General features: G+C 52.4%; 2 protein-coding genes across 2 annotated transcripts in view; both read right to left on the bottom strand.

Annotated features, from left to right (window-relative positions):
* SLCO1C1 (solute carrier organic anion transporter family member 1C1) overlaps window positions 1-27,746 on the bottom strand; it is a 54,927-nt gene extending 27,181 nt beyond the window's left edge. The window contains exons 1-8 of the mRNA XM_075343493.1: window positions 27,514-27,746; window positions 9,839-9,973; window positions 6,462-6,603; window positions 6,027-6,159; window positions 5,191-5,315; window positions 3,481-3,627; window positions 2,979-3,077; window positions 717-959 (exon numbers count right to left, since the gene is read on the bottom strand). Coding sequence (XP_075199608.1) covers window positions 717-959; window positions 2,979-3,077; window positions 3,481-3,627; window positions 5,191-5,315; window positions 6,027-6,159; window positions 6,462-6,603; window positions 9,839-9,955 — 1,006 coding nt within the window. The 5' untranslated portion in view covers window positions 9,956-9,973; window positions 27,514-27,746. The remainder of the gene's footprint in view (window positions 1-716; window positions 960-2,978; window positions 3,078-3,480; window positions 3,628-5,190; window positions 5,316-6,026; window positions 6,160-6,461; window positions 6,604-9,838; window positions 9,974-27,513) is intronic.
* Window positions 27,747-78,508: 50,762 nt separating this feature from the next.
* On the bottom strand, window positions 78,509-126,845 carry PDE3A (phosphodiesterase 3A). The gene is made up of 14 exons (XM_075341928.1): window positions 126,600-126,845; window positions 125,395-125,540; window positions 117,350-117,465; window positions 116,120-116,330; window positions 115,578-115,894; window positions 106,614-106,768; window positions 106,073-106,210; window positions 102,044-102,155; window positions 96,748-96,861; window positions 96,461-96,660; window positions 95,571-95,774; window positions 91,518-91,679; window positions 90,615-90,864; window positions 78,509-80,285 (listed from the first exon to the last, which is right to left on the bottom strand). Exons 1-14 carry the CDS (start codon window positions 126,810-126,812, stop codon window positions 80,086-80,088), a joined length of 2,538 nt encoding a protein of 845 aa, XP_075198043.1. The 5' UTR covers window positions 126,813-126,845; the 3' UTR covers window positions 78,509-80,085.
* Between the last annotated feature and the right edge of the window lie 17,334 nt (window positions 126,846-144,179).

Here is a 144,179-nt window from a genome sequence, read left to right as displayed (position 1 = left end):
GGGAGGGGAGGTTATATAGAAGAAGAGGAGGTGTTATATAGGGGGGTGAGAGGTTATATAGGAGGGTGAGTGGTTATATAGGGGGAGGGGTGAGAGGTTATATAGGGGGAGGGGAGAGAGGTTATATAGGGGGAGGGGAGAGAGGTTATATAGGGGAACGGTAGAGAGGTTATATAGGGGGAGTGGTGACAGGTAATATAGGGAGGGGTGAGAGGCTATATAGGGGGAGGGGAGAGAGATTATATAGGTGGAGGGGGAGAGTGGTTATATAGGGGGAGGGGGAGGAGAGGGGTTATATAGGGGGAGGGGGGAGAGTGGTTATATAGGGGGAGGGGGGAGAGTGGTTATATAGGGGGAGGGGGGAGAGGTTATATAGGGGGAGGGTGAGAGGTTATATAGGGGGACGGTAGAGAGGTTATATAGGGGGAGGGGTGAGATGTTATATAGGGGCAGGGGTGAGAGGTTATATAGGGGGACGGTAGAGAGGTTATATAGGGGGACGGTAGAGAGGTTATATAGGGGGAGGGGTGAGATGTTATATAGGGGCAGGGGTGAGAGGTTATATAGGGGGACGGTAGAGAGGTTATATAGGGGGAGGGGTGAGAGGTTATATAGGGGGAGGGGTGAGAGGTTATATAGGGGGAGGGGTGAGAGGTTATATATGAGTTGCCCTCTATGCCAGAGCTGGCCCTGGATAAGTATTAGCGCCCCTCTACCTCGGGCCATGGTCAGCAGTTGCCCGGGGTCCGGGGGAAGCCTCTGGTCTCGCAGTTCCTCCAGGATGAACCTGCATTGCTCGGAGGGGGTGCTGGAGTTCTTTCGGGGCTCAGATCTCGGCTGCTCCTTCGGTAAAAACCAGAACGGGATGGTGGCGAGGACACTAATGGCTCCAGCAACCAGGTACCCGAGCCACCAAGCCCCGACCCACTGCTGGTCCTGAGGGGTGATGGTCACTGCATCTGCACAGAAACATGGCGCTCTCAGAGAGGAGTGTGAGCCGGATTCCCCTCCCCCGTCTGCAGCCCCCCGCTGTGTAATGTGGGGGGCATCACAGAGTTGTGTACCCCACACACCAAATTCTTCAGTGGTTCACAATCTCCTCGTCCTTCACCCGATCTGTCAAATGATCCACTAAGCATCATTTGTGCTAGTCACAATGCATGAATACAGTGGGGGATCTCACAATGTGCTGCCTATGCACTGCATTTTCTTCAGACTCTTCGCTCTACATAGTTAGTGACTGGGATAACAAAGTTTCCGGTTGGATAAAGTGAGATTTGTCATCTTGATATTTACCGGGGCAGAGTGCAGCAGCTCATGAAAAACATTTCAACTTGTGTGCTCTGCATAGGCAGTAACTGAACCTGCGTACCTCATCACTATAGACAGTGTACATAGTGTGTGCATAATACATGCCTGGAGCACACACTCCGCACGACTATCTGCAGGCACTTTCCTTACCCCTAACTGGAGATAGGACTAGGCTGTTACTACCATTAGGGCCGGGGGTTAGGACCAGTACTAGGATTAGGACAGAGGGTTAGGACTAGTACTAAGCTTAGGGCAGAGGGTTAGGACTAGTGCTAGGATTAGGGCAGAGGGTTAGGACTAGTACTAAGCTTAGGGCAGAGGGTTAGGACTAGAATTAGGGCAGAGGGTTAGGACTAGTGCTAGGATTAGGGCAGAGGGTTAGGACTAGCGCTGGGATTAGGGCAGAGGGTTAGGACTAGCGCTGGGATTAGGGCAGAGGGTTAGGACTAGCGCTGGGATTAGGGCAGAGGGTTAGGACTAGCGCTGAGATTAGGGCAGAGGGTTAGGACTAGCACTGAGATTAGGGCAGAGGGTTAGGACTAGCACTGGGATTAGGGCAGAGGGTTAGGACTAGCACTGGGATTAGGGCAGAGGGTTAGGACTAGCACTGGGATTAGGGCAGAGGGTTAGGACTAGCACTGGGATTAGGGCAGAGGGTTAGGACTAGCACTGGGATTAGGGCAGAGGGTTAGGACTAGAATTAGGGCAGAGGGTTAGGACTAGTGCTAGGATTAGGGCAGAGGGTTAGGACTAGCACTGGGATTAGGGCAGAGGGTTAGGACTAGCACTGGGATTAGGGCAGAGGGTTAGGACTAGAATTAGGGCAGAGGGTTAGGACTAGTGCTAGGATTAGGGCAGAGGGTTAGGACTAGTACTAAGCTTAGGGCAGAGGGTTAGGACTAGAATTAGGGCAGAGGGTTAGGACTAGTGCTAGGATTAGGGCAGAGGGTTAGGACTAGCGCTGGGATTAGGGCAGAGGGTTAGGACTAGCACTGGGATTAGGGCAGAGGGTTAGGACTAGCACTGAGATTAGGGCAGAGGGTTAGGACTAGCACTGGGATTAGGGCAGAGGGTTAGGACTAGCACTGGGATTAGGGCAGAGGGTTAGGACTAGCACTGGGATTAGGGCAGAGGGTTAGGACTAGCACTGGGATTAGGGCAGAGGGTTAGGACTAGCACTGGGATTAGGGCAGAGGGTTAGGACTAGCACTGGGATTAGGGCAGAGGGTTAGGACTAGCACTGGGATTAGGGCAGAGGGTTAGGACTAGCACTGAGATTAGGGCAGAGGGTTAGGACTAGCACTGAGATTAGGGCAGAGGGTTAGGACTAGCACTGAGATTAGGGCAGAGGGTTAGGACTAGCACTGAGATTAGGGCAGAGGGTTAGGACTAGCACTGGGATTAGGGCAGAGGGTTAGGACTAGCACTGGGATTAGGGCAGAGGGTTAGGACTAGCACTGGGATTAGGGCAGAGGGTTAGGACTAGCACTGGGATTAGGGCAGAGGGTTAGGACTAGCACTGGGATTAGGGCAGAGGGTTAGGACTAGCACTGGGATTAGGGCAGAGGGTTAGGGTTAGGGCTGGGAATTGATAATCTATCATACTGCTGCAGTAGACCTCACTGTATAAAATGTGTGGGATTAAGTGAAGGTGGGGAACTACTCACCCACACCCACCGCGCCCAAATCCACGAACAGCGAGGCGCTGAGTGACCCCAGAAGAAATCCAAATATGGGGCCAATCACTGCTGCTGTCTGTATGCAACCTGCAAGACACCAGGGGCAGAGCTGCACACAGGATGTAACAGGGGAACTGGGAGTGCAGCTCTGGAGGAAAAGACACCATGTAACAGCAGAATAGTGACTGCAGCTCTGAAGGTGACTGGGGGATAAGACAATATAACAGCAGAATAATGAGTGCAGCTCTGGAGGACACTGGAAGATAAGACATGATGAATAGTGAGTGCAGCTCTGGAGGTGACTAGAGGCATGATGTAACAGCAGAATAGTGACTGCAGCTCTGGAGGTGACTGGAGGCTAAAACACGATGTAACAGCAGAACAGTGAGTGTAGCTCTGGAGGTGAGCGGAGGATAACACAATGTAACAGAACAGTGAGTGCAGCTCTGGAGGATATCAGTGTTGGATGCTTCTAGTGATGATTTATTACCAATGTAGAATGCAGCGTTGTCCTCGGCTGCGTAGTCGTCGATGTATGAGATCCCCAGGGGTTGGATCGGAGCTTCTCCCACTCCACGCAGCAGATTTCCCAACAAGATGAAGATCCAAAGAGAATTCTCAAAATTTCTCTGGCAGCCTGAGGAGTGACCACAGCGTGACCCCGGAGCACAAGGGAACAGCCCCCAACTACATCTGGAAACATTGGGGTGTCCTGCAAATGTGATAGTTCTGAATCTACAGTGATGTTCTCTGAACCAATCAGATGCGGTGACCTCTGCTGCCCCGCCTCCCCTCTGCTGCCCCGCCTCCCCTCTGCTGCGGAGCTGCAGCTTTTGTCTACACTTGCCAGTGACGCAGCGAGTCTCACATCACATCACCCTGCACGGCCACACACTCTGGACAGGAGCAATTCAGCTGCATAGAAATACATGCAGGAGACCCGCTCCTGTCAGGAGAGAAGCCGGCCGCTCCGGGAGATGCCATCCGATAATCCTGCGAATCATACGTTCATGTGAGCGTGAGGAGGGAGATGAAGCTGCATCCCCCTCCTCCCACTCACAGTGTGTAACCTCACAGACAGCAGCTGCATCCCCCTCATAGTGTAACCTCACAGACAGAAGCTGCATCCCCCTCCTCCCTCTTACAGTGTGTAATGTTATGATTCAGGGACTGAGGAGGATAAAAAAATGCAGAATCCCAAATAGTAACAGAGTGGCTGGAACCTTAACGGACTGCAGACCTAATCCTGACACACAACTAGAAGTAGCTGTGGGACAAGCCTACAATGACCTGGTCGTCTCGACACAGCCGGAGAACTAAATAATCTCACAGATAGAAATATAAGAAAGCTAATCTGCCTCGGAGCAGTCCCCAAAGATAGATAGATAGCCCCCCACATGTAAAGGCTACGGTGATATAGAAAAATACAATACAAAGCTAGAAAAGACAGCTTCAGCAAAAGTGAGGCCCAAACTATCTTTATATCTTTATATAAGAAAGGATAGCAAGGAGCAACTGTCTGCAACCGTAAAAACCCCAATATATACCAGCACTTCTGATATGGAAAAATCCTGAGGTCACACAACCTCTCCCCCACTGTATCAGCACTCTGATGTTACTGGGATCCAAAAACACTAATACAGATGAGGAACTGAATTAATACCAAACATGACAAACACAATACATAGCAGAATCATGGAGCTAAGTATATAGACACTCCTAGCAGGGAATGATCCCATTACACTAAGAACTCCACACAGACAAAATAGGAATCAAGCATTAGTATCAAAGCAGAAAAACACCCAAGAAAGTGGAAACAAACAGCAGAGGCCCAAAGACCACTTATCTGAGAGTTTCTGGTAGTGAGCAGGGCTGGTTACAGAATGTCCTTCACACACAGGAGACCATTGACCACCGGCAAGTAACAAGAGAAAACTACTCAGTTATATAGTCCCAGTCTGACCCGGATTGCCAGTCCTCTACAGGTGTGTGGCTCTCATTCCACACATCAACTGCACCGCGAGCACTGACCACAAGAGGAAGCTCCAAACTGGAAAACGTATTCACAACAGTGTAACCTCACAGACAGAAGCTGCATCCCCCTCCTCCCCCTCACAGAAGCTGATTTCTCATTACTGTGGTTGACAGCGAGAGAAAGGAGAGACTGCCTGCACCCGGAGGCTCAGGATGAGCAGTGTACCTGGCTCCATGCTCATATGCGGTCCGTCCAGTGCATTGGATTTCTGGCTGCTGACATCTTGTAGACACAGGACAGAGGTGACGCTGGAGTTTTCCGTCCCACCCGGCACTGTCTTATACACGTAACTGCGAATATTGAAGGAGACGCTGCAGCATGGATATCACGTAAAGTTTGTGACCCCCTCCTGGCACTGTCCTCTGGGGTTTATACCACACATTTTATCAGACAATCACAGACGTAGTGACTCCCCAGCCCCTGCAGATCCTCAGCCAAAGACATTATATAGGGGATGATCTGCAGGATGTGATTGCTGCGCCACCTCACAGGAATGATGGCTACCGGGAGGCGCTGTCCATCACACCGCCCTCTACTGTAAACACGCTCTCCACAATGATTGACTGTTCCCAGCACCGCCCTCTATACTGTAAACACGCCCTGCACAATGATTGGCAGCTCCCAGCACCGCCCTCTATACTGAAAACACGCCCTCGACAATGATTGACAGCTCCCAGCACCGCCTTCTATGCTGTAAACATGCCTCCCACAATGATTGACAGCTCCCAGCACCGCCTTCTATGCTGTAAACATGCCTCCCACAATGATTGACAGCTCCCGCCACCGTCCTCTATACTGTAAACACGCCCCCTCCACTATGATTGGCAGCTCCAAGCACCGCCCTCTTTACTGTAAACACGCCCTCCGCAATGATTGACAGCTCCCGACACCGCCCGCTATACTGTAAACACACCCCCTCACTATGATTGGCAGCTGATGGCACCGCCCTCTATGCTGTAAACACGCCCCCTTCACTATGATTGGCAGCTGATGGCACTTACCGTCCCATAATGAAATGGGGCAATGCAATTAGGAAGGTTCCCGCTGACATCACCAGACACGCTCCGCCGATCAGCCGCGGCCGGTGAAGCCTCGCTCCAAAGTAACTGACGAGAGTAATAACCAGAAGATTCCCTGCAAGAAGAAGTAACACTGAAGAGACGCCGCCACTGGGGGCTACGGGACAGAGACGCCGCCACTGGGGGCTACGGGACAGAGACGCCGCCACTGGGGACTACGGGACAGACGCCGACACTGGGGACTACGGGACAGAGACGCCGACACTGGGGGCTACGGGACGCCGACACTGGGGGCTACGGGACGCCGACACTGGGGGCTACGGGACGCCGACACTGGGGGCTACGGGACGCCGACACTGGGGGCTACGGGACGCCGACACTGGGGGTACAAGTTATCACTCTGTTATTACCACGCACCAATCTCAAAGCTGCCGTCGATGACACCGACCAGGGAGGACGGGAGCTCGAATCTCCGCTCGATCTGAGTGATCGAACTCTTCAGGTAACTTCCAGTTAAAGCTTTTGCAAAATATGCAAAACTGATGGCAGAGAGGAAAATCTGCGGAGACAAAGAGCTGTGCTCAGTGCACCCCGAACCCAGGTGCCAATATCCGACCTCCCAGTCCTTACCCAGGACCTCCAACTTCGAGCCCCTCACCCCCAAGATACAAGGAACTGGGCTTGAAAAATCAAAACCTGCACATAAGGGATTCTGACATAGACGACCACTGCACTGATGGATGGCGAACTCTGCAGAGGCACCCCAAAACTGAGTACAGGGAGCGCCCCCTACTGGTGGCTGCAGACAGAATCTTATCTTGTATCTATGTATACAGGGAGCTCCCCCTAGTGGTGGCTGAAGACAGAATCTTATGTATCTCTGTATACAGGGAGCTCTACCTAGTGGTGTCTGCAGACAGGATCTTATGTATCTCTGTATAGAGAGAGCTCGCCCTAGTGGAGGCTGCAGACAGGATCTTATCATGTATCTCTGTATACAGGGAGCTCCCCCTAGTGGTGGCTGCAGGCAGGATCTTATGTATCTGTGTATACAGGGAGCTCCCCCTAGTGGTGGCTGCAGACAAGATCTTATGTATCTCTGTATACAGGGAGCTCCCCCTAGTGGTGACTGCAGACAGGATCTTATCATATATCTCTGTATACATGGAGCTCCCCCTAGTGGTGGCTGCAGACACGATCTTATCATGTATCTCTGTATACAGGGAGCTCCCCCTAGTGGTGACTGCAGACAGGATTTTATCATGTATCTCTGTATACAGGGAGCTCCCCCTAGTGGTGACTGCAGACAGGATCTTATCATATATCTCTGTATACAGGGAGCTCCCCCTAGTGATGGCTGCAGACAGGATCTTATGTATCTCTGTATACAGGAAGCTCCCCCTAGTGGAGGCTGCAGACAGGATCTTATCATGTATCTCTGTATATAGGGAGCTCCCCCTAGTGGTGGCTGCAGACAGGATCCTATGTATCTCTGAATACAGGGAGCTCCCCCTAGTTGTGGCTGCAGACAAGATCTTAGCATGTATCTATGTATACAGGGAGCTCCCTGTGATACCAATGTGATATGACTTAAGAATGAGTGTGATTAGATAGGGATCATAATCAAAAGATATAGTGATCCCAGATATTATTTGACCTATCCATAATTCAGTATCAGACAGATGTCCTCTGGCTGACCCTATTTCACTATGACCAAGCGTACGTGTCAAACAGATCTTGAGCAAAACCACAATTATCAGGAACTAACGTTTACAGTTCCACAGTCAGGAAACTTGTGGTTAGTGGATAACAGGTGTAAGGAAGCTAGCATGTAAAATTTACGGCTCATTGCAATATCTCCAGGAAAACTGGTCGGCCAGTGGTCAACTGGCAAAATGTGCAGGAAATGTGCAGGAAGCTACTGGTGGCCACAGCAGCTTGTGGTCAAGTTACATGAACATGACTCAGCTGTCACATGCTGGTCACCAATTAACCACTCAGAAAACACAACCTACAAAGTTTCTTATAAAAAGACTGGACTCTATTAATGAGATTAGGGAACCCTTCCAGGAAGCTGAAGTGTACGTACCGCTCCTGTGATGCAAAAGGCCGGGTTGTTCCTTCTCACTAATCGAGTCCCTCCGATGAGAAAGGATTGCTACAACTTAACGGTAATGTTGATGCATATTTCTGTTATTGTATAAGATTCTATAACTATAAAGTAGTTCTAATGCCTATGTACCATTGATTATTCATGTGCTATAAATAAATATATAAATAGTATAAATAGTATCTTGCTATAAAGAATCTTAGTATTCGTGCCTGATTAGGAGAGCAGTGAGCGCTTCGTAAGTACGGGCTTTCAGCCTCCTTTTTAGGAGAATTTATCAAGACACTCCCCCTAGTGGAGGCTGCAGACAGGATCTTATCATGTATCTATATTCAGGGAGCTCCCCCTAGTGGAGGCTGCAGACAGGATCTTATCATGTATCTCTGTATACAGAGAGCTCCCCCTAGTGGTGGCTGCAGACAGGATCTTATCATGTATCTATATTCAGGGAGCTCCCCCTAGTGGAGGCTGCAGACAGGATCTTATCATGTATCTCTGTATACAGGGAGCTCCCCCTAGTGGTGGCTGCAGACAGGATCTTATCATATATCTCTGTATACAGGGAGCTCCCCCTAGTGGTGGCTGCAGACAGGATCTTATGTATCTCTGTATACAGGGAGCTCCCCCTAGTGGTGACTGCAGACAGGATCTTATCATATATCTCTGTATACAGGGAGCTCCCCCTAGTGATGGCTGCAGACACGATCTTATCATGTATCTCTGTATACAGGGAGCTCCCCCTAGTGGTGACTGCAGACAGGATCTTATCATATATCTCTGTATACAGGGAGCTCCCCCTAGTGATGGCTGCAGACACGATCTTATCATGTATCTCTGTATACAGGGAGCTCCCCCTAGTGGAGGCTGCAGACAGGATCTTATCATGTATCTCTGCATACAGTGAGCTCCCCCTAGTGGTGGCTGCAGACAGGATCTTATCATGTATCTCTGTATACAGGGAGCTCCCCCTAGTGGTGACTGCAGACAGGATCTTATCATGTATCTCTGTATACAGGGATCTCCCCCTAGTGGAGGCTGCAGACAGGATCTTATCATGTATCTCTGTATACAGGGAGCTCCCCCTAGTGGTGACTGCAGACAGGATCTTATCATTTATCTCTGTATACAGGGAGCTCCCCCTAGTGGTGGCTGCAGACAGGATCTTATCATGTATCTCTGTATACAGGGAGCTCCCCCTAGTGGAGGCTGCAGACAGGATCTTATCATGTATCTCTGTATACAGAGAGCTCCCCCTAGTGGTGACTGCAGACAGGATCTTATCATGTATCTCTGTATACAGGGAACTCTCCCTAGTGACTGCAGACAGGATCTTATCATGTATCTCTGTATACAGGGAGCTCCCCCTAGTGGTGGCTGCAGACAGGATCTTATCATGTATCTCTGTATACAGGGAGCTCCCCCTAGTGGTGACTGCAGACAGGATCTTATCATGTATCTCTGTATACAGGGAACTCTCCCTAGTGACTGCAGACAGGATCTTATCATGTATCTCTGTATACAGGGAGCTCCCCCTAGTGGTGGCTGCAGACAGGATCTTATCATGTATCTCTGTATACAGGGAGCTCCCCCTAGTGGTGACTGCAGACAGGATGTTATCATGTATCTCTGTATACAGGGAGCTCCCCCTAGTGGTGGCTGCAGAACTCTAATTACAGATTTTTACCGTTAAGCCTTGGCAGCGGCTCTTCTTGGTCTGCTGCGCTGTACACTGACACACAGAGCATGATCTTCCTTCTGCGGATCGAGAACATAACATAGCGCTGCCTTTGTTTGGATCCATCTTTGAGAAGTCCAGTCTCTAGAATCAGAGAAGATATCAATACACTGACTACCTTATAGCAGGACACAGAGGAAGGAGCAGGATCCAGCAGCACAGAGTATTTCAGGAGAGGAAAGTGCTGATCTTATAGGTGGTCACAGAGATACAGAGGAAGGAGCAGATCCCAGCAGCACAGAGTATTTTAGGAGAGGAGAGCGCTGATCGTATAGGTGGTCACAGAGATACAGAGGAAGGAGCAGGTCCCCGCAGCACAGAGTATTTCAGGAGAGAAGAGCACTGATCTTATAGGAGGACATAGAGATACAGAGGAAGGAGCAGGTCCCCGCAGCACAGAGTATTTCAGGAGAGGAGAGAGCTGATCTTATAAGAGGACACAGAGATACATAGAGGAAGGAGCAGGACCCAGCAGCACAGAGTATTTCAGGAGAGGAGAGCACTGATCTTATAGGAGGACACAGAGATACTGTGAGGGCCAGGGAGGACTGGTAGGCCCAGGAGGTGGATCCACTGGGCCGAGCACCCCACCTGGAGGGCAGGGTACACGGTAGCTGGAGCACTAACGTGGCAGGAGCAGGTATCAGGAAGCAAAGACAGGGCCAGGTCACTCGGGTCACAGCGGACTTTAAGGCAGTAATAGGAAACAGGAACAAAGACCTGAGCACCGAGCTCACAAGACAAAGCACCACAAGCGATGATCAGGCCCCGCCCACATGGAGAGGCCAGTCCTATATACCCAGCATAGCCTCAGGTCATTTCCTGCTGCAGCAGTGCTGGGCTATAAGACCAGGTGAGTGGGCGCGGCCCGGTCCTATACAGAACATTAGTCAGAATCAGACTCCTGAGACCAGGAACAGGACTCTGGGGTGCATGAGTGGCGGGCGTGACCGGTGGACGCATGGACTGGACCAGTGAGGAAGGAGCGGTGGTACGGTGGCGAGGCTGGATCAGTGGGTACAGAGCGGTGGCGTGACGCAGGTGTGACTGACTCAGGGGTTACGGAGCGGTGCCTGGATGGTGAGACCGGCTTAGTAGGTAAGGAGCGCTGCTGGGACACCGGGAGCGTGACAGTACCCCCCCCTTGAAGCCCCCCTCTTCGAGCAAAGGACCCCCGGGGCACCCGGGACCGAGCCCCCGGACCGTAACCCAGCGCAAAGGAAAGGAGGGACGGCTGACCCCATGCACCCTTCTGGACCGCAACACGCTTAACCGAACATTTTCGAGCAGTGGCAACGGAAGCAACGGAAAGAGAAGGACAGTCAGAAGCAGGACTGGAATCCTGGACGGCCGTATCGGGCGTCTCGGACCGGGTATCGGTCATAGTCTCATCCTCAGTAGCCGCTGGACTCAAAGTCTCAACTCTAGAAGGCGGTGAAATCAAAGTCTCATCTCCAGAAGATGGTGGAATCGAGGTCTCGGATGCCTGGGGCGGTGGAACGTCACTGGATAGCGTAGTCTCTTCTTCAGGATCCTGCAGCTTGACTGAGTCAAGAGCCAGGGGCTGAGGAACAGGCTGCAAGCAGGTTTCGTGGCACAAGGGACTCCAGCGGGTAATCGCGCCAGAGCACCAACTAATAACAGGGTCATGGAGTTTCAGCCAGGGCAGGCCCAACAGGAGCTCAGGAGCCATCCTCGGGATCACATAGAAGGCGATGGTCTCTGTATGCCAAGAGCCAACCTGGAGGTTCACGGGCTCGGTGGTATACCGGACAGGCTCGTAGAGCGGTTTGCCGTCTACGGAGGCAAACCAGAGAGGCTTCTTCAGCGGGGTGACAGGGACCTGGTATTTGTCTACCGTGGCCTGGTGGATAAAGTTGCCTGCCGCCCCAGAATCGATGTGGGCCTCAGCTGAAAACCAGGTCCCCTCTGTCGTCACCCGGACAGTCTAACTGGAACCAAAGGGATTTCGGTGGCAAGGGTGGCGGTTCCCACCATCCCTTGGACCTGGGGTCTACCTGGTTTCACCGGGCAAGAACGGAGCATATGTGAACCGTCTCCGCATTAGAAGCACAGGCCCCGGGCGAGCCGTTCTGCATGGCGTTGCTTGGCTTGGGTCAGACGGTTCACTTGCATGGGTTCTGGTGACGATTCGCGGAAAGGCAAGGACGAGGGAGCGGTAGGTTTCTGCGAAGACAAGACGTGGCGAGGTGGTCGCTTCTCCCGGACTATCTCCTGGGCACGCTCCTGAAAACGGAGGTCAATCCGGGTGGCCAGGGAAATCAAAGCGTCCAAGGTGCATGGACGGTGAGTTTGTCTTTAATACGACCAGAGAGACCCTCCCAAAAGACCACCGTTAAGGCCTCATTGTTCCAGCCCAGCTCCGAAGCGAGCGTGCGGAACTGTATGGCATACTGGCCGACTGTTTGGGTCCCTTGGTGTAGTCGGAGGAGTGTAGAGGTCACTGCGGTAGTTCGTCCAGGTTCGGCGAAGGTGCCCCTGAAGGCTCGCAGGAACTCCTGGATGTCAGTGGTCATCGGGTCCTCGTTCTCCCACGGGGGGTAATCCAGGCCAGGGCTTCGCCTTCCAGGTGTGACATCAGGAACGCCACCTTGGCCTGGTCTGAGGCGAACAAGTGCGGGAGCAACTGGAAGTGCAGGGAGCACTGGTTCAAGAAGCCGCGGCAGGACTTGGGATCCCCTGCGTAGCGAGGCTGTGGAGGAACCTGGTTCAGACCTGGAGACTGGTTGCTGCGTGGACGAGGCGGCGGTCTGCAGCGTATATAACCGGTGGTCCACGGACGCCAGGAACTTCAGCATCCGGTTCAGGGTTCCACGCTGTTGTGCCCGCTCCTGGCGCAGCTCAACCAGCTCTGATTTCTGTGTCTCAGCGGGATCCATGGCCTGATCATACTGTGAGGGCCGGGGGGAATGGTAGGCCCAGGAGGTGGATCCACTGGACCGAGCACCCACCTGGAGGGCAGGGTACACGGTAGCTGGAGCACTAACGTGGCAGGAACGGGTGCAGGTATCAGGAAGCAAAGACAGGACCAGGTCACTAAGGTCACAGCGGACTTTAAGGCAGTAACAGGAAACAGGAACAAAGACCTGAGCACCGAGCTCACAAAACAAAGCACCACAAGCGATGATCAGGCCCCGCCCACATGGAGAGGCCGGTACTATATACCCAGCTCAGCCTCAGGTCATGTCCTGCTGCAGCAGTGCTGGGCTATAGGACCAGGAGAGTGGGCGCGGCCCGGTCCTATATACCCAGCTCAGCCTCAGGTCATGTCCTGCTGCAGCAGTGCTGGGCTATAAGACCAGGAGAGTGGGCGCGGCCCGGTCCTATATACCCAGCACAGCCTCAGGTCATGTCCTGCTGCAGCAGTGCTGGGCTATAAGACCAGGAGAGTGGGCGCGGCCCGGTCCTATATACCCAGCACAGCCTCAGGTCATGTCCTGCTGCAGCAGTGCTGGGCTATAAGACCAGGAGAGTGGGCGCGGCCCGGTCCTATATACCCAGCACAGCCTCAGGTCATGTCCTGCTGCAGCAGTGCTGGGCTATAAGAGCAGGAGAGTGGGCGCGGCCCGGTCCTATATACCCAGCACAGCCTCAGGTCATGTCCTGCTGCAGCAGTGCTGGGCTATAAGACCAGGAGAGTGGGCGCGGCCCGGTCCTATATACCCAGCACAGCCTCAGGTCATGTCCTGCTGCAGCAGTGCTGGGCTATAAGACCAGGAGAGTGGGCGCGGCCCGGTCCTATATACCCAGCACAGCCTCAGGTCATGTCCTGCTGCAGCAGTGCTGGGCTATAAGAGCAGGAGAGTGGGCGCGGCCCGGTCCTATATACCCAGCACAGCCTCAGGTCATGTCCTGCTGCAGCAGTGCTGGGCTATAAGAGCAGGAGAGTGGGCGCGGCCCGGTCCTATATACCCAGCACAGCCTCAGGTCATGTCCTGCTGCAGCAGTGCTGGGGCTATAAGACCAGGAGAGTGGGCGCGGCCCAGTCCTATATACCCAGCACAGCCTCAGGTCATGTCCTGCTGCAGCAGTGCTGGGCTATAAGACCAGGAGAGTGGGCGCGGCCCGGTCCTATATACCCAGCACAGCCTCAGGTCATGTCCTGCTGCAGCAGTGCTGGGCTATAAGAGCAGGAGAGTGGGCGCGGCCCGGTCCTATATACCCAGCACAGCCTCAGGTCATGTCCTGCTGCAGCAGTGCTGGGCTATAAGAGCAGGAGAGTGGGCGCGGCCCGGTCCTATATACCCAGCACAGCCTCAGGTCATGTCCTGCTGCAGCAGTGCTGGGCTATAAGACCAGGAGAGTGGGCGCGGCCCGGTCCTATATACCCAGCACAGCCTCAGGTCATGTCCTGCTGCAGCAGTGCTGGGCTATAAGAGCAGGAGAGTGGGCGCGGCCCGGTCCTATATACCCAGCACAGCCTCAGGTCATGTCCTGCTGCAGCAGTGCTGGGCTATAAGAGCAGGAGAGTGGGCGCGGCCCGGTCCTATATACCCAGCACAGCCTCAGGTCATGTCCTGCTGCAGCAGTGCTGGGCTATAAGAGCAGGAGAGTGGGCGCGGCCCGGTCCTATATACCCAGCACAGCCTCAGGTCATGTCCTGCCGCAGCAGTGCTGGGCTATAAGAGCAGGAGAGTGGGCGCGGCCCGGTCCTATATACCCAGCACAGCCTCAGGTCATGTCCTGCTGCAGCAGTGCTGGGCTATAAGACCAGGAGAGTGGGCGCGGCCCGGTCCTATATACCCAGCACAGCCTCAGGTCATGTCCTGCTGCAGCAGTGCTGGGGCTATAAGACCAGGAGAGTGGGCGCGGCCCGGTCCTATATACCCAGCACAGCCTGAGGTCATGTCCTGCTGCAGCAGTGCTGGGCTATAAGAGCAGGAGAGTGGGCGCGGCCCGGTCCTATATACCCAGCACAGCCTCAGGTCATGTCCTGCTGCAGCAGTGCTGGGCTATAAGAGCAGGAGAGTGGGCGCGGCCCGGTCCTATATACCCAGCACAGCCTCAGGTCATGTCCTGCTGCAGCAGTGCTGGGCTATAAGAGCAGGAGAGTGGGCGCGGCCCGGTCCTATATACCCAGCACAGCCTCAGGTCATGTCCTGCTGCAGCAGTGCTGGGCTATAAGACCAGGAGAGTGGGCGCGGCCCGGTCCTATATACCCAGCACAGCCTCAGGTCATGTCCTGCTGCAGCAGTGCTGGGCTATAAGAGCAGGAGAGTGGGCGCGGCCCGGTCCTATATACCCAGCACAGCCTCAGGTCATGTCCTGCTGCAGCAGTGCTGGGCTATAAGAGCAGGAGAGTGGGCGCGGCCCGGTCCTATATACCCAGCACAGCCTCAGGTCATGTCCTGCTGCAGCAGTGCTGGGGCTATAAGACCAGGAGAGTGGGCGCGGCCCAGTCCTATATACCCAGCACAGCCTCAGGTCATGTCCTGCTGCAGCAGTGCTGGGCTATAAGACCAGGAGAGTGGGCGCGGCCCGGTCCTATATACCCAGCACAGCCTCAGGTCATGTCCTGCTGCAGCAGTGCTGGGCTATAAGAGCAGGAGAGTGGCCGCGGCCCGGTCCTATATACCCAGCACAGCCTCAGGTCATGTCCTGCTGCAGCAGTGCTGGGGCTATAAGACCAGGAGAGTGGCCGCGGCCCGGTCCTATATACCCAGCACAGCCTCAGGTCATGTCCTGCTGCAGCAGTGCTGGGCTATAAGACCAGGAGAGTGGGCGCGGCCCGGTCCTATATACCCAGCACAGCCTCAGGTCATATCCTGCTGCAGCAGTGCTGGGCTATAAGAGCAGGAGAGTGGGCGCGGCCCGGTCCTATATACCCAGCACAGCCTCAGGTCATGTCCTGCTGCAGCAGTGCTGGGCTATAAGAGCAGGAGAGTGGGCGCGGCCCGGTCCTATATACCCAGCACAGCCTCAGGTCATGTCCTGCTGCAGCAGTGCTGGGCTATAAGAGCAGGAGAGTGGGCGCGGCCCGGTCCTATATACCCAGCACAGCCTCAGGTCATGTCCTGCTGCAGCAGTGCTGGGCTATAAGAGCAGGAGAGTGGGCGCGGCCCGGTCCTATATACCCAGCACAGCCTCAGGTCATGTCCTGCTGCAGCAGTGCTGGGCTATAAGAGCAGGAGAGTGGGCGCGGCCCGGTCCTATATACCCAGCACAGCCTCAGGTCATGTCCTGCTGCAGCAGTGCTGGGCTATAAGAGCAGGAGAGTGGGCGCGGCCCGGTCCTATATACCCAGCACAGCCTCAGGTCATGTCCTGCTGCAGCAGTGCTGGGCTATAAGACCAGGAGAGTGGGCGCGGCCCGGTCCTATATACCCAGCACAGCCTCAGGTCATGTCCTGCTGCAGCAGTGCTGGGCTATAAGAGCAGGAGAGTGGGCGCGGCCCGGTCCTATATACCCAGCACAGCCTCAGGTCATGTCCTGCTGCAGCAGTGCTGGGCTATAAGAGCAGGAGAGTGGGCGCGGCCCGGTCCTATATACCCAGCACAGCCTCAGGTCATGTCCTGCTGCAGCAGTGCTGGGCTATAAGAGCAGGAGAGTGGGCGCGGCCCGGTCCTATATACCCAGCACAGCCTCAGGTCATGTCCTGCTGCAGCAGTGCTGGGCTATAAGACCAGGAGAGTGGGCGCGGCCCGGTCCTATATACCCAGCACAGCCTCAGGTCATGTCCTGCTGCAGCAGTGCTGGGCTATAAGAGCAGGAGAGTGGCCGCGGCCCGGTCCTATATACCCAGCACAGCCTCAGGTCATGTCCTGCTGCAGCAGTGCTGGGGCTATAAGACCAGGAGAGTGGGCGCGGCCCGGTCCTATATACCCAGCACAGCCTGAGGTCATGTCCTGCTGCAGCAGTGCTGGGCTATAAGAGCAGGAGAGTGGGCGCGGCCCGGTCCTATATACCCAGCACAGCCTCAGGTCATGTCCTGCTGCAGCAGTGCTGGGCTATAAGAGCAGGAGAGTGGGCGCGGCCCGGTCCTATATACCCAGCACAGCCTCAGGTCATGTCCTGCTGCAGCAGTGCTGGGCTATAAGAGCAGGAGAGTGGGCGCGGCCCGGTCCTATATACCCAGCACAGCCTCAGGTCATGTCCTGCTGCAGCAGTGCTGGGCTATAAGACCAGGAGAGTGGGCGCGGCCCGGTCCTATATACCCAGCACAGCCTCAGGTCATGTCCTGCTGCAGCAGTGCTGGGCTATAAGAGCAGGAGAGTGGGCGCGGCCCGGTCCTATATACCCAGCACAGCCTCAGGTCATGTCCTGCCGCAGCAGTGCTGGGCTATAAGAGCAGGAGAGTGGGCGCGGCCCGGTCCTATATACCCAGCACAGCCTCAGGTCATGTCCTGCTGCAGCAGTGCTGGGCTATAAGAGCAGGAGAGTGGGCGCGGCCCGGTCCTATATACCCAGCACAGCCTCAGGTCATGTCCTGCTGCAGCAGTGCTGGGCTATAAGACCAGGAGAGTGGGCGCGGCCCGGTCCTATATACCCAGCACAGCCTGAGGTCATGTCCTGCTGCAGCAGTGCTGGGCTATAAGAGCAGGAGAGTGGGCGCGGCCCGGTCCTATATACCCAGCACAGCCTCAGGTCATGTCCTGCTGCAGCAGTGCTGGGCTATAAGAGCAGGAGAGTGGGCGCGGCCCGGTCCTATATACCCAGCACAGCCTCAGGTCATGTCCTGCTGCAGCAGTGCTGGGCTATAAGAGCAGGAGAGTGGGCGCGGCCCGGTCCTATATACCCAGCACAGCCTCAGGTCATGTCCTGCTGCAGCAGTGCTGGGCTATAAGAGCAGGAGAGTGGGCGCGGCCCGGTCCTATATACCCAGCACAGCCTCAGGTCATGTCCTGCTGCAGCAGTGCTGGGCTATAAGACCAGGAGAGTGGGCGCGGCCCGGTCCTATATACCCAGCACAGCCTCAGGTCATGTCCTGCTGCAGCAGTGCTGGGCTATAAGAGCAGGAGAGTGGCCGCGGCCCGGTCCTATATACCCAGCACAGCCTCAGGTCATGTCCTGCTGCAGCAGTGCTGGGCTATAAGAGCAGGAGAGTGGGCGCGGCCCGGTCCTATATACCCAGCACAGCCTCAGGTCATGTCCTGCCGCAGCAGTGCTGGGCTATAAGAGCAGGAGAGTGGGCGCGGCCCGGTCCTATATACCCAGCACAGCCTCAGGTCATGTCCTGCTGCAGCAGTGCTGGGCTATAAGAGCAGGAGAGTGGGCGCGGCCCGGTCCTATATACCCAGCACAGCCTCAGGTCATGTCCTGCTGCAGCAGTGCTGGGCTATAAGAGCAGGAGAGTGGGCGCGGCCCGGTCCTATATACCCAGCACAGCCTCAGGTCATGTCCTGCTGCAGCAGTGCTGGGCTATAAGACCAGGAGAGTGGGCGCGGCCCGGTCCTATATACCCAGCACAGCCTCAGGTCATGTCCTGCTGCAGCAGTGCTGGGCTATAAGAGCAGGTGAGAGCGCGGCCCGGTCCTATATACCCAGCACAGCCTCAGGTCATGTCCTGCTGCAGCAGTGCTGGGCTATAAGAGCAGGTGAGTGGGCGCGGCCCGGTCCTATATACCCAGCACAGCCTCAGGTCATGTCCTGCTGCAGCAGCGCTGGGCTATAAGAGCAGGAGAGTGGGCGCGGCCCGGTCCTATATACCCAGCTCAGCCTCAGGTCATGTCCTGCTGCAGCAGTGCTGGGCTATAAGAGCAGGAGAGTGGGCGCGGCCCGGTCCTATATACCCAGCACAGCCTCAGGTCATGTCCTGCTGCAGCAGTGCTGGGCTATAAGAGCAGGTGAGTGGGCGCGGCCCGGTCCTATACAGAACATTAGTCAGAATCAGACTCCTGACACCAGGAACAGGACTCTGGGAAGCATGAGCGGGAATGGCAGGCGTGACCGGTGGACGCATGGACTGGACCAGTGAGGAAGGAGCGGTGGTACGCTGGCGAGGCTGGATCAGTGGGTACAGAGCGGTGGTGCGATGCAGGTGTGACTGGCTCAGTGGTTACGGAGCGGTGCCTGGATGGTGAGACCGGCTTAGTAGGTAAGGAGCGCTGCTGGGACACCGGGAGCGTGACAGATACATAGAGGAAGGAGCAGGTCCCCGCAGCACAGAGTATTTCAGGAGAGGAGAGCACTGATCTTATAGGAGGACACAGAGATACATAGAGGAAGGAGCAGGTCCCCGCAGCACAGAGTATTTCAGGAGAGGAGAGCACTGATCTTACAGGAGGACACAGAGATACAGAGGAAGGAGCAGGTCCCAGCAGCACAGAGTATTTCAGGAGAGGAGAGCACTGATCTTACAGGAGGACACAGAGATACAGAGGAAGGAGCAGGTCCCAGCAGCACAGAGTATTTCAGGAGAGAAGAGCACTGATCTTATAGGAGGACACAGAGATACAGAGGAAGGAGCAGGTCCCTGCAGCACAGAGTATTTCAGGAGAGGAGAGCACTGATCTTATAGGAGGACACAGAGATACATAGAGGAAGGAGCAGGTCCCAGCAGCACAGAGTATTTCAGGAGAGGAGAGCACTGATCTTATAGGAGGACACAGAGATACATAGAGGAAGGAGCAGGTCCCAGCAGCACAGAGTATTTCAGGAGAGAAGAGCGCTGATCTTATAGGAGGACACAGAGATACAGAGGAAGGAGCAGGTCCCTGCAGCACAGAGTATTTCAGGAGAGAAGAGCACTGATCTTATAGGAGGACACAGAGATACAGAGGAAGGAGCAGGTCCCTGCAGAACAGAGTATTTCAGGAGAGGAGAGCACTGATCTTATAGGAGGACACAGAGATACATAGAGGAAGGAGCAGGTACCAGCAGCACAGAGTATTTCAGGAGAGGAGAGCACTGATCTTATAGGAGGACACAGAGATACATAGAGGAAGGAGCAGGTCCCAGCAGCACAGAGTATTTCAGGAGAGGAGAGCACTGATATTATAGGAGGACACAGAGATACATAGAGGAAGGAGCAGGTCCCAGCAGCACAGAGTATTTCAGGAGAGGAGAGCACTGATCTTATAGGAGGACACAGAGATACATAGAGGAAGGAGCAGGTCCCCGCAGCACAGAGTATTTCAGGAGAGGAGAGCACTGATCTTACAGGAGGACACAGAGATACAGAGGAAGGAGCAGGTCCCAGCAGCACAGAGTATTTCAGGAGAGAAGAGCACTGATCTTACAGGAGGACACAGAGATACAGAGGAAGGAGCAGGTCCCAGCAGCACAGAGTATTTCAGGAGAGGAGAGCACTGATCTTACAGGAGGACACAGAGATACAGAGGAAGGAGCAGGTCCCAGCAGCACAGAGTATTTCAGGAGAGAAGAGCACTGATCTTATAGGAGGACACAGAGATACAGAGGAAGGAGCAGGTCCCTGCAGCACAGAGTATTTCAGGAGAGGAGAGCACTGATCTTATAGGAGGACACAGAGATACATAGAGGAAGGAGCAGGTCCCAGCAGCACAGAGTATTTCAGGAGAGGAGAGCACTGATCTTATAGGAGGACACAGAGATACAGAGTAAGGAGCAGGTCCCAGCAGCACAGAGTATTTCAGGAGAGGAGAGCACTGATATTATAGGAGGACACAGAGATACATAGAGGAAGGAGCAGGTCCCAGCAGCACAGAGTATTTCAGGAGAGGAGAGCACTGATCTTATAGGAGGATACAGAGATACATAGAGGAAGGAGCAGGTCCCAGCAGCACAGAGTATTTCAGGAGAGGAGAGCACTGATCTTATAGGAGGTCACAGAGATACATAGAGGAAGGAGCAGGACCCAGCAGCACAGAGTATTTCAGGAGAGGAGAGCGCTGATCTTATAGGAGGACACAGAGATACATAGAGGAAGGAGCAGGACCCCGCAGCACAGAGTATTTCAGGAGAGGAGAGCGCTGATCTTATAGGAGATACAGAGATACATAGAGGAAGGAGCAGGACCCAGCAGCACAGAGTATTTCAGGAGAGGAGAGCGCTGATCTTATAGGAGATACAGAGATACAGAGGAAGGAGCAGGTCCCCGCAGCACAGAGTATTTCAGGAGAGGAGAGCACTGATCTTATAGGAGGAGACAGAGATACATAGAGGAAGGAGCAGGTCCCCGCAGCACAGAGTATTTCAGGAGAGGAGAGCACTGATCTTATAGGAGGAGACAGAGATACATAGAGGAAGTAGCAGGTCCAAGCAGCACAGAGTATTTCAGGAGAGGAGAGCACTCATCTTATAGGAGGACACAGAGATACATAGAGGAAGGAGCAGGTCCCAGCAGTACAGAGTATTTCAGGAGAGGAGAGCACTGATCTTATACGAGGACACAAAGAGATACATAGAGGAAAAAGCAGGTCCCAGCAGCACAGAGTATTTCAGGAGAGGAGAGCACTGATCTTATAGGAGGATACAGAGATACATAGAGGAAGGAGCAGGTCCCAGCAGTACAGAGTATTTCAGGAGAGGAGAGCACTGATCTTATAGGAGGTCACAGAGATACATAGAGGAAGGAGCAGTTCCCAGCAGCACAGAGTATTTCAGGAGAGGAGAGCACTGATCTTATAGGAGGTCACAGAGATACATAGAGGAAGGAGCAGGACCCAGCAGCACAGAGTATTTCAGGAGAGGAGAGCGCTGATCTTATAGGAGGACACAGAGATACAGAGGAAGAAGCAGGTCCAAGCAGCACAGAGTATTTCAGGAGAGGAGAGCGCTGATCTTATAGAAGGTCACAGAGATACATAGAGGAAGGAGCAGGTCCCCGCAGCACAGAGTATTTCAGGAGAGGAGAGTGCTGATCTTATAGGAGGATACAGAGATACATAGAGGAAGGAGCAGGTCCCCGCAGCACAGAGTATTTCAGGAGAGAAGAGCAATGATCTTATAGGAGGTCACAGAGATACATAGAGGAAGGAGCAGGTCCCCGCAGCACAGAGTATTTCAGGAGAGAAGAGCAATGATCTTATAGGAGGTCACAGAGATACATAGAGGAAGGAGCAGGTCCCAGCAGCACAGAGTATTTCAGGAGAGAAGAGCATTGATCTTATAGGAGGTCACAGAGATACATAGAGGAAGGAGCAGGTCCCCGCAGCACAGAGTATTTCAGGAGAGGAGAGCACTGATCTTATAGGAGGACACAGAGATACAGAGGAAGGAGCAGGTCCCAGCAGCACAGAGTATTTCAGGAGAGGAGAGCACTGATCTTATAGGAGGACACAGAGATACAGAGGAAGGAGCAGGTCCCAGCAGCACAGAGTATTTCAGGAGAGGAGAGCGCTGATCTTATACGAGGACACAGAGATACATAGAGAAAGGAGCAGGTCCCTGCAGCACAGAGTATTTCAGGAGAGGAAAGCACTGATCTTATAGGAGGACACAGAGATACAGAGGAAGGAGCAGGTCCCAGCAGCACAGAGTATTTCAGGAGAGGAAAGCACTGATCTTATAGGAGGACACAGAGATACAGAGGAAGGAGCAGGTCCCAGCAGCACAGAGTATTTCAGGAGAGGAAAGCACTGATCTTATAGGAGGACACAGAGATACAGAGGAAGGAGCAGGTCCCAGCAGCACAGAGTATTTCAGGAGAGCAGAGCACTGATCTTATAGGAGGACACAGAGATACAGAGGAAGGAGCAGGTCCCAGCAGCACAGAGTATTTCAGGAGAGGAGAGCACTGATCTTATAGGAGGAGACAGAGATACATAGAGGAAGGAGCAGGTCCCAGCAGTACAGAGTATTTCAGGAGAGGAGAGCACTGATCTTATAGGAGGACACAGAGATACATAGAGGAAGGAGCAGGTCCCAGCAGCACAGAGTATTTCAGGAGAGGAGAGCACTGATCTTATAGGAGGACACAGATACAGAGGAAGGAGCAGGTCCCTGCAGCACAGAGTATTTCAGGAGAGGAGAGCACTGATCTTATAGGAGGACACAGAGATACAGAGGAAGGAGCAGGTCCCCGCAGCACAGAGTATTTCAGGAGAGAAGAGCACTGATCTTATAGGAGGACACAGAGATACAGAGGAAGGAGCAGGTCCCAGCAGCACAGAGTATTTCAGGAGAGGAGAGCACTGATCTTATAGGAGGACACAGAGATACAGAGGAAGGAGCAGGTCCCTGCAGCACAGAGTATTTCAGGAGAGGAGAGCACTGATCTTATAGGAGGATACAGAGATACATAGAGGAAGGAGCAGGTCCCAGCAGCACAGAGTATTTCAGGAGAGAAGAGCAATGATCTTATAGGAGGTCACAGAGATTCATAGAGGAAGGAGCAGGTCCCCGCAGCACAGAGTATTTCAGGAGAGGAGAGCACTGATCTTATAGGAGGACACAGAGATACAGAGGAAGGAGCAGGTCCCAGCAGCACAGAGTATTTCAGGAGAGGAGAGCACTGATCTTATAGGAGGACACAGAGATACAGAGGAAGGAGCAGGTCCCAGCAGCACAGAGTATTTCAGGAGAGGAGAGCACTGATCTTATAGGAGGACACAGAGATACATAGAGGAAGGAGCAGGACCCAGCAGCACAGAGTATTTCAGGAGAGGAGAGCACTGATCTTATAGGAGGACACAGAGATACAGAGGAAGGAGCAGGTCCCAGCAGCACAGAGTATTTCAGGAGAGCAGAGCACTGATCTTATAGGAGGACACAGAGATACAGAGGAAGGAGCAGGTCCCAGCAGCACAGAGTATTTCAGGAGAGGAGAGCACTGATCTTATAGGAGGAGACAGAGATACATAGAGGAAGGAGCAGGTCCCAGCAGTACAGAGTATTTCAGGAGAGGAGAGCACTGATCTTATAGGAGGACACAGAGATACATAGAGGAAGGAGCAGGTCCCAGCAGCACAGAGTATTTCAGGAGAGGAGAGCACTGATCTTATAGGAGGACACAGATACAGAGGAAGGAGCAGGTCCCTGCAGCACAGAGTATTTCAGGAGAGGAGAGCACTGATCTTATAGGAGGACACAGAGATACAGAGGAAGGAGCAGGTCCCCGCAGCACAGAGTATTTCAGGAGAGAAGAGCACTGATCTTATAGGAGGACACAGAGATACAGAGGAAGGAGCAGGTCCCAGCAGCACAGAGTATTTCAGGAGAGGAGAGCACTGATCTTATAGGAGGACACAGAGATACAGAGGAAGGAGCAGGTCCCTGCAGCACAGAGTATTTCAGGAGAGAAGAGCACTGATCTTATAGGAGGACACAGAGATACAGAGGAAGGAGCAGGTCCCCGCAGCACAGAGTATTTCAGGAGAGGAGAGCACTGATCTTATAGGAGGATACAGAGATACATAGAGGAAGGAGCAGGTCCCAGCAGCACAGAGTATTTCAGGAGAGGAGAGCGCTGATCTTATAGGAGGACACAGAGATACATAGAGGAAGGAGCAGGTCCCCGCAGCACAGAGTATTTCAGGAGAGAAGAGCACTGATCTTATAGGAGGACACAGAGATACAGAGGAAGGAGCAGGTCCCCGCAGCACAGAGTATTTCAGGAGAGAAGAGCGCTGATCTTATAGGAGGACACAGAGATACATAGAGGAAGGAGCAGGTCCCAGCAGCACAGAGTATTTCAGGAGAGGAGAGCACTGATCTTATAGGAGGACACAGAGATACATAGAGGAAGGAGCAGGTCCCAGCAGCACAGAGTATTTCAGGAGAGGAGAGCACTGATATTATAGGAGGACACAGAGATACATAGAGGAAGGAGCAGGTCCCAGCAGCACAGAGTATTTCAGGAGAGGAGAGCACTGATCTTATAGGAGGACACAGAGATACATAGAGGAAGGAGCAGGTCCCCGCAGCACAGAGTATTTCAGGAGAGGAGAGCACTGAACTGATCTTATAGGAAGGCACAGAGATACATAGAGGAAGGAGCAGGTCCCCGCAGCACAGAGTATTTCAGGTGAGGAGAGCACTGATCTTATAGGAGGACACAGAGATACATAGAGGAAGGAGCAGGTCCCAGCAGCACAGAGTATTTCAGGAGAGGAGAGCACTGATCTTATACGAGGACACAGAGATACATAGAGGAAGGAGCAGGTCCCAGCAGCACAGAGTATTTCAGGAGAGGAGAGCACTGATCTTATAGGAGGACAGAGAGATACAGAGGAAGGGGCAGGTCCCCGCAGCACAGAGTATTTCAGGAGAGGAGGGCACTGATCTTATAGGAGGAGACAGAGATACATAGAGGAAGGAGCAGGTCCCTGCAGCACAGAGTATTTCAGGAGAGAAGAGCGCTGATCTTATAGGAGGACACAGAGATACATAGAGGAAGGAGCAGGTCCCAGCAGCACAGAGTATTTCAGGAGAGGAGAGCACTGATCTTATAGGAGGACACAGAGATACAGAGGAAGGAGCAGGTCCCTGCAGCACAGAGTATTTCAGGAGAGAAGAGCGCTGATCTTATAGGAGGACACAGAGATACATAGAGGAAGGAGCAGGTCCCTGCAGCACAGAGTATTTCAGGAGAGAAGAGCGCTGATCTTATAGGAGGACACAGAGATACATAGAGGAAGGAGCAGGTCCCAGCAGCACAGAGTATTTCAGGAGAGGAGAGCACTGATCTTATAGGAGGACACAGAGATACAGAGGAAGGAGTAGGTCCCCGCAGCACAGAGTATTTCAGGAGAGGAGAGCGCTGATCTTATAGGAGGTCACAGAGATACATAGAGTAAGGAGCAGGTCCCAGCAGCACAGAGTATTTCAGGAGAGGAGAGCACTGATCTTATAGGAGGACACAGAGATACAGAGGAAGGAGCAGGTCCCCGCAGCACAGAGTATTTCAGGAGAGGAGAGCGCTGATCTTATAGGAGGTCACAGAGATACATAGAGTAAGGAGCAGGTCCCAGCAGCACAGAGTATTTCAGGAGAGGAGAGCACTGATCTTATAGGAGGACACAGAGATACAGAGGAAGGAGCAGGTCCCAGCAGCACAGAGTATTTCAGGAGAGGAGAGCACTGATCTTATAGGAGGACACAGAGATACAGAGGAAGGAGCAGGTCCCAGCAGCACAGAATATTTCAGGAGAGGAGAGCACTGATCTTATAGGAGGACACAGAGATACAGAGGAAGGAGCAGGTCCCTGCAGCACAGAGTATTTCAGGAGAGAAGAGCGCTGATCTTATAGGAGTACACAGAGATACAGAGGAAGGAGCAGGTCCCAGCAGCACAGAGTATTTCAGGAGAGGAGAGCACTGATCTTATAGGAGGACACAGAGATACAGAGGAAGGAGCAGGTCCCAGCAGCACAGAGTATTTCAGGAGAGGAGAGCACTGATCTTATAGGAGGACACAGAGATACAGAGGAAGGAGCAGGTCCCCGCAGCACAGAGTATTTCAGGAGAGGAGAGTGCTGATCTTATAGGAGGTCACAGAGATACAGAGGAAGGAGCAGGTCCCTGCAGCACAGAGTATTTCAGGAGAGAAGAGCACTGATCTTATAGGAGGACACAGAGATACAGAGGAAGGAGCAGGTCCCCGCAGCACAGAGTATTTCAGGAGAGGAGAGCACTGATCTTATAGGAGGATACAGAGATACATAGCGGAAGTAGCAGGTCCCAGCAGCACAGAGTATTTCAGGAGAGAAGAGCACTGATCTTATAGGAGGACACAGAGATACATAGAGGAAGGAGCAGGTCCCAGCAGCACAGAGTATTTCAGGAGAGGAGAGCGCTGATCTTATAGGAGGACACAGAGATACATAGAGGAAGGAGCAGGTCCCCGCAGCACAGAGTATTTCAGGAGAGAAGAGCACTGATCTTATAGGAGGACACAGAGATACAGAGGAAGGAGCAGGTCCCCGCAGCACAGAGTATTTCAGGAGAGAAGAGCGCTGATCTTATAGGAGGACACAGAGATACATAGAGGAAGGAGCAGGTCCCAGCAGCACAGAGTATTTCAGGAGAGGAGAGCACTGATCTTATAGGAAGGCACAGAGATACATAGAGGAAGGAGCAGGTCCCCGCAGCACAGAGTATTTCAGGAGAGGAGAGCACTGATCTTATAGGAGGTCACAGAGATACATAGAGGAAGGAGCAGGTCCCAGCAGCACAGAGTATTTCAGGAGAGAAGAGCGCTGATCTTATAGGAGGACACAGAGATACAGAGGAAGGAGCAGGTCCCCGCAGCACAGAGTATTTCAGGTGAGGAGAGCACTGATCTTATACGAGGTCACAGAGATACATAGAGGAAGGAGCAGGTCCCTGCAGCACAGAGTATTTCAGGAGAGGAGAGCGCTGATCTTATAGGAGGTCACAGAGATACATAGAGTAAGGAGCAGGTCCCTGCAGCACAGAGTATTTCAGGAGAGGAGAGCGCTGATCTTATAGGAGGTCACAGAGATACATAGAGTGAGGAGCAGGTCCCCGCAGCACAGAGTATTTCAGGAGAGAAGAGCAATGATCTTATAGGAGGACACAGAGATACAGAGGAAGGAGCAGGTCCCCGCAGCACAGAGTATTTCAGGAGAGGAGAGCACTGATCTTATAGGAGGACACAGAGATACATAGAGGAAGGAGCAGGTCCCCGCAGCACAGAGTGTTTCAGGCTCCTGCACTGGGTGGTGCAGTGGTCGGTGGGTCGGGCAGGCCGCGCTCTGGTTTCCATGGTGCCGGCTATTTACCTGTAGCTGCTGGCGGGAGCCTCACAGTGCGGAGCACATGGCGCGGGGCCGCTCTGCTCTTATATCCCCGGGCTGCGCTCTCGCTGATCCCCGGATAATGCACCTTTTTCTTTCCCAATTAGCGGGGACATTGTGGACTTTCCTCGCTGACGTCCGCCGCCCCCTGAGCGGGAGATACAATGCCGTGACGTGCAGCGAAAACCTCAGCGCGGCCCCAGTGTCTGACCGTGGTCACTGCACACACCGCTCCGGCCACAATGAGACCCCCGGGGCAGCTCCCACTGACCCCACACGCTGCCCCCTGCTGGAGCATGCACAGCACTGCAGCATGGAAGTATGGAGACCACCCATCCTTGTATCATCCACTCACCTCCAGAGCTGCACTCACTATTCTGCTGTTACATCGTGTCTTATCCTCCAGTCACCTCCAGAGCTGCACTCATTATTCTGCTGTTACATCGTGTCTTATCCTCCAGTCACCTCCAGAGCTGCAGTCACTATTCTGCTGTTATATTGTGTCTTATCCTCCAGTCACCTCCAGAGCTGCACTCATTATTCTGCTGTTACATCGTGTCTTATCCTCCAGTCACCTCCAGAGCTGCAGTCACTATTCTGCTGTTATATTGTGTCTTATCCTCCAGTCACCTCCAGAGCTGCAGTCACTATTCTGCTGTTACATTGTGTCTTATCCTCCAGTCACCTCCAGAGCTGCAGTCACTATTCTGCTGTTACATCGTGTGTAATGCTCCAGTCACCTCCAGAGCTGCAGGCACTATTCTGCTGTTACATTGTGTCTTATCCTCCAGTCACCTCCAGAGCTGCAGGCACTATTCTGCTGTTACATCGTGTGTAATGCTCCAGTCACCTCCAGAGCTGCAGTCACTATTCTGCTGTTACATTGTGTCTTATCCTCCAGTCACCTCCAGAGCTGCACTCACTATTCTGCTGTTACATCGTGTCGTATCCTCCAGTCACCTCCAGAGCTGCAGTGACATGCCTTTTGGCATTTCGCACTATATAGGCACAGTATCTGACGCTCTGGACTTGTCGGCAGGGCACTACGTGGCAGTATGAACATGCTTTGATACATTCATGTAATACTAGGTTTGCATCTCTGGACCCCATGGAATGACTGATGACGTCCTGGCATAATATCTATAATACCTGGTCACATGTGGGCACAGTTTATAGCTCTGACCATGGCGTGGCACCATGGAGGCTTTGGATGGCACAATATGTACAGTATGGCATCTCTGGGAGCCGTTCTGAGCTGTATGGGTAGCGGTGTTATGTGGGCAAAGTATGGCACTATAGAAGTGAAGCACTAGCTGTACTGTGTATGTGCAGTGTATGTGCAGTGCATGTGCTGTGTATGTGCTGTGTATGTGCACTGTATGTGCTGTGTATGTGCACTGTATGTGCTGTGTATGTGCACTGTATGTGCTGTGTGCTCATATCTAAGCATTGACTTTATGACTATGTTGATACATATATAGAACATCATTAGCTACTATATGGCAGGATCCTGTAATTGTGAAATCTAAGACATTTTTATAACCAGACCAATCTGTGGGCAGGATCTGATGGCTCTTCTCTCTCTCCCTGGTGTAGGCAGGGTCTGATGGCTCTTCTTTCTCTCCCTGGTGTGCGCAGGGTCTGATGGTTCTTCTCTCTCTCCCTGGTGTAGACAGGATCTGATGGCTCTTCTCTCTCCCTGGTGTGGGCAGGGTCTGATGGCTCTTCTCCCTCTCCCTAGTGTGGACAGGATCTGATGGTTCTTCTCTCTCTCCCTGGTGTAGACAGGATCTGATGGCTCTTCTTTCTCTCCCTGGTGTAGACAGGATCTGATGGTTCTTCTCTCTCTCCCTGGTGTAGACAAGATCTGATGGCTCTTCTCTGTCTCCCTAGTGTGGACAGGATCTGATGGTTCTTCTCTCTCTCCCTGGTGTAGACAGGATCTGATGGCTCTTCTCTCTCTCCCTGGTGTGGGCAGGGTCTGATGGCTCTTCTCGCTCTCCCTGGTGTGGGCAGGGTCTGATGGCTCTTCTCTCTCTCCCTAGTGTGGACAGAATCTGATGGTTCGTCAGTCTCTCCCTGGTGTAGACAGGATCTGATGGCTCTTCTTTCTCTCCCTGGTGTAGACAGGATCTGATGGTTCTTCTCTCTCTCCCTGGTGTAGGCAGGATCTGATGGCTCTTCTTTCTCTCCCTGGTGTAGACAGGATCTGATGGTTCTTCTCTCTCTCTGGTGTAGACAGGATCTGATGGCTCTTCTCGCTCTCCCTGGTGTGGGCAGGGTCTGATGGCTCTTCTCTCTCTCCCTAGTGAGGACAGAATCTGATGGTTCGTCTGTCTCTCCCTGGTGTAGACAGGATCTGATGGCTCTTCTTTCTCTCCCTAGTGTAGACAGGATCTGATGGTTCTTCTCTCTCTCCCTGATGTAGACAGGATCTGATGGCTCTTCTTTCTCTCCCTGGTGTAGACAAGATCTGATGGTTCTTCTCTCTCTCCCTGGTGTAGAAAGGATATGATGGCTCTTCTCTCTCTCCCTGGTGTGGGCAGGGTCTGATGGCTCTACTCGCTCTCCCTGGTGTGGGCAGGATCTGATGGCTCTTCTCTCTCTCCCTGGTGTGGGCAGGGTCTGATGGCTCTTCTCTCTCTCCCTGGTGTGGACAGGATCTGATGGTTCTTCTCTCTCTCCCTGGTGTAGACAGGATCTGATGGTTCTTGTCTCTCTCCCTGGTGTAGAGAGGATCTGATGGCTCTTCTCTCTCTCCCTGGTGTGGGCAGGGTCTGATGGCTCTTCTCGCTCTCACTGGTGTGGGCAGGGTCTGATGGCTCTTCTCTCTCTCACTGGTGTGGGCAGGGTCTGATGGCTCTTCTCTCTCTCACTGGTGTGGGCAGGGTCTGATGGCTCTTCTCTCTCTCGGGTGTAGACAGGATCTGATGGCTCTTCTTTCTCTTCCTGGTGTAGACAGGATCTTATGCTTCTTATCTCTCTCCCTGGTGTAGACAGGATCTGATGGCTCTTCTCTCTCTCACTGGTGTGGGCAGCATCTGATGGCTCTTCTCTCTCTCACTGGTGTGGGCAGGGTCTGATGGCTCTTCTCTCTCTCACTGGTGTGGGCAGGGTGTGATAGCTCTTCTCTCTCTCCCTAGTGTGGACAGGATCTGATGGTTCTTCTCTCCCTCCCTGGTGTAGACAGGATCTGATGGTTCTTCTCTCTCCCTGGTGTAGACAGGATCTGATGGCTCTTCTTTCTCTCTCTGGTGTAGACAGGATCTGATGGCTCTTCTCTCTCTCCCTGGTGTGCTGGTGTGGGAAGGGTCTGATGGCTCTTCTCTCTCTCCCTGGTGTGCTGGTGTGGGAAGGGTCTGATGGCTCTTCTCTCTCTCACTGGTGTGGGAAGGGTCTGATGGTTCTTCTCTCTCTCCCTGGTGTAGACAGGATCTGATGGTTGTTCTCTCTCTCCCTAGTGTGGACAGGATCTGATGGCTCTTCTCTCTCCCTGGTGTGGGCAGGGTCTGATGGCTCTTCTCGCTCTTCCTGGTGTGGGCAGTATCTGATGGCTCTTCTCTCTCTCCCTGGTGTGGGCAGGATCTGATGGGTCTTCTTTCTCTCCCTGGTGTAGACAGCAGCTCATGGCTCTTCTCTCTCTCCCTGGTGTAGACAGGATCTGATGGCTCTTCTCTCTCTCCCTGGTGTGCTGGTGTGGGAAGGGTCTGATGGCTCTTCTCTCTCTCCCTGGTGTAGACAGGGTCTGATGGTTCTTCTCTCTCTCCCTGGTGTGGGCAGGGTCTGATGGCTCTTCTCGCTCTCCCTGGTGTGGGCAGGATCTGATGGCTCTTCTCTCTCTCCCTGGTGTAGACAGGATCTGATGGCTCTTCTTTCTCTCCCTGGTGTAGACAGGATCTGATGGCTCTTCTCGCTCTCCCTGGTGTGGGCAGGGTCTGATGGCTCTTCTCTCTCTCCCTAGTGTAGACAGAATCTGATGGTTCGTCTGTCTCTCCCTGGTGTAGACAGGATCTGATGGCTCTTCTTTCTCTCCCTAGTGTAGACAGGATCTGATGGTTCTTCTCTCTCTCCCTGGTGTAGACAGGATCTGATGGCTCTTGTTTCTCTCCCTGGTGTAGACAGGATCTGATGGCTCTTCTCTCTCTCCCTGGTGTGGGCAGGGTCTGATGGCTCTTCTCGCTCTCCCTGGTGTGGGCAGGATCTGATGGCTCTTCTCTCTCTCCCTGGTGTGGGCAGGGTCTGATGGCTCTTCTCTCTCTCCCTGGTGTGGACAGGATCTGATGGTTCTTCTCTCTCTCCGTGGTGTAGACAGGATCTGATGGCTCTTCTTTCTCTCCCTGGTGTAGACAGGATCTGATGGCTCTTCTCTCTCTCCCTGGTGTAGACAGGATCTGATGGCTCTTCTTTCTCTCCCTGGTGTAGACAGGATCTGATGGCTCTTCTCGCTCTCCCTGGTGTGGGCAGGGTCTGATGGCTCTTCTCTCTCTCCCTAGTGTGGACAGAATCTGATGGTTCGTCTGTCTCTCCCTGGTGTACACAGGATCTGATGGCTCTTCTTTCTCTCCCTAGTGTAGACAGGATCTGATGGTTCTTCTCTCTCTCCCTGGTGTAGACAGGATCTGATGGCTCTTCTTTCTCTCCCTGGTGTAGACAGGATCTGATGGCTCTTCTCTCTCTCCCTGGTGTGGGCAGGGTCTGATGGCTCTTCTCGCTCTCCCTGGTGTGGGCAGGATCTGATGGCTCTTTTCTCTCTCCCTGGTGTGGGCAGGGTCTGATGGCTCTTCTCTTTCTCCCTGGTGTGGACAGGATCTGATGGTTCTTCTCTCTCTCCGTGGTGTAGACAGGATCTGATGGCTCTTCTTTCTCTCCCTGGTGTAGACAGGATCTTATGGTTCTTGCCTCTCTCCCTGGTGTAGACAGGATCTGATGGCTCTTCTCTCTCCCTGGTGTGGGCAGGGTCTGATGGCTCTTCTCGCTCTGACTGGTGTGGGCAGGGTCTGATGGCTCTTCTCTCTCTCACTGGTGTGGGCAGGGTCTGATGGCTCTTCTCTCTCTCACTGGTGTGGGCAGGGTCTGATGGCTCTTCTCTCTCTCGGGTGTAGACAGGATCTGATGGCTCTTCTTTCTCTTCCTGGTGTAGACAGGATCTTATGGTTCTTATCTCTCTCCCTGGTGTAGACAGGATCTGATGGCTCTTCTCTCTCTCCCTGGTGTGGGCAGGGTCTGATGGCTCTTCTTTCTCTCCCTGGTGTGGGCAGGGTCTGATGGCTCTTCTCGCTCTCACTGGTGTGGGCAGGGTCTGATAGCTCTTCTCTCTCTCCCTAGTGTGGACAGGATCTGATGGTTCTTCTCTCCCTCCCTGGTGTAGACAGGATCTGACGGTTCTTCTCTCTCACTGGTGTGGACAGGATATGATGGCTCTTCTTTCTCTCCCTGGTGTAGACAGGATCTGATGGCTCTTCTCTCTCTCTCCCTGGTGTGCTGGTGTGGGAAGGGTCTGATGGCTCTTCTCTCTCTCACTGGTGTGGGAAGGGTCTGATGGCTCTTCTCTCTCTCACTGGTGTGGGAAGGGTCTGATGGTTCTTCTCTCTCTCCCTGGTGTAGACAGGATCTGATGGTTCTTCTCTCTCTCTCCCTAGTGTGGACAGGATCTGATGGCTCTTCTCTCTCCCTGGTGTGGGCAGGGTCTGATGGCTCTTCTCGCTCTTCCTGGTGTGGGCAGTATCTGATGGCTCTTCTCTCTCTCCCTGGTGTGGGAAGGATCTGATGGGTCTTCTTTCTCTCCCTGGTGTAGACAGGATCTGATGGCTCTTCTCTCTCTCTCCCTGGTGTGCTGGTGTGGGAAGGGTCTGATGGCTCTTCTCTCTCTCACTGGTGTGGGAAGGGTCTGATGGTTCTTCTCTCTCTCCCTGGTGTAGACAGGATCTGATGGTTCTTCTCTCTCTCCCTAGTGTGGACAGGATCTGATGGCTCTTCTCTCTCCCTGGTGTGGGCAGGGTCTGATGGCTCTTCTCGCTCTTCCTGGTGTGGGCAGTATCTGATGGCTCTTCTCTCTCTCCCTGGTGTGGGAAGGATCTGATGGGTCTTCTTTCTCTCCCTGGTGTAGACAGGAGCTGATGGCTCTTCTCTCTCTCCCTGGTGTAGACAGGATCTGATGGCTCTTCTCTCTCTCCCTGGTGTAGACAGGGTCTGATGGTTCTTCTCTCTCTCCCTGGTGTGGGCAGGGTCTGATGGCTCTTCTCGCTCTCCCTGGTGTGGGCAGGATCTGATGGCTCTTCTCTCTCTCCCTGGTGTAGACAGGATCTGATGGCTCTTCTTTCTCTCCCTGGTGTAGACAGGATCTGATGGCTCTTCTCGCTCTCCCTGGTGTGGGCAGGGTCTGATGGCTCTTCTCTCTCTCCCTAGTGTAGACAGAATCTGATGGTTCGTCTGTCTCTCCCTGGTGTAGACAGGATCTGATGGCTCTTCTTTCTCTCCCTAGTGTAGACAGGATCTGATGGTTCTTCTCTCTCTCCCTGGTGTAGACAGGATCTGATGGCTCTTGTTTCTCTCCCTGGTGTAGACAGGATCTGATGGCTCTTCTCTCTCTCCCTGGTGTGGGCAGGGTCTGATGGCTCTTCTCGCTCTCCCTGGTGTGGGCAGGATCTGATGGCTCTTCTCTCTCTCCCTGGTGTGGGCAGGGTCTGATGGCTCTTCTCTCTCTCCCTGGTGTGGACAGGATCTGATGGTTCTTCTCTCTCTCCGTGGTGTAGACAGGATCTGATGGCTCTTCTTTCTCTCCCTGGTGTAGACAGGATCTGATGGCTCTTCTCTCTCTCCCTGGTGTAGACAGGATCTGATGGCTCTTCTTTCTCTCCCTGGTGTAGACAGGATCTGATGGCTCTTCTCGCTCTCCCTGGTGTGGGCAGGGTCTGATGGCTCTTCTCTCTCTCCCTAGTGTGGACAGAATCTGATGGTTCGTCTGTCTCTCCCTGGTGTACACAGGATCTGATGGCTCTTCTTTCTCTCCCTAGTGTAGACAGGATCTGATGGTTCTTCTCTCTCTCCCTGGTGTAGACAGGATCTGATGGCTCTTCTTTCTCTCCCTGGTGTAGACAGGATCTGATGGCTCTTCTCTCTCTCCCTGGTGTGGGCAGGGTCTGATGGCTCTTCTCGCTCTCCCTGGTGTGGGCAGGATCTGATGGCTCTTCTCTCTCTCCCTGGTGTGGGCAGGGTCTGATGGCTCTTCTCTTTCTCCCTGGTGTGGACAGGATCTGATGGTTCTTCTCTCTCTCCGTGGTGTAGACAGGATCTGATGGCTCTTCTTTCTCTCCCTGGTGTAGACAGGATCTTATGGTTCTTGCCTCTCTCCCTGGTGTAGACAGGATCTGATGGCTCTTCTCTCTCCCTGGTGTGGGCAGGGTCTGATGGCTCTTCTCGCTCTGACTGGTGTGGGCAGGGTCTGATGGCTCTTCTCTCTCTCACTGGTGTGGGCAGGGTCTGATGGCTCTTCTCTCTCTCACTGGTGTGGGCAGGGTCTGATGGCTCTTCTCTCTCTCGGGTGTAGACAGGATCTGATGGCTCTTCTTTCTCTTCCTGGTGTAGACAGGATCTTATGGTTCTTATCTCTCTCCCTGGTGTAGACAGGATCTGATGGCTCTTCTCTCTCTCCCTGGTGTGGGCAGGGTCTGATGGCTCTTCTTTCTCTCCCTGGTGTGGGCAGGGTCTGATGGCTCTTCTCGCTCTCACTGGTGTGGGCAGGGTCTGATAGCTCTTCTCTCTCTCCCTAGTGTGGACAGGATCTGATGGTTCTTCTCTCCCTCCCTGGTGTAGACAGGATCTGACGGTTCTTCTCTCTCACTGGTGTGGACAGGATATGATGGCTCTTCTTTCTCTCCCTGGTGTAGACAGGATCTGATGGCTCTTCTCTCTCTCTCCCTGGTGTGCTGGTGTGGGAAGGGTCTGATGGCTCTTCTCTCTCTCACTGGTGTGGGAAGGGTCTGATGGCTCTTCTCTCTCTCACTGGTGTGGGAAGGGTCTGATGGTTCTTCTCTCTCTCCCTGGTGTAGACAGGATCTGATGGTTCTTCTCTCTCTCTCCCTAGTGTGGACAGGATCTGATGGCTCTTCTCTCTCCCTGGTGTGGGCAGGGTCTGATGGCTCTTCTCGCTCTTCCTGGTGTGGGCAGTATCTGATGGCTCTTCTCTCTCTCCCTGGTGTGGGAAGGATCTGATGGGTCTTCTTTCTCTCCCTGGTGTAGACAGGATCTGATGGCTCTTCTCTCTCTCTCCCTGGTGTGCTGGTGTGGGAAGGGTCTGATGGCTCTTCTCTCTCTCACTGGTGTGGGAAGGGTCTGATGGTTCTTCTCTCTCTCCCTGGTGTAGACAGGATCTGATGGTTCTTCTCTCTCTCCCTAGTGTGGACAGGATCTGATGGCTCTTCTCTCTCCCTGGTGTGGGCAGGGTCTGATGGCTCTTCTCGCTCTTCCTGGTGTGGGCAGTATCTGATGGCTCTTCTCTCTCTCCCTGGTGTGGGAAGGATCTGATGGGTCTTCTTTCTCTCCCTGGTGTAGACAGGAGCTGATGGCTCTTCTCTCTCTCCCTGGTGTAGACAGGATCTGATGGCTCTTCTCTCTCTCCCTGGTGTGCTGGTGTGGGAAGGGTCTGATGGCTCTTCTCTCTCTCCCTGGTGTAGACAGGATCTGATGGCTCTTCTCTCTCTCCCTGGTGTAGACAGGATCTGATGGCTCTTCTTTCTCTCCCTGGTGTAGACAGGAGCTGATGGTTCTTCTCTCTCTCCCTGGTGTACACAGGGTCTGATGGTTCTTCTCTCTCTCCCTGGTGTAGACAGGATCTGATGGCTCTTCTCTCCCTCCCTGGTGTAGACAGGATCTGATGGCTCTTCTTTCTCTCCCTGGTGTAGACAGGAGCTGATGGCTCTTCTCTCTCCCTGGTGTGCTGGTGTGGGCAGGGTCTGATGGCTCTTCTCTCTCTCCCTGGTGTAGACAGGATCTTATGGCTCTTCTTTCTCTCCCTGGTGTAGACAGGAGCTGATGGCTCTTCTCTCTCTCCCTGGTGTAGACAGAATATGATGGCTCTTCTCTCTCTCCCTGGTGTGCTGGTGTGGGAAGGGTCTGATGGCTCTTCTCACTCTCTCCTGTTACAGAAAAGGAGACAAAAGTACGATCAAACGTCAAGTAAGATGTAAAACAGATATCTTTATTGAACAAATAATTTGGAGAAAAACACCAGTGTGTACTATTAAAAACATTGCAAAAAAAAGAGAGAGAGAGAGAAAAGAGGGAGGAGAGAATACCCGTACACGATCCTCTAACAGATAAAATATACAGAAGGTACAATGCCTTGTGAAAGTTACGGCGCCTTGAATTTTTCAACCTTTTCCCACATGTCAGGCTTCAAACATAAAGATAAAATGTTAAGGTTCTGGGGAAGAATCAACAACAAGTGACACAATTGTGAAGTTGAAGGAAATTTATTGTTTATTTTAAACTTTTATAAAAATAAATGACTGAAAATTGGGGCGTGTAATATTATTCATCCCCTGTAAGTGAATCCTTTGTAGCGCCCCCTTTTGCTGCGATTACAGCTGCAGTCTCTTGGGGTATGTGTCTATCAGTTTTGCACATGGAGAGGCTGAAATTCTCGCCCATTCTTCCTTTGTAAACAGCTGGAGCTGAGTGAGGTTGGATGTAGAGCGTTTGTGAACAGCAGTTTTCAGCTCTTTCTACAGATTCTTGATTGGGTTCAGGTCTGGACTGTGACTTGGCCATTTCTACTTTGCACACTCTTGGCATTCTGTTGATGAGCTTCAAGAGGTAGTCACCGGAAATGGTCTTCCAACAGTCTTGAATTATTTCCCAGAGATGCTTAGCACTTGTTGGCCCTTTTGCCTTCACTCTGCGGTCCAGCTCACTCCAAACTATCTCGATTGGGTTCAGATCTGGTGACTGTGGAGGCCAGGTCATCTGGCGTAGCACCCATCACTCTCCTTCTTAGTCACATAGCCGTTACACAGCCTGGAGGTGTGTTTGGGGTCATTGTCCTGTTGAAAAATAAATGATGGTCCAACTAAACACAAACCGGATGGAATAGCCGCCGCTGCAAGATGCTGTGGTAGCCATGCTGGTTCTGTATGCCTTCAATTTTGAATAAATGCCCAACAGTGTCCCCAGCAAAGCCTCCCCACACCATCACACCTCCTCCTCCATGCTTCATGGTGGAACCAGCCATATAGAGTCCATCCGTTTGCCTTTTCTACAAAGACACAGTGGTTGTATCCAAAGATCTCAAATTTGGACTCATCAGAGCAAAGCACAGATTTCCACTGCTCTAATGTCCATTCCTTGTGTTCTTTAGCCCAAACAAGTCTCTTCTGCTTGTTGCCTGTCCTTAGCAGTGGTTTCCTAGCAGCTATTTTACCATGAAGGCTGCTGCACAAAGTCTCCTCTTAACAGTTGTTCTAGAGATGTGTCTGCTGCTGGAACTCTGTGTGGCATTGACCTGGTCTCTAATCTGAGCTTCTGCAATTTCTGAGGCTGGTGACTCGGATAAACTTATCCTCCGCAGCAGAGGTGACTCTTGGTCTTACTTTCCTGGGGGGGTCCTCATGTTAGCCAGTTTTTTTGTAGCGTTTGATGGTTTTTGCCACTGCACTTGGGGGGACTTTCAAAGCTTTCCCAATTTTTCGGACTGACTGACCTTCATTTCTTAAAGTAATAATGGCCACTCGTTTTTCTTTCCTTAGCTGCTTTTTTCGTGCCATAATACAAATTCTGACAGTCTAATCAGTAGGACTATCAGCTGTATCCACCAGACGTCTTCACAACACAACTGATGGTCCCAACCCCATTTATAAGGCAAGAAATCCCACTTATTAAACCTGACAGGGCGCACCTGTGAAGTGAAAACTATTTCCGGTGACTACCTCTTGAAACTCATCAAGAGAATGCCAAGAGTGTGCAAAGCAGTAATCAAAGCAAAAGGTGGCTACTGTGAAGAACCTAGAATATAAGACTTATTTTCAGTTGTTTCACACTTTTTTGCTAAGTATTTCATTCCACATGTGATAATTCATAGTTTTGATGCCATCAATGTGAAGCTACAATTTTCAGAGTCATGAAAATAAAGAAAACTCTTTGAATGAGAAGGCGTGTCCAAACCTTTGATCTGCACTGTATGTGTATATATGTGTGTATGTATGTATATATATATATATATACTAGCTGTAGTACCCGGGCGTTGCCCAGGATAGTAACTGTCTCTCTGTCTCTCTCCCAGTCTCTGTCTGTCTGTCTGTCGCTGTCTGTCTGTCGCTGTCTGTCTCTTTCCTTGTGTCTGTTTCTATCTCTCTGTCTGTATTTGCATCAGTCTATCTGTCTCAATCTCTGTATCTGTCTCTCTCTCTCTGTCTCTTTGCCTGTCTGTCTCTTTGCCCGTCTGTCTCTTTGTACGGCTTTCTCTTTGCCCAGCTGTCTTTTTGCCCGGCTGTCTCTTTGCCCGGCTGTCTGTTTCTAGGTCTGTCTCTTTCCCGGTCTGTCTCTTTCCCGGTCTGTCTCTTTCCCGGTCTGTCTCTTTCCCGGTCTGTCTCTTTCCCGGTCTGTCTCTTTCCAGGTCTGTCTCTTTCCAGGTCTGTCTCTTTCCAGGTCTGTCTCTTTCTATCTCTCTGTCTGTATTTGCATCAGTCTATCTGTCTCAATCTCTGTATCTGTCTCTCTCTCTCTGTCTCTTTGCCCGTCTGTCTCTTTGCCCGTCTGTCTCTTTGCCCGTCTGTCTCTTTGCCCGTCTGTCTCTTTGTACGGCTGTCTCTTTGCCCGGCTGTCTTTTTGCCTGGCTGTCTCTTTACCCGGCTGTCTGTTTCTAGGTCTTTCTCTTTCCTGGTCTGTTTTTCCCGGTCTGTCTCTTTCCCGGTCTGTCTCTTTCCAGGGCTGTCTCTTTCCAGGGCTGTCTCTTTCCAGGGCTGTCTCTTTCCCCATCTGTCTCTTTCCAGGGCTGTCTCTTTAAAGGGCTGTCTCTTTCCTGGGCTGTCTCTTTCCTGGGCTGTCTCTTTCCTGGGCTGTCTCTCTCCGGGGCTGTCTCTTTCCTCGTCTGTCTCTTTCCAGGGCTGTCTCTCTCCAGGGCTGTCTCTCTCCTGGTCTGTCTCTTTCCCCCTCTGTCTCTTTCCCCCTCTGTCTCTTTCCCCCTCTGTCTCTTTCCCGCTCTGTCTCTTTCCAGGTCTGTCTCTTTGCCCGTCTATCTCTTTGGTCGGCTGTCTCTTTGCCCGGCTGTTTCTTTGCCCGGCTGTCTCTTTGGGCGTCTGTCTCTTTGGGCGTCTGTCTCTTTGCCCGTCTGTCTCTTTGCCCGTCTGTCTCTTTCCCCGTCTGTCTCTTTCCCTGTCTGTCTCTTTGCCCGTCTGTCTCTTTGCCCGGCTGTCTCTTTGGGCGTCTGTCTCTTTGGGCGTCTGTCTCTTTGCCCGTCTGTCTCTTTGCCCGTCTGTCTCTTTGCCCGTCTGTCTCTTTGCCTGTCTGTCTCTTTCCAGGGCTGTCTCTTTGCCCGGCTGTCTCTCCCCAGGTCTGTCTCTCTCCCGCTCTATCTCTTTCCAGGGCTGTCTCTTTCCCGCTCTGTCTCTTTCCCGCTCTGTCTCTTTCCCGCTCTGTCTCTTTCCCGCTCTGTCTCTTTCCCGCTCTGTCTCTTTCCCGCTCTGTCTCTTTCCAGGTCTGTCTCTTTCCAGGTCTGTCTCTTTGCCCGTCTGTCTCTTTGCCCGTCTGTCTCTTTGCCCGTCTGTCTCTTTGCCCGTCTGTCTCTTTGCCCGTCTGTCTCTTTCCCAGTCTGTTTCTTTCCCTGTCTGTCTCTTTCCAGGTCTGTCTCTTTCCCCGTCTGTCTGTCTCTTTCTGTCTCTTTCTGTCTCTCTCTATCCGTCTCCCCACCGACATCATATTACCTCACACATAAGCTTCTTATACTAACAGTTTATTTTGTTCCTATAGCAACCACTGACAGTTGCTATTTATAGCCTGCAGCTCCCAGATCCATTCAGTTTAATGCCTGCGGGATTTTTGTAGAGTAACTGGAAAGCGCGGGGTTACATTTTCCCGCCCAAACATAGTCTATGACGTTCCCTGAGTCACATGGGGCATCTGTGCAACATTTCGTGATTGTAAATGCGATGGTGCAAATTCCTTTAGCGGACACACACACACACACACACACACACACATATACACTGAGCTTTATATATTAGATATATATGTGTATATACGTGTGTGTATATATGTGTGTATAAATAAATATATATATATATATGTTATATATATATGTATATATTTATATTTATATCTTCCCAACTGGATCAGATAACAGAATGTGGAGGAAGTGTATGTCACCCGCAGTTACAGCGCAGCACTATAGTATAGAAACAAAAATTCCCTTATAGCGGGAAGAGGTAAATTTGACCATTGGATTAATAGAGATTACTACCTGTGGTATATAGAGGAGATCAGCCTGATACACAGGATGCCCCTGGCAGGGTATGGTGTCTCATTTCGTTCTCTCTGGTGTGGCCCGAGTCTGGTGGGTCATCTTAATCCAGCTGGTGTGGTTAGGGCATGGTGTTTGATCTCGTTCCCCCTGGTGTGGGCTGGGTCTGGTCTCTCATCTCGTTCTCCCTGGTGTGGACAGGGCATGGTGTCTCATCTTGTTCTCCCTGGTGTAGGCCAGGTCCGGTGTCTCATCTCGTTCCTCCTGGTGTGGGCCGGGTCTGGTGTCTTATCTGGTTCCCCCTGGTGTGGTCAGGGCATGGTCTCTCATCTCGTTCTCCCTGGTGTGGACAGGGCATGGTGTCTCATCTCGTTCTCCCTGGTTTGGACCGGGTCTGGTGTCTCATCTTGTTCCCCCTGGTGTGAGCCGGGTCTGGTGTCTCATCTCGTTCCCTCTAGTTTGGGCTGGGTCTGGTGTCTCATCTCGTTCCCCCTAGTTTGGGCTGGGTCTGGTGTCTCATCTCGTTCTCCCTGATGTGAACAGGGCATGGTGTCTCATCTCGTTCTCCCTGGTGTGGACTGGGTCTGGTGTATCATCTCGTTCCCCCTGGTGTGGGCTGGGTCTGGTGGTTCATCTTGTTCCCCCTGGTGTGGACAGGACATGGTGTCTCATCTCGTTCTCCCTGGTGTGGGCCGGGTCTGGTGTCTCATCTCATTCCCCCTGGTGTGGGCCGGGTCTGGTGTCTCATCTCGTTCCCCCTGGTGTGGGCCGGGTCTGGTGTCTCATCTCGTTCCCCCTGGTGTGGGTCGGGTTTGGTGTCTCATCTCGTTCTCCCTGGTGTGGGCCGGGTTTGGTGTCTCATCTCGTTCTCCCTGGTGTGGGCCAGGTCTCGTGTCTAATCTCGTTCTCCCTGGTGTGGGTCGGGTTTGGTGTCTCATCTCGTTCCCCCTGGTGTGGGCCGGGTTTGGTGTCTCATCTCGTTCTCCCTGGTGTGGGCCAGGTCTCGTGTCTAATCTCGTTCTCCCTGGTGTGGGCCGGGTCTGGTGTCTCATCTCGTTCCCCCTGGTGTGGGCCGGGTCTGGTGTCTCATCTCGTTCCCCCTGGTGTGGGCCGGGTTTGGTGTCTCATCTCGTTCTCCCTGGTGTGGGCCGGGTCTGGTGTCTCATCTCGTTCTCCCTGGTGTGGGCCAGGTCTCGTGTCTAATCTCGTTCTCCCTGGTGTGGGTCGGGTTTGGTGTCTCATCTCGTTCCCCCTGGTGTGGGCCGGGTTTGGTGTCTCATCTCGTTCTCCCTGGTGTGGGCCAGGTCTCGTGTCTAATCTCGTTCTCCCTGGTGTGGGCCGGCTCTGGTGTCTCATCTCGTTCCCCCTGGTGTGGGCCGGGTCTGGTGTCTCATCTCGTTCCCCCTGGTGTGGGCCGGGTTTGGTGTCTCATCTCGTTCTCCCTGGTGTGGGCCGGGTTTGGTGTCTCATCTCGTTCTCCCTGGTGTGGGCCGGATCTGGTGTCTCATCTCGTTCCCCCTGGTGTGGGCTGTGTTTGGTGTCTCATCTCGTTCTCCCTGGTGTGGGCCGTGTTTGGTGTCTCATCTCGTTCTCCCTGGTGTGGGCCGGGTTTGGTGTCTCATCTCGTTCCCCCTGGTGTGGGCTGTGTTTGGTGTCTCATCTCGTTCTCCCTGGTGTGGTCCGGGTTTGGTGTCTCATCTCGTTCTCCCTGGTGTGGGCCGGGTCTGGTGTCTCATCTCGTTCTCCCTGGTGTGGGCCGGGTCTGGTGTCTCATCTCGTTCTCCCTGGTGTGGTCCGGGTCTGGTGGTTCATCTCATTCCCCACCAGTTTGATGGCTCATCTTGTCTTCCTCTGCTATGGACGTTGCTCTTCTTGCACATTTCCTCCTTACTTTTTGCTGTTTCTTGATTTTCTACTTCTTCTAAAAGTTGATTTCAATCTCTAAGATGCTGATTGGCATTAACCACTTGTGCACAATCCTCTTATTATAAACTTTGTACGTTCGCCTCCTGCCGTAAGGGGCAAAAGATCATGTGAGTAGGACTTCCACAGTAGAAACACCCCTCTCCAGTGCGATGGACCTCTCGGCGGAGGTTTGCATCTGATCCACCTCCATTAGCTCCGGAAGAGTCTCGGAGACCGTGGGTTGTGGCATCATGGGTCTCTGGAATGAAGGAGCCAGGTGCAACAATCTCCTCTCTTAGATGGCTTCTTTGGATCATTCCTGGAACCTGAGGTTGATGCAGATAGCCACATGTACCAGGTCGTCCAAGGAAGAAGGCACGTCACGGCCAGCCAGATCATCCTTGACCCTACCGGAGAATCCTTTCTAAAATGCAGCTAGCAGTGTATTATAGCCCAGTTTGGAGTACAGCATGCGGAAGCGGACATCATACTGGCCTACAAAGACTCCTGCTGCTGCGGAGGCTCGACCCAGCTCGTCGAATACCTTGTCTCACTGCCCAACCATCTCTTGCTTCAGACCAGTAAGAAACATACCACTGGAGCCACCGGGACCATTGACCTGGGACAAACTGTAATGCTCACAGGTGCAAGCAAGAGTGGACCCACTGGGCCGCAGCACACTGTACACCTGAGGGGCATGACTTAGGTGCATACTGGGTGTTCACCAGAGCCTCTGAGAGGCTTTAAGAATAGGTGCTCAGGCAGTCCCTTAGTGTGCTCCCAGGAGGCCTGTGTGGCGTGCACAGGTCCTAGGAGCCGGAGGATGGGACCAGAGACAAAGTAGCCACCTCTGAGAGGCCGGGAGGGTGAGGGAGCCGATTTCCCCGCTTAGGGAGGGCAGCAGAACAGCGCAGGGACCCCGGTGACGATGTTACACTCGTGACCTATGTCGCCTGTTCTGAGGTCACTGTAGCTCAGCACTTGTGAGAAATTCCGGGCTGCAGAATGAAGCTCCATAGGAATGAATGGACGTCGTGTGGCATTATGCCATTGGATTACGGTGGAACTTCCAGGATTTATTTGAAGTAATACATTAGTGAAGGAAGGCGTGTGGGGGGGGGGGGGGAGTGTTTATTCACATCGATTATTTTTCTGTGTTTTTCTTAATTCTATACTTGCCGGGTTAGTAATGGGGGTGTTTGATAGACTACTCCCCATTACTAGCCCTAGGGCTCAGGGGCGTAGCTAGGAGTTCAGCTCGGGATGGGGGGGGGGGGGTTGAAACATCTGAGTGGCAGCTAACCAAAGTAACCGGGTGGCACAGACTAATCGTGGGTATAGTGGAACCTCAGCAGATGACACTGATATTATCGATATACAGTTAGGTCCAGAAATATTTGGACAGGGACACAGTTTTGGCGAGTTGGGCTCTGCATGCCACCACATTGGATTGGAAATGAAACCTCTACAACAGAATTCAAGTGCAGATTGTAACATTTAATTTGAGGGTTTGAGCAAAAATATCTGATAGAAATTGTAGGAATTGTCACATTTCTTTACAAACACTCCACATTTTAGGAGGTCAAAAGTAATTGGACAAATAAACCAAACCCAAACAAAATATTTTTATTTTCAATATTTTGTTGCGAATCCTTTGGAGGCAATCAGTGCCTTAAATCTGGAACCCATGGACATCACCAAACGCTGGGTTTCCTCCTTCTTAATGCTTTGCCAGGCCTTTACAGCCGCAGCCTTCAGGTCTTGCTTGTTTGTGGGTCTTTCCGTCTTAAGTCTAGATTTGAGCAAGTGAAATGCATGCTCAATTGGGTTAAGATCTGGTGATTGACTTGGTCATTGCAGAATGTTCCACTTTTTTGCACTCATGAACTCCTGGGTAGCTTTGGCTGTATGCTTGGGGTCATTGTCCATCTGTGCTATGAAGCGCCGTCCGATCAACTTTGCGGCATTTGGCTGAATCTGGGCTGACAGTATATCCCGGTACACTTCAGAATTCATCCGGCTACTCTTGTCTGCTGTTATGTCATCAATAAACACAAGTGACCCAGTGCCATTGAAAGCCATGCATGCCCATGCCATCACGTTGCCTCCACCATGTTTTACAGAGGGTGTGGTGTGCCTTGGATCATGTGCCGTTCCCTTTCTTCTCCACACTTTTTTCTTCCCATCATTCTGGTACAGGTTGATCTTGGTCTCATCTGTCCATAGAATACTTTTCCAGAACTGAGCTGGCTTCATGAGGTGTTTTTCGGCAAATTTAACTCTGGCCTGTCTATTTTTGTAATTGATGAATGGTTTGCATCTAGATGTGAACCCTTTGTATTTACTTTCATGGAGTCTTCTCTTTACTGGTGACTTAGAGACAGATACACCTACTTCACTGAGAGTGTTCTGGACTTCAGTTGATGTTGTGAACGGGTTCTTCTTCACCAAAGAAAGTATGCGGCGATCATCCACCACTGTTGTCATCCGTGGACGCCCAGGCCTTTTTGAGTTCCCAAGCTCACCAGTCAATTCCTTTTTTCTCAGAATGTACCCGACTGTTGATTTTGCTACTCCAAGCATGTCTGCTATTTCTCTGATGGATTTTTTCTTTTTTTTTCAGCCTCAGGATGTTCTGCTTCACCTCAATTGAGAGTTCCTTAGACCGCATGTTGTCTGGTCACAGCAACAGCTTCCAAATGCAAAACCACACACCTATAATCAACCCCAGACCTTTTAACTACTTCATTGATTACAGGTTAATGAGGGAGACGCCTTCAGAGTTAATTGCAGCCCTTAGAGTCCCTTGTCCAATTACTTTTGGTCCCTTGAAAAAGAGGAGGCTATGCATTACAGAGCTATGATTCCTAAACCCTTTCTCCGATTTGGATGTGAAAACTCTCATATTGCAGCTGGGAGTGTGCACTTTCAGCCCATATTATATATAGAATTGTATTTCTGAACATGTTTTTGTAAACAGCTAAAATAACAAAACTTGTGTCACTGTCCAAATATTTCTGGACCTAACTGTATGGTGACTATATATATGGTGACGACTATATAGTGGTAGATATCGTTCCTGCAGCACATACAGATCAGAGTGCAGTTATAGATGGTGACTTACAGCTGACGTTCTTTCGGATGGAATTGTTCACCTTTTCCATCTTTTCCATTTGGTCCAGACCAACATGACAACTTCTCCGGCCACAACTCTTCTACAGAGATTACAACAAAGACACATTTGACTTCTCACACTTCCGGCACGCGGTGCAGCGTGGGCATTACACCGCACGCACAAGACATCAGAGTCCCGGGGCTTTGCGATGACATCAGTACGCTGGGTCTCTGATGTCCTGCATGTGCGCTGTCATCAGCAGCAGTGCAGGGAGATCGCGTCACCCCAGCACTGCCGCAGAAGTTAACTATGTCGGTGCTCTGTGCACTCCGATAAAGTTAACGGTAGGGCTGCTCCAGGTGCCCCCCTCCCCCAGAGCTCAGGGTCTGGGGCGGCCGCACTATCTGCCCCCCGGTAGCTTTGCTACTGCTCAGGCTCATGGCAAGTGTCAATTCACAGCACAGCTGACATCAACCCAAAAAGTATTACTCTGATTGCCACCGCACCAGGGCAGTCGTCAAGAGCCCGGTAAAGCGCCAGAATTGGAGCATCTAATGGATGTGCCACTTCTGGAGTGGCTGCAGGCTGCTCTTTTTAGGATGGGAAGGACCAAATAACCATGGCCCTTCCCACGTTGCTAATACCAGCCCCCAGATGTCTGCTTTACCTTGCCTGGTAATCAAAATAGGGGGATTCCACTTCTTTTTTTTTTTTTTAATAAAAAAAACAGCTTGGGAACCCCTTTATTTTTGATAACCATCCAATGTAAAGCTGACAGCTTAGGGTTGCAGCCCGCAATTGTCTGTTTTTGTCACACGCTGTTTGGCTGTAAAATCACCAGGTGTCATGGCGGCATCTGACGATGTTCACACTGCAGAATCTGACAGTCCACACCGCCTCCGCTGGTGCTTGTGAGTTGCACAAACAGGCTCGAGCGTCGACCAGCTGTGTGCTCATTAGTGATCAGGCTTGCAGGAGTTAATTTCTGCTAGCCTGATGGTTACCTCTTGGATCACATGTTGTTGAAGACTTATCACAATAACTCCCCACCTTTTTAAGATGGTGGAGCCTGCCTTCCCATGCCAACTTTAGCTTTGTCACAGTCGTCTCTGTTGTAGAGACTAGTGACAGGTTCTGAGCCAGAGTCTCTTTGCTTTGAGACTCTGCAGTTTAAATGTATTCCCTTTCCTTTTGGAGAGGAGAGAGTTAATGTCTGTATTCCTTGCCAGCAAATATTCCATTACCTTCCCAGGTGGTTCTGGTTTGGACCGGTCCCTATATATACCCTCTGCTAGCACTAGAGGGTGCCGGAGGTGGAAGTAGCTGGTGGAGGCCTCTCTGTAAATTGCTGTGTAAGCTGCAGTCTTGATGGGGTCAGTGTGAGTCAGTGTGATGGGGCTAGCGTCCCTCACCTGCCAGCCACTAGCCAGGGCTATTACAGGCTCAGCCTGGGTCTCGGCTATCCTGCTCAGTGACAGGTGAGGAATCTGTATAGGGACTGGCTAGGAGTGTAGGGTACAGCAGCAGGGAAGTGGAGGATGTGCCCATCTATCCCCTCAATAGCGCTAGGTCCCGCCATTGTTAAAGTGTACCCCGGTGTACTCCTTGTGTTGTAGGGTGCCACGTCGTGCACCATACTTTTCGTGTCACCCTGCGCCCAACCTTTATTTTTGGCTTTGCCCATATGGCTCAGGCTGCCACTTTGGCCCACCTGCTGCAGTCTGTGTCACAGGAGGTGGTGGAGATGTGGTCACAGGTGATGCAACATGTGGTGGGTCTGCTCGTCACGGCCCAGATACAGCCTGAACCTAAGGTTGCCCTCCCAGATAGGTTTTCTGAGGGAGTGACAGGTTCAATATTTTCCAGGGTACGTGCAGACTTTACTCGAAGCTCCACTCTTGTTCATCTGGGAGTGAGGAACAACGGGTGGGGATCGTTGTCTCCCTGTTGCGGGGAGATCCTCAGGCCTGAGCCTTTTCGTTGCTGACCAATTCGGTGGCTTTGCAGTCGGTAGACAAATTCTTTGCGGCCCTGGCCTTGGTCTATGGCGATCCCGAGAGTGTCTCCGTTGCGTAAATTCATCTTCATTGTCTCCAGCAGGGGGCGCGACCGTCTGAGATTGACCGGAGATGGGCCACAGACACCCAATGGAATGATCCTGCCCTCCGGAGTCCGCTCCCTAGCTGTAAGGGTGGACAGACACTTTAGGGAGAGGCCAACCAAGATCCAGTTCCCTGTTGTTCTTCCTCAGGAGCAGGTCCCACTGGTACAGCTGGATGGACCCATAGACGTAGAGGGTGTAGCCCTCGTACTAAGCCACCTGCGGTTCATCGTGGGATGGGAGCGTGCCTTTTCTGTGGTAGTAAGGGCCATCGTGGTGGGACTTGTCCATCTGTCCCCAATAGGGTGTCATCTGCTCTAAAGCCACATAATGTATATAGGGAACTGTGGGGGCATCATACTGCGAATAGGTGGCTGCGGGGGACGTTATACTGTATATAGGGAACTGTGGGGGCATCATACTGCGAATAGGTGGCTGCGGGGGACGTTATACTGTATATAGGGACTGTGGGGGCATCATACTGCGAATAGGTGGCTGCGGGGGACGTTATACTGTATATAGTGACTGTGGGGGCATCATACTGCGAATAGGTGGCTGCGGGGGATGTTATACTGTATATAGGGACTGTGGGGGCATCATACTGCGAATAGGTGGCTGCGGGGGACGTTATACTGTATATAGTGACTGTGGGGGCATCATACTGCGAATAGATGGCTGCGGGGGACGTTATACTGTATATAGGGACTGTGGGGGCATCATACTGCGAATAGGTGGCTGCGGGGGATGTTATACTGTATATAGGGACTGTGGGGGCATCATACTGCGAATAGGTGGCTGCGGGGGACGTTATACTGTATATAGGGACTGTGGGGGCATCATACTGCGAATAGATGGCTGCGGGGGACGTTATACTGTATATAGGGACTGTGGGGGCATCATACTGCGAATAGGTGGCTGCGGGGGATGTTATACTGTATATAGGGACTGTGGGGGCATCATACTGCGAATAGGTGGCTGCGGGGGACGTTATACTGTATATAGTGACTGTGGGGGCATCATACTGCGAATAGATGGCTGCGGGGGACGTTATACTGTATATAGGGACTGTGGGGGCATCATACTGCGAATAGGTGGCTCGGGGGACGTTATACTGTATATAGGGACTGTGGGGGCATCATACTGCGAATAGGTGGCTGCGGGGGACGTTATACTGTATATAGGGACTGTGGGGGCATCATACTGCGAATAGGTGGCTGCGGGGGACGATATATTCCTTATATAGGGACTGTGGGGGCATCATACTGCGAATAGGTGGCTGCGGAGGACGTTATACTGTATATAGGGACTGTGGGGGCATCATACTGCGAATAGGTGGCTGCGGGGGACGTTATACTGTATATAGGGACTGTGGGGGCATCATACTGCGAATAGGTGGCTGCGGAGGACGTTATACTGTATATAGGGACTGTGGGGGCATCATACTGCGAATAGGTGGCTGCGGGGGACGTTATACTGTATATAGTGACTGTGGGGGCATCATACTGCGAATAGGTGGCTGCGGGGGACGTTATACTGTATATAGGGACTGTGGGGGCATCATACTGCGAATAGGTGGCTGCGGGGGACGTTATACTGTATATAGGGAACTGTGGGGGCATCATACTGCGAATAGGTGGCTGCGGGGGACGTTATACTGTATATAGGGACTGTGGGGGCATCATACTGCGAATAGGTGGCTGCGGGGGACGTTATACTGTATATAGTGACTGTGGGGGCATCATACTGCGAATAGATGGCTGCGGGGGACGTTATACTGTATATAGGGACTGTGGGGGCATCATACTGCGAATAGGTGGCTGCGGGGGACGTTATACTGTATATAGTGACTGTGGGGGCATCATACTGCGAATAGATGGCTGCGGGGGACGTTATACTGTATATAGGGACTGTGGGGGCATCATACTGCGAATAGGTGGCTGCGGGGGACGTTATACTGTATATAGTGACTGTGGGGGCATCATACTGCGAATAGATGGCTGCGGGGGACGTTATACTGTATATAGGGACTGTGGGGGCATCATACTGCGAATAGGTGGCTGCGGGGGACGTTATACTGTATATTGGGAGCTGATGGTGCTGGAGCTATAAGGAGTCGGGTGACTTGTGGCCGGAGACGTCTTCTTTTGGATCTGGGCATATTGTAGATCTATGTATTCTCTGGTCCGGGGGGTGCTACATTGTGTATTATTGTATCAGTGGTAGTTTTGGTGACTTTGGTCTTTTATGCTGTGTCTTAGTGTATGGTCTTCTTTGAAAGGCGGCAGCAGGGGTCATATATATATATATATATATATAATATACACGTCCAGTGTGATTGGGGGGGTCATATATATATATAATATACACGTCCTGTGTGATTGGGGGGGTCATATAAATATAATATACACGTCCTGTGTGATTGGGGGGGTCATATATATATATATATATATATATATAATATACACGTCCTGTGTGATTGGGGGGGTCATATAAATATAATATACACGTCCTGTGTGATTGGGGGGGGTCATATATATATATATATATATATATATAATATACACGTCCTGTGTGATTGGGGGGGTCGTCTGCATTACCGTTCAGAAGCTTTTCCATGAATCTCCTCCTTGTATTCATCAGATGAGCTGATAATGAATAGAGAATCTCGTGCAGACAGTGACGAGGGGAGAAATAATGATTTTACGTGAAATAATAATTTTTTCTTCACACTTGGCTTTCGGCACAGATCGCTCCTTTGCACAATTCCAGCTTTGCAGAGCTCTGGCCTTGTAGCTGGTAATTTGCGGGGGTAATCTGGAGATATTTCGCCCCATGCTTCCCCCTCCACAAGTTGGATTGGTTGATGGGCACTTATTGCACCATACGGTGAAGCTGCCCCCACAACAGCTCTATAGGGTTGAGGTCTGGTGACTGGGCCACTCCATTACAGATAGATAGCAGCTGCCGGCTTCTTCCCTAAATAGCTCATGCATAATTTGGAGGTGGTTTTGGGTCATTGTCCTGTTGTAGGATGAAATTGGCTCCAATCAAGCGCTGTCCACAGGGTATGGCATGGCGTTGTAAAATGGAGTGATAGCATTTCTTATCAAAATCACTTTTACCTTGTACAAATCTCCACTTTACCAGCACAAAGTAACCCCAGACCATCACATGACCTCCACCATGCTTGACAGATGGCGTCAGGCATCTTCTAGCATCTTTTCAGATGTTCTGCGTCTCACAATGTTCTTCTGTGTGATCCAAACACCTCAGAGTTGGATTCGTCCGTCCATAACACTTTTCTCCAATCTTCCTCTGTCCAATGTCTGTTCTTTTGCCCATATTAATCTTTTCCTTTATTAGCCAGTCTCAGATATGGCTTTTTCTTTGCCTCTCTGCCCTGAAGGCCGGCATCCCGGAGTGGCCTCTTCACTGTAGACGGTGACACTGGCGTTTTGCGGGTACTATGTAATGAAGCTGCCAGGTGAGGACCTGTGAGGCGTGGATTTCTCACACTAGAGACTGTAATGTGCTTGTCTTGTTGCTCAGTTGTGCAGCGCGGCCTCCACTCCTCTCTACTCTGGTTACAGCCTGTTTGTGCTCTCCTCAGTTGTGCAGCGTGGCCTCCACTTCTCTCTACTCTGGTTACAGCCTGTTTGTGCTCCCCTCAGTTGTGCAGCGCGGCCTCCACTCCTCTCTACTCTGGTTACAGCCTGTTTGTGCTCTCCTCAGTTGTGCAGCGCGGCCTCCACTTTTCTCTACTCTGGTTACAGCCTGTTTGTGCTCTCCTCAGTTGTGCAGCGTGGCCTCCACTTCTCTCTACTCTGGTTACAGCCTGTTTGTGCTCTCCTCAGTTGTGCAGCGCGGCCTCCACTTCTCTCTACTCTGGTTACAGCCTGTTTGTGCTCTCCTCAGTTGTGCAGCGCGGCCTCCACTTCTCTCTACTCTGGTTACAGCCTGTTTGTGCTCTCCTCAGTTGTGCAGCGCGGCCTCCACTTCTCTCTACTCTGGTTACAGCCTGTTTGTGCTCTCCTCAGTTGTGCAGCGCAGCCTCCACTTCCCTCTACTCTGGCTACAGCCTGTTTGTGCTCTCCTCAGTTGTGCAGCGCGGCCTCCACTTCTCTCTACTCTGGTTACAGCCTGTTTGTGCTCTCCTCAGTTGTGCAGCGCGGCCTCCACTTCCCTCTACTCTGGTTACAGCCTGTTTGTGCTCTCCTCAGTTGTGCAGCGCGGCCTCCACTTCCCTCTACTCTGGTTACAGCCTGTTTGTGCTCTCCTCAGTTGTGCAGCGCGGCCTCCACTTCCCTCTACTCTGGTTACAGCCTGTTTGTGCTCTCCTCAGTTGTGCAGCGCGGCCTCCACTTCCCTCTACTCTGGTTACAGCCTGTTTGTGCTCTCCTCAGTTGTGCAGCGCGGCCTCCACTTCTCTCTACTCTGGTTACAGCCTGTTTGTGCTCTCCTCAGTTGTGCAGCGCGGCCTCCACTTCTCTCTACTCTGGTTACAGCCTGTTTGTGCTCTCCTCAGTTGTGCAGCGCGGCCTCCACTTCTCTCTACTCTGGTTACAGCCTGTTTGTGCTCTCCTCAGTTGTGCAGCGCGGCCTCCACTTCCCTCTACTCTGGTTACAGCCTGTTTGTGCTCTCCTCTGAAGGGAGTAGTACGCACCGTTGTAGGAAATCTTCCGTTTCTTGGTAATTTCTCGCATGGAATATCCTTCATTTCTAAGAACAAGAATAGAAGTCGAGTTTCACGGGAAAGTTCTCTTTTTCTGGCCATTTTGAGAGTTTAATGGAACCAAGAAATGTAAAGCTCCAGATTCTCAACTAGCTCAAAGGAAGGTCAGTTATACAGCTTCTCTAATCAGCAAAACTATTTTCAGCTGTGCTAACATACTTGTACCAGGGATTTCTAAACATCCATTAGCCTTCTAACACAGTTAGCAAACACAATGTACCATTAGACACTGGAGTGGTGGTTGTTGGAAATGGGCCTCTATACACCTATGTAGATATTGCATTAAACACCAGACGTTTGCAGCTGAATAGTCATTTACCACATAACAATGTATAGAGGGGATTTCTGTGTAATGTAATGTTAGGTTCATTGAAAAAAATAAGGAAATATCAAAGTGACCCCAAACTTTTGAGCTGTAGTGTATAGTTTGGGGCTCGGGCCCCTGACCTTTTAGGCCCCCAGCAGCAGCCCTGGACTGAGGCAATAAGCTGGACATCAGGGGCAGTGGTCTTCAGGAGGGCGGCAGGTACCGGATCCCGCAGTTTATGCGTCTGTCCCTTTAATGGCTGCGCAGAGAATGGACGGCTGCGTGCGGCTCCTGACAATACGCTGGAATTCTCACCGCTCTTATTTCATAAATTTAGTAACAGGAAATTAGAGCGAGTGCGGCCCCAATCACACGGAAAATGCCGAAATTAATTACATTTCCTAAAACCTAATCTCTCTGCACTGAATGGAGGTTTTGTCACTCAATGTAATCCCGTAATTCTCTGTCCTGACTACAATCTGCTCAGTGTTCACTACGTCTGCAGGAGCAGAATATGACCGCAAGCGGCAACGTCCCAGAGCAGGCGCCACAACTGACCGCCGACACCACGGAGGCGTCGCTCACAAGTACAGAAGCCACTCTGCACCGCAGGGACGTAACGATGGGAGCGCGGAGGCAGCCTGAGACGCCTGATAACAGAGGACAATAGATGGCAACACCTGTGCTACAGCCACCTCCCCCAGTAATGGCTGATAACAGGGAATAATAGATTGTAGTCACCTATTCTACAGTTTCCTCCCCCAGTAATGGCTGATAACAGGGAATAATAGATTGTAGTCACCTGTCCTACAGTCTCCTCCCCCAGTAATGGCTGATAACAGGGAGCAATAGATTGTACTCACTTGTCCTACAGTCTCCTCCCCCAGTAATGGCTGAAAACAGGGAGTAATAGATTGTAGTCACCTGACCTACAGTCTACTCCCCCAGTAATGGCTGATAACAGGGAGTAATAGATTGTACTCACCTATCCTACAGTCTCCTCCCCCAGTAATGGCTGATAACAGGAAGTAATAGATTGTACTCACCTGTCTTACAGCCTCCCCCAGTAATGGCTGATAACAGGGAGTAATAGATTGTAGTCACCTGTCCTACAGTCTCCTCACCCAGTAATGGCTGATAATAGGGAGTAATAGATTGTAGTTGTGACCACTCTGCGTCTGGTCACTTGTGTAGGGGGTGAACTGTTCTTAGGCCTGATGTATGGTTCCTTTGTTTGGTAAATCAGGAGAAGTTAGCCATTGTCTCATGTCAGACTGATTGGAGCCCTATTGTCTGTTTAATGTGGATTGCCTCCGTCGTCCTGACTACATAATTCAGAGGAAAATTATGCTAGAGGACCAATGAGAGAGCAGCCATCTCTCACCAATCCTGTAAGACACAAAACCCTGAAATAAGAATTGAAAAGTATAAAAAGGTGCTTCTGTCAGCAGAGAGATATTCTACAAGACTTCAGCCTTGGAGCTACAGCTAGACGATCAAAGAACTGCTTTACGGATCAAGGATATTCTACAAGACTTTAGCCTAGGATCCATGGTTCCAGCTGGAGGATGAGAGAACTGCTTCACGATTCAGGGATATTCTACAGGACTTCAGGCTAGGACCTATGGTTCCAGCTGGAGGATGAGAGAACTGCTTTATGATTCAGGGATATTCTACAGGACTTCAGCCTAGGACCTACGGTTCCAGCTGGAGGATGAGAGACCTGCTTCATGATTCAGGGATATTCTACAGGACTTCAGCCTAGGACCTACGGTTCCAGCTGGAGGATGAGATAACTGCTTCATGTTCAACACTGAGCAAACAAATTCGCTTGGAGAACCCAGGTTGGGACAGTTTGGTCACCTTGCTATTGACATTGGTGTGCTTGGTTACCTTCCTAAGCTTGCCACTATCTCCTCAGAGTAGGTGCCCATCAAGTGCAGGGTGCTGCTGGCTAAAATAGTGGGTCCTGGAAGCCTTAAAGTCAAGAAGATTCTAATCCCTGGTGGGCCAGTGGAAGGGTGAGACTCCGTCACTTGCACCATCTTCTGTGTTGCTGGGAATATACGATATGTTTTTGCCTGTTGGTGACCAATAAAGTCTCACCAATGTGTGGTTCCCTCACCCTGTGTTGTCTGTATATTGTACTGCCCATGGGGAAGGAGTGCGGGCGTTCAGTGGGATAAGCTCTGGTCAGTGCGGTCTTTCTGAAGACAGCCAGACCAGCAGATGAGCCCCGTGTCTCCACAACTGGTGGCAGAGGTGGAATACTACTCAGCCCAGCTGATTCGGGGAGCTGCTGTGGACTGGTGATCATAGACACCGTCCAAGGGCTCACCCACCAGTGAAGCATGTAGGCATACCCAGCAGGCCATCGATTAGGCATACAGGGAAGTGCAACTACAGGAGCTGGTCCAGATCCGACAGATGAAATACAGGGCCACCAGCACCCGGTCAGATGTCATCCAGGAATTGGTCTGTTAGGATGTCCAGAATGTAGTGGAGGACGACGAAGACCCTGACAAGGGTGACACTAAGGAATTAACTGCGTGCCAGATTAAGCATCCCGTGCCATCTGCATTCAACAACCCAGTCCCAAACAGCCCGAATCCAGGAGTTGTTGACCACAGTTGGGCCCAAAGCCTCAAGCCGGGAGAGGGCTTGTGTTATGGAATCAGTTTTGGGAGTTCCAGTTCCCCCAGCACCAGCCTCTACGTCCATGATGGTCCACCACTAAGGAAATCATCACCACTACAGGGACGTGCCAGTGTTTAATGAGTCCAGCACTGAGGTCAGGCCCAGATTTAGGGGGGGGGCCCAAGGGGCCCGGGCCCTGGTCCACCAACCAGCGAGGACCTCCTGCCGATATAGGGATAAATATCTCAAAACATGTAAAATAGAAGTCTCTTTGCTGTGAACCGTTTCTAATGATAAGGAATAGTTTAAAACTATTAAAAGTGTAGGGACCCGGCTATGGTCCTACATCTCAGTGGCGGCGCAGAGTCATGGCACCTGCGTCAGCATCCACTGACCTGGCTAGCCAGACTTCCCTAGTACCTGAAACTAAAGCTTAGCTTATGGCATGCGGCAGCCTTCTCCGATCCCAACAGAAGCTTCTAGGCCAGTGTTGGCAAACCTATGGCACGCATGCCAGACTGGGCACACAGAACCCTCTCAGTCGGCACGCGCGCTGTCGCCTCAATCAGCCACTTGAACTGCCGGTGTGATTGCGCCGCTGCCGGCAGTTCAAAGTTGTTTTGGAGCCGAGGAGACACTCCTCCTCTTCTAGGCCACAGGCCTGTTGCCTAGGAGATGGCTGGAGCACCAGTAAGCGACGCCGGCGTAATGACGACTGGTGGCAGCGCGGGAACTGAGGACCCGACCAAGCGACCCACAGCGGTGGAGCGGGTGCTGGAAGGTGAGGGTTTTTTTGTTTGTTTTTTAAAACGGTGTGCGGCTGTGCCAAGGTTGGGGGGGGACCATGGCAGCATGGGGAAAAACATGGAAGGATGGGGAAAAACATGGAAGGATGGGGGAAAACATGGAAGGATGGGGGAAAACATGGAAGGATGGGGAAAAACATGGAAGGATGGGGGAAAACATGGAAGGATGGGGGAAAACATGGAAGGATGGGGGAAAACATGGAAGGATGGGGGAAAACATGCAAGGATGGGGAAAACATGCAAAGATGGGGGAAAACATGGCAGGATGGGGGAAAGCATGGCAGGATGGGGGAATACATGGCAGGATGGGGGAATACATGGCAGGATGGGGGAAAACTTGGCAGCATGGGGGAAACATGGAAAGATGGGGAAGGATGGGGGAAAACATTTGGATGGGGAAAACTTGCAAGGATGGGGAAAACATGCAAGGATGGGGGAAACATGGCAGGATAGGGGAAAACATGGCAGGATGGGGGAAAACATGGCAGCATGGGGGAAACATGGAAAGATGGGGAAGGATGGGGGAAAACATGGGAGGATGGGGGAAAACATTGCAGGATAGGGGAAAACATGGCAGCATGGGGAAAACATGGCAGCATGGGGGAAACATGGAAAGATGGGGGAAAACATGGAAGGATGGGGAAAAGCATGGAAGGATGGGGAAAACATGGAAGGATGGGGGAAAACATGGAAGGATGGGGGAAAACATGGAAGGATGGAGGAAAACATGGAAGGATGGCAGAAAACATGGAAGGATGGGGGAAACATGGCAGGATGGGGAAAATCATGTTAGGATGGGGAAAACATGGAAGGATGGGGGAAAACATGGCAGCATGGTGGAAAACATGGAAGGATGGGGGAAAGCATGGAAGGATGGGGAAAACATGGAAGGATGGGGGAAAACATGGAAGGATGGGGGAAAACATGGAAGGATGGAGGAAAACATGGAAGGGTGGGGGAAAACATGGAAGGATGGGGAAAACATGGAAGGATGGCAGAAAACATGCAAGGATGGGGAAAACATGGAAGGATGGGGGAAACATGGAAGGATGGGGGAAAACATGACAGCATGAGGGAAAACATGGAAGGATGGGGGAAACATGGAAGGATGGGGAAAACATGGAAGGATGGGGGAAAACATGACAGCATGAGGGAAAACATGGAAGGATGGGGGAAACATGGAAGGATGGGGGAAAACATGGCAGCATGGGGGGAAACATGGCAGCATGGGGGGAAACATGGCAGCATGGGGGAAAACATGAAATGATGGGTGAAAACATGGAAGGATGGGGGAAACATGGAAGGATGGAAGAAAGCATGGAATGATGGGGGAAAGCATGGAATGATGGGGGAAAGCGGGGAGGATGGGGGAAAGCGGGGAGGATGGGGGAAAGCGTGGAAGGATGGGGAAAACGTGGAAGGATGGGGGAAAACATGGAAGGATGGGGAAAACATGACAGGATGGGGGAAAACATGGCAGGATGGGTAAACTATGGAAGGATGGGGGAAAACATGGCAGCATGGGGGAAAACATGGAAGGATGGGGGAAACATGGAAGGATGGGGAAAACATGGAAGGAGGGGGAAACATGGCCAGTATGGGGAAAAACATGGAGGATGGGGGAAACATGGAAGGATGGGGAAAACATGGCAGTATGGGGAAAAACATGGAAAGATGGGGAAACATGGTAGTATGGGGGAAAACATGGAAGGATGGGGGAAAGCATGGAAGGATGGGGGAAACATGGAAGAATGGGGAAAACATGGAAGGATGGGGAAAGCATGGAAGGATGGGGAAAACATGGAAGTATGGGGGAAAACATGGAAGTATGGGGGAAAACAGAGGGATGGGGGAAAATATCGAAGGATGGGGGAAAGCATGGAAGGATGTTGAAAGCATGGAAGGATGGGGGAAACATGGAAGGATGGGGGAAACATGGAAGGATGGGGAAACATGGTAGGATGGGGAAAGCATGAAAGGATGGGGGAAAACATGGAAGGATAAGGGAAAACATGGAAGGATAAGGGAAAACATGGAAGGATGGGGGAAAACATGGAAGGATGGGGGAAAACATGGAAGGATGGGGGAAAACATGGAAGGATAAGGGAAAACATGGAAGGATAAGGGAAAACATGGAAGGATGGGGAAACATGGCAGTATGGGGGAAAATATGGAATGAGGGGGGAAACATGGCAGGATGGGGGAAAGCATGGGAAGGATGGGGGAAAGCATGGAAGGATGGGAGAAAGCTTGGAACGATGGGGGAAAACGTGGAATGATGGGGGAAAACATGAAAGGATGGGGGAAACATGGAAGGATGGGGGAAAGCATGGAAGGATGGGGAAAACATGGAAGTATGGGGGAAAACATGGAAGTATGGGGGAAAACAGAAGGATGGGGGAAAATATCGAAGGATGGGGGAAAGCATGGAAGGATGTTGAAAGCATGGAAGGATGGGGGAAACATGGAAGGATGGGGGAAAACATGGAAGTATGGGGGAAAACATGGAAGTATGGGGGAAAACAGAAGGATGGGGGAAAATATCGAAGGATGGGGGAAAGCATGGAAGGATGTTGAAAGCATGGAAGGATGGGGGAAACATGGAAGGATGGGGGAAACATGGAAGGATGGGGAAACATGGAAGGATGGGGAAAGCATGGAAGAATGGGGAAAACATGGAAGGATGGGGGAAAACATGGAAGGATAAGGGAAAACATGGGAAGGATAAGGGAAAACATGGAAGGATAAGGGAAAACATGGAAGGATAAGGGAAAACATGGAAGGATGGGGGAAAACATGGAAGGATGGGGGAAAAACATGGAAGGATGGGGGAAAACATGGAAGGATGGGGGAAAACATGCAAGGATGGGAAAACATGCAAAGATGGGGGAAAACATGGCAGGATGGGGGAAAGCATGGCAGGATGGGGGAATACATGGCAGGATGGGGAATACATGGCAGGATGGGGGAAAACTTGGCAGCATGGGGGAAACATGGAAAGATGGGGAAGGATGGGGGAAAACATTTGGATGGGGAAAACTTGCAAGGATGGGGAAAACATGCAAGGATGGGGGAAACATGGCAGGATAGGGGAAAACATGGCAGGATGGGGGAAAACATGGCAGCATGGGGGAAACATGGAAAGATGGGGAAGGATGGGGGAAAACATGGGAGGATGGGGGAAAACATTGCAGGATAGGGGAAAACATGGCAGCATGGGGAAAACATGGCAGCATGGGGGAAACATGGAAAGATGGGGGAAAACATGGAAGGATGGGGAAAAGCATGGAAGGATGGGGAGAAACATGGAAGGATGGGGAAAACATGGAAGGATGGGGGAAAACATGGAAGGATGGGGGAAAACATGGAAGGATGGAGGAAAACATGGAAGGATGGCAGAAAACATGGAAGGATGGGGGAAACATGGCAGGATGGGGAAAATCATGTTAGGATGGGGAAAACATGGAAGGATGGGGGAAAACATGGCAGCATGGTGGAAAACATGGAAGGATGGGGGAAAGCATGGAAGGATGGGGAAAACATGGAAGGATGGGGGAAAACATGGAAGGATGGGGGAAAACATGGAAGGATGGAGGAAAACATGGAAGGGTGGGGGAAAACATGGAAGGATGGGGAAAACATGGAAGGATGGCAGAAAACATGGAAGGATGGGGAAAACATGGAAGGATGGGGGAAACATGGAAGGATGGGGGAAAACATGACAGCATGAGGGAAAACATGGAAGGATGGGGGAAACATGGAAGGATGGGGAAAACATGGAAGGATGGGGAAAACATGACAGCATGAGGGAAAACATGGAAGGATGGGGAAACATGGAAGGATGGGGGAAAACATGGCAGCATGGGGGGAAACATGGCAGCATGGGGGAAACATGGCAGCATGGGGGAAAACATGAAATGATGGGTGAAAACATGGAAGGATGGGGGAAACATGGAAGGATGGAAGAAAGCATGGAATGATGGGGGAGAAAGCATGGAATGATGGGGGAAAGCGGGGAGGATGGGGGAAAGCGGGGAGGATGGGGGAAAGCGTGGAAGGATGGGGAAAACGTGGAAGGATGGGGGAAAACATGGAAGGATGGGGAAAACATGACAGGATGGGGGAAAACATGGCAGGATGGGTAAACTATGGAAGGATGGGGGAAAACATGGCAGCATGGGGGAAAACATGGAAGGATGGGGGAAACATGGAAGGATGGGGAAAACATGGAAGGATGGGGGAAACATGGCAGTATGGGGAAAAACATGGAAAGATGGGGAAACATGGTAGTATGGGGGAAAACATGGAAGGATGGGGGAAAGCATGGAAGGATGGGGGAAACATGGAAGAATGGGGGAAAACATGGAAGGATGGGGAAAGCATGGAAGGATGGGGAAAACATGGAAGTATGGGGGAAAACATGAAGTATGGGGAAAACAGAGGGATGGGGGAAAATATCGAAGGATGGGGGAAAGCATGGAAGGATGTTGAAAGCATGGAAGGATGGGGGAAACATGGAAGGATGGGGGAAACATGGAAGGATGGGGAAACATGGTAGGATGGGGAAAGCATGAAAGGATGGGGGAAAACATGGAAGGATAAGGGAAAACATGGAAGGATAAGGGAAAACATGGAAGGATGGGGGAAAACATGGAAGGATGGGGGAAAACATGGAAGGATGGGGGAAAACATGGAAGGATAAGGAAAACATGGAAGGATAAGGGAAAACATGGAAGGATGGGGGAAACATGGCAGTATGGGGGAAAATATGGAATGAGGGGGGAAACATGGCAGGATGGGGGAAAGCATGGAAGGATGGGGGAAAGCATGGAAGGATGGGAGAAAGCTTGGAACGATGGGGGAAAACGTGGAATGATGGGGGAAAACATGGAAGAATGGGGGGAAAACATGAAAGGATGGGGGAAACATGGAAGGATGGGGGAAAGCATGGAAGGATGGGGAAAACATGGAGTATGGGGAAAACATGGAAGTATGGGGGAAAACAGAAGGATGGGGGAAAATATCGAAGGATGGGGGAAAGCATGGAAGGATGTTGAAAGCATGGAAGGATGGGGGAAACATGGAAGGATGGGGGAAACATGGAAGGATGGGGAAACATGGAAGGATGGGGAAAGCATGGAAGAATGGGGAAAAACATGGAAGGATGGGGGAAAACATGGAAGGATAAGGGAAAACATGGAAGGATAAGGGAAAACATGGAAGGATAAGGGAAAACATGGAAGGATAAGGGAAAACATGGAAGGATGGGGGAAAACATGGAAGGATAAGGGAAAACATGAAGGATAAGGGAAAACATGGATGGATGGGGGAAAATATGGAAGGATGAGGAAAACATGCAAGGATGGGGGAAACTTGGAAGGATGGGGAAACTTGGAAAGATGGGGGAAACATGGCAGGGTGGGGGTACATTTACCAGGAAGGGTGACATTTACCAGTGTGAAGGATATTTACCAGGATGGGGGAACATGCGAGTATGGGGGACATTTATCAGGATGGGGGAACACGGCAAAACGTGTGTCTCAATCCATTGGATTATGGCCATATGGAAGAAGTACAACTCAGCCCTTCTGAAAAATGCCGAGCAGAAGCTTTCTTGCCCATCATCGATCCCGATCCGTTTATCGCTTCTCTTCACCAACGTCTTGAAGCAGATAAAGATATATCAAGCACATTTAGCTTTTTTCACCGTCTGAAAGGACTGTCTTCAGACGAGCTTAAGGCCGCAGCAGAGCAATCGTCAGGTCTTGCGCTGATGACTTGGACAATGCATTTATCGATGAACTGTGTTATTTTGTGACATTTGCCAATTTATTCACAGACGAGGAGCCACAAGATATCGGCACTGACCTTCTCATGTACACGCTGATGATGGAAAGGGTGTGCAGGACACCCCCAAATATTGACATGACTCTAAGGATATATCTAATGTTGATGGTAAACTGCGGTGGTGAGCGTTCCTTCTCAAAACTCAAATTAATTGAAAACCGATAACGGACCTTGATGAGGCAGGAACGACCTGTACATTTGGCTGTCATGACTAGGTTGACTGGCCGAGCCCAGGAGGCTGTCCGATCACTTGGGCCTCAGGACTGCCTGGACTATGGGACTATTAAGGACACCCTGTTGGCCCTTTTTACCATCCATCACCTCTGAGAGATATCACATCAAGCTCCCGGACTTTGTCTCGCCAGGGGGCCTCCTGTGTAGAAATTAGCTGTCAACTCCAACGACACTGTAACCGCTAGCTTGATGGTCGGGCTGCCAACTCTGCTGCGGCCCTCCGGGATGTGATCGTGCTCAAACAACTTAAGGGGAAGATGGACTCAGAAATACAAAAATGGGTAGCCTAACACCCCAGAGCAAGCAGCCTGATTGGCTGTAAACTCGTCAGCCAATCAGCCCCGCTGGAGAACCGATATGCCCAACAATCCCAGAAGGCTCTTCAACCAGGGACTCTAGCGGCCTTCAACCACTAGAGCAGGACTAACCCACTACTCAGCAGAAGCCCCACCGGGGCAAAGGTTTACAAACAGGGACCGTGACGTGCCTAACCCACGGCGCTGTTATATATGCGGGTGCCTTGGACATACGGCCAAAGCTGGGGCCCCATGCCTGAAGACCATCTACCCGCCCTGATGGTCAACATCTGCTGAGAGGAGTCATGAGGGTCAGAGACATGCTACCACCGAGATACACCATCAGCGGAGAAAGTGATATACCTTGTCCACACTCTACGATGTGTCGGATGTCCCAGATCAGCTTACCTTCATCGCCACATCCAGCCCATCAAGGTCGGTGGTATACAGGCCCAGGAACTTTGAGACACTGGGTCTTCTATCATCCTGGTAGGACCAGATAATGTTCCCCCAAAACACCATTTACCAGGTCGCCAAGTGACTATCTCCTTGGCTGGCGGGCATCTGCTCAGACATTCTTCTGGCACATGTGCGGTTGGACTGAGGGACCTACCAGGGAGAAGTTGAAATGGGGCTCATGAATGACCTCCTCCCACCTGTTATTTTGGGGAATAACCTAGGACAAGGACTGTGCAGCCAGTTTATAACCATCATTAGCCACATACAAGCCAATCAGCATCTTGAGAAACCCACTACACGGACCTGGAACTTATCTGCAGTGCGGCAGCACAGCCTGGGGGAGGAAATCAGGGGAGATGTATAGATGGGAGAAAAGACAATCATCAGGAAAAGCCTGCCCAAAGAAACCCTTCACCCATGTCAATCAACTCATGTTACCCCATCAGTACAGATCCCAACTCTTGTGCTAGGTTCATGACATCCCTGCAGCTGGGGGCTGTGTAGGGGGTCATCATGCTGTGTGAGTGATTGTGTGGAGGTCATCATAACTGTGTGAGGGGCTGTGTTTGGGTCATCATAACTGTGAGGGGCTGTGTGTGGGTCAAAACTGTGTGATGGGCTGTGTGGGGGACCTCATACTGTGTGAGTGACATAATACTGTGTGAGGGGCTGTGTGGGGGTCATAATACTGTGTGGGGGTCATCACACTGTGTGATGTGCTGTGTGGGGGGACATCATACTATGTGTGCGGTTGTGGGGGGGTCATCATACTATGTGAGGGACATAATACTGTGTGATGGGCTGTGTGGAGGACATCACACTGTGTGGGGGACATCATACTGTGTGAGGGGGCCATCACACTGTGAGAGGTTCATCATACTGTGAGGGCCTGTGTGGGGGTCATCACACGGTATGAGGGGCTGTATGGGGGTCATTATACTGTGTGAGGGGTTGTGTGGGCGTCATCATACTGTTTTAAGGACATAATACTGTGTGAGGGGCTGTATGGGGGCCATTTTATGGTGTGAGGGGCTGTGTGGGGGTCATTATACTATGTGGGGGCCATTATATTGTGTATGGGGCTGTGTGGGGGTCATTATAGTGTATGATCGGCTATGTGGGGATCATTGTACTGTGTGGGGGCTATTATACTGTGGGGGGCTGTGTGGGGGCCATTATACTGTGTGTGGGCCATTATACTATGTGAGGGGCTGTGTAGGGGTCATTATACTGTGTGGGGGGGCTGTGTGGGGGCCATTATACTGTGTGGGCGGGCTATGTGGGGATCACTGTACTGTTAGGGCTGTGTGGGGTCATTATACTGTGTGGGGGCTGTGTGGGGGTCAATATACTGTGTGGGGGCTGTGTGGGGGTCATTATACTGTATGAGGGGCTGTGTGTGGGGGGCATTATACTGTGTGGGGGCTATGTGGGGATCATTGTACTGTGTGGGGGCTGTGTGGGGGCCATTATACTGTGTGAGGGGCTGTGTGTGGGGGTATTATACTGCGTGGGGGTCATTATACTGTGTGGGGGCGATTATACTGTGTGGGGGCCATTATACTGTGTGAGGGGCTGTGTGTTGGGGCATTATACTCTGTGGGGGCATTATACTGTGTGGGGGCCATTATACTGTATGAGGGGCTGTGTTGGGGACATTATACTATGCAGGGGCAGTTATACTGTGTGAGGGGCTATGTGTGGGGGCATTATACTGTGTGGGGGCTGTGTGGGGGTCAATATACTGTGTGGGGGCTGTGTGGGGGTCATTATACTGTATGAGGGGCTGTGTGTGGGGGGCATTATACTGTGTGGGGGCTATGTGGGGATCATTGTACTGTGTGGGGGCCATTATACTGTGTGAGGGGCTGTGTGTGGGGGTATTATACTGCGTGGGGGTCATTATACTGTGTGGGGGCGATTATACTGTGTGGGGGCCATTATACTGTGTGAGGGGCTGTGTGTTGGGGCATTATACTCTGTGGGGGCATTATACTGTGTGGGGGCCATTATACTGTATGAGGGGCTGTGTTGGGGACATTATACTATGCAGGGGCAGTTATACTGTGTGAGGGGCTATGTGTGGGGGCATTATACTGTGTGGGGGCCATTATACTGTGTGAGGGGCTGTGTGTGGGGGCATTATACTGTGTGAGGGGCTGTGTGGGGATCATTATATTGTGTGGGGGCCATTATACTGTGGGGGGCTGTGTTGGGGCCATTATACTGTGTGGGGGGCTGTGTGGGGGCCATTATACTGTGTGGGGGCCATTATACTGTGTGGGGGCTGTTATACTGTGTGGAGGGGCTTTGTGGGGGTCATTATACTGTGTGAGGGGCTGTGTGGGGGCCATTATACTGTGTGGGGGCCATTATACTGTGTGGGGGCCATTATACTGTGTGGAGGGGCTGTGTGAGGGTCATTATACTGTGTGGGGGACATTATACTGTGGGGGGCTGTGTGGGGGCCGTTATACTGTGTGGAGGGGCTGTGTGGGGGCCATTATACTGTGTGTGGGCCATTATACTATGTGAGGGCCATTATACTGTGAGGTGGGCTGTGTGGGGGCCATTATACTGTGTGGGGGTCATTATACTGTGTGTGGGCCATTATACTGTGTGTGGGCCATTATACTGTGTGGGGGGGGGCTGTGTGGGGGCCATTATACTGTGTGGGGGGGCTATTATACTGTGTGGGGGCCATTATACTGTGTGTGGGGGGCTGTGTGGGGGCCAATATACTGTGTGGGGGCCATTATACTGTGTGGGGGCCATTATACTGTGTGGGGGGCTGTGTGGGGGCCATTATACTGTGTGGGGGGGCTGTGTGGGGGCCATTATACTGTGTGGGGGCCATTATACTGTGTGGGGGGGGGGCTGTGTGTGGGCCATTATACTGTGTGGGGGCCATTATACTGTGTGGGGGGGGGGCTGTGTGTGGGCCATTATACTGTGTAGGGGCCATTATACTGTGTGGAGGCCATTATACTGTGTGGGGGGGGGGGCTGTGTGGGGGCCATTATACTGTGTGGGGGCCATTATACTGTGTGGGGGGGCTGTGTGGGGGCCATTATACTGTGTGGGGGGGCTGTGTGGGGGCCATTATACTGTGTGTGGGCCATTATACTCTGTGTGGGGCTGTGTGGGGGCCATTATACTGTGTGGGGCCATTATACTGTGTGTGGGGGGCTGTGTGGGGGCCATTATACTGTGTGGGGGGGCTGTGTGGGGGCCATTATACTGTGTGGGGGCTATTATACTGTGTGGGGGGCTGTGTAGGGGCCATTATACTGTGTGGGGGCCATTATACTGTGTGGGGGGGGGGCTGTGTGGGGGCCATTATACTGTGTGTGGGCCATTATACTGTGTGGGGGCCATTATACTGTGTGGGGGGGGCTGTATGGGGGCCATTATACTGTGTGTGGGCCATTATACTGTGTGCGGGGGCTGTGTGTGGGCCATTATACTGTGTGGGGGGGGCTGTGTGGGGGCCATTATACTGTGTGGGGGCCATTATACTGTGTGGGGGGGCTATGTGGGGGCCATTATACTGTGTGGGGGGGCTGTGTGGGGGCCATTATACTGTGTGGGGGGGGCTGTGTGGGGGCCATTATACTGTGTGGGCCGTTATACTGTGTGGGGGGGGGCTGTGTGGGGACCATTATACTGTGTGGGGCCATTATACTGTGTGCGGGTGCTGTGTGGGGGCCATTATACTGTGTGGGGGGGGGGGGGCTGTGTGGGGGCCATTATACTGTGTGGGGGGGGCTGTGTGGGGGCCATTATACTGTGTGGGCCGTTATACTGTGTGTGGGGGGGCTGTGTGGGGACCATTATACTGTGTGGGGCCATTATACTGTGTGCGGGTGCTGTGTGGGAGCCATTATACTGTGTGTGGGCCATTATACTGTGTGGGGGCCATTATACTGTGTGGGGGCCATTATACTGTGTGGGGGGGCTGTGTGGGGGCCATTATACTGTGTGGGGGCCATTATACTGTGTGGGGGGGGGCTGTGTGGGGGCCATTATACTGTATGGGGGGGCTGTGTGGGGGCCATTATACTGTGTGTGGGGGCCATTATACTGTGTGTGGGGGCCATTATACTGTGTGGGGGTCATTATACTGTGTGTGGGGGCCATTATACTGTGTGTGGGGGGGGCTGTGTGGGGGCCATTATACTGTATGGGGGGGGCTGTGTGGAGGCCATTATACTGTGTGTGGGGGCCATTATACTGTGTGGGAGCCATTATACTGTGTGGGGGCCATTATACTGTATGGGGGGGGCTGTGTGGAGGCCATTATACTGTGTGTGTGGGCCATTATACTGTGTGGGGCCATTATACTGTGTGGGGGCCATTATACTGTGCAGGGGGCTGTGTGGGGGCCATCATACTGTGTGGGGGTCATTATACTGTGTGGGGGCCAGTATACTGTGTGTGGGGGCCATTATACTGTGTGGGGGCCATTATACTGTGTGGGGGTCATTATACTGTGTGTGGGCCATTATACTGTGTGGGGGCCATTATACTGTGTGGGGGGTCATTATACAGTGTGGGGGCCATTATACTGTGTGTGGGGGCTATTATACTGTGTGGGGGTCATTATACTGTGTGGGGGCCATTATACTGTGTGTGGGGGCCATTATACTGTGTATGGGGGCCATTATACTGTGTGGGGGCCATTATACTGTGTGGGGGGCTGTGTGGGGGCCATCATACTGTGTGGGGGCCATTATACTGTGTGGGGGCCATTATACTGTGTGGGGGCCATTATACTGTGTGGGAGCCATTATACTGTGTGGGGGCCATTATACTGTGTGTGGGGGCCATTATACTGTGTAGGGGCCATTATACTGTGTGGGGGTCATTATACTGTGTGGGGGCCATTATACTGTGTGTGGAAGCCATTATACTGTGTGGGGGTCATTATACTGTGTGGGTGCCATTATACTGTGTGTGGGGGCCATTATACTGTGTGGGGGCCATTATACTGTGTGTGGGGGCCATCATAGTGGGGGGGGGCATTATACTGTGTGGGGGCCATTATACTGTGTGGGGACCATTATACTGTGTGGGGACCATTATACTGTGTGGGGGTCATTATACTGTGTGGGGGTCATTATACTGTGTGGGGGCAATTATACTGTGTGTGGGGGCCATTATACTGTGTGTGGGGGCCATTATACTGTGTGGGGGCCATTATACTGTGTGGGGGCCATTATACTGTGTGTGGGGGCCATCATACTGTGTGGGGGCCATTATACTGTGTGGGGGGGGGGCTGTGTGGGGGCCATTATACTGTGTGGGGGCCATTATACTGTGTGGGGGCCATTATGCTGCGTGGGGGCCATTATACTGTGTGTGGGGGCCATTATACTGTGTGGGGGTCATTATACTGTGTGTGGGGGCTGTGTGGGGGCCATTATACTGTGTGGGGGGGCTATGTGGGGGCCATTATACTGTGTGGGGGGGGCTGTGTGGGGGCCATTATACTGTGTGGGGGCCATTATACTGTGTGGGGGCCATTATACTGTGTGTGGGGGCCATTATACTGTGTGTGGGGGCTGTGTGGGGTCCATTATACTGTGTGGGGGCCATTATACTGTGTGGGGGGGGGCTATGTGGGGGCCATTATACTGTGTGTGGGGGGGCTGTGTGGGGGCCATTATACTGTGTGGGGGCCGTTATACTGTGTGGGGGGCTGTGTGGGGGCCATTATACTGTGTGTGGGGGGGCTGTGTGGGGGCCATTATACTGTGTGTGGGCCATTATACTGTGTGTGGGGGCCATTATACTGTGTGGGGGTCATTATACTGTGTGGGGGCCATTATACTGTGTGTGTGGGCCATTATACTGTGTGTGGGGGGGGGCTGTGTGGGGGCCATTATACTGTATGGAGGGCTGTGTGGAGGCCATTATACTGTGTGTGGGGGCCATTTTACTGTGTGGGGGCCATTATACTGTATGGGGGGGCTGTGTGGAGGCCCTTATACTGTGTGTGTGGGCCATTATACTGTGTGGGGGGCCATTATACTGTGTGGGGGGCTGTGTGGGGGCCATCATACTGTGTGGGGGCCATTATACTGTGTGGGGGGGGCTGTGTGGGGGCCATTATACTGTGTGTGGGGGCCATTATACTGTGCGGGGGCCATTATACTGTGTGTGGGGGCCATTATACTGTGTGTGGGGGCCATTATACTGTGTGTGGGGGCCATTATACTGTGTGTGGGGGCCATTATACTGTGTGTGGGGGCCATTATACTGTGTGGGGGCCATTATACTGTGTGTGGGGGGGGTCATTGTACTGTGTGTGGGGGCCATTATACTGTGCGGGGGTCATTATACTGTATGCGGGGCTGTCTGGGGCCATTATAGTGTAAATGTCAGCAGGACTGATGCACAGCAGTAACGTGTAAGGATTTTATTGGCTCAGTGGTGACACGTGGCGGCAGCGACTGTGGAGCCTTCGTTCGTTCAGTGAGGCTGGTGTGCGCAGCCCCCTCCAGTGGCGGGCTCCATGGTGGGACGTTGGGAGGGAGCTGCGGTGGCGCTGTGCAGTGGGCCCTTCGTGGCTTGTGTAAATAATGACAGCAGGCGTGGGTCTGGTGAGGAATTCTTTATTCAGGCCTCGGCAGCGTCTGCTCCTTACAATGAATGGACGCAGGAAGAAAAAGAAACAAAAACAGAAACAGCAGATCCATCCCTTGGGATTGTGGCTCCGCTCGTGGCCACCGTCCATACAGATGGGTATGATGTGTGCGAGGGGCCACGGCGGGGGCCACACTATCAATACTGAGGTTATACTATTGCTTGCATGGTGTTCTGTGGACGGGCAATGCCGAGGGCTGTAGAAGCGCCGCCATAGTCGCCTTCATGTACAAAATAACCTGAGTTTAGGCGTCTACATCTCTACATTGTGCAACACGAGTGCAAGAAGGAAGCTCAGAGGCGGGAACTTACAGTGATACTGCTCAGACCCCCCGATAGGCACAAGATCCCCCCCAACTCCCCTCCAGCCCGGCCATAGTGGCTTCACTTCTACTATGACACTGAGGGTTATAAAAAGAAAGCAACGGCCCCGGGAGTCAGTGCAAGAGCGCAGGAACAGCCGCGCAGGAACAGCCGCGCAGGAACAGCCGCGCAGGAACAGCAGCGCAGGAACAGCCGCGCAGGAACAGCCGCGCAGGAACAGCAGCGCAGGAACAGCCGCGCAGGAACAGCCGCGCAGGAACAGCAGCGCAGGAACAGCCGCGCAGGAACAGCCGCGCAGGAACAGCCGCGCAGACACTGCACAACACACTGAGAACACCAGGGGGCAGCAGTGAGCTTCTATCTATGTGACACCAGGGGGCAGCAGTGAGCTTCTGTCTATGTGACACCAGGGGGCAGCAGTGAGCTTCTATCTATGTGACACCAGGGGGCAGCAGTGAGCTTCTATCTATGTGACACCAGGGGGCAGCAGTGAGCTTCTGTCTATGTGACACCAGAGGGCAGCAGTGAGCTTCTATCTATGTGACACCAGGGGGCAGCAGTGAGCTTCTATCTATGTGACACCAGGGGGCAGCAGTGAGCTTCTATCTATGTGACACCAGGGGGCAGCAGTGAGCTTCTATCTATGTGACACCAGGGGGCAGCAGTGAGCTTCTATCTATGTGACACCAGGGGGCAGCAGTGAGCTTCTATCTATGTGACACCAGGGGGCAGCAGTGAGCTTCTGTCTATGTGACACCAGGGGGCAGCAGTGAGCTTCCATCTATGTGACACCAGGGGGCAGCAGTGAGCTTCTGTCTATGTGACACCAGGGGGCAGCAGTGAGCTTCCATCTATGTGACACCAGGGGGCAGCAGTGAGCTTCTGTCTATGTGACACCAGGGGGAGCAGTGAGCTTCTGTCTATGTGACACCAGGGGGCAGCAGTGAGCTTCTGTCTATGTGACACCAGGGGGAGCAGTGAGCTTCTATGTGACACCAGGGGGCAGCAGCGAGCTTCTATCTATGTGACACCAGGGGGCAGCAGCGAGCTTCTATCTATGTGACACCAGGGGGCAGCAGTGAGCTTCTATCTATGTGACACCAGGGGGCAGCAGTGAGCTTCTATGTGACACCAGGGGGCAGCAGCGAGCTTCTATCTATGTGACACCAGGGGGCAGCAGTGAGCTTCTATCTATGTGACACCAGGGGGCAGCAGTGAGCTTCTGTCTATGTGACACCAGGGGGCAGCAGTGAGCTTCTGTCTATGTGACACCAGGGGGCAGCAGTGAGCTTCTATGTGACACCAGGGGACAGCAGTGAGCTTCTGTCTATGTGACACCAGGGGGCAGCAGTGAGCTTCTGTCTATGTGACACCAGGGGGCAGCAGTGAGCTTCCATCTATGTGACACCAGGGGGCAGCAGTGAGCTTCTGTCTATGTGACACCAGGGGGCAGCAGTGAGCTTCTGTCTATGTGACACCAGGGGGCAGCAGTGAGCTTCTATGTGACACCAGGGGACAGCAGTGAGCTTCTGTCTATGTGACACCAGGGGGAGCAGTGAGCTTCTATCTATGTGACACCAGGGGGCAGCAGTGAGCTTCTGTCTATGTGACACCAGGGGGCAGCAGTGAGCTTCTGTCTATGTGACACCAGGGGGCAGCAGTGAGCTTCTATCTATGTGACACCAGGGGGCAGCAGTGAGCTTCTATCTATGTGACACCAGGGGGCAGCAGTGAGCTTCTATCTATGTGACACCAGGGGGCAGCAGTGAGCTTCTATCTATGTGACACCAGAGGGCAGCAGTGAGCTTCTATCTATGTGACACCAGGGGGCAGCAGTGAGCTTCTATCTATGTGACACCAGGGGGCAGCAGTGAGCTTCTATCTATGTGACACCAGGGGGCAGCAGTGAGCTTCTATGTGACACCAGGGGGCAGCAGTGAGCTTCTATGTGACACCAGGGGGCAGCAGTGAGCTTCTATCTATGTGACACCAGGGGGCAGCAGTGAGCTTCTGTCTATGTGACACCAGGGGGCAGCAGTGAGCTTCTATCGATGTGACACCAGGGGGCAGCAGTGAGCTTCTATGTGACACCAGGGGGCAGCAGTGAGCTTCTGTCTATGTGACACCAGGGGGCAGCAGTGAGCTTCTATGTGACACCAGGGGGCAGCAGTGAGCTTCTATCTATGTGACACCAGGGGGCAGCAGTGAGCTTCTATCTATGTGACACCAGGGGGAGCAGTGAGCTTCTATGTGACACCAGGGGGCAGCAGTGAGCTTCTATGTGACACCAGGGGGCAGCAGTGAGCTTCTGTCTATGTGACACCAGGGGGCAGCAGTGAGCTTCTGTCTATGTGACACCAGGGGGCAGCAGTGAGCTTCTATCTATGTGACACCAGGGGGCAGCAGTGAGCTTCTGTCTATGTGACACCAGGGGGCAGCAGCGAGCTTCTATCTATGTGACACCAGGGGGCAGCAGTGAGCTTCTATGTGACACCAGGGGGCAGCAGTGAGCTTCTATGTGACACCAGGGGGCAGCAGTGAGCTTCCATCTATGTGACACCAGGGGGCAGCAGTGAGCTTCCATCTATGTGACACCAGGGGGCAGCAGTGAGCTTCTATGTGACACCAGGGGGCAGCAGTGAGCTTCTATGTGACACCAGGGGGCAGCAGTGAGCTTCTATCTATGTGACACCAGGGGGCAGCAGTGAGCTTCTATGTGACACCAGGGGGCAGCAGTGAGCTTCTATCTATGTGACACCAGGGGGCAGCAGTGAGCTTCTATCTATGTGACACCAGGGGGCAGCAGTGAGCTTCTATCTATGTGACACCAGGGGGCAGCAGTGAGCTTCTATCTATGTGACACCAGGGGGCAGCAGTGAGCTTCTATCTATGTGACACCAGGGGGCAGCAGTGAGCTTCTATCTATGTGACACCAGGGGGAGCAGTGAGCTTCTATCTATGTGACACCAGGGGGCAGCAGTGAGCTTCTATCTATGTGACACCAGGGGGCAGCAGTGAGCTTCTGTCTATGTGACACCAGGGGGAGCAGTGAGCTTCTGTCTATGTGACACCAGGGGGCAGCAGTGAGCTTCTGTCTATGTGACACCAGGGGGCAGCAGTGAGCTTCTATCTATGTGACACCAGGGGGCAGCAGTGAGCTTCTATCTATGTGACACCAGGGGGCAGCAGTGAGCTTCTATCTATGTGACACCAGGGGGCAGCAGTGAGCTTCTGTCTATGTGACACCAGGGGGCAGCAGCGAGCTTCTATCTATGTGACACCAGGGGGCAGCAGTGAGCTTCTATCTATGTGACACCAGGGGGCAGCAGTGAGCTTCTATCTATGTGACACCAGGGGGCAGCAGTGAGCTTCTATCTATGTGACACCAGGGGGCAGCAGTGAGCTTCTATGTGACACCAGGGGGCAGCAGTGAGCTTCTATCTATGTGACACCAGGGGGCAGCAGTTAGCTTCTATGTGACACCAGGGGGCAGCAGTGAGCTTCTATTTGACACCAGGGGGAGCAGTGAGCTTCTATGTGACACCAGGGGGCAGCAGTGAGCTTCTATCTATGTGACACCAGGGGGCAGCAGTGAGCTTCTATCTATGTGACACCAGGGGGCAGCAGTGAGCTTCTATGTATGTGACACCAGGGGGCAGCAGTGAGCTTCTGTCTATGTGACACCAGGGGGCAGCAGTGAGCTTCTATGTGACACCAGGGGGCAGCAGTGAGCTTCTGTCTATGTGACACCAGGGGGCAGCAGTGAGCTTCTATGTGACACCAGGGGGCAGCAGTGAGCTTCTATCTATGTGACACCAGGGGGCAGCAGTGAGCTTCTATGTGACACCAGGGGGCAGCAGTGAGCTTCTATCTATGTGACACCAGGGGGCAGCAGTGAGCTTCTATGTGACACCAGGGGGCAGCAGTGAGCTTCTATCTATGTGACACCAGGGGGCAGCAGTGAGCTTCTATGTGACACCAGGGGGCAGCAGTGAGCTTCTATCTATGTGACACAGGGGGCAGCAGTGAGCTTCTGTCTATGTGACACCAGGGGGCAGCAGTGAGCTTCTATCTATGTGACACCAGGGGGCAGCAGTGAGCTTCTATCTATGTGACACCAGGGGGCAGCAGTGAGCTTCTATCTATGTGACACCAGGGGGCAGCAGTGAGCTTCTATCTATGTGACACCAGGGGGCAGCAGCGAGCTTCTATCTATGTGACACCAGAGGGCAGCAGTGAGCTTCTATCTATGTGACACCAGGGGGCAGCAGTGAGCTTCTGTCTATGTGACACCAGGGGGCAGCAGTGAGCTTCTGTCTATGTGACACCAGGGGGCAGCAGTGAGCTTCTGTCTATGTGACACCAGGGGGCAGCAGTGAGCTTCTGTCTATGTGACACCAGGGGGCAGCAGTGAGCTTCTGTCTATGTGACACCAGGGGGCAGCAGTGAGCTTCTATGTGACACCAGGGGGCAGCAGTGAGCTTCTATCTATGTGACACCAGGGGGCAGCAGTGAGCTTCTGTCTATGTGACACCAGGGGGCAGCAGTGAGCTTCTATGTGACACCAGGGGGCAGCAGTGAGCTTCTATCTATGTGACACCAGGGGGCAGCAGTGAGCTTCTATGTGACACCAGGGGGCAGCAGTGAGCTTCTGTCTATGTGACACCAGGGGGCAGCAGTGAGCTTCTATCTATGTGACACCAGAGGGCAGCAGTGAGCTTCTGTCTATGTGACACCAGGGGGCAGCAGTGAGCTTCTGTCTATGTGACACCAGGGGGCAGCAGTGAGCTTCTGTCTATGTGACACCAGGGGGCAGCAGTGAGCTTCTATGTGACACCAGGGGGCAGCAGTGAGCTTCTATCTATGTGACACCAGGGGGCAGCAGTGAGCTTCTATCTATGTGACACCAGGGGGCAGCAGTGAGCTTCTGTCTATGTGACACCAGGGGGCAGCAGTGAGCTTCTATGTGACACCAGGGGGCAGCAGTGAGCTTCTATCTATGTGACACCAGGGGGCAGCAGTGAGCTTCTATGTGACACCAGGGGGCAGCAGTGAGCTTCTGTCTATGTGACACCAGGGGGCAGCAGTGAGCTTCTATCTATGTGACACCAGGGGGCAGCAGTGAGCTTCTATCTATGTGACACCAGGGGGCAGCAGTGAGCTTCTATGTGACACCAGGGGGCAGCAGTGAGCTTCTATGTGACACCAGGGGGCAGCAGTGAGCTTCTATCTATGTGACACCAGGGGGCAGCAGTGAGCTTCTATCTATGTGACACCAGGGGGCAGCAGTGAGCTTCTATGTGACACCAGGGGGCAGCAGTGAGCTTCTATCTATGTGACACCAGGGGGCAGCAGTGAGCTTCTATGTGACACCAGGGGGCAGCAGTGAGCTTCTATGTGACACCAGGGGGCAGCAGTGAGCTTCTATGTGACACCAGGGGGCAGCAGTGAGCTTCTATGTGACACCAGGGGGCAGCAGTGAGCTTCTATGTGACACCAGGGGGCAGCAGTGAGCTTCTATCTATGTGACACCAGGGGGCAGCAGTGAGCTTCTATGTGACACCAGGGGGCAGCAGTGAGCTTCTATCTATGTGACACCAGGGGGCAGCAGTGAGCTTCTATGTGACACCAGGGGGCAGCAGTGAGCTTCTGTCTATGTGACACCAGGGGGCAGCAGTGAGCTTCTATGTGACACCAGGGGGCAGCAGTGAGCTTCTATCTATGTGACACCAGGGGGCAGCAGTGAGCTTCTATGTGACACCAGGGGGCAGCAGTGAGCTTCTGTCTATGTGACACCAGGGGGCAGCAGTGAGCTTCTGTCTATGTGACACCAGGGGGCAGTAGCTTCGCCCGGTTGTGCCTCACAGGTTGGATTTAGGAATGTCTTAACTGTTATCTGCTCCTAAGGAAATAATGGAAGTGACCGCAAGTAATGGAAATCCCACACAAGGTGCATATTGTGACCGTCCGCACGTCCCATAACGCTCTGCAGCGACAGCATGATATCTGGTGCACCGGCCCTTTAACACTTCCTGTTCTCATGAAGCTGATTGGTTACATTGTGATACATTGTGTCGACCTCAGCAGATTCTATAAGGATCAGAATTTCACAATCACAAGATGGCGAAGTTCTCATCCCCTCCACATCATCGCCCACGTCTGCCCACCCCCCTCCACATCCAAACACCCCCCCCTCCCACATCCAAACACCCCCCCTCCCACATCCAAACACCCCCCCTCCCACATCCAAACACCCCCCCTCCCACATCCAAACACCCCCCACTCCCACATCCAAACACCCCCCACTCCCACATCCAAACACCCCCCACTCCCACATCCAAACACCCCCCACTCCCACATCCAAACACCCCCCACTCCCACATCCAAACACCCCCCACTCCCACATCCAAACACCCCCCACTCCCACATCCAAACACCCCCCACTCCCACATCCAAACACCCCCCACTCCCACATCCAAACACCCCCCACTCCCACATCCAAACCCTCCCCACTCCCACATCCAAACACCCCCCACTCCCACATCCAAACACCCCCCTCCCACATCCAAACACCCCCCACTCCCACATCCAAACACCCCCCACTCCCACATCCAAACACCCCCCACTCCCACATCCAAACACCCCCCCTCCCACATCCAAACACCCCCCCTCCCACATCCAAACACCCCCCACTCCCACATCCAAACACCCCCCACTCCCACATCCAAACACCCCCCTCCCACATCCAAACACCCCCCCACATCCAAACGCCCCCAACATCGAAACACCCCCCTCCTCTCAAATCCAAACTCCCACATCCAAATGCCCCCCTCCCACATTCACCCATCCCCCTCTCACATCCTCCCACATCTGGCCCCCCACATCCTCCCTTGTGCACCCGTCCCCCGTCCCACATCTGGCCCCCCACATCCTCCCTTGTGCACCCGTCCCCCGTCCCACATCTGGCCCCCCACATCCTCCCTTGTGCACACGTCCAACATCTGCCCCCCCACATCCTCCCTTGTGCACCTGTCCCCCCTCCCACATCTGGCCCCCCACATCCTCCCTTGTGCACACGTCCAACATCTGGCCCCCCACATCCTCCCTTGTGCACCTGTCCCCCCTCCCACATCTGGCCCCCCACATCCTCCCTTGTGCACACGTCCAACATCTGGCCCCCCACATCCTCCCTTGTGCACTGGTCCCCCCTCCCACATCTGTCCCCCCACATCCTCCCTTGTGCACTGGTCCCCCCTCCCACATCTGTCCCCCCACATCCTCCCTTGTCCACCCGTCCCACATCTGCCCCCCCCACATCCTCCCTTGGCCACCCGTCCCACATTTGCCCCCCCCCCCACATCCTCCCTTGGCCACCCGTCCCACATCTGGCCCCTTCATCCTCCCTTGTGCGCCCGCCCCCTTCAATGTCCGCGGTTTCACGGATGAACACACCATATGACATTCCTGGGTTGCTGATTGGCTCGTGGCCCGTGTGACCTGAAGCTGCACCAATCCGGAGGCCGCTGTGAGAATATCGCCACCTACAGCCATCTGCGTGCGGATCTGACGCCGCGCAGGGACAATTTAAGGGTCAATAGTATAAACGCGGATTAAAAAATATTTACCAAAAAATCTCATATAAAAGGTGTTTCCTTCTAATAAAAATACATTGTATTAAAAAACGATAAAGCATCAAACACTGAAAGAAAAGTCTCCAAAACCGCAAAGCATGAGGGGCGGAGCCACACCGACCGCCAGACACCGCACCCATCTATAGGCTCCGCCTCTGAGCGGCTCCAGATAATGAGGAATAACTGCCGAACCTGGAGATACATCTGCTCCACTCACCTCCAGAGCTGCAGTCACTATTCTGCTGTTACATCATGTCTTATCCTCCAGTCACCTCCAGAGCTGCAGTCACTATTCTGCTGTTACATCATGTCTTATCCTCCAGTCACCTCCAGAGCTGCAGTCACTATTCTGCTGTTACATCATGTCTTATCCTCCAGTCACCTCCAGAGCTGCAGTCACTATTCTGCTGTTACATCATGTCTTATCCTCCAGTCACCTCCAGAGCTGCAGTCACTATTCTGCTGTTACATCATGTCTTATCCTCCAGTCACCTCCAGAGCTGCTCTCACTATTCTGCTGTTACATCATGTCTTATCCTCCAGTCACCTCCAGAGCTGCAGTCACTATTCTGCTGTTACATCATGTCTTATCCTCCAGTCACCTCCAGAGCTGCTCTCACTATTCTGCTGTTACATCATGTCTTATCCTCCAGTCACCTCCAGAGCTGCAGTCACTATTCTGCTGTTACATCATGTCTTATCCTCCAGTCACCTCCAGAGCTGCAGTCACTATTCTGCTGTTACATCGTGTGTTATCCTCCAGTCACCTCCAGAGCTGCACTCACTATTCTGCTGTTACATCATGTCTTATCCTCCGGTCACCTCCAGAGCTGCAGTCACTATTCTGCTGTTACATCATGTCTTAACCTCCAGTCACCACCAGAGCTGCAGTCACTATTCTGCTGTTTCATCATGTCTTATCCTCCAGAGTTGCAGTCACTATTCTGCTGTTACATCGTGTCTTGTCCTCTGGATGTAACTGGAGTACAGGACACAAAGTTACTGCAGCTCTGGAGGTGACTGGAGTACAAGACACAATGTGATTGCAGCTCTGGATGTGACTGGAGTACAGGATACAATGTGATTGCAGCTCTGAGTGTGACTGAAGAACAGGACACTGTGTGATTGCAGCTCTGGATCTGACTTAAGTACAGGATGGAATGTGATTGCAGCTCTGGATGTGACTAGAGTACAGGACACAGTGTGATTGCAGCTCTGAAGGTGACTGGAGTACAAGACACTGTGATTGCAGCTCTGGAGGTGACTGGATTACAGGGCACGGTGTGATTGCAGCTCTGGAGGAGACTGGAATACAGAACACGGTGTGATTGCAGCTCTGGAGGTGACTGGAGTACAGGACATGGTGTGATTGCAGCTCTGGAGGTGACTGGAGTACAGGACACGGTGTGATTGCAAATCTGGAGGTGACTGGAGTACAGGATACGGAGTGATTGCAGCTCTGAAGGGGCGCAGTTTATGGTGGGCTTCACCCCTCGCCTGCTGTGGAAATGCTGAATATCGGAAATTTCCATCACTTCACTTTATGCTAAAATATGGAAAAGCAACTTCTTCCCTCTGGAGACCCCGATCCCCTGCGCAGCTGGGAACGACGTGTGCCCCCCGATCATAGAGATCATGGGGTTCGGTACTGCCGTCCCTGGGGCCGCCATGATTCCTGAATAGTGGGGGTCGGGGGTCCGCAGATCACGAGTCGGGGGACACCCAGACCTGGAAATAGACAATGACCCCCATCGTCCGTAGGTATGGGGGGATGAAGCGGGAGTGAGCGCCCCTCCATTCTGTGCGCTGCGCAGACATCTACGTGCTCCTTCACAGTGATCATTACGTATATATATATATATATGTGCCCCCCCCGTAGGAGGCGCTCCGCACACAGCGTATAGCTATAAATATAGATTGTGCCGCAGCCCCAGAGTCTCTGGTGTGGGGGGCAGCGGTGTCTCTGTGTCCTTCAGCATCGGGGGTCCCCAGGGGCCCCGCGTAATATAATGGGTGAAGGCACGGCGTCGTCTACAGTGTTGTGTGTAAGCTTTGTGCTGGCCTTCACGCCTCGCCCTCCGAGTCCTCCGCCCTCAGGGCGGCCTTCTCCTCCTCCTCCTCCTTGATGGCGGAGATTTGTTCGGCCTCCTCCTCGGCCACCTCTGACCTCTGCTCCTCCTCCATCACCTTTTTCCACATCTTGTGATTTTCCATCAGGTGCTGCGTGATCTGACAAAAAACCTTTTGCCGGCGCGACTTTGTCTCTGGAGAAAAAAACAACAACATATAATGGTCAGAGCGAAGAAAAAAAGGACGTAAAACAAGAAAGTCAGAAAGGAGGAAATATCTGCAGACCGTTACCCCGACCTCTGCAGTGACGCACTTCATCCGCCTCCATTCTTCTCCATCCTGAGACATTCACTCACAAACGCGATGAGGTCAACGGCTTCGCTACACAATGTCTCCCGCTAAGCCTCCTAATTAGTACAAAGTGGCCTGGACCCTGGGCGGCGGCCAACACGGAACCGAAAAACCCAGTGGATCTCACAGAGGTACCAAAAAAGTGTTAGCTCTGACAGCAAATAATGAGAAAAGGCGAGCCGCACGTCCCAGGAAGGGAAAAAGGAGCCGCACGTCCCGAGAAATGGGGAGCCGCACGTCCCGAGAAAAAGGGAGCCGCACGTCCCGAGAAAAGGGGAGCCACAAGTATCGAGGAAAGGGGAGCCGCACGTCCCGAGAAAAGGGGAGCCACACGTCCCGAGAAAAGGGGAGCCGCACATCCCGAGAAAAGGGGAGCCGCACGTCCCGAGAAAAGGGGAGCCACAAGTACCGAGGAAAGGGAAGCCGCACGTCCCGAGGAAAGGGAAGCCGCACGTCCCGAGAAAAGGGGAGACGCACGTCCCGAGAAAAGGGGAGCTGCACGTCCCGAGAAAAGGGGAGCCACAAGTATCGAGGAAAGGGGAGCCACAAGTACCGAGGAAAGGGAAGCCGCACGTCCCGAGGAAAGGGGAGCCGCACGTCCCGAGAAAAGGGGAGCCGCACGTCCCGAGAAAAGGGGAGCCACAAGTACCGAGGAAAGGGAAGCCGCACGTCCCGAGGAAAGGGAAGCCGCACGTCCCGAGAAAAGGGGAGACGCACGTCCTGAGAAAAGGGGAGCTGCACGTCCCGAGAAAAGGGGAGCCACAAGTATCGAGGAAAGGGGAGCCGCACGTCCCGAGAAAAGGGGAGCCGCACGTCCCGAGAAAAGGGGAGCCACATGTCCCGAGAAAAGGGGAGCCACAAGTACCGAGAAAAGGGGAGCCGCACGTCCCAGGAAGGGAAAAAGGGAGCCGCACGTCCCGAGAAAAGGGGAGCCGCACGTCCCGAGAAAAGGGGAGCCACAAGTATCGAGGAAAGGGAAGCCGCACGTTCCGAGGGAAGGAGTGCCGCACGTCCCGAGAAAAGGGGAGCCGCACGTCCCGAGAAAAGGGAAGCCGCACGTCCCGAGAAAAGGGGAGCCGCACGTCCCAGGAAGGGAAAAAGGGAGCCGCACGTCCCGAGAAAAGGGGAGCCGCACGTCCCGAGAAAAGGGGAGCCGCACGTCCCGAGAAAAGGGGAGCCGCACGTCCCGAGAAAAGGGGAGACGCACGTCCCGAGAAAAGGGGAGCCACAAGTATCGAGGAAAAGGAAGCCGCACGTCCTGAGAAAAGAGGAGCCGCACGTCTCGAGAAAAGGGAAGCCGCACGTCCCGAGAAAAGGGGAGCCACACATCCTGAGAAAAGGGGAGCCGCACATCCCGAGAAAAGGGGAGCCACAAGTATCGAGCAAAGGGAAGCCGCATGTCCCGAGGAAAGGAGTGCCGGACGTCCCGAGAAAAGGGGAGCCGCACGTCCCGAGAAAAGGGGAGCCGCACGTCCCGAGAAAAGGGGAGCCACAAGTATCGAGGAAAGGGAAGCCGCATGTCCCGAGGAAAGGGAAGCCGCACGTCCTGAGAAAAGGCGCACGTCCCGAGAAAAGGGGAGCTGCACGTCCCGAGAAAAGGGGAGCCGCACGTCCCAGGAAGGGAAAAAGGGAGCCGCACGTCCCGAGAAAAGGGGAGCCGCACGTCCCGAGAAAAGGGGAGCCGCAAGTATCGAGGAAAGGGAAGCCGCACGTTCCGAGGGAAGGAGTGCCGCACGTCCTGAGAAAAGGGGAGCCGCATGTCCCGAGAAAAGGGGAGCCGCACGTCCCAGGAAGGGAAATAGGGAGCCGCACGTCCCGAGAAAAGGGGAGCCGCACGTCCCGAGAAAAGGGGAGCCGCACGTCCCGAGAAAAGGGGAGACGCACGTCCCGAGAAAAGGGGAGCCACAAGTATCGAGGAAAGGGAAGCCGCACGTCCTGAGAAAAGGAGAGCCGCACGTCTCGAGAAAAGGGGAGCCGCACGTCCCGAGAAAAGGGGAGCCGCACGTCCCGAGAAAAGGGGAGCCACAAGTATCGAGGAAAGGGAAGCCGCACGTCTCGAGAAAAGGGGAGCCACATGTCCCAGGAAAGGAGTGCCGCACATCCCGAGGAAAGGGGAGCCGCACGTCCCAAGGAAAGGAGTGCCATACGTCCCGAGGAAAGGGGAGCCGCATGTCTCGAGGAAATAGGAGCCGCACGTCCAGAGGAAAGGAGTGCCGCACGTCCCGAGGACAGGGGAGCCGCACGTACCGAGGACAGGGGAGCCGCACGTCCAGAGGAAAGGGAAGCCGCACGTCCCGAGAAAAGGGGAGCTGCACGTCCCGAGGAAAGAAGTGCTGCACGTCCTGAGAAAAGGGGAGCCACACGTCCCGAGAAAAGGGGAGCCGCAAGTATCGAGGAAAGGGGAGCCACGCTTCCCGAGAAAAGGAGTGCCGCACGTCCCGAGAAAAGGGGAGCCGTACGTCCCGAGAAAAGGGGAGTCGCACGTCCCAAGAAAAGGGGAGCCGCACGTCCCGAGAAAAGGGGAGCCGCACGTCCCGAGAAAAGGGGAGCCGCACGTCCCGAGAAAAGGGGAGCCGCACATCCCGAGGAAAGGAGTGCCGCACGTCCCGAGAAAAGGGGAGCCACAAGTATCAAGGAAAGGGAAGCCGCACGTCCCAAGGAAAGGAGTGCCGCACGTCCCGAGAAAAGGGGAGCCGCACGTCCCGAGAAAACGGGAGCCGCAAGTATCGAGGAAAGGGGAGCCGCACGTCCCGAGAAAAGGGGAGCCACATGTCCCAGGAAAGGAGTGCCGCATGTCCCGAGGAAATAGGAGCCGCACGTCCAGAGGAAAGGAGTGCCGCACGTCCCGAGGACAGGGGAGCCGCACGTCCTGAGGACAGGGGAGCCGCATGTCCTGAGGAAAGGGGAGCCGCACGTCCCGAGAAAAGGGGAGCCGCACGTCCCGAGAAAAGGGGAGCCGCACGTCCCGAGAAAAGGGGAGCTGCACGTCCCGAGGAAAGAAGTGCTGCACGTCCTGAGAAAAGGGGAGCCACACGTCCCGAGAAAAGGGGAGCCGCAAGTATCGAGGAAAGGGGAGCCACGCTTCCCGAGAAAAGGAGTGCCGCACGTCCCGAGAAAAGGGGAGACGCACGTCCCGAGAAAAGGGGAGCCGCACGTCCCAAGGAAAGGAGTGCCGCACGTCCCGAGAAAAGGGGAGCCGCACGTCCCGAGAAAAGGGGAGCCGCACGTCCCGAGAAAACGGGAGCCGCATGTCCGGAGAAAACGGGAGCAGCAAGTATCGAGGAAAGGGGAGCCGCACGTCCCGAGAAAAGGGGAGCCACATGTCCCAGGAAAGGAGTGCCGCACGTCCCGAGGAAAGGGGAGCCGCACGTCCCGAGGAAAGGAGTGCCGCACGTCCCGAGGAAAGGAGTGCCGTACGTCCCGAGGAAAGGGGAGCCGCATGTCCCAAGGAAAGGGGAGCCGCACGTCCCGAGGAAAGGGGAGCCGCACGTCCTGAGGAAAGGGGAGCCACCGCACATCCCGAGGAAAGGGGAGCTGCACGTCCCGGGAAAAGAAGTGCTGCACGTCCCGAGAAAAGGGGAGCCACACGTCCCGAGAAAAGGGGAGCCGCAAGTATCGAGGAAAGGGGAGCCGCGCTTCCCGAGAAAAGGAGTGCCGCACGTCCCAAGGAAATGGGAACCGCAAGTATCGAGGAAAGGGGAACCGCACGTCCCGCGAAAAGGAGTGACGCACGTCCCGAGGAAAGGAGTGCCGTACGTCCCGAGGAAAGGGGAGCCGCATGTCCCAAGGAAAGGGGAGCCGCACGTCCCGAGGAAAGGGGAGCCGCACGTCCTGAGGAAAGGGGAGCCACCGCACATCCCGAGGAAAGGGGAGCTGCACGTCCCGGGAAAAGAAGTGCTGCACGTCCCGAGAAAAGGGGAGCCACACGTCCCGAGAAAAGGGGAGCCGCAAGTATCGAGGAAAGGGGAGCCGCGCTTCCCGAGAAAAGGAGTGCCGCACGTCCCAAGGAAATGGGAACCGCAAGTATCGAGGAAAGGGGAACCGCACGTCCCGCGAAAAGGAGTGACGCACGTCCCGAGGAAAGGGGAGCCGCACGTCCCGAGGAAAGGGGAGCCGCATGTCCCGAGGAAAGGGGAGCCGCACGTCCCGAGGAAAGGGGATCCGCATGTCCCGAGGAAAGGGGAGCCGCACGTCCCGAGGAAAGGGGAGCCGCACGTCCCGAGGAAAGGGGAGCCGCAAGTATCGAGGAAAGGGGAGCCGCGCTTCCCGAGAAAAGGGAGTGCCGCACGTCCCGAGGAAAGGGGAACCGCAAGTATCGAGGAAAGGGGAGCCACACGTCCCGAGAAAAGGAGTGACGTACGTCCCGAGTAAAGGTGAGCCGCACGCCCCGAGAAAAGGGGAGCCGCACGTCCCGAGGAAAGGGGAGCTGCACGTCCCAGGAAGGGAAAAGGGGAGCCGCACTTCCCAGGAAGGGAAAAGGGGAGCGGCACGTCCCAGGAAGGGAAAAGGGGAGCCGCACGTCCCATGAAGGGAAAAGGGGAGCCGCACGTCCCATGAGGGGAAAAGGGGAGCTGCACGTCCCATGAGGGGAAAATGAGAGCCACATGTCCCGGGAAGTGAAAAGAAGAGCCACACGTTCTGGGAAAGGGAAAGAGGAGCCACACATCCTGAGGAAAGAGGAGCTGCACATCCTGAGGAAAGGAAAAGGGGAGCTGCAAGTCTGAGGGAAAGGGGAGCCACACATCCCAGGGAAAGGGGAGCCGCACGTCCCGGGGAAGGGAAAGAGGCGCCGCACATCCCGAGGAAGGGGTAAGGGGAGCCGCATGTCCCAGGGAAATAGGAGCTGCATGTTCCAGGGAAAGGGGAGCCGCACGTCCTAAGGAATGGGAAAGGAGAGCTGCACGTCCCAGGGAAAGGGATCTCCATGTCCCAGAAAGGGAAAAGGGAAACCTCACATCCTGGGAAGGGAAAAGGGGAGCCGCATGTCCCGGGAAGGGAAAAGGGGAGCCACACATTTCGGGAAAGGGAAAGAGGAGCCGCACATCCTGAGGAAGGGGAAAGAGGAGCCGCACATCCCGGGGAAAGGGGATCCGCACGTCCTGAGAAAGGGAAAACGGGAGACGCATGTCCCAGGGAAAGGAGAGCCACACATCCTGAGGAAGGAGAAACAGGAGCCGCACATCCCGAGGAAGAAGAAAGGGGAGTCGCACATCCCAGGGAAAGCGGAGCTACACATCCTGGGAAGGGAAAAGGGGAGGAGCACAGCTCGCGAAGCGAAAAGGGGAGCCACATGTTCTGGGGTAGATGAAAGGGGAGCCGCGCGTCCCGGGGAATGGGGAGCCGCGCGTCCCGGGGAATGGGGAGCCGCGCGTCCCGGGGAATGGGGAGCCGCGCGTCCCGGGGAATGGGGAGCCGCGCGTCCCGGGGAATGGGGAGCCGCGCGTCCCGGGGAATGGGGAGCCGCGCGTCCCGGGGAATGGGGAGCCGCGCGTCCCGGGGAATGGGGAGCCGCGCGTCCCGGGGAATGGGGAGCCGCGCGTCCCGGGGAATGGGGAGCCGCGCGTCCCGGGGAATGGGGAGCCGCGCTTCCCGGGGAATGGGGAGCCGCGCTTCCCGGGGAATGGGGAGCCGCGCTTCCCGGGGAATGGGAAGCCGCGCATCCCGGGGAATGGGGAGCCGCGCATCCCGGGGAATGGGGAGCCGCGCATCCCGGGGAATGGGGAGCCGCTCATCCCGGGGAATGGGGAGCCGCTCATCCCGGGGAATGGGGAGCCGCACATCCCGGGGAAAGGGGAGCCGCACATCCCGGGGAAAGGGGGAGCCGCACATCCCGGGGAAAGGGGAGCCGCACATCCAGGGGAATGGGGAGTCGCACATCCCGGGGAATGGGGAGCCGCACATCCCGGGTAAAGGGGAGCCGCACATCCCGGGGAAGGGAAAAGGGGAGCTGCAAGTCTGAGGGAAAGGGGAGACGCACATCCCGAGGAAAGGGAAGATGGAGCCGCACGTCCCAGGAAAGAAAAGGGGGACCCGCATGTACCAAGAAGCGTAAAGGGGAGCAACACGTTATGGGAAAGGGAAAGAGGAGCCGCACATCCCGAGGAAGGGGAAAGGGGGAGCCATACGTCCTGGGAAAGAGAAAGAGGAGCTGCATATAGCATTACATCCCAGGGAAAGGGGAGCCGCACATCCCGAGGAAGGGGAAAGGGCAGCCGCATGTCCCGAGGAAGGGGAAAGGGGAGCCGCACATCTTGGGGAAGGGGAAGAGGACCTGCACGTCTTGGGGAAGAGTAGCCGCACGTCCCGGGTAGAGGAATGGGGAGCCGCTGGTACCAGGGAAAGGGAAGAAGAGCCGCACGTCATGGGGAAAGGAGAGCCACGTGTCCCAAGAAGGGAAAAGAGGAGTCGCACGTCCCGAGGAAGGGAAATGGAGAGCCGCATGTACTGGGGAAGAGGAACCGCACTTACTGGAGAAGGTAAGCCGCACATACCAGAAAAGGGGAGTTACACGTACCGGCAAAGTGGAACCACGTGTACCGGGAAAGGGTAGCTGCACGTACCAAGGAAGGGGAGCCGCTTGTACCAAGGAAGGAGAGACACACATACCAGAGAAGGGGAGCCGCACATATCGGAGAAGGGGAGCCCCATGTACCGAGGAAGGGGAGCTGCACGTACTGGAGAAGGGGAGCCCATGTACCGAGGAAGGGGAGCTACACATACTGGAGAAGGGGAGCCCATGTACCGAGGAAGGGGAGCTACACATACTGGAGAAGGGGAGCTGCACGTACTGGAGAAGGGGAGCTGTACATACAGGAGAAGGGGAGGCGCACATACTGGAGAAGGGGAGGCGCACATACTGGAGAAGGGGAGGCGCACATACAGGAGAAGGGGAGGCGCACATACTGGAGAAGGGGAGGCGCACATACAGGAGAAGGGGAGGCGCACATACTGGAGAAGGGGAGGCGCACATACAGGAGAAGGGGAGGCGCACATACTGGAGAAGGGGAGGCGTACATACTGGAGAAGGGGAGCTGCACGTACTGGAGAAGTGGAGCTGCACGTACTGGAGAAGTGGAGGCGCACATACTGGAGAAGGGGAGGCGCACATTCTGGAGAAGTGGAGGCGCACATACTGGAGAAGGGGAGCTGCATGTACTGGAGAAGGGGAGTTGCACGTACTGGAGAAGTGGAGGCGCACATATAGGAGAAGGGGAGGCGCACATACCGGAGAAGGGGAGGCGCACATACTGGAGAAGGGGAGGCGCACATACAGGAGAAGGGGAGCTGCATGTACTGGAGAAGGGGAGCTGCATGTACTGGAGAAGGGGAGGCGCACATACAGCAGAAGGGGAGGCGCACATACAGGAGAAGGGGAGGCGCACATACAGGAGAAGGGGAGATGCATGTACAGGAGAAGGGGAGGCGCACATACTGGAGAAGGGGAGGCGCACATACTGGAGAAGGGGAGGCGTACATACTGGAGAAGGGGAGCTGCACATACTGGAGAAGGGGAGCTGCATGTACTGGAAAAGGGGAGCTGCATGTACTGGAGAAGTGGAGGCGCACATATAGGAGAAGGGTAGGCGCACATACCGGAGAAGGGGAGCTGCACGTACTGGAGAAGTAGAGGCGCACATACAGGAGAAGGGGAGATGCATGTACAGGAGAAGGGGAGGCGCACATACTGGAGAAGGGGAGGCGTACATACTGGAGAAGGGGAGGCGCACATAGTGGAGAAGGGGAGGCGCACATACTGGAGAAGGGGAGGCGCACATACTGGAGAAGGGGAGCTGCATGTACTGGAGAAGGGGAGTTGCACGTACTGGAGAAGGGGAGGCGCACATACCGGAGAAGGGGAGGCGCACATACTGGAGAAGGGGAGGCGCACATACAGGAGAAGGGGAGATGCATGTACAGGAGAAGGGGAGCTGCACGTACTGGAAAAGGGGAGCTGCATGTACTGGAGAAGTAGAGGCGCACATACAGGAGAAGGGGAGGCGCATGTACAGGAGAAGGGGAGGCGCACATACTGGAGAAGGGGAGGTCGCACATACTGGAGAAGGGGAGGCGCACATACTGGAGAAGGGGAGGCGCACATACTGGAGAAGGGGAGGCGTACATACTGGAGAAGGGGAGCTGCACGTACTGGAAAAGGGGAGCTGCATGTACTGGAGAAGTGGAGGCGCACATACTGGAGAAGGGGAGCTGCACGTACTGGAAAAGGGGAGCTGCATGTACTGGAGAAGTGGAGGCGCACATACCGGAGAAGGGGAGCTGCATGTACTGGAGAAGTAGAGGCGCACATACAGGAGAAGGGGAGGCGCACACACTGGAGAAGGGGAGGCGCACATAGTGGAGAAGGGGAGGCGCACATACTGGAGAAGGGGAGGCGCACATACAGGAGAAGGGGAGGCGCACATACTGGAGAAGGGGAGGCGCACATACTGGAGAAGGGGAGGCGCACATACTGGAGAAGGGGAGGCGCACATAGTGGAGAAGGGGAGGCGCACATACTGGAGAAGGAGAGGCGCACATACAGGAGAAGGGGAGATGCACGTACAGGAGAAGGGGAGGCGCACATACTGGAGAAGGGGAGGCGTACATACTGGAGAAGGGGAGGCGTACATACTGGAGAAGGGGAGCTGCACGTACTGGAAAAGGGGAGCTGCATGTACTGGAGAAGTGGAGGCGCACATACCGGAGAAGGGGAGCTGCACGTACTGGAGAAGTAGGGGCGCACATACAGCAGAAGGGGAGGCGCACGTACAGGAGAAGGGGAGGCGCACACACTGGAGAAGGGGAGGCGCACATAGTGGAGAAGGGGAGGCGCACATACTGGAGAAGGGGAGGCGCACATACAGGAGAAGGGGAGATGCAGGTACAGGAGAAGGGGAGGTGCACATACTGGAGAAGTGGAGGTGCACATACTGGAGAAGGGGAGGCGCACATATTGGAGAAGGGGAGGCGTACATACTGGAGAAGGGGAGCTGCACATACTGGAGAAGGGGAGCTGCATGTACTGGAGAAGGGGAGTTGCACGTACTGGAGAAGTGGAGGCGCACATATAGGAGAAGGGGAGGCGCACATACCGGAGAAGGGGAGGCGCACATACTGGAGAAGGGGAGGCGCACATACAGGAGAAGGGGAGATGCATGTACAGGAGAAGGGGAGGCGCACATACTGGAGAAGGGGAGGCATACATACTGGGGAAGGGGAGCTGCATGTACTGGAGAAGGGGAGGCGCACATACTGGAGAAGGGGAGGCGCACATACAGGAGAAGGGGAGGCGCACATACAGGAGAAGGGGAGGCGCACATACAGGAGAAGGGGAGATGCATGTACAGGAGAAGGGGAGGCGCACATACTGGAGAAGGGGAGGCGCACATACTGGAGAAGGGGAGGCGTACATACTGGAGAAGGGGAGCTGCACATACTGGAGCAGGGGAGCTGCATGTACTGGAGAAGGGGAGCTGCACGTACTGGAAAAGGGGAGCTGCATGTACTGGAGAAGTGGAGGCGCACATATAGGAGAAGGGTAGGCGCACATACCGGAGAAGGGGAGCTGCACGTACTGGAGAAGTAGAGGCGCACATACAGGAGAAGGCGAGATGCATGTACAGGAGAAGGGGAGGCGCACATACTGGAGAAGGGGAGGCGTACATACTGGAGAAGGGGAGGCGCACATACTGGAGAAGGGTAGCTGCACGTACTGGAAAAGGGGAGCTGCATGTACTGGAGAAGTGGAGGCGCACATACCGGAGAAGGGGAGCTGCACGTACTGGAGAAGTAGAGGCGGACATACAGGAGAAGGGGAGGCGCATGTACAGGAGAAGGGGAGGCGCACACACTGGAGAAGGGGAGGCGCACATAGTGGAGAAGGGGAGGCGCACATACTGGAGAAGGGGAGGCGCACATACTGGAGAAGGGGAGCCACACGTACCGTATGATTTTCACATGGCAATACTTATAAATTCATTTTCTGGGCTCCTGAATCGTTTACGTTGTATTTGGGGCCCTTAGGTAGGTAATCCTGTTCCAGTAGGGTTGCTCTCTAGTTAGTGGGACGTCATTCAGTTGACTGTTTGGGGGGGTTATTACCGCAATAATCGGAGAGAAGTCGGGAGTGATTGTGCTTTTTCCGCCACCCGTTTATGAGCAGGAGATGGCCGTACCTGCGATTATCCCGGCCGGGTCGGGCATCTCCTCCTCTGTGGTGTCCGTGTCGTCGTCCTGCTCATCGGTGTCACCGGACTCATCGCCATCATCTATCCATGTCCCCGGCATCAGCCCGGCGGAGTCATAGGAGTTACATAGTGGTCCCACAATGTGAGTTATAAAGGACTCTTGAAGTTTAGCCAATTGAGGCGCTGATCGATCCATGAAGGGACTGATCGGGAGGCCCAGACCCGACTCCTCATCACCCTGCAAAAAAGTCACTTGTGACAACGGGCACAGCATTCAGTGACCCTCCCATTACTGGGGTGTGAGGATCTGCAGAACCATCTATGGCCAGAGTGCAGCCGTGGATCAGGCGGAGCTAGGTACTGAAGACTCCTCCCTCTTCTACCTCACAGGGGGCGGAGCTAAGGACTGAAGACTCCTCCCTCTTCTTCACAGGGGGCAGAGCTAAGTACTGAATACTCCTCCCTCTTCTAGCTCACAGGGGGTGGAGCTAAGTACTGAAGACTCCTCCCTCTTCTACCTCACAGGGGCAGAGCTAGATACTGAATACCCCTTTCTTTTCTACCTCACAGAGGGCGGAGCTAGGTACTGAAAACTTCACCCTCGTCTACCTCACAGGGGCGGAGCCAAGTACTGAATACTCCTCCCTCTTATACCTCACAGGGGGCGGAGTTAAGTACTGAAGACTCTTCTCTTATACCTCACAGGGGGAGGGGCTAAGTACTGGACTCCTCCCTCTTATAACAGGGGCGTAGCTAAGTACTGAAGACTCCTCCCTCTTATACTTCATCCTGCTCACACTGCTGTAGGATCGTCAGCATGTTTCAGTGCACACATCACAGTAGATCGTCCGGACCATGTACATTGTAACGCATCCTCAGATGTGAAATCACCTGCTCATAGAACTCATTGACGATCCCCTCTGTCCACTTCATGTGCAGATCCTTGCACTTCGCAGGGCCATTGATATCTGCCAGCTTAATGCACATCTGACAAACCAATAATCGATCGTTCTCATTCGACCAATCGATTCCTGGACCGACATCTTCATTCACCTTATCGGAAGAGAAAAGGAAAAAGTAACCAAGACTGAGACATGGAAGGATAAAGGGAAAATGGAGGCGGGAGAGAAGAAGGAAGGATAGAGGAAGGGATGGAAGATGGAGGTAAGAAGGCAGTATAGAAGGAAGGCTGGAGAGAAGGAAGGCTGGAGAGAAGGAAGGCTGGAGTGAAGAAGGAAGGCTGGAGGGAAGAAGGAAGGCTGGAGAGAAAAAGGAAGGCTGGAGGGAAGAAGAAGGAAGGCTGGAGGGAAGAAGAAGGAAGGCTGGAGGGAAGAAGGAAGGCTGGAGGGAAGAAGGAAGGCTGGAGGGAAGAAGGAAGGCTGGAGGGAAGAAGGAAGGCTGGAGGGAAGAAGGAAGGCTGGAGGGAAGAAGGAAGGCTGGAGGGAAGAAGGAAGGCTGGAGGGAAGAAGGAAGGCTGGAGGGAAGAAGGAAGGCTGGAGGGAAGAAGGAAGGCTGGAGGGAAGAAGGAAGCTGGAGAGAAGAAGGAAGGCTGGAGAGAAGAAGGAAGGCTGGAGAAAAGAAGGAAGGCTGGAGAGAAGAAGGAAGGCTGGAGGGAAGAAGGAAGTCTGGAGAGAAGGAAGGCTGGAGGGAAGAAGGAAGGCTGGAGAGAAGAAGGAAGGCTGGAGAGAAGAAGGAAGGCTGGAGGGAAGAAGGAAGGCTGGAGGGAAGAAGGAAGGCTGGAGGGAAGAAGGATGGCTGGAGGGAAGAAGGAAGGCTGGAGAGAAGGAAGGCTGGAGGGAAGAAGGAAGGCTGGAGAGAAGAAGGAAGGCTGGAGAGAAGAAGGAAGGCTGGAGGGAAGAAGGAAGGCTGGAGGGAAGAAGGAAGGCTGGAGGGAAGAAGGAAGGCTGGAGAGAAGAAGGAAGGCTGGAGGGAAGAAGGAAGGCTGGAGGGAAGAAGGAAGGCTGGAGGGAAGAAGGAAGGCTGGAGGGAAGAAGGAAGGCTGGAGGGAAGAAGGAAGGCTGGAGGGAAGAAGGAAGGCTGGAGAGAAGAAGGAAGGCTGGAGAGAAGAAGGAAGGCTGGAGGGAAGAAGGAAGGCTGGAGGGAAGAAGAAGGAAGGCTGGAGGGAAGAAGGAAGGCTGGAGAGAAGAAGGAAGGCTGGAGGGAAGAAGGAAGGCTGGAGGGAAGAAGGAAGGCTGGAGAGAAGAAGGAAGGCTGGAGAGAAGAAGGAAGGCTGGAGGGAAGAAGGAAGGCTGGAGAGAAGAAGGAAGGCTGGAGAGAAGAAGGAAGACTGGAGAGAAGAATGAAGGCTGGAGGGAAGAAGAAGGAAGGCTGGAGGGAAGAAGAAGGAAGGCTGGAGGGAAGAAGAAGGAAGGCTGGAGGGAAGAAGGAAGGCTGGAGGGAAGAAGAAGGAAGGCTGGAGGGAAGAAGAATGAAGGCTGGAGGGAAGAAGGAAGGCTGGGGGGAAGAAGGAAGGCTGGAGGGAAGAAGGAAGGCTGGAGGGAAGAAGGAAGGCTGGAGGGAAGAAGGAAGGCTGGAGGGAAGAAGGAAGGCTGGAGGGAAGAAGGAAGGCTGGAGGGAAGAAGGAAGGCTGGAGAGAAGAAGGAAGGCTGGAGGGAAGAAGGAAGGCTGGAGGGAAGAAGGAAGGCTGGAGAGAAGAAGGAAGGCTGGAGAGAAGAATGAAGGCTGGAGGGAAGAAGAAGGAAGGCTGGAGGGAAGAAGAAGGAAGGCTGGAGGGAAGAAGAAGGAAGGCTGGAGGGAAGAAGGAAGGCTGGAGGGAAGAAGGAAGGCTGGAGGGAAGAAGGAAGGCTGGAGAGAAGAAGGAAGTCTGGAGAGAAGAAGGAAGGCTGGAGAGAAGAAGGAAGGCTGGAGGGAAGAAGGAAGGCTGGAGGGAAGAAGGAAGGCTGGAGGGAAGAAGGATGGCTGGAGAGAAGAAGGGAGGCTGGAGGGAAGAAGGGAGGCTGGAGGGAAGAAGGAAGGCTGGAGGGAAGAAGGAAGGCTGGAGGGAAGAAGGAAGGCTGGAGGGAAGAAGGAAGGCTGGAGGGAAGAAGGAAGGCTGGAGGGAAGAAGGAAGGCTGGAGGGAAGAAGGAAGGCTGGAGAGAAGAAGGAAGGCTGGAGGGAAGAAGGAAGGCTGGAGGGAAGAAGGAAGGCTGGAGAGAAGAAGGAAGGCTGGAGGGAAGAAGGAAGGCTGGAGGGAAGAAGGAAGGCTGGAGAGAAGAAGGAAGGCTGGAGAGAAGAATGAAGGCTGGAGGGAAGAAGAAGGAAGGCTGGAGGGAAGAAGGAAGGCTGGAGGGAAGAAGGAAGGCTGGAGGGAAGAAGGAAGGCTGGAGAGAAGAAGGAAGTCTGGAGAGAAGAAGGAAGGCTGGAGAGAAGAAGGAAGGCTGGAGGGAAGAAGGAAGGCTGGAGGGAAGAAGGAAGGCTGGAGGGAAGAAGGATGGCTGGAGAGAAGAAGGGAGGCTGGAGGGAAGAAGGGAGGCTGGAGGGAAGAAGGAAGGCTGGAGGGAAGAAGGAAGGCTGGAGGGAAGAAGGAAGGCTGGAGGGAAGAAAGAAGGCTGGAGAGAAGAAGGGAGGCTGGTGGGAAGTAGGAAGGCTGGAGGGAAGAAGAAAGGCTGGAGGGAAGAAGGAAGGCTGGAGGGAAGAAGGATGGCTGGAGAGAAGAAGGGAGGCTGGAGGGAAGAAGGGAGGCTGGAGGGAAGAAGGAAGGCTGGAGGGAAGAAGGAAGGCTGGAGGGAAGAAGGAAGGCTGGAGGGAAGAAGGAAGGCTGGAGGGAAGAAAGAAGGCTGGAGGGAAGAAGGAAGGCTGGAGGGAAGAAGGAAGGCTGGAGGGAAGAAGGAAGGCTGGAGGGAAGAAGGAAGGCTGGAGGGAAGAAGGAAGGCTGGAGAGAAGAAGGGAGGCTGGAGGGAAGAAGGAAGGCTGGAGAGAAGAAGGGAGGCTGGAGGGAAGAAGGAAGGCTGGAGGGAAGAAGGATGGCTGGAGGGAAGAAGGATGGCTGGAGAGAAGAAGGGAGGCTGGAGGGAAGAAGGGAGGCTGGAGGGAAGAAGGAAGGCTGGAGGGAAGAAGGATGGCTGGAGGGAAGAAGAAGGAAGGCTGGAGGGAAGAAGAAGGAAGGCTGGAAAGAAGAAGGAAGGCTGGAGGGAAGAAGGAAGGCTGGAGGGAAGAAGAAGGAAGGCTGGAGGGAAGAAGGAATGCTGGAGGGAAGAAGGAAGGCTGGAGGGAAGAAGGAAGGCTGGAGAGAAGAAGGAAGTCTGGAGAGAAGAAGGAAGGCTGGAGAGAAGAAGGAAGGCTGGAGAGAAGAAGGAAGGCTGGAGGAAAGAAGGAAGACTGGAGAGAAGAAGGAAGGCTGGAGGGAAGAAGGAAGACTGGAGGGAAGAAGGAAGGCTGGAGGGAAGAAGGAAGGCTGGAGAGAAGCAGGGAGGCTGGAGGGAAGAAGGATGGCTGGAGAGAAGGGAGGCTGGAGGGAAGAAGGAAGGCTGGAGAGAAGAAGGGAGGCTGGAGGGAAGAAGGAAGGCTGGAGGGAAGAAGGAAGGCTGGAGAGAAGAAGGGAGGCTGGAGGGAAGAAGGAAGGCTGGAGGGAAGAAGGATGGCTGGAGAGAAGAAGGGAGGCTGGAGGGAAGAAGGAAGGCTGGAGGGAAGAAGGAAGGCTGGAGGGAAGAAGGAAGGCTGGAGGGAAGAAGGGAGGCTGGAGGGAAGAAGGGAGGCTGGAGGGAAGAAGGGAGGCTGGAGGGAAGAAGGGAGGCTGGAGGGAAGAAGGAAGGCTGGAGGGAAGAAGGAAGGCTGGAGGGAAGAAGGAAGGCTGGAGGGAAGAAGGAAGGCTGGAGGGAAGAAGGCAGTATAGAAGGAAGGCTGGAGGGAAGAAAGAAGGATAGAACGAAGTAAGATGGAATAAGGAAGTATGGAGGGAAGATGGAAGGAAAAAGGGAGGAATGATGGCAGACTTCATTACTGACCTTTGCATTGAACTCTGCCAGGAAATCAAAGTGCTTTTTGAGGTCAGTGGCCAAAATGGCCTCGATCACCAGGAAGCGAAACCTCTTAAACTCCATGTGGTCCAGGTTGACTAGGAAGTTATACTCCGGTCTGGAGAGGAAGAGGTTCCAGGCAGAGGCGGCATGGTGATTCTCCAAGACGGAGCGGTCATTATACAGCACAGCCTAGAAAATGAGGCCTCCCATCAGAGGAAATAACCCGCCATGCTATATACAGCTCCTCAAAGATTATAGTATATATTCTTTATAACGTAGCCCCTCCCACTATCATATAATGTAGCCCCTCCCCATTGTTAGGTCTTTGGCACCTCCCACAGTATGTATAATGTAGCCCTTCCCTATTGTCACATGTATTTGTCCCCTCCCACAGTATGTATAATGCAGCCCCTCCCTATTGTCATATATTTGGCCCGTCCCACAGTATGTATAATGAAGCCCCTTCCCATATATATTTGGCACCTCCCATAGCATGTATAATGTAGCCCCTCCCACAGTATGTATAATGTAGCCCCTCCCACAGTATGTATAATGTAGACACTCCCCATTGTCATATATTATGCCCCTCCCACAGTATTTATAATGTAGACCCTCCCCATTGTCACATATATTTGGCCCCTCCCACAGTATGTATAATGTACCCCCTCCCCATTTTCATATATTTGGCCCCTCCCACAGCATGTATAATGTACCCTCTCCCCATTTTCATATATTTGGCCCCTCCCACAGTATGTATAATGTAGCCCCTCCCCATTGTCACATACATGTGGCTCCTCCCACAGTATGTATAATGTAGCCCCTCCCCATTGTCATATATTTGGCCCTTCCGGTTGTCTTTGGCCGGCGTCTGTTACCTGGGGGGCGTTTGTGGCCACCAGGAAGGCGTTGGTTCTCCCCGGATGGTCGTAGTCGTGCATGGCGGCGGCCACATACAGGGCCATCAGCTCTAAGGAGGGGATGTTCCCGGATAAGCAGCCGTACGTCTCCTCCGAGGGGTTATACGTCTTAGAGAAGACGTAGCCCATGTGCCCATGTGTGATCCCGCTGTCAGAATCTGTGGGAAAGATGGCGGCACTCAGTGACCGGCAAGCGCTGAGCGCCGGGCGCATGTAATATAAATTATCCCATGAGGGGGCGCTACCGGAGTCACTGGCGGAGCTGTGATCGTTCACCGCAGTCTGCAGTCCCGGGATCGCCTGCGTGCTCAGGTACCAGACGGCGTGCAGGACATCAGTGGCGTGGATGCGGTTATGATCTGCGGATACAAAGGCGCAGATACTGATACGTCTGACCTCATATGTGCGGAATTGTGCGCGACCTCTGACCTCATATCTGCAGAATTGTGCGCAACCTCCAACCTCATATCTGCGGAATTGTGCGCCACCTCTAACCTCATATCTGCAGAATTGTGCGCAACCTCCGACCTCATATCTGCAGAATTGTGCGCAACCTCCAAACTCATATCTGCGGAATTGTGCGCCACCTCTGACCTCATATCTGCGGAATTATGCGCAACCTCTAACCTCATATCTGCGGAATTGTGCGCAACCTCTGACCTCATATCTGCAGAATTGTGCGCGACCTCTGACCTCATATCTGCGGAATTGCACGCGACCTCTGACCTCATATCTGCGGAATTATGCGCAACCTCTAACCTCATATCTGCGGAATTGTGCGCAACCTCTGACCTCATATCTGCAGAATTGTGCGCGACCTCTGACCTCATATCTGCGGAATTGCACACGACCTCTGACCTCATATCTGCGGAATTGCACGCAACCTCTGACCTCATATCTGCGGAATTGCGCGCGACCTCTGACCTCATATCTGCGGAATTGTGCGCGACTTCTGACCTCATGTGTGCGGAATTGTGCGCGACCTCTGACCTCATATCTGCAGAATTGTACGCAACCTCTGACCTCATATCTGCGGAATTGCACGCAACCTCTGACCTCATATCTGCGGAATTGCGCGCGACCTCTGACCTCATATCTGCGGAATTGCGCGCAACCTCATATCTGCGGAATTGTGCGCCACCTCTGACCTCATATCTGCAGAATTGTGCGCGACCTCTGACCTCATATCTGCGGAATTGCACGCGACCTCTGACCTCATATCTGCGGACTTGCACGCAACCTCTGACCTCATATCTGCGGAATTGCGCGCGACCTCTGACCTCATCTGCAGAATTGTGTGCGACCTCTGACCTCATATCTGCGGAATTGTGCGCCACCTCTGACCTCATATCTGCAGAATTGTGCGCGACCTCTGACCTCATATCTGCGGAATTGCACGCGACCTCTGACCTCATATCTGCGGACTTGCACGCAACCTCTGACCTCATATCTGCGGAATTGCGCGCGACCTCTGACCTCATCTGCAGAATTGTGTGCGACCTCTGACCTCATATCTGCGGAATTGCACGCGACCTCAGACCTCATATCTGCGGAAGTGTGCGTGACCTCTGACCTCATATCTGCGGAATTGTGTGCGACTTCTGACCTCATATCTGCGGAATTGCACGCGACCTCTGACCTCATATCTGCGGAAATGCACGCAACCTCTGACCTCATATCTGCAGAATTGTGCGCAACCTCAGACCTCATATCTGCGGAAGTGTGCGTGACCTCTGACCTCATATCTGTGGAATTGTGTGCGACTTCTGACCTCATATCTGCGGAATTGCACGCGACCTCAGACCTCATATCTGCGGAAGTGTGCGTGACCTCTGACCTCATATCTGCGGAATTGTGTGCGACTTCTGACCTCATATCTGCGGAATTGCACGCGACCTCTGACCTCATATCTGCGGAAATGCACGCAACCTCTGACCTCATATCTGCAGAATTGTGCGCAACCTCAGACCTCATATCTGCGGAAGTGTGCGTGACCTCTGACCTCATATCTGTGGAATTGTGTGCAACTTCTGACCTCATATCTGCGGAATTGCACGCGACCTCTGACCTCATATCTGCAGAATTGTGCGCAACCTCTGACCTCATATCTGCAGAATTGTGCGCAACCTCAGACCTCATATCTGTGGAATGTGAAACGTAAGGTCATTCTGCCACCCGGTGGCCACACGCTGCAACTACAGTGCACACAATGGAATCACTCCCATTATCCCTCACCCCAGAGTTCACAATCTGATCTGCTGGCGTCTACCACAGCTGCAGGCTTATGCTGCGCACTGTGCTGAGCAGACAGCAGGGGGCGCTGTGCTCACTGCTCCGCTGATTTGTGTGTCGCTCCTCTGTAGTCTGTACTGAGTGTCCCCAGAAATACAGCTCATCCCCCACAATGCCTGAGCCCTGAACGGGTCTGCTAAACACTGGTCATGTTGCCAGACACAGAGTAAGAGCGCAGAACAGCACAGAATAACAGCACATAACAACACAGCATAGAATAACTCAGCACAGCACAGAGCAGCACAGAATAACTCAGCACAGAGCAACACAGCACAGCACAGAATAACTCAGCACAGCACAGAGCAGCACAGCACAGAATAACTCAGCACAGCACAGAGCAGCACAGAATAACTCAGCACAGCACAGAGCAACACAGCACAGCACAGAATAACTCAGCACAGCACAGAGCAGCACAGCACAGAATAACTCAGCACAGCACAGAACAACACAGCACAGCACAGAATAACTCAGCACAGAATAACACATAGCATAACACAGCATAGCACAGCACAGAATAACTCCGCACAGCACAGAGCAACACAGCACAGCACAGAATAACTCAGCACAGCACAGAGCAACACAGCACAGCACAGAATAACTCAGCACAGCACAGAGCAGCACAGCACAGAATAACTCAGCACAGCACAGAACAACACAGCACAGCACAGAATAACTCAGCACAGAATAACACATAGAATAACACAGCATAGCACAGCACAGAATAATACATAGAATAACACAGCACAGCACAGACTAACACAGCACAGCACAGAATAACTCAGCACAGAATAACACATAGAATAACACACCATAGCACAGAATAACTCAGCACAGAATAACACATAGAATAACACACCATAGCACAGAATAACTCAGCACAGAATAACACATAGAATAACACAGCACAGCACAGAATAACTCAGCACAGAATAACACATAGAATAACACACCATAGCACAGAATAACTCAGCACAGAATAACACATAGAATAACACACCATAGCACAGAATAACTCAGCACAGAATAACACATAGAATAACACAGCACAGCACAGAATAACTCAGCACAGCACAGAGCAACACAGCACAGAATAACTCAGCACAGCACAGAGCAGCACAGCACAGAATAACTCAGCACAGCACAGAGCAGCACAGCACAGAACTCAGCACAGCACAGAGCAACACAGCACAGCACAGAATAACTCAGCACAGCACAGAGCAGCACAGCACAGAATAACTCAGCACAGCACAGAACAACACAGCACAGAATAACTCAGCACAGAATAACACATAGAATAACACAGCATAGCACAGCACAGAACAACACAGCACAGCACAGAATAACTCAGCACAGAATAACACATAGAATAACACAGCATAGCACAGCACAGAACAACACAGCACAGCACAGAATAACTCAGCACAGAATAACACATAGAATAACAGCACAGAATAATACATAGAATAACACAGCACAGCACAGACTAACAGCACAGCACAGAATAACTCAGCACAGAATAACACATAGAATAACACAGCATAGCATAGAATAACTCAGCACAGAATAACACATAGAATAACACAGCACAGAATAACTCAGCACAGCACAGAATAACTCAGCACAGAATAACACATAGAATAACACAGCACAGAATAACTCAGCACAGCACAGAATAACTCAGCACAGAATAACACATAGAATAACACAGCACAGAATAACTCAGCACAGCACAGAATAACTCAGCACAGAATAACACATAGAATAACACAGCACAGAATAACGTAGCACAAAATAACACATAGAATAACACAGCACAGAATAGCACAGCACAGAATAACACAGCACAGAATAGCACAGCACAGAATAAGACTGAACACGACACAGAACAACACGGAACACAGCACAGAATAACACAGCACAGAAAAACACAGCGCAGAATAACACAGCGCAGAATAACAGCACAGCACAGAATAACAGAGAACAACACAACCCAGCACAACATAGCACAGAACAACACAACGACGCTGCACAACGTGGCACAGCGCAGCATGGAAGAGTACAGCACACTGGTATAATAATGAGGAGGCGTTGCCTTGGAAAAAGGCACATGGAGAGGTTCATCCATTATGGGGGGGATGAGTCTTAGTCACCGCTGGCTTCACCCCCCTCACCTGGGATTGGGTGCCCCCCGCTTCTGCTGGGCTAAGCCCAAGAGCTCACAGCTCTCTCTGACTTCGACTGTCACTTGACACATATCTGCCCCCCCACCTGTGTATCCGCACCCCCCGATCCTCTTATTCTTCTCCTATCCTAACCCCATAGTTTATTCAGCCTCCCCCTGTATTAACCCTTTCCTCCCCGGCCTATTATCCCATCCTGCACCTCTCCCCCCCTTCTATTGACCCCTTGACCTCCGTCCAGTGACGGTTAGTGGGGGCTGCTCCTGTGTGTGGTCAGGTCACGTGGGTGGTGCATTATTGCATGTTATTGTGTGCGGTATTACTGTTGTGGCTCGCAGCACACTGCAGACCGTTATTACACGGAGTCAGCTCAGCTTAGTCTCTGTCCTTACAAATAAACCAAAGGGGAACGATAAGACGTCAGATATTAATTAGTCAGGGATGACATCAATAATTAACGCCAGAGTCCTCCTGCAACACTGGCGAGCCAGCATAACACTGCGACAAATCACTTAACAGGGACGGACACGGACTGGGAATTCTAGCTATGGCTGCCAGAGGGGGATGGAGACTGACTGGGAATTCTAGGTATGGCTGCCAAAGGGGGATGGAGACTGACTGGGAATTCTAGTTCTGACTGCCAGAAGGGGGAGGGAGACTAATTGGGAATTCTAATTATGGCTGCCAGAAGGGGAGGGAGACTAATTGGGAATTATAATTATGGCTGCCAGAGGGGGATAGAGACTGACTGGGAATTCTTGTTCTGGCTGCCAGAAGGGGATGGAGACTGACTAGGAATTCTATTTACTGTTGCTAGGGGGGAGATGGAGACTGACCAGAAACTTATTAGGGTCTATTTACAGCTGTACAAGGGAATCACCTTGGCTGGAAAGTTACTGGGATCGGAAGTGACAGCAGCCAGAGGGTGAAGGTGACTGATTAAGGACTTACTATGGGATGGATTTTCTGGCTGTCAGAGGGCGAAGGAGACTAACTGCGAACTTGTAGATTGTATCTGTGGAGGTGGGGGCTGCCATGATACCGGACAGTAGACAGATGACGGACTCACAAGGGATGTCTCTGTATCCGTTCTCCAGCGCGTGGAAGTAGTTCATGAATTCCTTCACTGGAATCTTAAACGTCTCCAGCAGATTCATGTCATCAAACAGCCGATAGGACATCTGGGGAGAGAAATAGAGCGACAATCACCCCCATCATCTCCCCTCCACCCCGGGATCCAGTACTGCACTCACCCCATCATCTCCCCTCCACCACGGGATCCAGTACCACACTCAACCCAGGATCCAATACAGCACTCACCCCTATCATCTCCCCTCACCCCGGAATCCAGTACCACACTCACCCACATCATCTCCCCTCCACTCCAGGATCCAGTACAGCACTCGCCCCATCTTTTCCCCTCCCCCCGGGATCCAGTACCGCTCTCACCCCCATCATCTCCCCTCCCCCCGGGATCCAGTACCGCACTCACCCCATCATCTCCCCTCCCCCTGGGATCCAGTACTGCACTCACCCCCATCATCTCCCCTCCCCCCAGGAACCAGTAGCGCACTCACACCATCATCTCCCCTCCCCCTGGGATCCAGTACTGCACTCACCCCCATCTACTCCCCTCCCCCCGGGATCCAGTAGCGCACTCACCATCATCTCCCCTCCCCCCGGGATCCAGTACCGCACTCACGCCATCATCTCCCCTCCCCCCGGGATCCAGTACCGCTGTCACCCAATCATCTCCCCTCCCCCCAGGATCCAGTACTGCACTCACTCCCATCATCTCCTCTCCCCCCAGGATCCAGTACTTGTGATACCACTGTGATATGACTGAAGATTGAGTGTGATTAGATAGGAATTCTAATCAAAAGATAGTGATCACAGGTATTATTTGATCCATCCAAAATTCAGTATTAGAGAGATATCCTCTGGTTGACCTTATTTCACCATGACCAAGCGTACGTGTTAGCAGGTCTTGAACAAACCACTATTATGAGGAAGGAACCTTACAGTTCCACATATGCAGGAAATCGTGATTAGTTAAAGACATGTGCAGGAAACCGGCGATGTAAAATTCACGGCTCATTGCAATATATGCAGGAAATTAGTGGTCAGCCAGTGGTCAGCTGGCAACATGTGCAAGAAGCTACATGAACATGACTCAGCTGTCACATGCTGGTCACCAATTGCAATACTCAGTGCACACGACGTACAAAGTTTTGGTATAAAAATACAGGACTCGCTTAGTGAGATTAGGGACAGTTCCAGGATGCTCAAAGTGGACGCACTGTTCCTGTGATGCAGAGGCCGGGTTGTTTTCCTTCTCACTAATCGAGTCCCTCCGATGAGAAAGGATTGCTACAACATAACGGTAATGTTGATGCATTTTTCTGTTATTGTATAAGATTCTATAACTATAAAGTAGTGCTAATGCCTATGTACCATTGATTATTCATGTGCTATTAAAATAAATAGTATCTTGCTATAAAAAAATCTTAGTATTCGTGCCTGATTAGGATATTAGTGAGCGCTTCGTAAGTACGGGCTTTCAGCCCCTTTTTAGGAGCATTTAGCAAGACAGTACTGGTCTCACCTCATATCATATCATAGTTTTAAGGTTGAAGGGAGACTCTAAGTCCATCTAGTTCAACCTGTAGCCTAACATGTTGATCCAGAGGAAGGCAAAAAAAACCCAATGTGGCAAACAAGTTCCAATGGGGAAAAAATGTCCTTCCTGACTCCACATCCGGCAATCAGACTAGTTCCCTGGATCAATACCCTGTCATAAAATCTAATATACATAACTGGTAATATTACATTTTTCAGGAAAGGCATCCAGGCTCTGCTTAATGTTAGTAGTGAATCACTCATTACAACATCATGCGGCAGAGAGCTCCATAGTCTCACTGCTCGTACAGTAAAGAATCCTCGTCTGTGATTATGATTAAACCTTCTTTCCTCAAGACGTAGCGGATGCCCCCGTGCTCCAGTCGCAGGCCTAGGTGTAAAGAGATCTTTGGAAAGGTCTCTGTACTGTCCCCTCATATATTTATACATTGTGATTAGATCCCCCCTAAGCCTTCGTTTTTCCTGTCTTGGTATTGCAGCCCCCCATTCCTCTAATAATCTTGGTCGCTCTTCTTTGCACCCTCTCCAGTTCAGCTATGTCCTTCTTATATATCGGTGACCAGAATTGTACACAGTATATAAGTGTGGTCGCACTAGTGACTTGTACAGAGGTAGAACTATATTTTTTTCATGAACACTTCTACCTCTTTTAATACATCCCATTATTTTATTAGCCCTGGCAGCAGCTGCCTGACACTGGCCACTAAAGTGAAGTTTACCATCCACCCATACACCCAAGTCTTTTTCTGTGTCTGTTTTACCCAGTGTTCTACAATTAAGTCCATAATCATAAATGTTATTTCCTCTACCCAAGTGCATGACCTTACATTTATCTACATTAAACTTCAATTGCCACTTCTCAGCCCAATCCTCCAATTTACATAAATCTCCCTGTAATATAAAATTATCCTCCTCTGTATTGATTACCCTGCAGAGTTTAGTATCATCTGCAAATATTGAAATTCTACTCCGCATGCCTCCAACAAGGTCATTTATAAATATGTTGAAAAGAAGCGGGCCCAATACTGACCCCTGTGGTACCCCACTATGAACTGAGACCCAGTCCGAGTACGTACCATTAATAACCACCCTTTGTTTCCTATCACTGAGCCAGTTTTTAACCCAGTTACACATATTTTCCCCTATCCCCATTATTCTCATTTTATGTACCAGCCTTTTGTGTGGCACCGTATCAAAAGCTTTTGAAAAGTCCATATACACAACATCCACTGCATTTCCCTGGTCCAGACTTGAACTTACCTCTTCATAGAAGCTGATCAAATTAGTTTGACAGGATCGATCCCTCATAAACCCATGTTGATCTCTGTCATAAGGTTATTTTTCTTGAGATACTCCAGTATAGCATCTCTCAAGAAACCCTCAAGGATTTTACCAACATCATCTCCCCTCTCCCCAAGATCCAGTAATGCTCTCACCTCCATCATCTCCCCTCCCCCCGGGATCCAGTACTGCAGTCACCCCATTATCTCCCCTCCCCCTGGATCCAGTACTGCATTCACCCCATTATCTCCCCTCCCCCCGGGATCCAGTACCGATCTCACCCCATCATGTCCCCTACCCCCAGGATCCAGTACCCCTCTCACCCCATTGTCTCCCCTCCCTCCAGGATCCAGTACTGCAGTCACCCCATTATCTCCCCTCCCCCCAGGATCCAGTACAGCACTTACCCCCATCATCTCCCCCCCCCCGGGATCCAGTACCGCACTCACCCCCATCATCTCCCCTCGGAATCCAGTACCACAGTCACCCCATCATCTCCCCTCCCCCGGGATCCAGTACCACAGTCACCCCATCATCTCCCCTCCCCCGGGATCCAGTACCGCACTTACCCCCATCATCTCCCCCCCCCGGGATCCAGTACCGCACTCACCCCCATCATCTCCCCTCGGAATCCAGTACCACAGTCACCCCATCATCTCCCCTCCCCCGGGATCCAGTACCGCAGTCACTCCATCATCTCCCCTCCCCCGGGATCCAGTACCGCAGTCACTCCATCATCTCCCCTCCCCCGGGATCCAGTACTGCACTCACCCCCATCATCTCCCCTCCCCCGGGATCCAGTACCGCACTCACCCCCATCATCTCCCCTCGGAATCCAGTACCACAGTCACCCCATCATCTCCCCTCCCCCGGGATCCAGTACCGCAATCACCCCATCATCTCCCCTCCCCTCGGGATACAGTACCGCACTCACCCCATCATCTCCCCTCCCCCGGGATCCAGTACCGCACTCACCCCATCATCTCCCCTCCCCCCGGCTCCAGTACCGCACTCACCCCATCATCTCCCCTCCCCCGGGATCCAGTACCGCACTCACCCCATCATCCCCCCTCCCCCGGGATCCAGTACCGCACTCACCCCATCATCCCCCCTCCCCTCGGGATACAGTACTGCAGTCACCCCATCATCTCCCCTCGGGATCCAGTACCCCTCTCACCTGGCTCAGGATCCTCCCGCTCTTGTGTCCCGTTATTTCCATCAGATCAAATATAGGAAAGTTCCAATTGTTCACTTCTCCCATGAGACCCTCAATGTTTTCCATTATGAGGGGCTCCGGGGCCACGAGGGGCTTCTCCTGAAAAACACGATCAGTCACAATCCGCCATAACGTGGAGGGACAACCACCAACCAGACTGATATGAAGCAATGGTGCCCAGTTGTGACCAGAACCAGAGGCTCATGCAGCTCCCATGCTTTATACTGCATCGCTGCTCTACAGCTATTCTCAGGGATACAGCTTAGCTGCATTGTCCATTACAGGCTCCTGCTCGTCCTCCATACTTTACACTGCAGTTCTGCTTGTTCTGATTGGCTGCTGTCTATTAAATTACATTACAAAAAGGACAAATGAAGATGCAGAGCCTGGAAAACGGTGCGTAACGGTAAAGGGGGGGAGCTTCAATAACAGGGAGGAGCCTGGAAAGCGACTTTCTAAGAGCCCACTAACGTGAACATGTGACCAGTGAGGGACCACTGACCTCGGGGGGCACGGCATGGGGGTCCGTGCTGTCAGATCGGTACGCCCTGGACGGTTCAAGCTCGGCCTCCTCCTCGTTCTGTGCGATATCACTGCTGTCACTGTGATTGGTCTCGTGCGTGCTGTCATAGTCCGACGTGGCGGGGGCCGGATCCTCTGTAATAACCAGATCTATATTATCCACATAACCGCGCACCGGATAACACAGCCCCCCGCATAATACAGCCCCCCGGATAACACAGCCCCCCGGATAACACAGCCCCCCGGATAACACAGACCCCCGGATAACACAGTCACCCGGATGACACAGCCCCCCGGATAACACAGACCCCCGGATAACACAGACCCCCAGATAACACAGCCCCCCAGATAACACAGCCCCCCAGATAACACAGCCCCCCCGGATAACACAGCCCCCCGGATAACACAACCCCCCCGGATAACACAACGCCCTGGATAAAACAGCACCCGGATAAAACAGCACCCGGATAAAACAGCACCCCATTTAAAACAGCACCTCGGATAAAACAGCCCCCCAAATAAAACAGCCCCCTTGAATATAACAGCCCCACCCGGAAAAAACAGCCCCCCCAAAAAAACAGCCCCCCCCCACGGAAAATACAGCCCCCCGGAAAATACAGCCCCCCGAAAAAAACAGCCTCCCGGAAAAAACAGCACCGTGAATAAAACAGCCCCCAGATATAACAGCACCCTGGATATAACAGCTCCCCGGATAAAACAGACGCCCGGATATAACATATCCCCGGATATAACAGCCCCTAGATAAAACCGCCTTCCCTGGATAAAGCCGCCCTGCCCGGAAAAAACAGCATCCCGGATAAAGAAGCATCCCGGATAAAACAGCCCCCCGGATAAAACAGCACCCCATTTAAAACAGCACCTCGGATAAAACAGCACCCCAGATAAAACAGCCCCCCTGGGTAAAACACCATCCTGGATAAAACAGGCCCCTGGATAAAACAGGCCCCTGGATAAAACAGCACCCGGATAAAACAGCCCCCCTGGATAAAACACCATCCTGGATAAAACAGGCCCCTGGATAAAACAGCACCCGGATAAAACAGCACCCCGGATAACAAAGCACTCCGGATAACACAGCACCCCGGATAACACAGCACCCTGGATAACACAGCACCCCGGATAACACAGCCCCCCCGGATAAAACAGCACCCCAGATAAAACAGCCCCCCGGATAAAACAGCCACCCCGGATAAAACAGCACCCCGGATAAAACAGCCCCCCTGGATAAAACACCATCCTGGATAAAACAGCACCCGGATAAAACAGCACCCCGGATAAAACAGCACTCCGGATAAAACACCATCCTGGATAAAACAGGCCCCTGCATAAAACAGCACCTGGATAAAACAGCACCCCAGTTAAAACAGCACCCCGGATAAAACAGCACTCCCAGATAAAACAGCTCCCCTGGATAAAACAGCCCCCCTGGGTAAAACATCATCCTGGATAAAATAGGCCCCTGGATAAAACAGCACCGGGGATAACACAGCACCCCGGATAACACAGCACCCTGAATAAAACAACACCCCGGATAAAACAGCACCCCAGTTAAAACAGCACCCCGGATAAAACAGCACCCCGGATAAAACAGCACCCCGGATAAAACAGCGCCCCGGATAAAACAGCGCCCCGGATATAACAGCTACCCAGATAAAACAGACCCCCGGATATAACATACCCCCGGATATAACAGCCCCCTGGATAAAGCCGCCCTCCCCGGAAAAAAACAGCATCCCGGATAAAACAGCACCCCAGTTAAAACAGCACCTCGGATAAAACAGCACCCCAGATAAAACAACCCCCCTGGATAAAACACTATCCTGGATAAAACAGCACCCGGATAAAAAAGCACCCGGATAAAACAGCACCCCGGATAACACAGCACCCCGGATAACACAGCACCCCTGGATAAAACAGCACCCCAGATAAAACAGCCCCCCTGGATAAAACACCATCCTGGATAAAACAGGCCCCTGGATAAAACAGCCCCCAGATAAAACACTCCAAAAAAAACCAGTATCCTGGAAAAAACAGCCCCCCAGATAAAACAGCCCCCCCAAAAAAACAGCCCCCCCCCGGAAAATACAGCTCCCCGGAAAATACAGCCCCCCGGAAAATACAGCCCCCCGGAAAATACAGCCCCCCGGAAAAAACAGCATCGTGCATAAAATAGCCCCCAGATATAACAGCACCCTGAATATAACAGCTCCCTGGATAAAACAGACCTCCGGATACAACATACTCCCGGATATAACAGCCCCCCGGATAAAACCGCCTTCCCTGGATAAAGCCGCCCTCCCCGGGATAAAGAAGCATCCCGGATAAAACAGCCCCCCAGTTAAAACAGCACCCCAGTTAAAACAGCTCCCCTGGAAAAAACAGCCCCCCTGGATAAAACATCCTGGATAAAACAGGCCCCTGGATAAAACAGCTCCTGGATAAAACAGCACCCCGGATAACAGCTCCCCAGATAACACAGCACCCCGGATAACACAGCACCCCGGATAACACAGCACCCCGGATAAAACAGCACCCCAGTTAAAACAGCACCCCGGATAAAACAAAACCTTGGATAAAACAGACCCCCTGGATAAAACACCATCCTGGATAAAACAGGCCCCTGGATAAAACAGCACCCGGATAAAACAGCACCCCGGATAAAACAGCACCCCGGATAAAACAGCACCCCGGATAACAAAGCACCCCGGATAACAAAGCACCCCGGATAAAAAAGACCCCCTGGATAAAACAGCCCCCCTGGATAAAACACTATCCTGGAGAAAACAGGTCCCCGGATAAAACAGCCCCCTGGATAAAACAGCATCCCAGATAAAACAGCCCCCCTGGATAAAATACCATCCTGGATAAAACAGCACCCCGGATAATACAGCCCCCTGGATAAAACAGCACCCCGAATAACAAAGCACCCCGGATAACACAGCACCCCGGATAACAAAGCACCCCGGATAACACAGCACCCCGGATAACACAGCACCCCGGATAACACAGCACCCCGGATAAAACAGCCCCCGGATAAAACACCATCCTGGATAAAACAGGCCCCTGGATAAAACAGCACCCGGATAAAACAGCACCCCGGATAAAACAGCACCCCGGATAAAACAGCACCCTGATAACAAAGCACCCCGGATAACACAGCACCCCGGATAACACAACACCCCGGATAACACAGCACCCCGGATAACACAGCACCCCGGATAACACAGCACCCCGGATAACACAGCACCCCGGATAACACAGCACCCCGGATAACACAGCACCCCGGATAAAACAGCACCCCGGATAAAACAGCACCCCAGATAAAACAGCACCCCGGATAAAACAGCCCCCCGGATAAAACAGCACCCCGGATAAAACAGCCCCCCTGGATAAAACACCATCCTGGATAAAACAGCCCCCTGGATAAAACACCATCCTGGATAAAACAGCACCCCGGATAAAACAGCACCCCGGATAAAACAGCACCCCCAGATAAAACCGCACCCCGGATAAAACCGCACCCCGGAAAAAACTGCACCCCGGATAAAACAGCCCCCCCTGGATAAAACAGCCTCCCTGGATAAAACACCATCCTGGATAAAACAGCACCCCGGATAAAACAGCACCCCGGATAAAACAACACCCCGGATAACAATGCACCCCGGATAAAACACCATCCTGGATAAAACAGGCCCCTGGATAAAACAGCACCCGGATAAAACAGCACCCCAGTTAAAACAGCCCCCAAATAAAACAGCTCCCCTGGATAAAATAGGCCCCTGGATAAAACAGCACCCCTGGGTTAAATTTGGCCCCTGGATAAAACAGCACCTGGATAACACAGCACCCCGGATAACACAGCACCCCGGATAACAGCACCCCGGATAACACAGCACCCTGGATAACACAGCACCCTGGATAAAACAGCACCCCGGTAAAACAGCACCCCTTGGATAAAACACCATCATGGATAAAACAGGCCCCTGGATAAAACAAGCCCCTGGATAAAACAGCACCCGGATAAAACAGCACCCCGGATAGCAAAGCATCCCGGATAACACAGCACCCCGGATAAAACAGCCCCCTTGGATAAAACACCATCCTGGATAAAACAGGCCCCTGCATAAAACAGCACCTGGATAAAACAGCACCCCAGTTAAAACAGCACCCCGGATAAAACAGCACCCCGAGATAAAACAGCCCCCCTGGGTAAAACACCATCCTGGATAAAATAGGCCCCTGGATAAAACAGCACCCCGGATAAAACAGCACCCCGGATAACACAGCACCCCGGATAACACAGCACCCCGGATAACACAGCACCCCGAATAAAACAGCACCCCGGATAAAACAGCACCCCAGTTAAAACAACACCCCGGATAAAACAGCACCCCGGATATAACAGCTACCCGGATAAAACAGACCCCCGGATATAACATACCCCCGGATATAACAGCCCCCTGGATAAAACCGCCTTCCCTGGATAAAGCCGCCCTCCCCAGAAAAAACAGCATCCCGGATAAAGAAGCATCCCGGATAAAACAGCACCCCAGTTAAAACAACACCTCGGATAAAACAGCACCCCAGATAAAACAACCCCCGTGGATAAAACACCATCCTGGATAAAACAGGCCCCTGGATAAAACAGCACCCGGATAAAGCAGCCCCCCTGGATAAAACAGGCCCCTGGATAAAACAGCACCCGGATAAAACAGCACCCGGATAAAACAGCACCCCGGATAACACAGCACCCCGGATAAAACAGCCCCCCTGGATAAAACAGCACCCCAGATAAAACAGCACCCCAGATAAAACAGGCCCCTGGATAAAACAGCCCCCAGATAAAACACTTTAAAAAAAACAGTATCCTGGAAAAAACAGCCCCCCGGATAAGACAGCACCCCGGATAACACAGCACCCCGGATAAAACAGCACCCTGATAACAAAGCACCCCGGATAACACAGCACCCCGGATAACACAGCACCCCGGATAAAACAGCCCCCCGGATAAAACAGCACCCCGGATAAAACAGCCCCCCGGATAAAACAGCCCCCCGGATAAAACAGCACCCTGATAACAAAGCACCCCGGATAACAGCACCCCGGATACCACAGCACCCCGGATAACACAGCACCCCGGATAAAACAGCACCCCGGATAAAACAGCCCCCCCGGATAAAACAGCACCCCCCCAAAAAACAGCCCCCCCCTTGGAAAATACAGCCCCCCGGAAAATACAGCCCCTCGGAAAATACAGCCCCTCGGAAAATACAGCCCCCCGGAAAATACAGCCTTCCGTAAAAAACAGCATTGTGCATAAAATAGCCCCCAGATATAACAGCACCCTGAATATAACAGCTCCCTGGATAAAACAGACCTCCGGATAAAACCGCCTTCCCTGGATAAAGCCGCCCTCCCCGGGATAAAGAAGCATCCCGGATAAAACAGCCCCCAGATAAAACAGCACCCCAGTTAAAAGAGCTCCCCTGGAAAAAACAGCCCCCCTGGATAAAACACCATCCTAGATAAAACAGGCCCCTGGATAAAACAGCTCCTGGATAAAACAGCACCCCGGATAACACAGCTCCCCAGATAACACAGCACACCGGATAACACAGCACCCCGGATAACACAGCACCCCGGATAAAACAGCACCCCGGATAAAACAGCACCCCGGATAAAACAGCACCGCGGTTAAAACAGCACCCCGGATAAAACAGCACCTTGGATAAAACAGACCCCCTGGATAAAACAGCCCCCCTGGATAAAACACCATCCTGGATAAAACAGGCCCCTGGATAAAACAGCACCCCGGATAAAACAGCATCCCGGATAAAACAGCCCCCCTGGATAAAACAGCCCCCCTGGATAAAACAGCCCCCCTGGATAAAATACCATCCTGGATAAAACAGCACCCCGAATAACAAAGCACCCCGGATAACACAGCACCCGGGATAAAACAGCCCCCCTGGATAAAACACTATCCTGGATAAAACAGGCCCCTGGATAAAACAGCACCTTACTTAAAACAGCACCCCGGATAAAACAGCCCCCAGATAAAACAGCTCCCCTGGATAAAATAGGCCCCTGGATAAAACAGCACCCTTGGATAAAATAGGCCCTTGGATAAAACAGGCCCCTGGATAAAACAGCATCCGGATAAAACAGCACCCCGGATAGCAAAGCACCCCGGATAACACAGCACCCTGGATAACACAGCACCCCGGATAACAAAGCACCCCGGATAACAAAGCACCCCGGATAACACAGCACCCCGGATAAAACAGCCCCCTTGGATAAAACACCATCCTGGATAAAAAAGGCCCCTGGATAAAACAGCACCCGGATAAAACAGCACCCCGGATAAAACAGCACCCTGATAACAAAGCACCCCGGATAACACAGCACCCCGGATAACACAGCACCCCGGATAACACAGCACCCCGGAAAACACAGCACCCCGGATAAAACAGCCCCCCGGATAAAACAGCACCCCGGATAAAACAGCACCCCGGATAAAACAGCCCCCCCGGATAAAACAGCCCCCGGATAAAACAGCACCCCGGATAAAACAGCCCCCCTGGATAAAACAGCCCCCCTGGATAAAACAGCCCCCCTGGATAAAACACCATCCTGGATAAAACAGGCCCCTGGATAAAACAGGCCCCTGGATAAAACAGCACCTGGATAAAACAGCACCCCGGATAAAACAGCACCCCGGAAAAAACTGCACCCCGGATAAAACAGCCCCCGGATAAAACAGCCCCCGGATAAAACAGCACCCTGGACAAAACAGCCCCCCGGATAAAACAGCCCCCCGGATAAAACAGCACCCCGGATAAAACAGCACCCCGGATAAAACAGCCCCCCTGGATAAAACAGCCTCTCTGGATAAAACACCATCCTGGATAAAACAGCACCCCGGATAAAACAGCACCCTGGATAAAACAGCAACCCGGATAAAACAACACCCCGGATAACAAAGCACCCCGGATAACAAAGCACCCCGGATAAAACAGGCCCCTGGATAAAACAGCACGCGGATAAAACAGCACCCCAGTTAAATCAGCCCGCAAATAAAACAGCTCCCCTGGATAAAATAGGCCCCTGGATAAAACAGCACCCCTGGGTTAAATTTGGCCCCTGGATAAAACAGCACCTGGATAACACAGCACCTCGGATAACACAGCACCCCGGATAACACAGCACCCTGGATAAAACAGCACCCCAGTTAAAACAGCACCCTGGATAAAACAGCAGCCTGGATAAAACAGCCCCCCTGGATAAAACACCATCATGGATAAAACAGGCCCCTGGATAAAACAGCACCCGGTTAAAACAGCACCCCGGATAGCAAAGCACCCTGGATAACAAAGCATCCCGGATAACAGCACCCCGGATAACACAGCACCCCGGATAACACAGCACCCCGGATAACACAGCACCCTGGATAACACAAAACCCTGGATAAAACAGCACCCCAGTTAAAACAGCACCCTGGATAAAACAGCAGCCTGGATAAAACAGCCCCCCTGGATAAAACACCATCATGGATAAAACAGGCCCCTGGATAAAACAGGCCCCTGGATAAAACAGCACCCCGGATAAAATCAGACCCCGGATAAAACCGCACCCCAGATAAAACCGCCCCCCAGATAAAACAGCCCACCGGATAACAGCAGCATGGATAAAACAGCAACAGGCCCCCGAATAAATCAGCTCCCCGGATAAAACAGCACCCCAGTTAAAACAGAACCCCGGATAAAACAGCACCCCGGATAAAACACCATCCTGGATAAAACAGCACCCCGGATAAAACAGGCCCCTGGATAAAACAGCACCCCGGATAAAACAGGCCCCTGGATAAAACAGCACCCCGGATAAAACAGGCCCCTGGATAAAACAGCACCCCGGATAAAACACCATCCTGGATAAAACAGGCCCCTGGATAAAACAGCACCCGGATAACAAAGCACCCCGGATAACAAAGCACCCCGGATAACAAAGCACCCCGGATAACAAAGCACCCCGGATAACAGCACCCCGGATAAAACAGCCCCCCGGATAAAACAGCACCCTGGATAAAACAGCACCCCGGATAAAACAGCACCTCGGATAAAACAGCCCTCCTGGATAAAACAGCCCCCCTGGATAAAACACCATCCTGGATAAAACAGCACCCCGGATAAAACAGCACCCCGGATAACAAAGCACCCCGGATAAACAGCCCCCCTGGATAAAACACCATCCTGGATAAAACAGCACCCTAGTTAAAACAGCTCCCCTGGGTAAAACAGCTCCCCTGGATAAAACAGCCCCCCTGGATAAAATAGGCCCCTGGATAAAACAGCACCTGGATAACACAGCACCCCGGATAACACAGCACCCCAGATAGCACGGAACCCTGGATAACACAGCACCCTGTATAAAACAGCACCCCAATTAAAACAGCACCCTGGATAAAACAGCCCCCCCTGGATAAAACACCATCATGGATAAAACAGGCCCCTGGATAAAACAGGCCCCTGGATAAAACGGCACCCGGATAAAACAGCACCCCGGATAGCAAAGCACCCTGGATAACAAAGCATCCCGGATAACAGCACCCCGGATAACACAGCACCCCGGATAACACAGCACCCCGGATAACACAGCACCCCGGATAACACAGCCCCCCTGGATAAAACACCATCCTGGATAAAACAGGCCCCTGGATAAAACAGGCCCCTGGATAAAACCGCCCCTGGATAACAGCAGCATGGATAAAACAGCAACAGGCCCCCGAATAAAACAGCTCCCCAGATAAAACAGCACCCCAAATGAAACAGCCCTTTGGATAAAACAGCCCCAACCGGCTACAACAACCTCTGGATAAAACAGTCTCCCGGATATAACAGCCCCCTGGATATAACATATGACGCACCTGCTCTGTGCCCGGGGGGCTGTGCATCTTCCTGTACTTCCGGCCTCCTGTCCTCTGGATTCTCCTGGATTTTCGGCCTCCTCTCCTCCGGATTCTCCTGGATTTTCGGCCTCCTCTCCTCCGGATTCTCCTGGATTTTCGGCCTCCTCTCCTCCGGATTCTCCTGGATTTTCGGCCTCCTCTCCTCCGGATTCTCTTGGATTTTCGGCCTCCTCTCCTCCGGATTCTCTTGGATTTTCGGCCTCCTCTCCTCCGGATTCTCTTGGATTTTCGGCCTCCTCTCCTCCGGATTCTCCTGAATTTTCGGCCTCCCACAGCTGTAACACAATATCTGTAAGCATCATAAGCCGTAAATAAAGGGGCGCTCCACCCACTATCCACACTGGTGCCAAAGAGGATCCAGAAAATACGCCGGTCAGTGCAGACCCAACAATGAGCAGATCTGCAGCTCTGGATGTGACCGGAGCGCCCGGCGGGATGTCACTCAGGATGAGTACACCAGCACCACCCGGTCCTGCGCCTGCACAGTGCTGATCACTCACCTGCTGCACACCACCTCCTGCAGCGGCTCTGGGATTTCGGGTGCACTCTTGGTACATGTTAGCGCTTTGTGCAGGTTCAGCCCCAGCCGGCTGCCATCCGCGGAGTCTGAGAATTGTGGGGGGAAGGACTTTACTGTCGGACTGGGGGCCGGGGTCCCAGGAATAGGAGAGTGACATGGGGAGGAGAGAGGAGAAATACTGGGAGGAACACCTGTGGAAAAGTGGAAAGAAGACAGGATATAACAGCAGAATAGTAACTGCAGCTCTGGAGGTGACTGGAGCATAAGACACGATGTAAAAGCAGAATAGTGACCGCAGCTCTGGAGGTGACTGGAGGATAAGACACGATGTAACAGCAGAATAGTGAGTGCAGCTCTGGAGGTGACTGGAGGATAAGACATGATATAACAGCAGAATAGTAACTGCAGCTCTGGAGGTGACTGGAGGATAAGACACGATGTAAAAGCAGAATAGTGACCGCAGCTCTGGAGGTGACTGGAGGATAAGACACGATGTAACAGCAGAATAGTGAGTGCAGCTCTGGAGGTGACTGGAGCATAAGACATGATGAAACAGCAGAATAGTGACTGCAGCTCTGGAGGTGACCGGAGAAAAAGACATGATGAAACAGCAGAATAGTGAGTGCAGCTCTGGAGTTGACTGGAGGATAAGACATGATGTAACTGCAGAATAGTGACTGCAGCTCTGGAGGTGACTGGAGGATAAGACACGATGAAACAGCAGAATAGTGAGTGCAGCTCTGGAGGTGACTGGAGCATAAGACATGATGTAACAGCAGAATAGTGAGTGCAGCTCTGGAGGTGACTGGAGCATAAGACATGATGTAACAGCAGAATAGTGACTGCAGCTCTGGAGGTGACTGGAGGATAAGACACCATGTAACAGCAGAATAGTGAGTGCAGCTCTGGAGGTGACTGGAGGATAAGACATGATGTAACAGTAGAATATTGACTGCAGCTCTGGAGGTGACCGGAGGATAAGACATGATGTAACAGCAGAATAGTGACTGCAGCTCTGGAGGTGAGTGGAGGATAAGACCTGATTGAACACTTGGCTCAGGTAAGGCATTAATGGCGCATTGTGATGCTGGGTGGTCCTATCTGGACTGACACACTGACACGCAGGACATGCAGTGAGGGGCAGAGTCTGGGGGTCACACAGGAGCAGAGATCCTGGGATCAGAGCTGCGCTTTCGTCACAGTGTCTCACCTTGTCTTCTCTTTGAGTTCAGGTGATTGATGGAGGACACAATGAAGGGTGTGGAGAAGGAGCGGCTCTTACTGACGCCCCCCGGGGGTCCGCTGCTCCACGTCTCGGGGGCCGCACTGCAGCAGAGCACAATCATTAGTCACACAACTCAACCACATTGTCTACAAAATATCCGTCCCCAAAGTAACGACCCCTCCGCTGTGAGGAGTACACCTATCCCTACACCCAGGACAGCCTGGCACACTGTAACAGACCCTCCGCTGTGAGGAGTACACCTATCCCTACACCCAGGACAGCCTGGCACACTGTAACAGACCCTCCGCTGTGAGGAGTACACCTATCCCTACACCCAGGACAGCCTGGCACACTGTAACAGACCCTCCGCTGTGAGGAGTACACCTATCCCTACACCCAGGACAGCCTGGCACACTGTAACAGACCCTCCGCTGTGAGGAGTACACCTATCCCTACACCCAGACAGCCTGGCACACTGTAACAGACCCTCCGCTGTGAGTAGTACACCTATCCCTACACCCAGGACAGCCTGGCACACTGTAACAGACCCTCCGCTGTGAGGAGTACACCTATCCCTACACCCAGGACAGCCTGGCACACTGTAACAGACCCTCCGCTGTGAGGAGTACACCTATCCCTACACCCAGGACAGCCTGGCACACTGTAACAGACCCTCCGCTGTGAGGAGTACACCTATCCCTACACCCAGGACAGCCTGGCACACTGTAACAGACCCTCCGCTGTGAGGAGTACACCTATCCCTACACCCAGGACAGCCTGGCACACTGTAACAGACCCTCCGCTGTGAGGAGTACACCTATCCCTACACCCAGGACAGCCTGGCACACTGTAACAGACCCTCCGCTGTGAGGAGTACACCTATCCCTACACCCAGGACAGCCTGGCACACTGTAACAGACCCTCCGCTGTGAGGAGTACACCTATCCCTACACCCAGGACAGCCTGGCACACTGTAACAGACCCTCCGCTGTGAGGAGTACACCTATCCCTACACCCAGGACAGCCTGGCACACTGTAACAGACCCTCCGCTGTGAGGAGTACACCTATCCCTACACCCAGGACAGCCTGGCACACTGTAACAGACCCTCCGCTGTGAGGAGTACACCTATCCCTACACCCAGGACAGCCTGGCACACTGTAACAGACCCTCCGCTGTGAGGAGTACACCTATCCCTACACCCAGACAGCCTGGCACACTGTAACAGACCCTCCGCTGTGAGGAGTACACCTATCCCTACACCCAGGACAGCCTGGCACACTGTAACAGACCCTCCGCTGTGAGTAGTACACCTATCCCTACACCCAGGACAGCCTGGCACACTGTAACAGACCCTCCGCTGTGAGGAGTACACCTATCCCTACACCCAGGACAGCCTGGCACACTGTAACAGACCCTCCGCTGTGAGGAGTACACCTATCCCTACACCCAGGACAGCCTGGCACACTGTAACAGACCCTCCGCTGTGAGGAGTACACCTATCCCTACACCCAGGACAGCCTGGCACACTGTAACAGACCCTCCGCTGTGAGGAGTACACCTATCCCTACACCCAGGACAGCCTGGCACACTGTAACAGACCCTCCGCTGTGAGGAGTACACCTATCCCTACACCCAGGACAGCCTGGCACACTGTAACAGACCCTCCGCTGTGAGGAGTACACCTATCCCTACACCCAGGACAGCCTGGCACACTGTAACAGACCCTCCGCTGTGAGGAGTACACCTATCCCTACACCCAGGACAGCCTGGCACACTGTAACAGACCCTCCGCTGTGAGGAGTACACCTATCCCTACACCCAGGACAGCCTGGCACACTGTAACAGACCCTCCGCTGTGAGGAGTACACCTATCCCTACACCCAGGACAGCCTGGCACACTGTAACAGACCCTCCGCTGTGAGGAGTACACCTATCCCTACACCCAGGACAGCCTGGCACACTGTAACAGACCCTCCGCTGTGAGGAGTACACCTATCCCTACACCCAGGACAGCCTGGCACACTGTAACAGACCCTCCGCTGTGAGGAGTACACCTATCCCTACACCCAGGACAGCCTGGCACACTGTAACAGACCCTCCGCTGTGAGGAGTACACCTATCCCTACACCCAGGACAGCCTGGCACACTGTAACAGACCCTCCGCTGTGAGGAGTACACCTATCCCTACACCCAGGACAGCCTGGCACACTGTAACAGACCCTCCGCTGTGAGGAGTACACCTATCCCTACACCCAGGACAGCCTGGCACACTGTAACAGACCCTCCGCTGTGAGGAGTACACCTATCCCTACACCCAGGACAGCCTGGCACACTGTAACAGACCCTCCGCTGTGAGGAGTACACCTATCCCTACACCCAGGACAGCCTGGCACACTGTAACAGACCCTCCGCTGTGAGGAGTACACCTATCCCTACACCCAGGACAGCCTGGCACACTGTAACAGACCCTCCGCTGTGAGGAGTACACCTATCCCTACACCCAGGACAGCCTGGCACACTGTAACAGACCCTCCGCTGTGAGGAGTACACCTATCCCTACACCCAGGACAGCCTGGCACACTGTAACAGACCCTCCGCTGTGAGTAGTACACCTATCCCTACACCCAGGACAGCCTGGCACACTGTAACAGACCCTCCGCTGTGAGTAGTACACCTATCCCTACACCCAGGACAGCCTGGCACACTGTAACAGACCCTCCGCTGTGAGTAGTACACCTATCCCTACACCCAGGACAGCCTGGCACACTGTAACAGACCCTCCGCTGTGAGGAGTACACCTATCCCTACACCCAGGACAGCCTGGCACACTGTAACAGACCCTCCGCTGTGAGGAGTACACCTATCCCTACACCCAGGACAGCCTGGCACACTGTAACAGACCCTCCGCTGTGAGGAGTACACCTATCCCTACACCCAGGACAGCCTGGCACACTGTAACAGACCCTCCGCTGTGAGGAGTACACCTATCCCTACACCCAGGACAGCCTGGCACACTGTAACAGACCCTCCGCTGTGAGGAGTACACCTATCCCTACACCCAGGACAGCCTGGCACACTGTAACAGACCCTCCGCTGTGAGGAGTACACCTATCCCTACACCCAGGAGAGCCTGGCACACTGTAACAGACCCTCCGCTGTGAGGAGTACACCTATCCCTACACCCAGGACAGCCTGGCACACTGTAACAGACCCTCCGCTGTGAGGAGTACACCTATCCCTACACCCAGGACAGCCTGGCACACTGTAACAGACCCTCCGCTGTGAGGAGTACACCTATCCCTACACCCAGGACAGCCTGGCACACTGTAACAGACCCTCCGCTGTGAGGAGTACACCTATCCCTACACCCAGGACAGCCTGGCACACTGTAACAGACCCTCCGCTGTGAGGAGTACACCTATCCCTACACCCAGGACAGCCTGGCACACTGTAACAGACCCTCCGCTGTGAGGAGTACACCTATCCCTACACCCAGGACAGCCTGGCACACTGTAACAGACCCTCCGCTGTGAGGAGTACACCTATCCCTACACCCAGGACAGCCTGGCACACTGTAACAGACCCTCCGCTGTGAGGAGTACACCTATCCCTACACCCAGGACAGCCTGGCACACTGTAACAGACCCTCCGCTGTGAGGAGTACACCTATCCCTACACCCAGGACAGCCTGGCACACTGTAACAGACCCTCCGCTGTGAGGAGTACACCTATCCCTACACCCAGGAGAGCCTGGCACACTGTAACAGACCCTCCGCTGTGAGGAGTACACCTATCCCTACACCCAGGACAGCCTGGCACACTGTAACAGACCCTCCGCTGTGAGGAGTACACCTATCCCTACACCCAGGACAGCCTGGCACACTGTAACAGACCCTCCGCTGTGAGGAGTACACCTATCCCTACACCCAGGACAGCCTGGCACACTGTAACAGACCCTCCGCTGTGAGGAGTACACCTATCCCTACACCCAGGACAGCCTGGCACACTGTAACAGACCCTCCGCTGTGAGGAGTACACCTATCCCTACACCCAGACAGCCTGGCACACTGTAACAGACCCTCCGCTGTGAGGAGTACACCTATCCCTACACCCAGGACAGCCTGGCACACTGTAACAGACCCTCCGCTGTGAGGAGTACACCTATCCCTACACCCAGGACAGCCTGGCACACTGTAACAGACCCTCCGCTGTGAGGAGTACACCTATCCCTACACCCAGGACAGCCTGGCACACTGTAACAGACCCTCCGCTGTGAGGAGTACACCTATCCCTACACCCAGGACAGCCTGGCACACTGTAACAGACCCTCCGCTGTGAGGAGTACACCTATCCCTACACCCAGGACAGCCTGGCACACTGTAACAGACCCTCCGCTGTGAGGAGTACACCTATCCCTACACCCAGGACAGCCTGGCACACTGTAACAGACCCTCCGCTGTGAGGAGTACACCTATCCCTACACCCAGGACAGCCTGGCACACTGTAACAGACCCTCCGCTGTGAGGAGTACACCTATCCCTACACCCAGGACAGCCTGGCACACTGTAACAGACCCTCCGCTGTGAGGAGTACACCTATCCCTACACCCAGGACAGCCTGGCACACTGTAACAGACCCTCCGCTGTGAGGAGTACACCTATCCCTACACCCAGGACAGCCTGGCACACTGTAACAGACCCTCCGCTGTGAGGAGTACACCTATCCCTACACCCAGGACAGCCTGGCACACTGTAACAGACCCTCCGCTGTGAGGAGTACACCTATCCCTACACCCAGGACAGCCTGGCACACTGTAACAGACCCTCCGCTGTGAGGAGTACACCTATCCCTACACCCAGGACAGCCTGGCACACTGTAACAGACCCTCCGCTGTGAGGAGTACACCTATCCCTACACCCAGACAGCCTGGCACACTGTAACAGACCCTCCGCTGTGAGGAGTACACCTATCCCTACACCCAGGACAGCCTGGCACACTGTAACAGACCCTCCGCTGTGAGGAGTACACCTATCCCTACACCCAGGACAGCCTGGCACACTGTAACAGACCCTCCGCTGTGAGTAGTACACCTATCCCTACACCCAGGACAGCCTGGCACACTGTAACAGACCCTCCGCTGTGAGGAGTACACCTATCCCTACACCCAGGACAGCCTGGCACACTGTAACAGACCCTCCGCTGTGAGGAGTACACCTATCCCTACACCCAGGACAGCCTGGCACACTGTAACAGACCCTCCGCTGTGAGGAGTACACCTATCCCTACACCCAGGACAGCCTGGCACACTGTAACAGACCCTCCGCTGTGAGGAGTACACCTATCCCTACACCCAGGACAGCCTGGCACACTGTAACAGACCCTCCGCTGTGAGGAGTACACCTATCCCTACACCCAGGACAGCCTGGCACACTGTAACAGACCCTCCGCTGTGAGGAGTACACCTATCCCTACACCCAGGACAGCCTGGCACACTGTAACAGACCCTCCGCTGTGAGGAGTACACCTATCCCTACACCCAGGACAGCCTGGCACACTGTAACAGACCCTCCGCTGTGAGGAGTACACCTATCCCTACACCCAGGACAGCCTGGCACACTGTAACAGACCCTCCGCTGTGAGGAGTACACCTATCCCTACACCCAGGACAGCCTGGCACACTGTAACAGACCCTCCGCTGTGAGGAGTACACCTATCCCTACACCCAGGACAGCCTGGCACACTGTAACAGACCCTCCGCTGTGAGGAGTACACCTATCCCTACACCCAGGACAGCCTGGCACACTGTAACAGACCCTCCGCTGTGAGGAGTACACCTATCCCTACACCCAGGACAGCCTGGCACACTGTAACAGACCCTCCGCTGTGAAAAGTACACCTATCCCTACACCCAGGACAGCCTGGCACACTGTAACAGACCCTCCGCTGTGAGTAGTACACCTATCCCTACACCCAGGACAGCCTGGCACACTGTAACAGACCCTCCGCTGTGAGGAGTACACCTATCCCTACACCCAGGACAGCCTGGCACACTGTAACAGACCCTCCGCTGTGAGGAGTACACCTATCCCTACACCCAGGAGAGCCTGGCACACTGTAACAGACCCTCCGCTGTGAGGAGTACACCTATCCCTACACCCAGGACAGCCTGGCACACTGTAACAGACCCTCCGCTGTGAGGAGTGCACCTATCCCTACACCCAGGACAGCCTGGCACACTGTAACAGACCCTCCGCTGTGAGGAGTACACCTATCGCTACACCCAGGACAGCCTGGCACACTGTAACAGACCCTCCGCTGTGAGTAGTACACCTATCCCTACACCCAGGACAGCCTGGCACACTGTAACAGACCCTCCGCTGTGAGGAGTACACCTATCCCTACACCCAGGACAGCCTGGCACACTGTAACAGACCCTCCGCTGTGAGGACTACACCTATCCCTACACCCAGGACAGCCTGGCACACTGTAACAGACCCTCCGCTGTGAGGAGTACACCTATCCCTACACCCAGGACAGCCTGGCACACTGTAACAGACCCTCCGCTGTGAGGAGTACACCTATCCCTACACCCAGGAGAGCCTGGCACACTGTAACAGACCCTCCGCTGTGAGGAGTACACCTATCCCTACACCCAGGACAGCCTGGCACACTGTAACAGACCCTCCGCTGTGAGTAGTACACCTATCCCTACATCCAGGACAGCCTGGCACACTGTAACAGACCCTCCGCTGTGAGGAGTGCACCTATCCCTACACCCAGGACAGCCTGGCACACTGTAACAGACCCTCCGCTGTGAAAAGTACACCTATCCCTACACCCAGGACAGCCTGGCACACTGTAACAGACCCTCCGCTGTGAGTAGTACACCTATCCCTACACCCAGGACAGCCTGGCACACTGTAACAGACCCTCCGCTGTGAGGAGTACACCTATCCCTACACCCAGGACAGCCTGGCACACTGTAACAGACCCTCCGCTGTGAGGAGTACACCTATCCCTACACCCAGGACAGCCTGGCACACTGTAACAGACCCTCCGCTGTGAGGAGTACACCTATCCCTACACCCAGGACAGCCTGGCACACTGTAACAGACCCTCCGCTGTGAGGAGTACACCTATCCCTACACCCAGACAGCCTGGCACACTGTAACAGACCCTCCGCTGTGAGGAGTACACCTATCCCTACACCCAGGACAGCCTGGCACACTGTAACAGACCCTCCGCTGTGAGGAGTACACCTATCCCTACACCCAGGACAGCCTGGCACACTGTAACAGACCCTCCGCTGTGAGGAGTACACCTATCCCTACACCCAGGACAGCCTGGCACACTGTAACAGACCCTCCGCTGTGAGGAGTACACCTATCCCTACACCCAGGACAGCCTGGCACACTGTAACAGACCCTCCGCTGTGAGGAGTACACCTATCCCTACACCCAGGACAGCCTGGCACACTGTAACAGACCCTCCGCTGTGAGGAGTACACCTATCCCTACACCCAGGACAGCCTGGCACACTGTAACAGACCCTCCGCTGTGAGGAGTACACCTATCCCTACACCCAGGACAGCCTGGCACACTGTAACAGACCCTCCGCTGTGAGGAGTACACCTATCCCTACACCCAGGACAGCCTGGCACACTGTAACAGACCCTCCGCTGTGAGGAGTACACCTATCCCTACACCCAGGACAGCCTGGCACACTGTAACAGACCCTCCGCTGTGAGGAGTACACCTATCCCTACACCCAGGACAGCCTGGCACACTGTAACAGACCCTCCGCTGTGAGGAGTGCACCTATCCCTACACCCAGGACAGCCTGGCACACTGTAACAGACCCTCCGCTGTGAAAAGTACACCTATCCCTACACCCAGGACAGCCTGGCACACTGTAACAGACCCTCCGCTGTGAGTAGTACACCTATCCCTACACCCAGGACAGCCTGGCACACTGTAACAGACCCTCCGCTGTGAGGTTAGTGGGGGTGCTGGGGGCGTTTCCCGGTACCTTGTGTCGGTGGGCTTAATGCTGCCGCTGCGTTCTCTCCGGAGCGGCGCCGGCTCTAGGGTGGGTAATCCGGTAGCAGAGGTGGTCGTGGTCCACGTGGAGGAGACTCTGCGCAAAAACCCTGAAGGAAGACTTCTCCGTAATCGCTGGAAAAAAGAAGCACAATGACCCCTGACCCAAACTGCACACACTGTCTGCTCTAATCACATCCAGAGCTGCAGACAGCAGAATAGTGAATGCAGCTCTGAAGGTGACTGGAGGATAGGACACAATGTAACAGAAGAATAGTGAGTACAGCTCTGGAGGTGACTGGAGGATAAAACATGATGTAACAGCAGAATAGTGAGTGCAGCTCTGGAGGTGACTGGAGGATAAGACATGATGTAACAGCAGAATAATGAGTGCAGCTCTGTAGGTGACTGGAGGATAAGACACAATGTAACAGCAGAATAGTGAGTGCAGCTCTGGAGGTCACTGGAGGATAAGACACAATGTAACAGCAGAATAGTGAGTGCAGCTCTGGAGGTCACTGGAGGATAAGACACGATGTAACAGCAGAATAGTGAGTGCAGCTCTGGAGGTGACTGGAGGATAAGATACAATGTAACAGCAGCATAGTGAGTGCAGCTCTGGAGGTGACTGGAGGATAAGACACAATGTAACAGCAGCATAGTGAGTGCAGCTCTGGAGGTGACTGGAGGATAAGACACGATGTAACAGCAGAATAGTGAGTGCAGCTCTGGAGGTGACTGGAGGATAAGACAATGTAACAGCAGCATAGTGAGTGCAGCTCTGGAGGTGACTGGAGGATAAGACACGATGTAACAGCAGCATAGTGAGTGCAGCTCTGGAGGTGACTGGAGGATAAGACATGATGTAACAGTAGAATAGTGACTGCAGCTCTGGAGGTGACTGGAGGATAAGACAATGTAACAGCAGCATAGTGAGTGCAGCTCTGGAGGTGACTGGAGGATAAGACACGATGTAACAGCAGCATAGTGAGTGCAGCTCTGGAGGTGACTGGAGGATAAGACATGATGTAACAGTAGAATAGTGACTGCAGCTCTGGAGGTGACTGGAGGATAAGACAATGTAACAGCAGCATAGTGAGTGCAGCTCTGGAGGTGACTGGAGGATAAGACACGATGTAACAGCAGCATAGTGAGTGCAGCTCTGGAGGTGACATGCTGGTTGTGATTCTTTACCTTTGGTATTGTCATTTTGTCGCCCTTCTCAGACCCTTCTTCGGAATCGGAGCAGGCGTACGTATCGCAGAAGTTCACTCTGGGCTTGTGGATTGGCTGGAAGTTAAGCTGCGTAGTCAGAAGATTACTGACCGCCCGTAATGAAGTGCAGACATGAGGGGGTAACGAGGGGTCAGCGAGGAGGTCAGTGATGAGACCATGGGCCTCCCCCATAACAGCGATATCTACATTGATGGTGGTACCTGAGGACTGGAGAAGAAAGACAACAAGTCAGAAAGAGGACAAAGCAGAACAATGTGCAGATATCCCATATCCCCTACAATCAGAGGTGCAATATGACATTCTACCTGCAGTCACCACTAGGGGGAGCTCACAGCACAGTGTATACAGCTCCCATAGAGATACATTATACATTCTACCTGCAGTCACCACTAGGGGGAGCTCACAGCACACAGTGTATACAGCTCTCATAGAGATACATTATACATTCTACCTGCAGTCACCACTAGGGGGAGCTCACAGCACACAGTGTATACAGCTCCCATAGAGATACATTATACATTCTACCTGCAGTCACCACTAGGGGGAGCTCACAGCACACCGTGTATACAGCTCCCATAGAGATACATTATACATTCTACCTGCAGTCACCACTAGGGGGAGCTCACAGCACACTGTGTATACAGCTCCCATAGAGATACATTATACATTCTACCTGCAGTCACCACTAGGAGGAGCTCACAGCGCACAGTGTATACAGCTCCCATAGAGATACATTATACATTCTACCTGCAGTCACCACTAGGAGGAGCTCACAGCACACAGTGTATACAGCTCCCACAGAGATATATTATACATTCCACCTGCAGTCACCACTAGGAGGAGCTCACAGCACACAGTGTATACAGCACCCATAGAGATACATTATACATTCTACCTGCAGTCACCACTAGGAGGAGCTCACAGCACACAGTGTATACAGCTCCCATAGAGATACATTACACATTCTACCTGCAGTCACCACTAAGGGGCGCTCACAGCACACAGTGTATACAGCTCCCATAAAGATACATTATACATTCTACCTACAGTCACCACTAGGGGGAGCTCACAACACACAGTGTATACAGCTCCCATAGAGATACATTATACATTCTACCTACAGTCACCACTAGGGGGAGCTTACAACACACAGTGTATACAGCTCCCAGAGAGATACATTATACATTCTACCTACAGTCACCACTAGGGGGAGCTCACAGCACACAGTGTATACAGCTCCCATAGAGATACATTATACATTCTACCTGCAGTCACCACTAGGAGGAGCTCACAGCACACAGTGTATACAGCTCCCATAGAGATACATTATACATTCTACCTGCAGTCACCACTAGGGGGAGCTCACAGCACACAGTGTATACAGCTCACATAGAGATACATTATACATTCTACCTGCAGTCACCACTAGGGGGAGCTCACAGTACACAGTGTATACAGCTCCCATAGAGATACATTATACATTCTACCTGCACTCACCACTAGGGGGAGCTCACAGCACACAGTGTATACAGCTCACATAGAGATACATTATACATTCTACCTACAGTCACCACTAGGGGGAGCTCACAGCACACAGTGTATACAGCTCACATAGAGATACATTCTACCTGCACTCACCACTAGGGGGAGCTCACAGCACACAGTGTATACAGCTCACATAGAGATACATTATACATTCTACCTGCAGCCACCACTAGGAGGAGCTCACAGCACGCAGTGTATACAGTTCCCATAGAGATACATTCTACCTGCACTCACCACTAGGGGGAGCTCACAGCACACAGTGTATACAGCTCCCATAGAGATACATTATACATTCTACCTGCAGTCACCACTAGGAGGAGCTCACAGCACACAGTGTATACAGCTCCCATAGAGATACATTATACATTCTACCTGCAGTCACCACTAGGTGGAGCTCACAGCACACAGTGTATACAGCTCCCATAGAGATACATTATACATTCTACCTGCACTCACCACTAGGGGGAGCTCACAGCACACAGTGTATACAGCTCACATAGAGATACATTATACATTCTACCTACAGTCACCACTAGGGGGAGCTCACAGCACACAGTGTATACAGCTCCCATAGAGATACATTCTACCTGCACTCACCACTAGGGGGAGCTCACAGCACACAGTGTATACAGCTCACATAGAGATACATTATACATTCTACCTGCAGCCACCACTAGGAGGAGCTCACAGCACGCAGTGTATACAGTTCCCATAGAGATATATTATACATTCTACGTACAGTCACCACTAGGAGGGGCTCACAGCACACAGTGTATACAGCTTCCATAGAGATACATTGTACATTCTACCTGCAGTCACCACTAGGAGGAGCTCACAGCACACAGTGTATACAGCTCCCATAGAGATACATTATACATTCTACCTGCAGTCACCACTAGGAGGAGCTCACAGCACACAGTGTATACAGCCCCCATAGAGATATATTATACATTCTACCTGCAGTCACCTTTAGGAGGAGCTCACAGCACACAGTGTATACAGCTCCCATAGAGATACATTATACATTCTACCTGCAGTCACCACTAGGAGGAGTTCACAGCACACAGTGTATACAGCTCCCATAGAGATACATTATACATTCTACCTGCAGTTACCATTAGGGGAGCTCACAGCACACAGTGTGTACATCTCTCATAGAGATACATTATACATTCTACCTGCAGTCACCACTAGGGTGAGCTCACAGCACACAGTGTATACAGTTCCCATAGAGATACATTATACATTCTACATGCAGTCACCACTAGGGGGAGCTCACAGCACACAGTGTATACAGCTCCCATAGATATAGATTATACATTTTACCTGCAGTCACCACTAGAGGGAGCTCACAGCACACAGTGTATACAGCCCCAATAGAGATACATTATACATTCTACCTGCAGTCACCACTAGGAGGAGCTCACAGCACACAGTGTATACAGCTCCCATAGAGATACATTATACATTCTACCTGCAGTCACCACTAGGGGGAGCTCACAGCACACACTGTATACAGCACCCATAGAGATACATTATACATTCTACCTGCAGTCACCACTAGGGGAAACTCACAGCACACAGTGTATACAGCTCCCATAGAGATACATTATACATTCTACCTGCACTCACCACTAGGGGGAGCTCACAGCACACAGTGTATACAGCTCCCATAGAGATACATTATACATTCTACCTGCAGTCACCACTAGGAGGAGCTCACAGCACACAGTGTATACAGCTCCCATAGAGATATATTATACATTCTACCTACAGTCACCACTAGGAGGAGTTCACAGCACACAGTGTATACAGCTCCCATAGAGATACATTCTACCTGCACTCACCACTAGGAGGAGCTCACAGCACACAGTGTATACAGCTCCCATAGAGATACATTGTACATTCTACCTGCAGTCACCACTAGGAGTAGCTCACAGCACACAGTGTATACAGCTACCATAGAGATACATTATACATTCTACCTGCAGTCACCACTAGGAGGAGCTCACAGCACACAGTGTATACAGCTCCCATAGAGATACATTATACATTCTACCTGCACTCACCACTAGGAGGAGCTCACAGCACACAGTGTATACAGCTCCCATAGAGATACATTGTACATTCTACCTGCAGATACCACTAGGGGGAGCTCACAGCACAGTGTATACAGCTACCATAGAGATACATTATACATTCTACCTGCAGTCACCACTAGGAGGAGCTCACAGCACACAGTGTATACAGCTCCCATAGAGATACATTGTACATTCTACCTGCAGATACCACTAGGGGGAGCTCACAGCACAGTGTATACAGCTCCCATAGAGATACATTATACATTCTACCTGTAGTCACCACTAGGAGGAGCTCACAGCACACAGTGTATACAGCTCCCATAGAGATACATTATACATTCTACCTGCAGTCACCACTAGGGGGAGCTCACAGCACACAGTGTATACAGCTACCATAGAGATACATTATACATTCTACCTGCAGTCACCACTAGGAGGAGCTCACAGCACACAGTGTATACAGCTACCATAGAGATACATTATACATTCTACCTGCAGTCACCACTAGGGGGAGCTCACAGCACACAGTGTATACAGCTACCATAGAGATACATTATACATTCTACCTGCAGTCACCACTAGGAGGAGCTCACAGCACACAGTGTATACAGCTACCATAGAGATACATTATACATTCTACCTGCAGTCACCACTAGAGGGAGTTCACAGCACACAGTGTATACAGCCCCAATAGAGATACATTATACATTATACCTGCAGTCACCACTAGAGGGAGCTCACAGCACACAGTCTATACAGCTCATATAGAGGTACATTATACATTCTACCTGCAGTCACCACTAGGAGGAGCTCAGCACACAGTGTATACTAAATTGAAGCCTCTTTCTGAGTTAAAAACCTCCATGAGTATGGGCGAGTAGGAACCTGCTTTAGAGAATAAATGTACCTGTGGTTATTGGGGGAGGGGTGCACAGTCAGAAGGCATGACCCCATAATCTTGACTAAAGGATGGTACTCCCAAGGATGCAGTGTGAACACGACATGAAATGACAAAACAAGACAGTGGCAATCTGAAATGGTAAAGTGTGCAAACCATGAATGTGATGTTACCGAGCGGCATGACTGCGGGAGGACAGGTAAGAATAAATGGCGTCTACTGCCCCCCCCCCCGCCTCCAGCCACAGGGGACGGTATTCTCTATAGCAGATTACTACTCGCCCATACTCATGGAGGGGTTGTGACTACAGAGCTGCATCAGTTATGTAGGTCCCAGTATACGAGATATGCCTTGACGTGGTTACTGGGTAGATATACAAATGGCCATTTTTGTGCTAAATAGCTGGCTTTTTCTTGTTAGCAGCGATGCAGGCCTATGTTCCTACAGTCATTCATGGATTTCATGCTTTAGCATCACACAGTGCGACTGTCTTTGTCATTTTATGTTACGCTCAGTTATGCCCCTGTTCACACTGCATGTTCAGTTATGCCCCTGTTCACACTGCATGTTCAGTTATGCCCCCGTTCACACTGCATGTTCAGTTATGCCCCCGTTCACACTGCATGTTCAGTTATGCCCCTGTTCACACTGCATGTTCAGTTATGTCCCTGTTCACACTGCATGTTCAGTTATGCCCCTGTTCACACTGCATGTTCAGTTATGCCCCTGTTCACACTGCATGTTCAGTTATGCCCCTGTTCACACTGCATGTTCAGTTATGCCCCTGTTCACACTGCATGTTCAGTTATGCCCCTGTTCACACTGCATGTTCAGTTATGTCCCTGTTCACACTGCATGTTCAGTTATGCCCCTGTTCACACTGCATGTTCAGTTATGTCCCTTTTCACACTGCATGTTCAGTTATGCCCCTGTTCACACTGCTGTTCAGTTCTGTCCCTGTTCACACTGCATGTTCAGTTATGCCCCTGTTCACACTGCATGTTCAGTTATGCCCCTGTTCACACTGCATGTTCAGTTATGCTCCTGTTCACACTGCATGTTCAGTTATGCCCCTGTTCACACTGCATGTTCAGTTATGCCCCTGTTCACACTGCATGTTCAGTTATGCCCCTGTTCACACTGCATGTTCAGTTATGCTCCTGTTCACACTGCATGTTCAGTTATGCCCCTGTTCACACTGCATGTTCAGTTATGCCCCTGTTCACACTGCATGTTCAGTTATGCCCCTGTTCACACTGCATGTTCAGTTATGCTCCTGTTCACACTGCATGTTCAGTTATGCCCCTGTTCACACTGCATGTTCAGTTATGCCCCTGTTCACACTGCATGTTCAGTTATGCCCCTGTTCACACTGCATGTTCAGTTATGCCCCTGTTCACACTGCATGTTCAGTTATGCCCCTGTTCACACTGCATGTTCAGTTATGCCCCTGTTCACACTGCATGTTCAGTTATGTCCCTGTTCACACTGCATGTTCAGTTATGCCCCTGTTCACACTGCATGTTCAGTTATGTCCCTTTTCACACTGCATGTTCAGTTATGCCCCTGTTCACACTGCTGTTCAGTTCTGTCCCTGTTCACACTGCATGTTCAGTTATGCCCCTGTTCACACTGCATGTTCAGTTATGCCCCTGTTCACACTGCATGTTCAGTTATGCTCCTGTTCACACTGCATGTTCAGTTATGCCCCTGTTCACACTGCATGTTCAGTTATGCCCCTGTTCACACTGCATGTTCAGTTATGCCCCTGTTCACACTGCATGTTCAGTTATGCTCCTGTTCACACTGCATGTTCAGTTATGCCCCTGTTCACACTGCATGTTCAGTTATGCCCCTGTTCACACTGCATGTTCAGTTATGCTCCTGTTCACACTGCATGTTCAGTTATGCCCCTGTTCACACTGCATGTTCAGTTATGCCCCTGTTCACACTGCATGTTCAGTTATGCCCCTGTTCACACTGCATGTTCAGTTATGCTCCTGTTCACACTGCATGTTCAGTTATGCCCCTGTTCACACTGCATGTTCAGTTATGCCCCTGTTCACACTGCATGTTCAGTTATGCCCCTGTTCACACTGCATGTTCAGTTATGCTCCTGTTCACACTGCATGTTCAGTTATGCCCCTGTTCACACTGCATGTTCAGTTATGCCCCTGTTCACACTGCATGTTCAGTTATGCTCCTGTTCACACTGCATGTTCAGTTATGCCCCTGTTCACACTGCATGTTCAGTTATGCCCCTGTTCACACTGCATGTTCAGTTATGCCCCTGTTCACACTGCATGTTGGGGAGTGCAGCAAGTTTTGTGTCTAGTCCAGAAAGATAATCAAATGTAGTGAGTTCTAATTGTCTGAATACCGTCATCGCTTCCATCTCCTCTACGGCAGTACCCTCTTTTTGTTTGATTTTATGGATGTATTTTCAGAAAAGGATGCCAGGATCTGCCTCCAGCCGTGCATATGTTTGTCCTGTAAACCTGCTCCCTGGGGCAAAACTGCCCAAGAACAGGTTGCATGATTTTTCTGGCCCAGAAAGACAAGCCATGGAGGATTAGATGGCGGAGAGTCTTGCTAAGGCACACATCGGACCCTCCTCTTCTCCTGCGGCTGCAGGGTCCTGCTTGAAGAATAAAGATGGAGGTCTGCGTCCTTGTTTAGACTTTCGCGAGTTGAATCATATTACCATCTGTGACCCTTATCCACTTCTGCTCATCACTGCTTTATTTAGTCATATTATTGGCGCTAAGTGGTTCCCCAAGTTGGATGTTAGGGGGAATTATAATCTGAAAATGGCCTTTAACATGCCTGAAGGGCATGATGAACACTTAAGTATGCCTTTTGGCTTGAAGGAACGCCCCCGATGGTTTCCGAAATGTTATCAATGACATTTTTCGTTACCTGGTGGGTAGATCTGTGGTTATAGATCACATCATGTCCACGTCAGGCCGGTGTTACAGATATTACATGATAATGATAACTAGTATTCCAAGCTGGAAAAGTGTGTCTTTGCCGTAGAGGAGGTACAATTTTTGGGCTTCTTGGTGTCATCTGCTGGTTCCTGGATGGATCCAGATAAGGTCCATGCGATTCTGAAGTGGGATCCTCCAGAGAATATGAAAGCACTACAACACTTTCTGGGGTTTGCTATTTATTACAGGATGTTCATCTGGAACTTCTCGTCGATTGTCAAACCCCTCATAGATATATGAGAAAGGTAAGAAAGGTAAGGACTTTTCTATATGGTCCGACCTCGCCCGCCAAGCATTTTCTTCCTTCAAGAGATGCTTTTCTACAGCACATGTGCTCGCCCAACCCAATGTCTCGCAACCTTTTATTGTTGAGGTTGATGCGTCCGAGGTGGGGGTTGGGGCAGTGTTGTCTCAGGGGCTGTCTCCTAGTAAGTGGCATCCATGCGCCTTTTTCTCAAAGAAGTTGTTGTCGGCCAAAAGGAACTACGATATTGGCGATAGGGAACTGTTGGCCATGAAACTGGCATTTGAGGAACAGCGTCATTTCTTAGAGGAGGCAGTGCACCGTCACTGTCATTTCCGACCATAGAAATCTTCGGTACCCTGAGTTTGCTAAGTGTCCTAATTCTACAGTCATGGCCAAAAGTTTTGAGAATGCTACAAATATTAATTTTTACAAAGTCTACTGCTTAAGTTTTTCTAATGGCAATTTGCATATACTCAAGAATGTCATAAAGAGTGATCAGCTTAACAGCAATTACTTGCAAAGTCAATATTGGCTAAGAAAATGAACTTCAACCCCCAAAACACATTTCAACAGCATTGCATTCCTGCCTTAAAAGGAGCAGCTAACATTGTTTTAGTGATTGTTCCAGTAACACAGGTGTGGGTGTTGATGAGGACAGGGCTGGCGATCAGTCATGATTAAGTAAGAATGACACCACTGGACACTTTAAAAGGAGGCTGGTGCTTGGTATCATTGTTTCTCTTCAGTTAACCATGGTTATCTCTAAAGAAACATGTGCAGCTATTATTGCTCTGCACAAAAATGGCCTAACAGGGAAGAGTATCGCAGCTACAAAGATTGCACCTCAGTCACCAATCTATCGCATCATCAAGAACTTCAAGGAGAAAGCTTCCATTGTTGCCAAAAAGGCTCCAGGGCGACCAAGAAGGACCAGCAAACGCCAGGACCGTATCTTAAACCTGTTTCAGCTGCGGGATTGGACTACCAGCAGTGGCGAGCTAGCGCAGCAATGGCAGCAGGCTGGTGTGAGGGCTTCTGCACGCACTGTGAGGCGGAGACTCTGAGCAAGGCCTGGTTTCAAGGAGGGCAGCAAAGAAGCCACTTCTCTGCAGAAAAAAACATCAGGGACCGACTGATATTCTGCAGAAGGTGCAGGGAGTGGACTGCTGAGGACTGGGGGAAAGTCATTTCTCAGATGAATCCCCTTCTCGATTGTTTGGGACATCTGGAAACAGCTTATTAGGAGAAGAAGAGGTGAGCGCTGCCACCAGTCTTGTCTCATGCCAACTGTTAAGCATCCGGAAACCATTCATGTGTGGGGTTGCTTCTCAGCCACGGGAATCGCACCACTCACAGTCTGGCCTAAAAACACCGCCATGAATAAAGAATGGCACCAGAATGCCCTCCAAGAGCAGCTTCTCCCAACTGTCCAAGAGCAGTTTGGCCCCAACAATGCCTTTTCCAGCATGATGGAGCACCTTGCCATAAAGCAAAGGGGATCACTAAATGGCTCATGGAACGAAACAAAGATTTTGGGTCCATGGCCTGCAAACTCCCCAGATCTTAATCCCATTGAGAACTTGTGGGCAATCATCAAGAGACGGGTGAACAAACAAAAACCAACAAATTCTGGCAAAATGCAAGCATTGTTTATGCTAGAATGGACAGCGATCAGTCAGGATTTGCTCCAGAAGATGATTGAGAGCATGCCAGGGAGAATTGCAGAGGTCCTGAAGAAGAAGGGGCAACACTGCAAATATTCACTTGCTGCAGTAACTCATTCTAATGTCAATAGAACCTTCTGGTCTCATAATGTGATTGCAATTATATTTCTGTATGTGATGTAAACATCAGACAAACACAATTAACAACCAGAGGGAACAGATCATGTGAAAATAGCATTGTGGGGTCATTCTCAAAACTTTTGGCCATGACTGTAGACAAGCTAGGTGGTCCTTGTATTTTACCATGTCTAATTTTGTGGGGTGAAAAACATCAGAGCTTACGCTTTGTCCTGGAGAGTTTTGGGGGGAGACAGGTCGGTGATTCCACTCCTTTTTTACAGGAGGGGGTGGTCGTCTCTGCTGTATGTCCAGAGCTCAAGGGTGAGGTGCTGAAGGCTCAGAGGGGCACTTCTGCTTCTTGCCCCTCAGGGACATTATTTCTACCTTTACAGTTGCGCCTATCAATTTTAATTGAGCATCATATCTTGGTCTTTGCGGGACACCCAGGTAGTAAAGGGACCCCCTTTGTCGTCGGTTTTGGTGGCCAAGGTTGCATAAGGAGCCAGTGCACTTTGTGTCTACCTGTAATGTCTGCACACGTTCTAAGGTCTCGTATACTTGTCCATCCAGGTCTCCTACCTTTGACCATACCTAGCAGACCATGGACTCATGTATCTATGGACTTCATTACTGACCTTCCTTCGTCTGCTGGTAATACGGTGATCTTAGTGGGGGTGGACAGGTTCAGTAGAATGGGGCACTTCATTGCTCTCCCGAATGCAAGACATTGGATCATGTGTTTGTGTCTGAGGTCGTGAATCTTCCCAGGATTCCCTCTGATGTGGTGTCAGAGCGGGGGACCCAGGTTGTCTCTACATTTCTGAGGGCATTTTGTTCCGATATGGGGGCACATCTGTCTTTATCCTCAGCGTTTCATCCCCAATCCAATGGGCAGATGGAACGCATAAATCAGAGTTTGGAGACCTACCTAAGATGTTGTGTGCCCTATAACTGGGAGAATTGGTCGTCTTACCTCCCCTTGACTGAGCTTGCATTAACCAACCGTCACAATGAGTCCACTGGCAAGTCACACTACAGGGTCCACGCTCAGCTCTGTGCCTTCAGTGGGGAAGGGTCCTCAATGGTCCCTGGGGACGAAGGATTTTCCTCATCACTCTTCTATATGGCATGGAGCACTGAACAACCTGAGGGTTATGCGGGATAGGTACAAACGTATTGCTGACAGAAGATGCTAGTCAGGTCCGGACCGGTGTGTGAATGATTACGTATGGTTGTCCACTAGGACTATCACGTTGAAAGTTTCATCTTGGAAACTGGGTCCTTTGTTCATCGGTCCATATAACGTGATCGGTCATTAGTCCTGTGGCCTTTCGCTTCAGCTGCCCACAGCACTTAAAATACACAACATTTTTCACAGGTCATTACTGAAGAAGAATGTCGTGTCTGTACAGCCGTCATCCTCACCGACTCCTCCAGTTATCACTGATGGGAACCTTGCTCACAGTTCTCTCCAATATGTGGTACACTGGAGGGGTTATGGCCTGAAAGAAAGGACATGGGTACGGACATCTCAAGGGAACGCCAGTAGATTAGTGCGTTCATCCCATGTGTCTCATCCAGACAAGCCCAGTCCCATGGATCCAGAAGCCCCTCGAAGAAAGAGGGTACTGTCATGGGAGTACCCCGCTCTGGGGGACCTGAGGGAGTCTGAGACCAGAAGGTATTTGCTTTCCTTTCTTATCTGACTGTGCTTTGGAGCCTTAATCTCAGGTGCAGCTCTTTCGTGATGACTCCCCTTCGCTAAAAATAGTCACGTGACTTACCATCCAATGTCAGTTATACAGTGCCTACAAGTAGTCTTCAACCCCCTGCAGATTTACAGTGCCTACAAGTAGTATTCAACCCCCTGCAGATTTAGCAGGTTTGATAAGATGCAAACTTCAAACAAGAGCAGGATTTATTAACAGATGCATAAATCTCACAAACCAACAAGTTTTGTTGCTCAGTTAAATTTTAATAAATTTTCAACATAAAAGTGTGGGTCAATTATTATTCAACCCCTAGGTTTAATATTTTGTGGAATAACCCTTGTTTGCAATTACAGCTAATAATCGTCTTTTATAAGACCTGATCAGGCCGGCACAGGTCTCTGGAGTTATCTTGGCCCACTCCTCCATGCAGATCTTCTCCAAGTTATCTAGGTTCTTTGGGTGTCTCATGTGGACTTTAATCTTGAGCTCCTTCCACAAGTTTTCAATTGGGTTAAGGTCAGGAGACTGACTAGGCCACTACAACACCTTGATTTTTTCCCTCTTGAACCAGGCCTTGGTTTTCTTGGCTGTGTGCTTTGGGTCGTTGTCTTGTTGGAAGATGAAATGACAACCCATCTTAAGATCCTTGATGGAGGAGCGGAGGTTCTGGGCCAAAATCTCCAGGTAGGCCGTGCTATCCATCTTCCCATGGATGCGGACCAGATGGCCAGGCCCCTTGGCTGAGAAACAGCCCCACAGCATGATGCTGCCACCACCATGCTTAACTGTAGGGATGGTATTCTTGGGGTCGTATGCAGTGCCATCCAGTCTCCAAACGTGACGTGTGTGGTTGGCACCAAAGATCTCGATCTTGGTCTCATCAGACCAGAGAACCTTGAACCAGTCTGTCTCAGAGTCCTCCAAGTGATCATGAGCAAACTGTAGACGAGCCTTGACATGACGCTTTGAAAGTAAAGGTACCTTACGGGCTTGTCTGGAACGGAGACCATTGCGGTGGAGTACGTTACTTATGGTATTGACTGAAACCAATGTCCCCACTGCCATGAGATCTTCCCGGAGCTCCTTCCTTGTTGTCCTTGGGTTAGCCTTGACTCTTTGGACAAGCCTGGCCTCGGCACGGGTGGAAACTTTCAAAGGCTGTCCAGACCGTGGAAGGCTAACAGTAGTTCCATAAGCCTTCCACTTCCGGATGATGCTCCCAACAGTGGAGACAGGTAGGCCCAACTCCTTGGAAAGGGTTTTGTACCCCTTGCCAGCCTTGTGACCCTCCACGATCTTGTCTCTGATGGCCTTGGAATGCTCCTTTGTCTTTCCCATGTTGACCAAGTATGAGTGCTGTTCACAAGTTTGGGGAGGGTCTTAATTAGTCAGAAAAGGCTGGAAAAAGAGATCATTAATCCAAACATGTGAAACTCATTGTTCTTTGTGCCTGAAATACTTCTTAATACTTTAGGGGAACCAAACAGAATTCTGGTGGTTTGAGGGGTTGAATAATAAATGACCCTCTGAATAAACTTTTCACAATTTAAAAAAAAAAATAAAAAAAGAAATAACATTCTTTTTTGCTGCATTTCACACTTCCAGGCTGATCTACAGTCCAAATGTCACAATGCCAAGTTATTCCGAATGTGTAAACCTGCTAAATCTGCAGGGGGTTGAATACTACTTGTAGGCACTGTAGATTCTCACATCGTAGCTGTCCACTTTGGAAGGAGCCTATCTCTGGAAGAAGCTGAAGTTTCGTAACAATTGCAGCTGTGGTGTTAGCTGCATTAGCGTTGCTTACAGTGTTCTCCTTTAGTGTCTATTTCCCCCTGTCTGTCCTTCTACCCTTGTGTTGGATTCTTGCAGTAGTGAGACTAGTGCTCTTGCCGGCCTTCTCACTAACCAAGAAAAATCCGGGCAAACGAGGGCTTAGGCGACAAAGGGAAGGCCCCGTATAGAGATGTTAGGGAGTGCAGGGAACAGCCTCAGGTAAGTACAGCATGGGTGGCACGGTGGCTCAGTGGTTAGCACTGCAGTCTTGCAGCGCTGGGGTCCTGGGTTCGAATCCCACCAAGGACAACATCTGCAAGGAGTTAGTATGTTCTCCCCATGTTTGCGTGGGTTTCCCCCGGGTTCTCTGGTTTCCTCCCACACTCCAAATACATACAGATAGGGAATTTAGATTGTGGGCCCCAATGGGGACAGTGTTCCTGATGTATGTAAAGCGCTGCAGAATATGTTAGCGCTATATAAAAATAAAGATTTATTTTATTTTTACAGAAGGTGACCCTGCTCCCCTTTCCCTAGTGCCTGGGCCCACCATTGTATCATGCTCCTGCTGTATCCTGTATGTTTGAGGTTACGTTATTCCTGGCAGAACTTTAGTAGTCACTGCATTACACAGAGATACATTATACATTCTACCTGCAGTAACCACTAGGGGGAGCTCACAGCGCACAGTGTATACAGCTCACATAGAGATACATTATACATTCTACCTGCAGTAACCACTAGGGGGAGCTCACAGCGCACAGTGTATACAGCTCACATAGAGATACATTATACATTCTACCTGCAGTAACCACTAGGGGGAGCTCACAGCGCACAGTGTATACAGATCCCATAGAGATACATTACACATTCTACCTACAGTCACCACTAGGAGGAGCTCACAGCACACAGTGTATACAGCTCCCATAGAGATACATTCTACATTCCACCTACAGTCACCACTAGGAGGAGCTCACAGCACACAGTGTATACAGCTCCCATAGAGATACATTCTACATTCCACCTACAGTCACCACTAGGAGGAGCTCACAGCACACAGTGTATACAGCTCCCATAGAGATACATTATACATTCCACCTACAGTCACCACTAGGAAGAGCTCACAGCACACAGTGTATACAGCTCCCATAGAGATACATTATACATTCCACCTACAGTCACCACTAGGAGGAGCTCACAGCACACAGTGTATACAGCTCCCATAGAGATACATTCTACATTCCACCTACAGTCACCACTAGGAGGAGCTCACAGCACACAGTGTATACAGCTCCCATAGAGATACATTCTACATTCCACCTACAGTCACCACTAGGAGGAGCTCACAGCACACAGTGTATACAGCTCCCATAGAGATACATTATACATTCCACCTACAGTCACCACTAGGAAGAGCTCACAGCACACAGTGTATACAGCTCCCATAGAGATACATTATACATTCTACCTGCAGTCACCACTAGGAGGAGCTCACAGCACACAGTGTATACAGCTCCCATAGAGATACATTATACATTCTACCTGCAGTCACCACGAGGAGGAGCTCACAGCACACAGTGTATACAGCTCCCATAGAGATACATTATACATTCTACCTACAGTCACCACTAGGGGGAGCTCACAGCACACAGTGTATACAGCTCCCATAGAAATACATTCTACCTGCAGTCACCACTAGGAAGAGCTCACAGCACACAGTGTATACAGCTCCCATAGAGATACATTATACATTCTACCTGCAGTCACCACTAGGAAGAGCTCACAGCATACAGTGAATACAGCTCCCATAGAGGTACATTATACATTCTACCTGCAGTCACCACTAGGCAGAGCTCACAGCACACAGTGTATACAGCTCCCATAGAGATACATTATACATTCTACCTGCAGTCACCACTAGGAGGAGCTCACAGCACACAGTGTATACAGCTCCCATAGAGGTACATTATACATTCTACCTGCAGTCACCACTAGGCAGAGCTCACAGCACACAGTGTATACAGCTCCCATAGAGATACATTATACATTCTACCTGCAGTCACCACTAGGCAGAGCTCACAGCACACAGTGTATACAGCCCCCATAGAGATACATTATACATTCTACCTGCAGATACCACTAGGGGGAGCTCACAGCACACAGTGTATACAGCTCTCATAGAGATACATTATACATTATACCTGCAGTCACCACTAGGGGGAGCTCACAGCACACAGTGTATACAGCTCCCATAGAGATATATTATACATTCTACCTGCAGTCACCACTAGGGGGAGCTCACAGCACACAGTGTATACAGCTGCCATAGAGGTACATTATACATTCTACCTGAAGTCACCACTAGGCAGAGCTCACAGCACACAGTGTATACAGCTCCCATAGAGATACATTATACATTCTACCTGCAGTCACCACTAGGGGGAGCTCACAGCACACAGTGTATACAGCTCCCAGAGAGATACATTATACATTCCACCTACAGTCACCACTAGGAGGAGCTCACAGCACACAGTGTATACAGCTCCCATAGAGGTACATTATACATTCTACCTACAGTCACCACTAGGGGGAGATCACAGCACACAGTGTATACAGCTCCCATAGAGATACATTATACATTCTACCTGCAGTCACCACTAGGAGGAGCTCACAGCACACAGTGTATACAGCTCCCATAGAGATACATTATACATTCCACCTACAGTCACCACTAGGAGGAGCTCACAGCACACAGTGTATACAGCTCCCATAGAGATACATTATACATTCTACCTGCAGTCACCACTACGCAGAGCTCACAGCACACAGTGTATACAGCTCCCAGAGAGATACATTATACATTCCACCTACAGTCACCACTAGGACGAGCTCACAGCACACAGTGTATACAGCTCCCATAGAGGTACATTATACATTCTACCTACAGTCACCACTAGGGGGAGATCACAGCACACAGTGTATACAGCTCCCATAGAGATACATTATACATTCTACCTGCAGTCACCACTAGGGGGAGCTCACAGCACACAGTGTATACAGCTCCCATAGAGATACATTATACATTCTACCTGCAGTCACCACTAGGAGGAGCTCACAGCACACAGTGTATACAGCTCCCATAGAAACACATAATACATTCTACATAGAGATCCCATAGAGATACATTCTAATTGCAGAATAGTGACTGCAGCTCTGGAGGTGACTGGAGGATAAGACATGATGTAACAGCAGAATAGTGAGTGCAGCTCTGGAGGTGACTGGAGGATAAGACATGATGTAACAGCAGAATAGTGAGTGCAGCTCTGAAGGTCACTGGAGGATAAGACATGATGTAACAGCAGAATAGTGAGTGCAGCTCTGGAGGAGACTGGAAGATAAGACATGATGTAATAGCAGAATAGTGAGTGCAGCTCTGGAGGTGACTGGAGGATAAGACATGATGTAACAGCAGAATAGTGACTGCAGCTCTGGAGGTGACTAAAGGATAAAACACAATGTAACAGCAGAATAGTGACAGCAGCTCTGGAGGATAAGACATGATGTAATAGCAGAATAGTGAGTGCAGCTCTGGAGGTGACTGGAGGATAAGACATGATGTAACAGCAGAATAGTGAGTGCAGCTCTGGAGGTGACTGGAGGATAAGACATGATGTAACAGCAGAATAGTGAGTGCAGCTCTGAAGGTCACTGGAGGATAAGACATGATGTAACAGCAGAATAGTGAGTGCAGCTCTGGAGGTGACTGGAGGATAAGACATGATGTAACAGCAGAATAGTGAGTGCAGCTCTGAAGGTCACTGGAGGATAAGACATGATGTAACAGCAGAATAGTGAGTGCAGCTCTGGAGGTGAGTTATATGAGGTATGACTTCTATGACGTCCGTCTGACTTATGGCTCTTTCTAGAGCTGACTACTTGTAAAGTGCAGTTTCATAGTTTGCTGTTGGAGGCTCAGACATGGGGGGTGGGGACTGTCCGGCTGTGGGTTGTAGTTCCTATGTTATTTTGGGGTCTGTTAATGTTCAGGATGACGTTGATTTGTAACTAAATCCCTAACTTTGGACATATCGGTAGTTTGTGAGCAGGGGCTCTGATTCCAGTACAGTTATGTGGCCACCAGGTGGCGACCTCCTACCAGGAAAGACGAAGCCTCTGCAGCTCTGACTTCCCACCCGCATCTCCAGCCAATGGTGAAAGCAAGAATGGGGGTCACACAGGGGCTCTGAACCTTAAACTTTCCAGACATGCTGCGCCCAGCGGCACCAAATACAGCCGGAAATCCTGCCACAAATCCAACCTGAAGTCCTTTCCTGAAATTTGCCCCAAATTCAGCCTGAAATCCTGCCCCAAAATATGCCCCAAATCCAGCCTGAAATCCTGCGCCAAAATCTGCTACAAATCCAGTCTGAAATCCTGCCCCCAAACTGCCCCACATCCAGTCTGAAATCCTTCCCCAAAATCTGCCCCACATCCAGCCTGAAATC

This window comes from Anomaloglossus baeobatrachus, chromosome 4, assembly GCF_048569485.1.
Source record: "Anomaloglossus baeobatrachus isolate aAnoBae1 chromosome 4, aAnoBae1.hap1, whole genome shotgun sequence".
Classification (NCBI taxonomy): domain Eukaryota; kingdom Metazoa; phylum Chordata; class Amphibia; order Anura; family Aromobatidae; genus Anomaloglossus; species Anomaloglossus baeobatrachus.
This window is presented reverse-complemented; position numbering and strand designations above follow the sequence as displayed.

Excerpts from the sequence above, each read along its gene's own strand:
- PDE3A (XM_075341928.1), bottom strand. The coding sequence starts at position 126,812 with ATGGGGGAGGCCCATGGTCTCATCACTGACCTCCTCGCTGACCCCTCG. Across the intron at positions 125,541-126,599 it reads ACAAAATGACAATACCAAAG|CGATTACGGAGAAGTCTTCC; the intron begins GTAAAGAATCAC and ends TCTTTTTTCCAG. Across the intron at positions 116,331-117,349 it reads GAACTCAAAGAGAAGACAAG|GTGTTCCTCCCAGTATTTCT; the intron begins GTGAGACACTGT and ends ACTTTTCCACAG.